General features: G+C 37.8%; 1 protein-coding gene across 1 annotated transcript; it reads right to left on the bottom strand.

Moving 5' to 3' along the window:
• Positions 1-127,252: 127,252 nt before the first annotated feature.
• Positions 127,253-127,802, bottom strand: LOC308617171 (cytochrome c-like). The gene has a single exon (XM_081233970.1). It carries the CDS (start codon positions 127,728-127,730, stop codon positions 127,410-127,412), a length of 321 nt encoding a protein of 106 aa, XP_081090096.1. The 5' UTR covers positions 127,731-127,802; the 3' UTR covers positions 127,253-127,409.
• Between the last annotated feature and the right edge of the window lie 16,377 nt (positions 127,803-144,179).

Here is a 144,179-nt window from a genome sequence, read left to right as displayed (position 1 = left end):
TACTACATACCAGGTTCTGTTCCAAGCACTAGAAATACAGCAATGAACAAAACAAAATCTCTGCCTAAATGGAGTGTAGTTCACCTACTGCAACTACTAGTGTAGTTAACAGTACTGAGCATTTGGCCAGGTAGCAGTTTCAAAAATAAAGAAAATGGGTAACATGGGGTGTGGTCATCTACAAACAGTGGCATTAACATCCTGTCCTGGGAGAAGCAAAAGAAATGAGAGATAGGGAAGAGCAGACAATAGAGGGTCTTGGTGCTAAGACACAGAGTTTGAATTTCATTCTGTGATAGATAAGAGAAGGACACACTTTAAAGGAATTAAAACGTTGAGAGTAGAAGGAAGGAATGAGAAGCAAGAAGTGATGTGACAAAAAGAAATTGGTAAATATAAGAATATCTAAATAATCACTGACTCTATAAAATAATAAAAGTAATGCTGACTACTTTGAAGGTAAAACACAAGTGGAAATAAAATACCAGACAATAATAATGTGTAAAATAGAAAGCATATGATTGGAATGAAAAATTCTGAAAACCTTTTATTATTCAGGAGGAAGAGATAAATTGTTTTTTTTTTTTTTTTTTTTTTTGCGGTACGCGGGCCTCTCACTGTTGTGGCCTCTCCCGTTGCGGAGCGCAGGCTCCGGATGCGCAGGCTCAGCAGCCATGGCTCACGGGCCCAGCCGCTCCGTGGCATGTGGGATCTTCCCAGACCGGGGCACGAACCCGTATCCCCTGCATCGGCAGGCGGACTCTCAACCACTGCGCCACCAGGGAAGCCCGAGATAAATTGTTTTAGATTTTAAGTCAAATTATGCATGTGGAAAGTATAAGGGTAACCACTAAAGTTATAGCAATGGAATAAATAAATTCAAATAGTTCAAAATCTGAAAACAAAACAAAATAAAACTTAAGCCAAGCAACAGAAAAAGAATTGCAGACAATTTTTCACATTGTGGCAACTAGCTCTTTTTTATTTTAATTAAAAAATTTCTCACTATCAATTATGAATGATTTTGAGTGTATGGGCTGAGGGAAAAGGGAGAATATTCCTCTATGCCTACTATGTGCCAATCAACATAGTGCTAAATGTTAGTGTTATGTAGTGTTAGTTTGGTGGTGAAATGATCATATGCATAGAAATTCCAACAGAGTTAACAGAAGACTATTAACACTATAAAGAGAACTTAGGAAAGTTTTGGGGACAAGACCAACTTGTAAAAGTCAATAATATTTTCCTATACTAGCAACTATCAACTAGAAAATATAATTGAAATAAGATGCTATGTATAATATCAATCAAAATGAATAAATTTCTAGGAACGAACCTAAAAAAGAAAGCCAATATCTTTGTGGAGAAATATTTAAAACTCTGTTAAAGACATAAGAAAAGTTTTGAATAAATAGATAGGCCAATTTAATGTAGTAAAGATGTCAATTTTCCTCAAATGAATCTATAAATGCAATTCAGTTCCAGTCAAAATTCCATCTATATTTTCTGAAGAACTTGAAAAACTCTTCTAAAATTTGTTTGGGAAAATGAAAATCCATGAATAGGTAAGCCACAATTGAAAAAGAAGAGAAAAGACAAAGTTTATTATATGAGATATTAAGGCATCTGACAATTATGTGGTTTAAAAAACACATAATTGGTTATGGAACAAATAGATCAGTGGGATAGAATAAAGACTCAGAAATTAAACTGTATATATGGGAGACTTACACAGCTGACAGATAAAGTGACATATTAGAAAATGAAAGAACAGATCATTTTAGTGGCATTGGGAAAACTTTCACTCGAAGAGAAATTTGGATCCCTACTTTACACTGTATACAGAGGCAATTCTGCATGAGTTAAAGACATCATTGTGAAAGTTAAATCTTATAAATCTAATAGAAAAATATTCATACAAAAAGGTCAACAGCACCACCACCACCAACAAAAAAACCAAGAAACCCAGGGGAAAAAATGGGTTGACAATATGTAAAGGCAATGTAGAGAGGGAAGTCTGAATGGCTAACAAGTTCATAAAGTCAGTCCTCAAATGCTGTAATCAGAGAAATTAAAGAAACACTGAGGCACCATGTTAAAGCTATCAGAATACAAACATTAGAAATGCACATGCAAAGTGTTGGTCAGGATATGTAGTGATAAATACTATGTTCTCTTGTGGGTCTGTGAAGTGGCATGTTCATTGTTGTTACACCCTGTGGCCTAGCGTATTCTTGGGTATTTGTCCCAGAGAATTTCTTGCACATATCTATGAAGATACATATAATGTTAAAATATGAAATAATATGTGTTAGAGCTCATGAAAGTATGAAATATTTGAAGAGAGGAGAAAGTAGGGCAAGTTGGTCAGATGCTAGTAAACTTGTTATCCTCTCCTTTGGGTTTGAGTCTTGAGGGATGCCCATAAAGCCATCTGGATAGGTATGAGGGAATCACAGAGTGTCTGGTTTATTTGTACAGGTCTTTATGCAAAGCTTTGCTTTCGGCTTGAGCCACATCTAACATGGTGAGAGAAGGAAAGAAACACAAGTGGAGAATGTTGTCTAGAGAAATGAACCAGAGGTATTGTGCCTGGTTCCACAGTGCAGAAGATATGAAGGCAATGAAAGGACTGGAGACTGGGCTCAGGACAAAGAGGCAGCAACATGTGGGGACTTGCTAAGAACAAATCAATGGCTGTGTCCACTGACTTCACTAGGAGTGACCAGCCACATTTCAGTAGACGTCATCATAAAATGCCCAGGGGCCAAACCATATCCAGCTACATCACAACCCCAGGTACCAAGAAAAAGCATAAAGACCTACAGGTGAGGAATGTAAGCCTGCTTTCCTCTAGTGGTTAAAAATCACATGTTTTCCCTTATACTTTCAGACATTGGAGAGGAGAGAGGGGAAGATGAAATATTCTAAAAAGGCAGAAAACTTGCCCAAAAGAGAGTTAACCTGATAGAAATAGTTAAACAGGAAGAGATGCAGATGCCTTCAAATGGCATGGGAGATTAGATCAGTTTCAAAATAAGACGAAGCTGCATTTCTCCCCTGTATACCTGAATGCAAAGTCTATGGCATGTCTTTGCTACATTGCCATATGTGTTTTCATTGAACCAAATTAAGTATGTGATTCAGACAGTTCTTTTTCACACTTGATCTAAACAGATGGAAACCCTGTGGAGCAAATTACAGGATGATTCAGTGCAGGAAACACACTTTCACAAGGAAACAAGAATCATGAGGCCATGGTATTCATGTGTAATGGGTTCACCCACAACCTATTAAACAGAAGTCCTTGTGGAATAAAAGCAGCTTCCATAAATCTTAAGAGTTTTGACAAGCTGAGAAGCTTGAGTCAGCCTCACTCAGATGACTTCAGGGCTCCAGAAGAGTTCCCCTTGTCCCACTTTTTTTTTTTTTTTTTTTTTTTACGGTACGTGGGCCTCTCACTGTTGTGGCCTCTCCTGTTGCGGAGCACAGGCTCCGGACGCTCAGGCTCAGCGGCCGTGGCTCACGGGCTCAGCCGCTCCGCGGCATGTGGGATCTTCCCAGACTGGGGCACGAACCCGTGTCTCCTGCATCGGCAGGCAGACTCTCAACCACTGTGCCACCAGGGAAGCCTTGTCTGGTAACTTTTGACCTTGCTTTCTAAGTATCCAGGTTTGACAATTATCAGTCCATGAAACAGGGTTCACCCACAAATTTGAAAAAGTGTTTTTGGAGTAGCTATATTTTCCCTTAAGATCTTATACTTCTTCCCTGTCTATCCTCATGTGTCTTTATATATCCGTGTCCGTCTGTATCTTCTGTGCTAAATTCTGACTATGTGCCAGGTACTCACATGGGAAGCAACGTAGAATTGCTGTTTGTTGACTGTTAAGCCTGAGAATAGAAAGATACTGAGGAATTAATTGCCCTCCTATTTCCTCCTCCTCTCCATTTCTGTCTCTGTCTTCATCACTTCCCTCTCAAATGCACACAATCAAGAAAGCCTCACCCGGCCCTTTACTCTTGTCCTTATGTTCCCTGTCCTCTGTCCCTACCATCCTATACTTACAGTTTTCTCCTGCTTCATGTACAAGCTAAAGGGTCTTTGAACTTCCTTTCCAGTGCTCCTTATTTCTGGCACCCATATACTTGGTGTCCAAGCTTCCAAAGGGCAGAAATTAGGTCATAAATTTGTGGATTTCTTACTCAGAACAGGAATCATTGCCTTTGAACAACACATTGCCTTTTTACAACACTTAATTCTAGAAAACTGATGGTGATTCCTGTTCAAATGCAAAGAAATTTTGGCTAGTGAAGATATGATTGATTTCACTGTATGCATCTATTAGCAAATCCATTTTAGTGTCTATTTGAATTCTCTTTTGAAGCAGTATCTTTTTACATATTATTGGTGCCCTCATTAATCAGTTTAATAAAAATTTTGACGTGTGTTAACTTTATATTTGTATGAGTCATGATATTAGTCTTAAAAAATTATACCTTAACATAGCCAGTGGGGAGGGGAAACTAAACCATTTAATTTCTAATAATTAGGGTTGGTTTTGCCCTAGTTTTTTGGGGGATAGGGGGTGGGGGAGACCTAGTTGTTTAACAGTAGATAAGGGCCCTGCTTCATCTGAGCCTTAGTTTCCTCATCACCTTCCCATTCTTAAAATGGGAGACTCTCCCTCAAAATGACCAGAAAAACCGTTCTGTGTCTACTCAGCTTTCTCCAGGTAAAATGTTCTTTTCAGTATTTCAGTTTTGCCCTAGTTTTATCTAACTTTAGTGCTGTAAACAAGGAGGCTCTAAGTAAGAGTAAAAGGTAAAGTTAATAGTTATTTGAGAAGTTTTGGTGAGTCTTTGTTGGAATTCCTCCCAGAAATTGAGACAGTGGATGACTCTGAAGTGGGTAACAAATGTTTTTCAAAGTGAGCTACTTTCCTATTCTTTGTTTAACTAATCAGTTGATAGATCATTAAACACATTTTGGTTACAGAACCCTGTATTAGTTTCCTGGGTCTGCTATAACAAAGTACTACAAACTGGGTAGCTTAAAACGACAGAAATTGATTGTCTTACAGTTCTAGAGGCTAGAAGCCTGGTACCAAGGTGTCAGCAGGGCCGTATTCTCTCTTAAATCTATAATGGAGAATCCTTAGCCTCTTCTAGCTTCTGTTGTTTGCCAGCAAGCCTTGGTATTCCTTGACTTGCAGATGCATCGCTCCAATCTGTTATCAGATGGCTATTCCTTGTGTGTGTTTACCTCATCTTCCCTCTGTCAGTCTCTGTGTCTCAATTTCCCCTTTTTATAAGGGTACCAGTCATATTGGAATAGAGGCCTGCCCTGTTCCAGCATGACCTCATCTTAACCTAACTAACTGCACCTGCAACAACCCTATTTCCAAATAAGGTCACATACTAACATATTGGGAGTTAAAACTTCAACATATGAGTTTGCGGGGGTGGGGGGGTGGGGGGGAGAGGGGTGACAATTCAACCCATAGCAAGGAGAAAGTTAGAATTCTAGAGGAAAGAAATTGCTAACTTGTAGCCAGATAATTGACCAAGAACTTTGATAATTCTGTATGTTCTCTGGGGTTTTTTGTTTTGTTTTTTTCAGGCTCTAAGTCAATAAAATTTGGGAGTTCAGCTGAGTCCCTGGGTATTCATCTTTGGTTGGAGAACTGTTTGGAGGCTGGGTAGGTCCATCAGAAGCATAATTCTCTTCCAAGGTGGCTTGGCATATGGAGCTCACCATGGGTAAAGGTAGTGGTAATGTGTGGGTGAGCCAGCAGGAGAGGTAGGTGAGTCCAGACACAAGTTGAAAAGGACATTTCTAATCTGGATTCACTTCCCAGCACATCATAGAAAGCAATTCCTACTGGACCCAGGGACAGTACCTGTCTTCTCAGTAGAGTGGTGAGCCTCTCCTTCCAGAGTCACAGGTTTATGAGTTTTCCTGTTGGTTTCTTTATTTTCATCCCCCTAGTTGCTTAGAGGAAAATCAGGATAATTTTGAATGTAGAGCTTTCAACCTAAGGTCTTTTATTGCTCCCGAGTTTGTGGTTTTGGGTATTACTCATACCTTTACATGCACAAAGTAAGCTTGAGTTGCTATGTGGTCATTAATTAATCAATTAATCTAAGTAAAACCTTCCCTGTTAGGCATTTCTTGTATCATCTTTCCAGTGAGTTTGAAACCAGGTTTCCAAATAATTTCTGATCATGAAAGATCCTTTGGCTTAGGATTCATGGTAGAAAAGTTCATGGAAAGCCTAGGGGTGTTAACTTCTTTCCCAGCTGTATTCCAGCTGGTTTTAAATCCCTCTGCTTGCTTTGGCTTTCCCACATTACCTCGTTATGTGGGTGTTATAGGAACCTTCCTCTCGGTGTCCAATAAATCTCACCCCTTCCCTCCTAATCTTGCTACAAAAAGTTGGAAAAAACCAGATGGTAGTCTTACCTTAAAATTAAGGCCAGAGGATAGACAGAGGCAACTAAGAGGATGAAGTTAGGAGTGGTTGTAATTTTTCACGTTGAACTGTTTGTGAGCAACAGTCAGGAAAGAGCCCTAAAGAGGGGATGGCCCTTTATGAGTTCTTTGGAGGAAATATGTGTCTCATGAGAATTAGAAGTTTGCCTAGGGATTTAAGAAAGGATTAGCAGTTCATATGTGCTACCAGCCAAAGGCAAAAAGGAAGTTGTTCTTGTGGGTGGTCAGAGGTCCATGGAGCCATGGGATTGTCTGACAGAGATAAATATTAATGAGGAAAAATAAAGAAGGGATTTCTTCTAAGCAGACAGCTGGACTATTAAGTCATCCAAGCACTGAGCACTGATGGGGATGTTCGAATGTGGAGAGCACCACACTCTCCCAGCAACCCCAGAGATTGGGGTTCTTGTCTCTGTTCTGCCATTAACTAGTTGGAGGATCAAGTACAATCCCTTCATGTCTTTGAATCTCTCCTTCCAAACTTAACACTCTTTACCATTGGCTCTGGTTCAAATAACTCAAATAACTTTTTCATGGGTCTGTCCTTTTGCTTGAAAGCCCTTTTGACCAAAACTTTCTTTAAATGCATATATATGCATTTGGGAGGAATACTTTTAGTGCTGTTATGAATACTGCTATTGGTGTTGTGCAATGGGGGCAACTCTGTGACAGGCATCACTTTCTTTAATCCTAACAGTGATCCTAAGAAGAGATATGATCATCCTTTACAACTGGGGAACTGAATCTCACGTAGGTTATTAAAGTGTTCAAGTGGAAATGGACAGTTAAAAAGCACCCAACCAGTAAATAGGGCCAGTGGAAATTGGACTCAGACAGGCTGATGAGATTTTGAAGATGGGAAAGGCCTGTGGTGAGGGGTGAGCCAGTGGGGGCTCCCTTGTTCAGGGCAGTGGCCGAGGGAGGCATTTGGGAGACAGAGGAGGTTGCTGAGCATCTCAACGAAGAACCAAAAGACAGGGAAAAGTACAGAAGAGGAAGGTGCTAGGAGACAAGATTCTCACTAAAAATTACCTTTACTCCCCTTTTTATAATTTTGAAAATAACACATGCACATTGAAGAATAATCAGACATTACAGAAAAAATTAAGGAACCAAAGAAAAATATACTATAGACCCTTTTCCACAATTATTTTCATTACTGCATATTACCTTCTAATTTTTCTCTAATGTTCCCATTTTCCTCAGGCTGCAGTCTGCTTAATATTAAATCATAAACATTTTCCCATGTTGTTACATAGTCTTTTATTTTTAATTTTACTTTTTAAAATAAATTTATTTATTTATTTTGGCTGCATTGGGTCTTCATTGCTGTGCGTGGGCTTTCTCTAGTTGCGGTGAGCGGGGGCTACTCTTCATTGCAGTGCGTGGGATTCTCATTGCAGAGGCTTCTCTTGTTGCGGAGAACGGGCTCCAGGCACATGGGCTCAGTAGCTGTTGCTCACGGGCTCTAGAGCGCAGACTCAGTAGTTGTGGCGCACGGGCTTAGTTGCTCCACGGCATGTGGTATCCTCCCGGACCAGGGTTCGAACTCATGTCCCCTGCATTGGCAGGCAGATTCTTAACCACTGCGCCACCAGGGAAGTCGCACATAGTCTTTGTTATTATCATTTTGCACAGTAACATACTAGTTCATCATTATATGTATGAAAAAACATTTGTCCATAGTTGGATATTGGGAGCTATGCAGTTTTATGGGTAACTTAAAATAGACTTTTCATAGGTGGTATTTCAGTTCATTATATCTGGAGGAATCTGGTTTCTAGGAACCCTCTTGGGTTCAGTGGACCTATAGATTTATTAAAAATGAGAGTTACCCAGTATCTATTCCACCAGCCATTTGTAGAAGATAAATATTAGAAAGTTGGTAACATGGAATTAGTATTCTAAAAAATAGAAAAAGATTAAAAAGGAATAAAGGAATGGAAAGTGCCCTTTGGGTGTCAAGGAGAGTCAACAAGGAATTTAAGACATCAATAGAGAGATTAGTGACTATAATAATGTATTTCTGTGTTCTGAATAAGAAGACATTCGGCATAGTCTGTGCGAAATGAAGCCAGAATTCCAAGTAGAAATGGAATAACTTTAAGAAAACTTTTCTTGGCACTGGAAGCTCACACATGTACTTTTATATGCTACAAAGTTGAAAAAAAAAAAAGAAAATTCTGAAGTCCTGAGGCCATAGCTATAAAAAAAATTAAGGTTTTAAAGTAGATTTGTGAGAGTAAGAAAATATGTGTTACAGTACGCTGCTGTTCTATACAGTGCTTTTGCATGTTGGCAAATGTTCTGCTTCTGCTACTGTGAACAATTATTTTTGCTGGCAGAAATAGTTCAAATAAAAGTAGAAGCAAGCCACCATTTCTTAACATAGTAAAGCTGAAAATTTCAAACATTTTATGAACATTTTTTACACATTTATTTCATTGCTATTCAAGGGAAGTAGTAGGCATTCCATGAAAGTTTGTGTTGATGACAAAAGTAAATTGCTAGTGTAAACGTATTTGGAGGCTAAGTATGATAAATAGGAGATGATGTAGAAAGAACCAAGTGTATCTATTTTAAAACATTATTATTATTAGCTTCAGCCTTCTCTGACTCCGACAAAACTAGGTGAGTCTGGAAAAGACAGGGCAAGTAGACTACCAAATATTCATTCATTTGTTCTTTGTGTTTAACGGAAACCAAATTTTGCTCAGTGTGTCCTTGGGTCCAGATAAAATACTTTCCCAGACTTGCTTGCAGTTACATGACATTTTCAGCTGATGAAATAATTAACAGAACCTGCTAGGTTCTGTCCCTTTGCTCTTTCTTCCTTCTCATTCTTGCCTGGAAAGCAGGTAGTGAGGGTGAAGGTAATGGCCAACCTGAGACCATCTCACAGCAAGGATGAGGAATTAAGCTACATAATGAGAATGGGGGAGTGAAAAAGAAGTAGGATCCTGGGGCACAGATGACACCATGGAACCACTAGACCATTCTTCTCTGTACTTCGTTTTATGTGAGGCAAATTATGTGAGGCTGTTTGGTTAAACCACTGTCATCAGATTTCTGTTAAATCCAGTGCACACAAATCCTAAATGATGCAAAGCCCTTGATATAGTCTCTTTTTGTAACCTATATTTTTATTTATAAAGTATCCATTATGATAATGATATGTTTAAGGATTTTTGTTCTCAAACCCTCTGAGCTATTACATTAATGAGTTAACATTTGTAAAGTATTTCCTCTTGCTCATCACTGTATTTAATGCCAAAGTGTCTGACACATTGTGTGCACTTAATAAATATATATTTACAGGCAATTTGGAAAGTTGTTTTGGCAAATTGTGTGTATATATACACACACACATTCGCACACATATCTTTACGTAAATGTATATATGAGCAAACATTGTATATAGTTATAATTATAAATTATGTGTTTAAAAATACTTGTAGGGCTTTAAAATACTCAGATATTAAAGAACTACTCTATGAGAATAATTGCCACTATATATTTACTTTCCAATTAGGATTTGTATATGGCTGTGATAATGGACATTTTTGTGCTGCAGTGAACTCTAAGGTTTTAGACAAACATAAGAGAACTGATTGGCTGAAAGGGAAATAAGGAAACAGTGACTTTGGATTCCCTCCAGCAACATTTGTCAGACCGCCTGAATAAGCATTCTGCACAAATCAGACAAAACAAAACACACAGGATTTTAAACTCAGGTACTTTTGGAAATACAGAGTGTTATACCATTCTTTTCCTGGTGGTTCAAGGTCCATTAAAGTTGCCTACAGTAGAGAAATCTGTTCAACTTTGTTTAATCCAGCATTTCCCAATCTTTTGTGTGATTATGAAACCCTTCTTCCAAGTTACGTCAATTAATACCCATTGGAAATATGTGACAGATACTCTGGAAAACCCTATAATACAGGACAAGAAACATGTGAAATTACTACTATTATTTAGTATTGACCTAGAAAGTCTAATGCAGTTAAATAATAATCAGAAATAAGACATATGATTTTTGGAAAAGGGGAAAAAATTAAGATTTTTTACAGAAGACAGAAATTCCTATTTTACCATGAGAGTGGGATATTTACTTTGTTCCCTACTTTATCTCTGATGGCCAGAGTACCTGTGTAACACATAGATGCTCAATAAATACTTGTTGGTGGAAGGAAGGCTTAATGAAGAGAGGAAATCTCATGAGAAACCAGTACGCCAGAGAAACACCCTGGGAAAGCTGTCCAAGAGCCATGGCTTTATGAGCTTTCTGGAGATTTGAATATGCCTCACATACTGCTTTTTCTCCAAATTTTCATTGTTTGGAATTTTGAGATTTATAAAAATCCAGTGATAGAAAATATGTGGACTTGATAGCTATCAATCAGATTCCTTCTCAACATAGTACTCCAGGAAAAACAAAACAAAACAAAACATAGTATTCCAGGTAACTACTACCAATTGATTGGAGTAGACAAGAGACCTTGTTGCCATCTATAATGTAAGACTTAATATTCTTTTTTCCTGGTCAAATAACTTCAATTATTTTATAATCAGCAGACTCACCTCCCTAGCATTGGCTGGAGACAGGTGATTTTTTCCCCCTCAAATACTATTGTGGTAGTTTTTAAATAATCACAAATTCTTTGACATTTCTCTCTTTGATGGAGGGAAACTAATTCCCCTTCCATTGAGTGTAGACTGGAGTGGACTTAGTGAATCTCTTCTAATAAAAAGAATATAATGGGAGTGACAGTGTGCAACTTTGAAGACTAGCTATAAAACGCACTGTGACTTACTGCTAATTCTCTTTCTGTCTCTCTCTGTTTCTGTCTCTCTCTCAGATGATTCACTGTGGGAAACTTAGCTGCCACATGGCAAGAAACCAAGGCCTCCTGCAGATAGACATGTGCATGAGCCATCCAGCAGGGCTTCTCCAGCCCCAGTCAGGCCTTCAGGTGAGACTGCAGTATCTGCCAACGTCGTAACTACAACCTAATGAGGGGCTCTGAGCCAGAGCCACCCAGGTAAGCCACTTCTGAATTCCTGACCCTGAATAGAAACCGAATAATACATGTTTACTGGTTAAACCACTACGTTTCAGAGTAAAGTTTAATGTATAAAAGGATAACAATACAATTATATTAAAGTTTTTTAAAGAAATAAAACTCATTTACAGCCTCTTTTAAAACGCACTCTCCTGTATTCCCAATTTCACCACGTTGGTGTTGCCGACTTAGCTACTTATCCAGCAATACCTGCTTTTTTCTTTCTTCCAAAGCAGGGTCAGAAAACCCTTTTTATAGAGGGCCAGATAGTAAATAGTTTAGGCCTTGTAGGCCATGTGGTCTCTGTCGCAATTACTCAACTCTGCCCTTGTAGCATGAAAGCAGCTGTAGACAATATTTAAATGAATGAGTGTGGCTATGTTCTAATAAAAGTTTATTTATGGACATTGAAATTTGAATTTCACATAATTTTCACATCACGAAATGTTATTTTTCTTTTGGCTTTTTTCACCCACTCAAAAATGTAAAAGCCATTCTTAACTTGTAGGTCACTTAAAACCAGGCAGTGGGCCAGACTTGGCCCATGGTGTAGTTTGCCAATTCCTGTACTAAAGTAATAGAATTCTTGATATTTAGCCGGCACATGGATGCCCAAAATAAAGATAACATTTTTTTCAGACAGTAGCCATGTAACCGTGCTATGGTTAATGGGAATTCGGTATAAATGATATGTAAAAATTTTGAGTCATGCTCTTAAAGGGAAGTGGTGGATTCTCCCCTTTTACTCCCCCCCTTTTCACTTCCCACTGGCTAGAACGAAGATCACCTTGGACCGTGTGGATGGCAGAAATGTCCTTGGTATGGTATAACAAATAGAAAGAGCCAGAATTCCTGCCTCTGGGCCATGTGCAATCATACTGTTATGAGAATGACAAGTAAGACTACAATTGTTTTGTACAGGGACCTCTGTTTTTAATTCCTTTTCACACTTTGCCAAATCTATATTCTAACTAATTCAGCTGGTTAGACTTTGGCTAACATCTCTAAATATAATGACAGGTTAATGTGTAGTACTTTCAAGAAGCACTGCAGACAGTGATTAACAGCTATGTGTGGAGTTAAAAAATTCATTCTTGGTTCCTTATCAAGTCAGGATAGTCTGGATATAGGACAGCTTTGACGTTTTTAAAACCAGAATTTCTAAATAATTGCAGGTGTTTGCCTTTTCTTCTGATTGTTGATTTCCTGCAGTTTGGAAGTGAACAAATGTGTCTTTGTATCCCTTTTCTCCTCCATCTATCACACTTATGGCCAAGGCAGGAACATTATTAATTGGGAGAAACATAAACAATTTACTCCTTATAATCTCTGAGGAATAATTAATTCACATTGTCTTTTGTGGAGCTTATTTATATAAATGAATGGGTTTAAAAATTCACCCTCCTGCCACCCCCGTGGTCCCATGGATTTTCTCAGTTATATGATAGCTGAAAGAAATTGTAGGTATAAGAGACATACTCATCTTGTGAGCATATTTTATTTTCCCCAGCAGAACTTGGGGGGTCCCAGGCTGTGAACAACAGTGGAAAAATGATCCCACAGTCTCAAAGTCTGGAAACCACTCTGAGACTCATCAGCCACCACTTGGCAGCACCAAAGGATCAGGCATTGTCCAAACACAATTGTTGTGAGCTCTTGTGCTGACATACAGTATTTCCCATTCATCTCTTTCCCCCTTTTCTCTCCTTTTTTTTCTCTCCCCGCCAGAAACCAAACTAGCTTGGACTAGTCTTCCAAGTCCTGGCTGCTGGTGTCCCCGAGAGATTTCAGGGAGAAGCAGTCTTGGCCGAGGGTTAGAGCCAGAGGCCAGCCGGGGAAGGGAACAATGTCTGGGTTTTGAGAACAGCTGGAGCTTCAGAGGGAGAAAAGCAGCTTGGCGAATGAGGAAAGAATGTGCTTGTCACTTCAAGAGGCAAGAAACTTCGATTTCCCTCCTGCCTCTGCCAACAAGTGTTTATTGGAAAGGACAGAGTGGTGGTGATGGCAGGTGACTTTGGTTTGGATTTTATGGAATTTTTTGTGTTTATTTTACCTTTTCAAAGAAAAGATAAATGTACAAATCCCACAGTTAACTCTTCTGAATTCTGCTTGTGTTTTTATTGGAGAAGTGAGTGTTGTTCCTCAGAGTTATTTTTAAGAATGCCACCCCTGGCCCATTTTGAAACTCTGCTTGCTTTCCTTGCATGTAAGCTAATATATGTGATAGGGATTTTGGAGAAAAGTAGCAGAGTGTATTTAAATGGAAAGTGAAGGCCCAAGGGAGAAAAGATCCTGTTCTGAGAACATGAGAGAATTTACAGTTGGAGGAATCAGATGGGCCCATTTAGACAAAATAGGAAAGTTTTAGCTGAAACCAAAGGTGAGCTTATGAAAAGTTTGACATAGTTGGGGGGAAAAGTTTTTAAGATGTCATACTCTTTGATCATGTTTTGATTTCTCTCTGATTTTCTTGGATTCTTACGGAAATGGATAGAACAACAGAGACTATTTTCCCATTCTGAATTCCATTCGTTAGACTTGGAAAGTGTGACCTGATTTTAAGTATCCCTTTTAAAATGAACAAAAAGACAATCCAATATTAATATTTGAAAAATAATGTTACCATTTTAAAATCTCTTTCCTCCCTTTCTGAACTCTCAACATTTCTGCCTACTTTCAGAATTCTCCCTTTAATTGTACTTAACTGCTGTTTTTTAAATTGGCAGTGGGAATGTTATTTAGTTGGATCTTGGGACATAAATACATCTAAAATTTAAAATGGGGAATAAGTGGGAGTATTGGGAAGGGAAAAAATATTTCTTGAGTTCTACCTGTGTGTGACAGACCCCTTTACTAGGTCCTTTCCTTGTCTGAATCTGTAAAGTAAGAATTATTATGACCATTTTAAAGAAGGGAGACTGAGGCTCAGTGAGGGTCTTTATAACTTGTCTAACATTACCTGATTACTTTACCATTAATGGTAAAGTCAAGTTATCTGGATTTAAGCTTAGTTTTGATTCCAAAGTCCATATTCTTTCCACTGCCCCGATTTTGTCCACATAATAATATCTGGGTTGATTATGTTTAAATTGATTAATCATTAAAAATTTATTGATCAGAAGTAACCTGAATATATTAGTTAGGATTCCCCTTTTGCTAGTGTGTTGTGATTCTAGGTGATGAGACTTTATTACAAGGATTCAAGGGACTACAGAGTCTTCAACTATATAGTTACTTTGCATCTCCAAATTTCCAAGACTGGAATTAGTACTCTCAAGAAAAAAATAATCTGATGTGGTCTCTTGTCATTACCCACGATGAAGTTCCTGGCCTGGCAAGGTTCACCAAACCACTTCAGACGTGGTGGCTTCCTCCACATCCAAACTGTGTGATAACTTAATCTTTAACTTGGGCACTCTTTCCTGAGGCCAGAGTAGAAGTTTCACAAGGCATATCTGGTGTAAATCATTGCAGATTTTTTGTAGGAAGTGTCTCTTAGGGCTGCTGTTCTTAGAAGGAAACTATGAGCAAAGCAGGAACTTGGAATTTTGTACTCTTTCCCAGCAGGTGAAGAAACAAACTGGATGTAAAGAAGTCATGAAAAGAAGCCAGTGAGGGCTTCCCTGGTGGCGCAGTGGTTAAGAATCCACCTGCCAATGCAGGGAACACAGGTTCAAGCCCTGGTCCGGGAAGATCCCACATGCTGCGGAGCAACTAAGCCCGTGCGCCACAACTACTGAGCCTGCCCTCTAGGGCCTGTGAGCCACAACTACTGAGCCCTTGTGCCACAACTACTGAAGCCCATGGGCCTAGAGCCCGTGCTTTGCAACAAGAGAAGCCACCGCAATGAGAAGCCTGCGCACGCCACAAGGAATAGCCCCTGCTCACTGCAACTAGAGAAAGCCCGTGCACAGCAACGAAGACCCAACGCAGCCAAAATATAAATAAATAAATAAAAAACAAAGAGCCTCTCCAATGGGTTGACATAATTTTTTTTTTGAGTATCTGCTTTGTGCGAATCCTGGTGAGAATATTAAGAATCATTTTAGAAACTGGAAAAACTCTTAACCCAGAGAGATCATTACTTTGCTTTGCTGTGTTTCCACATACAGTAAATTCAACACAAACATGGCTTAGGGAGTATCTTAACCACTCTGGAAATGTAGAAGTATTTCTTATAATCCGGAATATTTAATTAATCAGAACTTCGATTCCCCAAGCATTCTGAGTAATCAGTATTTTCCTTTGTGAGTTTCAGTGCATGATGACATATCTGGGTTGTTCAATACACTTTCTTCTGAATCTTTCTTTAGCTTGATGTGAGGTATACTTGGGAAATGTGCTTTAAATAGTAACAGCAGTGATGGTAGTGAATTCCAAGTGGGGATTTCATGCTCTAATTTCCGTGAATTGAGGGGTAATATTTTTATGTTATTGTTTTCTATAATAAAACCTAAACCCAGCTGCATATGTCTGGCAATTTAAAAGTTTCAATAAACTAATGCTTGGTAATAATACTGACCTATTTCTCCTAAGGATTAAATAAGTGGAGGTTTTATTTTACAACTACTTTTTAAAATAATGTGTTATCATGTAGAACCAATGCTATGGGTATAATAGAACTTTGCTGTTAAGTCAATTGAATAAAACATGTACAGAGTTTTTTCTCTTGGCCAACACTCTACTTTATAGGGCAAAGCAGATCAGAACAGTTGACCAGGGTGTTATATCTGCATAGGCCCCACATTGCTCTTGTCTTTTTTGTAAAATTGAATATATCTTAATAGAAATACTTTTATGTGTCTAAAATTGAAGAACCTATTTATAGATATCGCAGTGTAATATTTTAGTGATTCACTAATTATTAAATAAAAATATTTATTTAGGGGTAATTTTAAATTTCCTAGTTTTTTTTTAATTAATTTATTTTATTTTTGGCTGCATTGGGTCTTCGTTGCTGCAAGCCACCTTTCTCTAGTTGCGGTGAGCGAGGGCTACTCTTATTTCAGTGCATGGGCTTCTCATTGCGGTGGCTTCTCTTGTTGCGGAGCGTAGGCTCTAGAGCGCAGGCACAGTAGTTGTGGAGCACGGGCTTAGCTGTTCTGTGGCATGTGGGATCCTCCCAGACCAGGGCTCGAACCAGTGTCCCCTGCATTGGCAGGCAGATTCTTAACCACTGTGCCACCAGGGAAGTGGCACAGGGTATATCATTCTCAATATTTTGAAAGCTCATGTATTTACAATTTAAAAACAACTGGATAGAAAACATTATCTGGGCATATCAACTATCAACATGCCAAGTCTGGGCTTTTCTAGGACTTACTCTGGGTTACCACTGAACATGGTCTGGCCTCACCTTTTGGCCTGGGTGCTCAGTTTTTTTAGTGCTTGAATTACAAGGCATCAGGGAGACCAAACAGAGCTTAGCACACCTACCTTTATGTATAGTAATCTGGCTTTATGTAAAGCTTTAGCAGTTTAGTAGAGAGGTTAATCACCTAGGTTGCTGGAGACAGACTGCTTGATGAAACCCTGGCTTTGGTTTTTACTAGGCTTTAACATTGGTCAAGTTTTCTGACCTCTGTCAGTCTCAGTGTCATCATCTGAAAAATTAGGAAAATAACAGTACCTCATCTGTATGAAGTGTGAATGAAATGATGCTTGTCAAGCACTGAGCACAACTCCTGGCAATACTAAATACTTAATAAATGTTAGATGCTATGGTTGTTGTTGATGATGCTGTTACTGTTGTGGTTCTTCGTCTTTTTATTACTACCATGAGTATTTTTATCATATCAACCAGAAAATTAATATAATGTAAATTTATAATGAATCATGGGATAGTGCCTGGAATGCTTGTGTAACCTCTCTTTATTTCTTGGTTTAAAGATAATTTAGATATAGAACCAATAGTTAGAAAGCTGCCTGGTTAATGAGGACAAAATTTCAGTTTATAGACAAATTAAAGCATCAATTATTTATTTATTTATTTATTTATTTTGCTTTTAGCTGGTATGAACCCATCTTACTATAGTAATCTCTGTTTACTTCTGCTGATAGTAATCTCTGTTTACTTCTGCTGATAGAATGCTAAGTAAATTTATCTTTGATTAATTCTTTTTACTGAGGTGAAATTCACATAACATAAAAGTAACCATTTTAAAGTGTACAACTCATTGGCATTTACTACATTCACAGCCTTGTGCAAACACTCCCTGTATGTAGTTACAAAACATTTCATCACCCCAAACAAAACCTCATGCCCATAAATCAGTCACTCCTCATTTCCTGCTCCCCCTAGCCCCTGGCAGCCACCAATTTGCTTTCTGTCTTTATGGATTTACCTATTTTGGGTACTTCATATAAATGGAATCATACAGTATGTGACCTTTTATGTCTGGCTTCTTTCACTTAGCTTAATATTTTCAAGATCCATCCACATTGTAGCATGGGTCAGTACTTCATTCCTTTTTTATGGCTGAGTAATATTCCATTGTATGTATATGCCATATTCTGTTTATCCACTCATCTGCTGATGGTCTTTGATTAATTTTTAAAATGGAAAATTACTTAATAAATACAGCCCAATAAAAATACTTTCAACATGGGATTCAGAAGGGAAAATATTAAGATTATGAGATATAAACTCTATATAGCAACCACTGGATCTCCAATGACTAGTATATTTTATGGCACATAGTAGATACTCAACAGATATTTATTGCATGAGTGAATGAATAAACCACTGTAATATGTTAAAAACTGACTTAAATATAGAATAAATGCTCTCTATTGCACAAACCCAAGTAAAAGGCAGAGGTCAAGGGAGCTCAATAGCATCCACCCAGGTCAATCATAAGGGCACAAAGCAGAACGGAGAAGGGTGGATCTGGAGGGGCGAACTGAGAAAGCCAACATATGCACCAAGAGTCACTCAAGTCCTAAGTGGGCAAGTGGCTGCATCTCTTATTCAGGGCTGTGTAAGCATGAGTGTGCTTCCCCTCATTAAACCTCTTATATTCTGGCTATTAATGTAAGGAGTTAAAAATAGCATATAAAAACTAGTGATTTTGATTAATATACAGTTACATATTTGGAAACTGGGGAAATTTAAGACCCACAGAGTGACAGTAATGTGAAACTTTAGAAAAACTGAAACTTACCACACAATGTACATCATATGCCCTAGATCTGATTGCAAAGAAGCAAAATGAAATTAATAGAAATTTTGCCAGTTTAAGGACTCTGAGAAAAGATCTTGAGCTGAAAGAACTCACTACACTTTTGTAAACATAAATCAACTTTAAGACAATTTTCCTTGAATGGTTAAAGAATGAATGTCCTTGTTAACCTATTTTATGGGCATAATCAGAATACTTTCACCACCCAAAGCACTGTTTGGTTAATTCTGCAGATTGTAATGAATTTGCTCTGCTTTAGAATTGCCTTATGTCCCATACGCTATAATTTTTTACGCTGGGAGTAATTTCATGATGCTTTTATTTAGCTAGCTTAAGATTTAAACATAAATGCTTATAAATAATTTTTTAACAATAGTTTTGTGATTTATGGACTTGCCAGGAAATAGATGTAGTCTATATACAGAGCAGTTTGACATATTTTATTGAGAGAGAGAAAATGAAGAGGTTGGGAGAAAGAAACATACATGAGTAAAAAACATGTAAATCATATATGGGAAATGGCTAAACAAATGGATGTAATTTAACTTAAATAAGGGGTGTTTGAAGACCAATTAATATGGAATTAGTATGCTGACTAGATTTTTCTCTTTACTAAGGGCACAGGATAATGAACTTAAAGAATATAAGTTAAGGATATGATTACTGGATTCGAATAGACTTGGGTAAGAGTCCCATCTCCAAACACTTGTTAGCAGATTATAACTTTAGCAGATTCCTTAATCATCTGACCTTCAGTTTTCCCATATGAAAAATACAGATAATAACAATAATTACCTTATCACGTTGTGGGGAGGATTAAATGGGCTCAAATCTGCTCCCTGATGCACAGCAAACATCCAATAAATGTAAGCTACTTTTATTGTTCAAAGTCAAGGACAAGTTAAATATTAGAGAGGATCATCAAAGGAGTAAATCCTTCCCTTGAGAGCAGTTGAGGATATGAGAGGGTCATCTCTGTCTGCAAGCAACATTCTTCTCCGGGTGATCCATTTATGTATTTTTCTAGTCCACAATCCTAGAAGTAAACTATAAATAAGGAGCAACTGTTGTAAAAATACTTTTTATACTCTTTCAGTGTTGGCTTGCTATCTCTGGGAAGGAAAATTTTGCTACTGAAATTTCATGTTTGTCACTCTGAAAGTGGATTGGAATCAGCCTGGCTGCTGATGGGACTATACCGAAGTTTCCAGTTAGGCGTCAGTGTCTGAGGCATATGCTGCTCTTCATGCCCTGCTCTTATCTTTCGGGCAAGCCTCACTATTTCAGTGAGACCAGCCATATCTGCCAGTATTTTCTCCAAAGCCAAGGATGTCTACTTTGCCTGGGCATGTGGCAAGTGGAAGGGCCAGGGGATTGACACTCCAGGAGTAGCCCTCACCAATGACTGTTGGAGTTGGTGGATGAGTTCTTGAACTTCTTTACTCCTTGGGTGAGAAAATATTCATTTACACTCTTTCCCCATGGGAACCATCCCAGTCACTCACATGGGACTGGCTTGATAATTCACTTTTATTGGCTGCCTTATCTTCCTTGACTCCTTTCCCCTACTCTCCCTCCAGTGTTTTGGGTCACCTCTCAAGTAAATTGCTTGCATTAAAAATCCTTGTTTCAGAGTCTGCTTTGGGGGGAGCCAAACTGAGGCAGTGTGTCAGTGACTTTCTTTTGTAATTTATATATTTTCCAGCTTAATTGACATATAATTGACACACAATTGTGTAAGTTTAAGGTGAAAAATGTATTGATTTGATACACATATATATTGCATCTTTCATGTTTTCATCACAATACAGATTATAAGAGATTTGATGCAAATGGGAAAGGATGGGATTTATGGGGGAACTGGAAAGAAGAATGTCCATTCATTTTAATTACAAACATGTTATTTAATACAGGCATACCTTGGAGATATGGCAGGTTTTCTTCCAGACCACCGCAATAAAGTGAATACAGCAGTAAAGCAAGTCACACGAATTTTTTGTATTCCCAGTACATATAAAAGTTATGTTACATTGTAATGTAGTGTATTAAGTGTGCAACAGCATTATGTCTAAAACAATAATATACATACCTTAATTAGAAAATACTTTATTGCTAAAAAATGCCAACCATCATCTGAGCCCTCAGTGAGTCCTAATCTTTTTGCTGGTGGAGGGTCTTGCCTTGATGCTGATGGCTGCTCACTGATGAGGGTGGTGGCTGCTGAAGCTTGGGGTGGCCGTGACAGCTTCATAAACTAAGACACCAGTGAAGTTTGCTGCACTGATTGACACTTCCTTCCACAGACAATTTCTCTGCAGCATGTAATGCTGTTTGACAGCATTTTACCCATAGTAGAACTTCTTTCAAAATTAGAGTCGATCCTTTCAAACCCTGCTGCTGCTTTATCAACTAAGTTTACGTAATACTGTAAATCCTTTGTTGGCATGTCAATAATTTTCACAGCATCTTCACCAGGAGTAGATTTTAGCTCAAGCAACCACTTTCTTTGCTCATCCTCATTCATTAAAATTTTATCATGAGACTGCAGCAATTTAGCCACATCTTCAGGCTCCACTTCTAATTCTAGTTCTCTTGCTATTTCTACCACGTCTGCAGTTACTTCCTCCACTGAAGTCTTGAACCCGGTAAAGTCATCAATGAGTGTTGGAATCAACTTCTAAACTCTTGTTAATGTTGGTATATTGACCTCTTCCCAGGAATCACAAAAGTTCTTAATGGCATCCAGAATGATGAATCCTTAACAGAAGGTTTTCAGTTGACTTTGTCCAGATCCATCAGAGGAATCACTATGGCAGCTATAGCCTTATGAAATTTATTACTTAAATAATAAGACTTGAAGTTGAAATTACTTGTTGATCCATGGGATGCAGAGTGGATTTTTATTTGTTAATAGATATGGAAGCGACATTAATCTATTGTAACACCTCCATCAGAGCTGTTGGGTGATCAGGTGCATTGTCATTGAGCAGTAGTATTTCGAAAGGAATTTTTTCTGAGCAGTAGATCTCAACAGTGGGCTTAAAATATTCAGCAAATCATGTTGTCAACAGATGTGCTGTCATCCAGACGTTGTTACTGCATTTATAGAGCACAGGCAGAGTAGATTTAGCATAAATCTTTTTTTTAGAATAATTCTTAAGGGCAGTAAAGTTTTCAGAATGGTAAATGAACATGGACTTCTACTTAAAGTCACCAGCTGCATTAGCCCCTAATAAGAGAGTCAGCCTCTCCTTTGAAGCCAGGCATTGACTTCTCCTCTTTAGCTATGAAAGTCCTAGATGGCATCTTATTCCAATAGAAGGCTGTTATATCTACATTGAAAATCTGTTGTTTAGTGTAGCCACCTTCATTAATGATCTTAGCTAGACCTCCTTGATAACTTGCTGCAGCTTCTACATCAGCACCTGCTGTTTCACTTTGCACTTTTATCTTACGGAGACAGCTTCTTCCCTTAAACCTCATGAACCAACCTCTGCTAGCTTCAAACCTTTCCTCTGCAGCTTCCTCACCTCTCTCAGCCTTCACAGAATTGAAGAGAGTTAGGGCTTTGCTCTGGATCAAGCTTTGGCTTAGAGAAATGTTCATGGCACCCCAAAACAATTACAATAGTAACATCAAAGTCACTGATCACAGATGATCATAACAAATATAATAATAATGAAAAAGTTTGAAATATTTCGAGAATTGCCAAAATGTGATACAGAGACACAAAGTGAGCAAACACTGTTAAAAAAAAAAAAGGCACTGATAGACTTGCTTGATGCATAGTTGCCACAAACATTCAATTTGTTAAAACACGACATCTGTGAAACAATAAAGCGGAGGGCAATAAAATGAGGCATACCTTTACTAGGTGCCAGACACTGGGCTAAACACTGGTGGCATAAGACATGGGTCCTGCCCTGGAGAGACTCACATTCTTTTAGGAAACACAGACATAGCAATTTTTCATTAAAATCCAAGGGGACCCATGACTTATTTAAGCAAACTGAGTGCAAACTGCTTATGGGAGTACAGATGGGAAAGAAGCCCAGAGGCTGGTGGAGGTGTACTTCAAATTCTGTGATATTTCTACTAAAGGATGAGTAGGACTTTGGTGGAATAAGGTTGAGAAGAGCCTTCTAAGCAGGGAAAACATCTTGCATAGAGCTTGAAGATGCATGGAGTGTTTGGCTGGACAGTTGGAGAAAAGTTTATTGTGGGGTAGAAAAGTGGCAAGGGATAAGGCTGAGAGAATGGAAGAGCCTGAACATGTAAGTTGTAGAACAGATGGTAGCATGGGGAGGGACTTGATGCATCAGAAAAAGCAAGTGCCATCATGCCTTGTTCGAACACTTCCTTTTCTGTATGTCTCCAGGGCAAGGAGAAAAGGGAGAGGAGAAGAAACTCACAAGAGAGGCTGTGTGTTTTCAGCTACCATTCATGAATGATGATCATTTGCCAGGCCCTTCCCAAACCTTATCCCATTTTATCCTCTTGATAAGCCTTTGAGATAAGACTATTAAGACCTTTCACTGGTGAGGACATTGAGGATCAGAAGAGGTCTAGAGAATTTTAAAGTTCAGAGTTCATGATTGCCTGATTCCAAAGCCATTAACCACTGCATTATACTACTTCTCTTTTCGAAGAAGCAAATGTGGGGTGGACAGAAGTTGCTGTGATTGTTATTGTCTGGATTGGTGCAACAGCTAGGTGGAGGCCACTGAAAGGAGAGCCCCAGTTGCTGACTTCTGCTTATCTGGGGCAACGAAGAAACCAGAAGGAGCAGCCATCATGTTGAAAGTCATTTGTTTTTATTATTTACTTTGGTGAAGTCTCCAAGAAGTATTTTGGATTTGGAGTATTTGTTTGTTCAATAAATTCATTCTTAACAATTGCTAAAATCATCCAACGGAGGAAGAAAGAATAAAAAATTAACTTAAGTCACAGGAAGGGCAATGCCAGTGCTATAGAGCAAGTGAGTTTTGGCCAGTGGTTAATCATTTCCTCTAAGAGCCCTCATACAGTACCACCGTTAATTCTACAGCACTTCAAAGTTTATCTTTTCTTTTGTAAAAGCCTTAAATAAACAAAATCATAGCTTTTCTGCTATGTTCCCAGCACTTTTGAACTATTTGATTTCTTTTGAAGTTTAATGGTTGTCTTCAGAATCTAGTTACTTGAATGAAAATGTTTGCCATTAAATTGTCAGTTAACAATAGCTCAGGAGAAAGTTGACCTAATTGGCATGACTTTTAAGTTTTTTTCTATTAACACCATTCTTAAATCCAGATAGACAAAAAGATAAAATGGACCATATCTTTTCATAAATAATGAAAAAACAGACATTTAAATGCTTTTGAAAATGCTAAGCACCACGCATTCTCATGCTACACTATAGTAGAACAGGGAAGGAGTACAGAGACAATCTAGGAAATGGGATGCTCCCTTTTAAGCAAGTGATCAAAGCATTAATGAAAAAGCTCTGCAAATTCCACAATAATTGATCCTTAATCTTCTTCTAGACTAGTAAATAGTCTTATAACAAAAATCTACTATAGTCAGTGCAACTTAAAATTTTTTTTTTAACATTAAAAAAATTTTTTTTAGGGCTTCCCTGGTGGCGCAGTGGTTGAGAGTCCGCCTGCCAATGCAGGGGACGCGGGTTCGTGCCCCAGTCTGGGAAGATCCCACATGCTGCGGAGCGGCTGGGCCCGTGAGCCATGGCCGCTGAGCCTGCGCGTCCGGAGCCTGTGCTCCGCAATGGGAGAGGCCACAACAGTGAGAGGCCCACATACTGAAAAAAAAAAAAAAAAAAAAAAAAAAAAAAAAATTTTTTTTAAACATTCCATTTCTATAATGTATTTTAAAATACCCACATCATCAGGGACCCTAAAATCTACACTCCAGAGTTATAAGAACATCATGGAATGTGGGGACTGGACGTTTTGAGCAGTAATTGTTTCAGGTAGCAATCTTATAGTCAGCTTTAAGTCATTTTCCCATCAGCCACTTGAAACCCTTTATAACTAGGACAGTGTTCACTCTATATCACAGACTCCCAGTGGTCTTTGAGAAACAACCTGGAAGTTAAGTTGCTGCTTGTGATGATGGCTGATTCCTCTTTAGGCTGAAGAGGAAAAAATCTGATGCATTCATCTAAAAACTTTATTTGCTATGGGAATTGCTTTGGCTAATGCAACTTTTAAGATCTGTTGGTTCACTCAAAGGTCAAGGAACGCTTATATAAGGAATCTTCAATAACATTCTTTCAGCTTGGCAAGCCGTGAATGCCCTGATGCCAGTTTTTCCCTCTTTTGAGTATTAAATTTGTGTGCGCCTTCATTTGACTTCCCACCAAGTAGTGAAATTGTTTTCAAAATATGCAGATAACTTCGTGTAAAGCTAGAGACTTTTGTGCTACTTTTATGTCCTTATGTCCTGACCCTCCTGAATAAGTCCGCAATAAGGGTCCCTCTGCCCAGTGTCGTTTGAGGCAATAGAATGAGACTGAGTTCGGTCAGAAGCAAAGGAAAGCTTTATTCTTTGGTAAGAGAATGGAGAGGTGTGAGCTCGCGCTTGCACATTGCCCTCCCGCTGCTCTAGCCGACAAGCCATGGGCAGGGCTGCTTTATGTGGATCTCATCAGCGGGGCGGGGAGAGAGTGGAGTTCTCGCGCGAGCGAGGCAGGCACAGCTGTGCTGGTCAGGTTCCATATTGCAGTGCCGGGTGCAGCGTCTCTTCGCACGGCCCGCTGCGGCCATCTTGCGTTGTGGTCTTATGCAGCGCTTTTGCGTATGGCCCGCTGAGCTGCAGTGTCGGGCACAATGGTTTTGCCCTAGGAACTCTGGTTTGAGGGGTCGGGGCAAGGCCTCTGCCCACGGCCGCCTACGAGCAAGTGAAACTAGACGAAACACAAAGGAAAAGGAAAAAAAAGGTAAGATTTTATCGCTCAGATTCTATTGTTATATCCCAGGAATTGTTAATGGGCTTTGCCGGTGACAAATCCCCCCTCTGTCTTTTGTCCTGCTCCTCATTCTTGAGGGGTGCAGGTCCGCCTGTAACTGTTTCCTGCAGGTTTGGGACATCGTCATAACCGTGGGGAGAGGAACAGAGCTTCTCCCCAGCCGCCTTTAGACGTTTGTCCCCAGGCCTCAGCCCTGACTGCCTGCATCCTGAGCAACCACCATTTGTTTAACGTTTTGGAGACAAAGAACACCGGACTATTTAAAGTACATGGCCCAGGTCTTCCCTAGTGGTGCAGTGGTTAAGAATCCTCCTGCCAATGCAGGAGATATGGTTTCGAGCCCTAGTCCGGGAAGATCTCACATGCCGCGGAGCAACTAAGCCCCTGAGCCACAACTACTGAGCCTGTGCTCTAGAGCCCGCGTGCCACAACTACTGAAACCCACACACCTAGAGTCTGTGCTCCGCAGCAAGAGAAGCCACTGCAATGAGAAACCCGTGCACTGCAACAAATAGTAGCCCCTGCTCGCCGCACCTAGAGAAAGCCTGTGTGCAGCGACAAAGACCCAACGCAGCCAAAAATAAATAGAATTAAATTTAAAAATACATGGCCCAAATATTAGCAAGACAATAATGGTCAAGTGACAAATTATTCTAAAAATAGAGGTATCTAGGTCTTTCGCCTGTAGGCAACAAGACCTGTGTGGCCTGATGTGAAGGCTCACTGCCATGGCCTGAATATCCCTAGTCACACTTTTGTTGTTTTTTGGAAGCAGAGAAAGGTTCACAGGGAGTAGTCCAGGGGGTCTGTTGCTGTTTTTTAACCTCTTCTGAAAGTTTGGTGATCTGAATGGTCAGGTGTGGATATTAAAGATACTACATTGATCTAAGAAGGAGCTAGCTTTGTGGAGTTATAGACGCTTGTAATTATACACACAAAAACATACTTGGGGGACATCTTGGGGCATGATTTCAGTAATTTTTCCCCTTGTGTAAGTAAGTTACTCTGGTTTGCAGTACAACATCATTCTATAGAATGTTAAGTGGAAGTAGATGCTCCCTACTTTTCATGTGGAAGTGGACCAATGTCCATAAAGAGTGGCAAATAAAATTAATAATGATTCCACAAAAAAAAAAAAAAGGAGTAGTCCAGGGGGTCTGTTGCCCCAGGTTATCTCTCTGATGTTTGGGGCTTAGGGTCTCTCTTTACTGGAGTGTGATGTACCCACAAAGTGATCCCCTGAAGCTTCAGGGCAGAATGGGTGGTTGGGATCACTAAGTGGGGTCAGTTCCCCTTAGGAGTGAGCTGATCTTGCAGGCTGCCGGTTTTCCAGGTTTTTAGGTTCACCCAGTCTCCTGACCAGAAAGAGTGGAAAGCCAGGTCAGTGGGTGTGGGCAGCACGTGGTTACCATATTCCGTGAGGGCTTTCATGGTTTCTCCTACCTGGAGGGCACACTTGAGTTGTTCCATTTCGAGGGGGTTAAGGTGTCCCTTCTCTTGGGCTTGGGGAATGGGTCTACCATACCTGAATTCAAACACACTTTAATTTTTCCCTTAGGGCAATCAAAAGCAACTTAATCCAATTTTCTTGAGTCTCCTGGTATAGTTTGTCTAAGGCCAGTTTCAAGGTCTGATTGAATCTCCCTACTTTCCCCGATGATTGGGGTTACCAGGCTGAGTGCAAGGTTCATTTTATGCCTAGGGCACTTGTTATCCCCTTCATCACTTGAGACACAAATGCTGGACCATTATCGCTTTGTAGGGATCTTAAGAGCCCAGACTTGGGGATTATTTCTTTTAGCAACTTCAGCTGCCATTTCAGTTCTAGCAGGGAATGCTTCTGTCCACCCAGAAAATGTGTCTACTAGCACCACGAGATATCTGAAATTGCCTTATACTCTTAGCATCACAGTGAAATCAGTCTGCAAACCTTCCCCAGGATATGTCCCCCTGGTCTGAATGGACCTTACCTGGGGGCTTCTAGGGGGTTTAGTGTTGGAGTGGTTTATTTTGCATATGGGGACTGTCTCAACTATGTGACCAATTATACTTTTCATGCCAGGAGTTACCATGACCACAACTAACCACTCTCTCATCCTAGCTTACCCTTCCCCCTATTGGTGTCCTCAAGTCCATTCTCTATGTCTGTGTCTTTTCCTGTCCTGCCCGTAGGTTCATCAGAACCATTTTTTTTTTTTGAGATTTTGAGATTGTTCTAGAAAAAACATTCACTTATTGACAGAGGCTAAAAGAGAAAGGGCAGATTTTAAAAACTTGAATATACAGTGTTCTATAGTTGAGTTAGTATTTCTGTCTCCACAGGAATATTTTCTTCCCTCCTGCTTCCCCAGATTTATTAAGACAAGGACTGTGTTTTATTTATTGTTGTATATCTGGAACCTCACATCTGTCTTGTAATAAGATTGGATGCTAAAGAAATATTTGTTAAATTGGGAAAACTAAACTGATTTCTTTTTATATGCTATTTATTCTAGATTTGCTTATTCAGCTGTATTGAGGGATCATAGAGTTACTATGATTGTTATTCTTTTAAGACTTAGAAGCAACTAAGCAGCAGTGGCATAAATAGTAACATCATCTGTTTTTATGAATCAACATGCAGAAGAAGCTTAGAGGCAAATTTCAGGCTTAAATATAGAATGTCCATTTCTATACTAAGTCTACAGAAAACTTGCCATTTTTCCAGTGTCTACCCAAAGAAGATAAAATGTTAATTTCCAGTGAGTTCAGTCCAATTATTCCTCAGAATTTCTTTCCTAAACTTTCTCTTAAAGCCAAACAATGAATAGCTATGACCCTCTGTACCTACTCATACATTAGTGTCTTCCTTTATCACCTGCATTTGGTTATTTCTAACACTGGCCTTGTGAGGGCTTAGACCTAGAATCAGAAGTCGCAAACTGATGGTCTGCACCCAAATATGGCTCACATAGTTGGTTTCGTTTGGTATTTTAAAAATTAGTATTTGTATTTGCGGGTCCCTAAAGCCACCCTCAGGTTCAATGTGTGATATACTAGAAGGACTTATAGAACAAAGAAAAACTGTTTTACTCATGGTTACAGTTTATTAACTCAAAAGGGTAAAGACTAAAATCAGCAATGAAAAAAGGCGCATAGGGCAAAGTTCAGGAGACATCAGGCAGAAGCTTCCAGTTGTCCTATCCCAGTAGTCATGGGGACAGTGCTCATTCTTCCAACAACAATGTATGACAACCTGCTTGGAATATTGCCAACCAGCAGAGTTACCTGAACCTTGGTGTCTAGTGTTTTTCTTGGTTGGTCACATAGGTGTCACTGACTGCCTATGTGGCTGGCCTTATTCTCCATTCTCTCCAGAGGTCAAGCTGATATCACATGACACTAGGTCCGTATCATAAATCACATTGTTAGCATAGACTATCTGATGTGGTCCAAGGCCCTTAGGTAAACAAAGCAGTCTTATCAGGTGGGATATTCCAAGGGTTTAGAGGTTACTTTCTTGGAACCAAGCAAAGGCCAATCTTTCTTTGGAATGTAAAGAGCCAATCCAGACCTGTTGAGTGAATACTCTACTGCACAGTATTAATTGTAAAACCTATGAGGTTTAAGAGATTTCACATTAAATATGGATTTTTGGATTCTCTTGAAAAACTGGAAGATCTGTCCCACATGTTACCCTGGCTGCCACTGATGGGAGCTGAGCAGCTTTTTTACTTTGAATAAGGCATGTGCTTTCTAGCTCACCAAAGTCCTTCAATATTACACCCAATTTGTTTCACACAATTACATGACTTACTCGATTCTTATAAGTGTTAGATTATAGATGGTTTGGAAACTAAGAGATATGTTGAAGATTGAGAATAAAATAAAAAAATATCAGCCTTTTACCTACTGGATTTGTCATGTGACTCCTCAGGTTGTTTTTCTATGTTACTCTGTTCACCATTTCTTTGCTTAACTCATGGGATAAATTGTTATTCTGAGAATATCATCATTATCCAAATAAAATAATCAGAAGATTACTCTAGAGTAATAGTTTAAATTTTTAAAAAATCTGGGGTCTAAAAAGAACTTCTTTGCAGTAAAGTAACTATATATTGTCTACTTTTTCTAAACTCATTCATCCCTTTTTCTTCCTCAACTACTTTCACCAGAAATAAAGGAATCAATATTGTTCCTTATTTTAGTCAGTATCACATAGAAGGTTTAGTTTGGGAACCAGGACATAAACTTTTTGCTCGCATATGACCACTTGTAACACTTTTTACTGGGACCTGTTCTAAGTTACTCCCCTACAACCTGGCTACTAGGTTATAATGAAAGCAATTCGCAGAAAAAAATATTGCCACACATTCAAGTATTTGTTAAACAGACATTCTTTAGAAAATAGGCACAAAACAATTGATATTCTTTGTTTGGTAAGCTTGTCTTCTCAGATGCTTTGGCCGCCTTATCACAAGAATGTTTTGCTCAAAGCACACATCCATTAGTACAGAGGCAGGAATAAAGCAACTGAATTCCTTCTGATCCAAGGGATCAAAGCAGGTCCTTTAGGAATCAGTCCTGAGTATTATCCGTAAAGGTGCAGGCCAGAAGCTTCCAAGATTCTCAGTCTCTGTTCAAGTATGTTTGAAGGGTCATGAAAATATTTTAGCTAATCCACGTCTTGAATGCCTTGAACATATTTCTAACGCTTGTCTCACTAATTAACAAACCAGTAATTTCTCCAATATAACCCATTTCTGATGCTTACTTCACTAGTTAACGAAGTCTCAGCTGTTGGCTGAGATGTGGCTAACCAAATTGCCTGCAGTGGCCACCTTGGAGTGTGGCCTTTCTGAAATAACATCAGCTAACTCTCTTGTAGTATGAATTTTATTGAGTGATTGCTTACCTTAGAGTTGAAGCTTAAACTAGCTGGCACATTCATAATACCACACTGTCTCTGCTGAATTATTTAAAAATAAATTACAAATATCTTAACACCTTTCCAGATTTCTAGTGGTAATGATTTCCAGGTTACTCCTTGAGAGAGTAGATATCATATGACCTGTTCCCTACTCCAAAGCAGGAGATGCACTTAAAAATATCCACATATATAGATATCTGTCATATTCTTAAATTTTGTGGTCATTGTGGAGAAAGGAGAGACTTTGTGAGTTGTTGGTTTTTATACTTTAACTCTTTTGCTGATACTTATTTTGAGAAAAAAATGCCAGTTTTTTAAACTTAAAAGGTAATGATGAATAAAGGAATAAGACTTATATAGAGCATAAGTTTATAAAGCAATAAATCATAATGAAAAACTAGCACCCAGAATGTATGGGTAAAAAAACCTCTCGGTTTGCAGCAGCTTATTTGACTGGCTTTGAGATTTGTTCTTTATAACAATGGGCAATCAGTTATAAAAGTCTAAGAAATATTGTGTTAATCTTAGTACAATAATGTTAAAGCAAGTTGGTAATTACCAAGAATCGAAAGTTCCATTTGTAGCTATGTCCTTAGAGCCATTAAAGAGTCAGCTTTATTACTGAAAGTGCTGCAGGAAAGCTAAATTTGTTATTAAGGCTCTGGAATTTTCTAGCTCCCAATCTCTTTTTCCCTCCACTAAAACAGTTGTTTTTACAGCATGGATTTGGATATCTAAAGTTTCTTAAGAACATAAGGATCATATTATAACAGAATAGATGGTATTTAATGCAACACTAATAGTATGTATGGGACTAGAAAGAGACAGGTAAGAGAATTTGTGAATATTTGAGTCATTTCCTTTAAACCTTGTGATTTTGTCTTACAAGCAGACTTTTAGCTTATTAATGGTTCATTCTTTTGATGTTTAAGAGCAGAATAATGATTTTTCTTTCTTTAAAATCTATATCAAACAATGGGTACTTGAGCTTACTCTTTGCTATCAACACAAAATTAAATATTACATTTTGTATATTTGTATACTCAATTGTGTATAATACACATATAGTTATACCCTTGCATATACCAGTTATGAATCTAATTTTCTTCTCCAAAGAGTTTTTCCTTCACATGTTCAAACTATATCCATCTTAGGGTTTCTTCTCTTTGCCTGCTCACTCAGCAGCACTCACACTGAAAGACAAAAGTGATTGGGAACATGTATAAAATACAGTTGGTAAAGAAGCAGGGAGAAAAAGATGGAAAGAAATTCTGTGTCAGGAAAAGAGATGTTTTATGTGCAGGAACTATAGAAGGCAATAAGATGCTGGGTAGTATTTCTCCAACATTTGAAGGAATATCGTAAAATGTGTTAATCATTAAGGGAACCAAACCTTTTCAGATACCTCATTCATGTGTTATCTTGAAGTAAATCTGAAGCTGGTGCTTGTTCTGCTAGTGATTTCCTGTCTACAATGGGGGAAAGAGTTACTATTTTTAATTATATTATAGTGAAACCCTTGTTGGTTGGGCACATTACCTTCTTTTGAGAACCACTTTACTGTTTTTATTTCAGGGATGTTAACAGCATATTTTATCAGTTTTGAAAGGTTTCCAGTTAAAGGTTTAATGAGGGTGAGGCTGAGGGGTGAAAGGGAGAAAATAGAATAGGTCCCAAAATTCTCTTTCTAGCGCAAGCTAGAAAGTTCTTTGAGTTCTTCCTTTAGACACAAAAATCAGAGGAACTGTGATATGTATTTTTAAAAAATATTCGTTAGCTGAATAGGAAAAAAAATCACAGAATGCCAGTTATTTTTTTTTAATGTGAAGCAGTAAAGTCCCAGCATTTAAATTTTTTTTTAAAATTTATTTTAAAATTTTTACTTTTGGCTGCACTGGATCTGATTTGTGGTGCGCAGGCTTCTCATTGCGATGGCTGTAGGCACGCGGGCTTCAGTAGTTGTGGCTCGCGGGCTCCAGAGCACAGACTCGGTAGTTGTGGTGCGCGGGCCTAGGTTCTCCGCAGCATGTGGGTTCTTCCCGGACCAGGAATCGAACCCATGTGCCCTGCATTGGCAGGCGGATTCTTAACCACTGTGTCACCAGGGAAGCCCCACACAGCCACTTTTAACAAAGCAAAAATTGTTAATAGTATTCCCTTTCACTCTAAAAATGTCTAGATTTGAATGATAAATTATATGACCACCCTCCTTAAAGTCCACCCAACCTAGAGTGGTTGGGTGATTGGAGAGAGAGAAGGGTTTCTAATTTCAGCCACTTAATATGCCCAAACCTAGCCTCTCTCATGACGACTGGGGTCCCATCATTGAGCCAAGTTCATCAATCTTTGACTATCTCTTTTGTCAACTTGAATGACTTCTTCAGAACCCTTAGTTTACATTACAGATAGATGGCCTCAGCTGGGACCTTAACACTGCTTCTGAGATACTCGTATTTGCACTGAATCCTAAAAGATGGGGAATAAATTTCAATCTCTTTCATATATGGAGGCTCTCAATCTCCTAATGTGAATTCAAGCACCTTTTCTCTGATATCCTTGAATTCTGCATACCTGGAGTATTATTTAGTCAAGCCTAGAAACTCTAGTTTTACCTTCTACTTATAAAACATGATTAAAGCAATTATACTCCAATAAAGATGTTAAAAAATGATTAAAATAGTCCACTGATAAGATTCAGCTAAGAATGAAGATCTGTCTAAAGTTACAGATCATCATCACTGAGAGACTTAGAAGCAGCTCACAACTTTTGTTTTTTTTTTTTTTTGTTTTTTTTTTTGCGGTACGCGGGCCTCTCACCGCCGTGGCCCCTCCCGCCGCGGAGCACAGGCTCCGGACGCGCAGGCCCAGCGGCCACGGCTCACGGGTCCAGCCGCTCCGCGGCACGTGGGATCCTCCCAGACCGGGGCACGAACCCGCATCCCCTGCATCGGCAGGCGGACTCTCAACCACTGCGCCACCAGGGAAGCCCGCTCACAACTTTTAAATGGCAGCTTCTTGAGCTTTTATTTATGCACATATATGCACATATCATACTTGCACACATTCATGTATATAAACATAGAAAGAAGTCTAAAGGTTATTCATGAACTGATAAACTGTAAAAGCTGTTTTCAGATCAAACTAAAGAGTGTAGGAACACATAGAAATCAACCTGGTTACATTTTCATCAGCAAACATTTTTTGAATACCAGCTATATGCTAGGCATTGTGTAAAGAGCTGTATTTTTAAATAGCATAAGCAATAAAATGATGTGATTTGGGGAAAAGTTGATCTTTTTTGTAGTTTGTAGTTCTCTGACCAAATTAATTGCACATTTATCCTTCTCCCATAGAACATCATACTCACGTCCTGTATAGCATACATCACACTATATTACAGCTATTTGCTTCCATTTTTATTGCCTTATATTGTCTATGATCTCCTTGAGCAGCAACTCTTATCTCTTCATCTTTATAATGCCAACTACTGGCCCAGTTCCTGGACTATAATAGGTGCTATTTTTTTCTCTTGATGCTAGATTCTTAACTTTTCTTTATATAAGTCAATTTAGAGCTAAAACAACTGAGTGGAGTTGTAGTCTGTGTGGAATAACTTTAGCAGCAGACTGAGAAAAAAGACAGTTACAGAAATAATTTACTAAGTTAACTGAATTGAAAATAAACTTCTAGACCTTGATGTAAAATTAGTTTAGAGGACAATGTGTAAGTTTCAGAATGATGATAGGTTCCAGCAAATTTATTAGAGTTGGCATATGATGAACTTTATGTTTATTTTGAGTAAGAACCATGTTTTATCATATCTGTCTAGTCCACCTAGATAATACCTAAGGCCAGTGCTAAAAAATTCTCATGAAATAAATGAGTCTACACTTGTCATAGATTTGCATTACATGTTCTAGTAGAAGTAGCATTTGTTTTAATGTTTAATACTTATCTAATAATAAGGAAAGCTAATGCTGATTATAAATGAAGCATATGCTTAGGAGTTAATATTTCCTTATGAGCAGAGCAGTTATTAAGTACTAAACAAATATTTGGCAAAATAACAAAATCAAGTGGCCACACTGCTCTTCTCTGTGACTGGTCTAGCAAAATTGGGCATTTTCCCTACTGTCATTCCTTAGTCTGTATCTGTTGTAGTTCTTATTTTTATGGCTGATATTGCTTATACAGTAGTCCCCACCCCCATCCATGGGGGATATATTCCAAGACCTCCTCTGGATGCCTGAAACCTTGGGTAATACCAAACCCTATATATATACTTATGTTTTTTCCTATACATCCATACTTAAAGTTTAATTTATAAATTAGGCACAGTAACAGATTAACAGATAATAATAAAATAGAAATTAGAACAATATACTATAATAAAAGTTTTGTGAATGTGGTCTTCCTCAAAATATCTTATTATACTGTACTCACCCTTCTTCTTGTGATAATGAGGTGATAAAATACCTATGTGCTAAGATGAAGTGAGGTGAATGGCATAGGCATGGTGACTAGTGTTAGACTACTACTGACCTTCTGAAAATGTGTCAGAAAGAGGATCATCTGCTTTGAGTAATCCTAGATCATTGAACCATGACAGTGTAGTTGGCTGGATATGAGGAGCAGACAACGTCGATGGTGGGGGACCCTGGGAAAACAAAGTGGGAGAGCAAGAGACTTCATCACTTGCACATTGCTGGTGGTGCAGTGGTTAAGAATCCACCTGCCAATGTGGGGGACATGGGTTCGAGCTCTGGTCGGGGAAGATCCCACGTGCTGCAGAACAGCTAAGCCCGTGAGCCACAACTGCTAAGCCTGCACTCTAGAGCCTGCAAGCCACAACTACTGAGCCCACGTGCCACAACTACTAAAGCCCGTGTGCCTAGAGCCCGTGCTCCAAAGCAAAGAGAAACCACCGCAATGGGAAGCCCGTGAACCACAACAAAGAGTAGCCCCTGCTAGCTGCAACTAGAGAAAGCCCGCATGCAGCAACAAAGACCCTACACAGCCAAAAATAAATAAATAAATTTATTTTTTAAAAAAAGAGACTTAATCACTCTACTCAGAATGGCATGCAGTTTAAAATTTATAAATTGATTATTTCTGGAATTTTCCATTTAATATTTTTGGACTGCAGTAGTTGACTACAAGTAACTGAAACCTCGGAAAGTGAAACCAGTGGATAAGGGGGGACTGCTATAGTTATTTATTTACCTGCTGATTTCACTCACTGTGGACCCTTCAAGGGGCCAGTGTGTGGCAGCCTGAGATTGTGGCACAGCTACATCCTGGCTCTATGTCCTTTGATTCACTACTCAGCCTTTGAGAATGTCAGTTTCCTTGTCTATAAAGTAGAGAAAATACCTTGCCTCACAGGATGATTGTGAAGATTTAATGAGATTGTGCAAATAAGCTACTTCATGTCACCTAGTATTCCAGATATGTGAAGTCATGCCTTCTATCAAAAAAAGTCCTTAGACTCCTGTCAGATAAAGTAGGAAACCCAATGCCTTCCCAACATTTATGTGGATTATCAAGGAAGGTTTGGGGGGCGCTTCCATTCTCCTCCTGACACTTGAACTCTCTGCTCCAAGCTTTTTCTCCATCTTAACTTCAGTTACTGTTCCCTGTCTATCCTTTTTCTCAGTGTTGCTGCCCTCTCTCCACCCCTGTGTGAACATCTCCCTTTTTCTCCAAAGCACCATTCATATGTCAGTATTGTGAATAACAGATTTTCAATGTTTTTTTTGGTGATTCTGGGGTAAGGGGGCTGGGGTGTTAATTTCCATGCAGAACAGGAAACAGCACATTCAATATCAGTCCTCACTTCCTAGACTCTCATCACTTTTTGTCCACCCTAGGGAATATCTGATAGACTCTTCATGCCTCTCCTTAGGCCCTGATCTTTCACCAAGTTGCAGGATCCACAGTTAAGTTGTGTGTGTGTCTGTGTCTGTGTGTCTTGGTGTTGTGGGGTGAAGGAAGGAAAGGATGACTTGTAATCTTTTAATGACCTCAGACTTGGAATTTACCTCTGCCTTTGCATGACCTTTCAAATGAAAATTATTGTTCTTCAATGTGTAGTCTCACATGCTGTTTCTTCAATCTTCCTAGGTATTCTGTGAGCTCCAGATGTCTGTTTACAAAAATACTTTATTGAGGTATAATTTACATTCAGTACAGTTTACACATCTTAAGCTCATAGTTGATGAGTTTTGACGGCTATGTACCTGCGTGTAATCACCATCACAATTAAGCTATAGAATAGTTCTGCATTCCTAAAGATTCCCTTGTGCCCCTTTGCAGACAGCCCTCCTCCACCAACCCCCAACTCCAGGCAACCACTAATCTGCTTTCTGTCATTATCGATTAGATTTCCCTTTGCTAGACATTTATGTGAATGGATTTTTCTGGCTTCTTTCTCTCATCATATTATTTTTGAAATTAATCCACAGTGTTGTATGTATCAGGAGAGCATTCCTTTTTATTACTGCATGGCATTACACCGTATGGATTTACTAAATTTGGTCTATTTATTCACTCGCTGATGGACATTTGAGTTACCAGTTTTGGACTATTATGAAGAAAACTGCTATGAACATAAACAAGTACAAGTCTTTACATAGTGATATGTTTTTATTTCTCTTTGTTAAATATCTAGGAGTAGAATGACCGAGCTATATGGTAAGTCTGTGAGAAACTGGCAGACTGTTTTCCACAATGGTGATACCATTTTAAATCCTCACTAGCAATTTATGAGAGTACTGGTTGCTCTACCTCTACCTCTACCACCGATCATTAATATTGTTAGGTTTTAAAATTTTAAGTATTCCAGTGGGCGTGTAGTGGTATCTCATTTAGTGGTTTTAATTTGCATTATCCTGACAACCAAAGATGCTGAGCAGTTTTTCATATAGTTATTGGTGATTCATGCATATTCTGTTATGAAGTGGCTATAAAATCTCTGTAAATACCAATTGGGTCCTTTTTATATCTTCTGTTTCTCTCCTCCTAATGTTTATGTTTTTCCTCTATATTCCTGAGCATATGGAACAAATTTAAAATAACTGTTATGTAACTGTTATAATGTATCTGTCTGCTAATTCCATTAACTCTCTTATTTTTGGATTTGTTTCTACTGATTGGTATTTTTCCTGCTTATGGGCTGTGTTTTTCTGCTTCTTTTCATGCCTGGTAGTTTTTATTCTGATGTCAGACATTGTGCATTTTTTGTCATTGGCTGCTGGATTTTGTTGTATTCTTTTAAATATTTTTGGGCTTTGTTCTGGAAGGCAGGTAAGTACTTAGAATCTGTTTGACCTAGTTAAGTCTTGCTTTTAAGCTTTGTTTGGACATGTCTAAGAGTAGTCTTTAAACAAATAGAGTAGTCTATAGACTAAAGCTATAAAGATATACTTCTGAGGACTCTACCAATGGCCCCCTTTATTATGAAATCTTTCCAGTCTGTCTTGTGGGACAAAAATCATTCCTAGTGCTGGGTGAGATCTGGGAACTGTTTGATTGTTTGGCGCACTGCTTTTTGGTCGTTCTTCTCTTTTTTTTTTTGATCTTTTTAAAAAATTAATTAATTAATTAATTTTTGGCTGCATTGGGTCTTCATTGCTGTGCGTGGGCTTCTCTAGTTGTGGCGAGCTGGGTCTACTCTTCTTTGTGGTGTGCGGGCTTCTCATTGTGGTGGCTTCTCTTGTTGCAGAGCACAGGCTCTAGGCATGTGGGCTTCAGTAGTTGTGGCATGGGGGCTCAGTACTTGTGGCTTGCAGGCTCTAGAGTGCAGGCTCAGTAGTTGTGCATGGGCTTAGTTGCTCTGCAGCATGTGGGATCCTCCCAGACCAGGGCTCAAACACGTGTCCCTTGCACTGGCAGGCAGACTCAACCACTGCACCACCAGAGAAGTCCCCTTTTTGGTGGTTCTTTACCCCACATTGTGGAGTGTGACTCCTTGTGGGCACAGACCGATGGTCAACAAAAGATTCAAAAGGAACTCCCTCCTCTTATGTGCTGTGCCCCACAAATTCTGAATACTTTTACCTTCTCATATTCTGTTCTCTATTTCCTCAACTTAGTGAGATGGTGGGGCTCTGTTTGTGCTTTCCTCTCCCTATGCTGAGGCAGGAAACTAGGACTTATTTAATTCATTTCTATTCTATCAGAGGTCACAGTCCTGCACTCTCTGTTGTCCAGTGTCTGAAGGCATTTGTTGATATATTTTGTCTAGTTTTCTAGTTGTTTAATATGGGAGGGTAAATTCAGTCACTGCTGTTTCTTCAGCTAGAAGCAGAGGTTCATGTATGAATATCATTTATAAAATTGAGGACTGCAATAGGATTAAGAACTTTTAATTTCCTAATTAAGAAAACAAAAGGAAAATTTATACTTACTATAGCCATCCTTTCATAAAAGAAAATATGTTTCGTGGTAAAAAATGAAGAAATATATATTATCACTATGTAGGATAATCCTTTTTATTAAATAAGTTTTGTTCATGAAAAATTACATTATTAATTTTCCCCTCATTTTGTCACATGAGTAGAGTTTACTTATCAACCACTTGTAATCTGTTGATTAGTGTTCAGAAAAGACTGATCCAGGCCATGTCATCCTTTTCTTATGCCCATACTATAGAAAAAAGTACTGAGATTCAGGTAAATTAATGCTAAAGTGATAAATGTTTAGCAATATAGCCAAGTCTAAGACTCAGATTTCCTGACTCCTAGTTTCCTTCTTTTCCTCCATCACAATGAAGTTTTCCGTGTGTGTGAAGATGGTAAAATTGAGCTACTGAACACTTTAGACATTATCTTCCCACTGAGGTATAACATTTCATAAAGTTATCTTGGCCCTTTTTTACTATTCTTTAATCTGAGTTAAGCACAATTATTATTATGATAAAAATGCTATCTACTATTTGTGTAGCACTTTATACTGTTTATACTGAGAGCATATTATTTTTTAGCTTCTAGAAAGTAGAAAGTATGCTCAATGAAGCAATTAAAATAAGAGCCCCAAGATTTCATAAAATACTTAAACATATTCAGATAATATTTATTAAATTGATTACATTTGAAAAATACCAAATTCAAGACTGTTAATCTTAAAGAAAATAATTTACTAAACATATATTCTATTTAATAAATTAATGAGAAGTTACCTAAAGGGATGACTTTATCTTATAAAGAACTTGACACTTTTACTTGGATGTCTCCAGGCAATTAAGATTTACATTTTCTGAAACTAATTCATTTTGCCCCTCAAAAATCTCTTTTCTACCACTTACCTTATTCAGTTGCTCATTTCAGGAACTTACAAGTTATACTTGATTCTTCCCTGTCCCTCAACTTCTACAATCAAGTCTCCAAGTTTTGTCAACTTTACATCCAAAATGTATATCAAATCTTTGTATTTTTCTTCACCTTCGTTACAAACCACTATCATTTCTCACTCTTTTTGGACCTCAACGATTGTCTGGTTTCCTCACATCTATGTTGGTTCCTAGTCTTTACTCAGCAGACAACGGGATCTTTAAAAAATTCAAATCTGTTCATGTGACTTGTGGGGGAGACAAGGATGCTCACCAAACCCTCCATCTGCTCCCTAACATTTATCAGCCTCCTAGAGTTAGGAAGGCTATGGGACTAGTTTTGGCCAATTGACTGCGGGCAGAAGTGACATGTCAGTTTTAGGCAGAAGAAGAGAGAAACTAGAGTCTAACTCACCAAATGCCATTCCTCTGCTGTGAGGTCTGTGCTGTGAGCACATTCCCGACGGTGAAGTTACAAGTCAGTCAAGTTTCCTTCAGCCTGGATTTTTTTTTTTTTTTTTCTTTTTGCGGTATGCGGGCCTCTCACTGTTGTGGCCTCTCCCGTTGCGGAGCACAGGCTCCGGATGCGCAGGCCCAGCGGCCATGGCTCACGGGCCCAGCCGCTCCGCGGCATATGGGATCCTCCCAGACCGGGGCACGAACCCGTATCCCCTGCATCGGCAGGCGGACTCTCAACCACTGCGCCACCAGGGAGGCCCAGCAGCCTGGATTTTTGAGTGGCTTTTGGGAGAAGAGTCCCCATCAACCCGCAATAGACATATAGCATGAATGAAAAATAAAGTTTTTTTCCTTAAGCCACTGGGATTTGGGGGTTACTACAGTATAATTCAGCCTATACTGCATTCTCATTGCTTGTAGGATACAGTCCTGAATTACTAATGAAGCTTTGAATGATTCTTAACGCACCTGCCACTCTCCATCTTCATCACAGTTTGGTCATATTGGTTTTTCTCTTTTTGTTAAATGTTCTTTCCTCCTTAAGCCACTGCGTATCCTGGCAACTTTGAGGGTAACTGAGTGTCATCTTTTGTATACTGCCAGTCACTGATCGTGCTAATGGATTGGGTTAATTATAGCATGTCAGCACATATTGGGTGGAATTTCTACTAAAGTGCATTTTTTGTAGCTGGTATAGAAGTGGCCTTGTTAGGCCATGATTGACATTAATAGTCTTTAGGGGTAAATTGGAAACACAGTATTACATTCATTTTTAATGAAAAAAAAACTAATTTGAGGTAATTTAAAAAGCTAGCAACATCAAGAAAAAGTATTTGTTGGAAAGATATTTACATATCTCATGGAACCCCAAAATATCTGAATTTATAGCCTGCTGGGATAGGAATTAAAAAATAAATCTCTATCCCAGGCAACAATTTTTTCTCTTCAGTCTCTAGTCTCTGATTTGCTCACCATACTGCTTTATTATTCTTTTCTATCAACTGGAATTATCTGCTTCTTTGTGTGCATGGGGGTAGATGGCTACCCCCAGTTCTTAAGCTGGAATTATCTTGGTTCTGGTCATATGGTAGCAGCTAATTAGCTGTCTCTGAACCTTTATTCCAAATTGCTAAGAAAAATATATTTAGGCTAGTCAAGGTCACTTGTGTGTGCATGGGAGGGGTGGGGTGTGTGTATGGTGTGGTGAGCAGTTCTTAAAGAAATGGGATCATTGTGAAGTGAGCAGAGACCCTGAAGTTATTTCCATTTATTTGAAATCTGGGAAGCAGTGTCAAGAGCAAATCAAGGAGTTGGTAGGTGAAATTCACCAAGTTTTATCTAGAAAAAATTAAAAAAATCTTAAAACCAGGAAGTTTATATAAGAATCAAGAGAATTATTGATTAAAGATATGAACAGAGGATGAGAAAAATGACAGATTTTGCTTAATTTATAAAGGCTTGTTTTTTTTGTTGTTTTTTTGGTTTTTTTTTTGCTGTACGCGGGCCTCTCACTGTTGTGGGCTCTCCCATTGCGGAGCACAGGCTCTGGACGCGCAGGCTCAGCGGCCATGGCTCACTGGCCCAGCTGCCCCGCGGCATGTGGGATCTTCCCGGACCAGGGCATGAACCCATGTCCCCTGCATTGGCAGGCGGACTCTCAACCACTGCGCCACCAGAGAGGCCCATATAAAGGCTTGTTTTGATTGGCCAAATGCTTATGAAATTAATGAGTTATAATACACAAAATGGACAGCATTCAGGAAGCATTGGTTAGTTCCACCTCCCCTCTCACACTTCTCCAAGTTGGGTTTTTTTAAAGGAAATGCATAAATGCTGGAAGGGTTTTGGTTATATGAATAGTAAAAATCAAGGAGAGAATTAAAAGACTAAAGTGTTTCAGAGTTTCCAAAACAGGAATTCAAGGAATTTCACAGGTAGCGAGAGTGTTGTGGAGATGAAGATGGGCCAGATATCTTAGCCAGAGGGCTCCAGAAGGGGTGCATGCTCTCAAGGATAAAATGATGGAGTACAGAAAGAAAATATTTAATTTCTGCTTATACTTATTCTTTATCTAAAAATTAAGAAGGAAATGAAACTTTGCTGATATTTCTTATACAGATCAAAGCTGGTAGCCTAACTTGGATTGCATGTTAGACTAGAGCTACCATGTGTGGTACGTGATAGAAAGGGAATATGCAGTACGGCTAATATCATATACTTTGCAACCATACTCCCTGGGTTGAGTCTCATCTCTTATACATACTATCTGTGTGACTTACATGAATTACTTAACCTCTCTGTGCCTCTTTTGCCTCACATGTGAAATAGGAATGAAAATAATTTATCTCATAGAATTGTTCTGAAGATAAATGAGCTGATAGATGTAAAGTGTTTGGAAGAGTTGTTGATATACAGAAGCATGATATGAGTGTTAGGAACAACTGTGAATCTGAGAGAAGAATGGGGTTCTCAACCATGGAGGAGCTGACGGTGGTGCCTTCCCTCTTTTGTTCAATTTCAACCTTATGTAATGTATTACCATTCAGATGAATTTTATCCAGTGGAATCATACAGATTGCATCATTTACTTTTAGTGAGAGCAGAAAGGCTTCTTGGTATCATTAATATATAGAAATACGGAACAAACTTTTTTTTTTCATGTAAACATAGAATAAGAACTCTTGATTTTGGCTCTTAGTGACTCTAAGTTCTTTTCTTTCTCAAAATGATAATTTCTAGGCTATTGTTTGTTATTCATATCCTATTTATTTGAGACATTTAAAGGCATTTCACTTAATGTAAGAAAATTGATCAGAAAAGCACTATTAGATTAATTGTATCAGGCATCAGCACTATGGTGGAATCTTTAATTTGGGGTCAAATTAAAGAATAGACATATGTTTGACTTTAAAAATAAAAAACAGACCCCAAAGGTAGAATGTGTGCACATAATTGTTATAATTATTGGGAGGCCCTGAATGGTTTGGATTGTTCAGATTGTTCTGCTTGGTTGGGAACAAGAGGAGATAACTGAGAGAGTCTTCATAGAGGCTGTTAAGATCAGCTCAAGGAACCAATCATGTAATGAAACTTACGCATGACAAACCCTCTGGGTGCCTATGCCATTGCTGGCATAAATGGGTAGGTGAAGAGGCATTTTATGTTCTGTAGAAAAGGCAAAAACTCAGCAGAACTGATATTGAGAATGTTTAAAAATGGTGGAAACTTTTCACATGGTTTCCTAAGATTAAGGACCAGGAAGACTATCCTGAGTTGTGGTCCCTGTGTGGCCCCCTTCCATTTTCCTTCACTATGCCCGGAGAGTCAGAATTTGGAGAAGAAAAATAGCCAAACTGAAGGATATGCTCAAATTATGTTATGGTTAATTTTGTGTGTCCACTTGACTGAGCCACAGGGTACCCAGATATTTGGTGAAACATATTCTGTTTGTGTCAGTGAGGGTGTTTTTTTTTTTTTTTTTTTTTTTTTTTTTTTTTCCATTTTTTTTTAAGTTTATTTATTTATTTTTTTAATTAGTTTCTGCTTTATAACAAAGTGAATCAGTCATACATATACATCTGTTCCCACATCCCTTCCCTCATGCATCTCCCTCCCTCCCACCCTCCCCATCCCACCCCTCCAGGCGGTCACAAAGCACCGAGCTGATCTCCCTGTGCTCTGCGGCTGCTTCCCACTATCTATCTACCTGACGTTTGGTAGTGTATACACGTCCATGCCTCTCTTTCGCCTTGTCACAGCCCACCCTTCCCCCTCCCCATATCCTCAAGTCCATTCTCAAGTAGGTCTGCGTCTTCATTCCCGTTTTGCCCCTAGGTTCTTCATGACATTTTTTTTTTAAATTCCGTATATATGTGTTAGCATACGGTATTTGTCTTTCTCTTTCTGACTAACTTCACTCTGTATGACAGACTCTAGGTCTATCCACCTCATTACAAATAGCTCAGTTTCGTTTCTTTTTATGGCTGAGTAATATTCCATTGTATATATGTGCCACATCTTCTTTATCCATTCATCCGATGATGGACACTTAGGTTGTTTCCAGCTCCGGGCTATTGTGAATAGAGCTGCAATGAACATTTTGGTACATGTCTCTTTTGGAATTATGGTTTTCTCAGGGTATATGCCCAGTAGTGGGATTGCTGGGTCATATGGTAGTTCTATTTGTAGTTTTTTAAGGAACCTCCATACCGTTCTCCATAGTGGCTGTACCAATTCACATTCCCACCAGCAGTGCAAGAGTGTTCCCTTTTCTCCACACCCTCTCCAGCATTTATTGTTTCTAGATTTCTCTTTTTTTTTTTTTTTTAATTAGTTTCTGCTTTATAACAAAGTGAATCAGTCATACATATACATCTGTTCCCACATCCCTTCCCTCATGCATCTCCCTCCCTCCCACCCTTCCCATCCCACCCCTCCAGGCGGTCACAAAGCACCGAGCTGATCTCCCTGTGCTCTGCGGCTGCTTCCCACTATCTATCTACCTTACGTTTGGTAGTGTATATATGTCCATGCCTCTCTTTCGCTTTGTCACAGCTTACCCTTCCCCCTCCCCATATCCTCAAGTCCATTCTCAAGTAGGTCTGTGTCTTTATTCTCGTTTTGCCCCTAGGTTCTTCATGACATTTTTTTTTTAAATTCCGTATATATGTGTTAGCATACGGTATTTGTCTTTCTCTTTCTGACTAACTTCACTCTGTATGACAGACTCTAGGTCTATCCACCTCATTACAAATAGCTCAGTTTCGTTTCTTTTTATGGCTGAGTAATATTCCATTGTATATATGTGCCACATCTTCTTTATCCATTCATCCGATGATGGACACTTAGGTTGTTTCCAGCTCCGGGCTATTGTGAATAGAGCTGCAATGAACATTTTGGTACATGTCTCTTTTGGAATTATGGTTTTCTCAGGGTATATGCCCAGTAGTGGGATTGCTGGGTCATATGGTAGTTCTATTTGTAGTTTTTTAAGGAACCTCCATACCGTTCTCCATAGTGGCTGTACCAATTCACATTCCCACCAGCAGTGCAAGAGTGTTCCCTTTTCTCCACACCCTCTCCAGCATTTATTGTTTCTAGATTCCTTGATGATGGCCATTCTGACTGGTGTGAGATGATATCTCATTGTAGTTTTGATTTGCATTTCTCTAATGATTAATGATGTTGAGCATTCTTTCATGTGTTTGTTGGCAGTCTGTATATCTTCTTTGGAGAAATGCCTATTTAAGTCTTCTGCCCATTTTTGGATTGGGTTGTCTGTTTTTTTGCTATTGAGCTGCATGAGCTGTTTATAAATTTTGGAGATTAATCCTTTGTCAGTTGCTTCATTTGCAAATATTTTCTCCCATTCTGAGGGTTGTCTTTTGGTCTTCTTTATGGTTTCCTTTGCTGTGCAAAAGCTTTGAAGTTTCATTAGGTCCCATTTGTTTATCTTTGTTTTTATTTCCATTTCTCTAGGAGGTGGGTCCAAAAGGATCTTGCTGTGATTTATGTCATAGAGTGTTCTACCTATGTTTTCCTCTAAGAGTTTGATAGTTTCTGGCCTTACATTTAAGTCTTTAATCCATTTTGAGCTTATTTTTGTGTATGGTGCTAGGGAATGATCTAATCTCAAACTTTTACATGTCCCTGTCCAGTTTTCCCAGCACCACTTATTGAAGAGGCTGTCCTTTCTCCACTGTACATTCCTGCCTCCTTTATCAAAGATAAGTTGGCCATATGTGCGTGGGTTTATCTCTGGGCTTTCTATCCTGATCCACTGATCTATCTTTCTGTTTTTATGCCAGTACCAGACTGTCTTAATTACTGTAGCTTTGTAGTATAGTCTGAAGTCAGGGAGCCTGATTCCTCCAGCTCCGTTTTTCGTTCTCAAGATTGCTTTAGCTATTCGGGGCCTTTTGTTTTTCCAAACAAATTTTGAAATTTTTTGTTCTAGTTCTGTGAAAAATGCCAGTGGTAGTTTGATAGGGATTGCATTGAATCTGTAGATTGCTTTCGGTAGTAGAGTCATTTTCACAATATTGATTCTTCCAATCCAGGAGCATGGTATATCTCTCCATCTATTTGTATCATCTTTAATTTCTTTCATCAGTGTCTTATAGTTTTCTGCATACAGGTCTTTTGTCTCCTTAGGTAGGTTTATTCCTAGATATTTTATTCTTTTTGTTGCGATGGTAAATGGGAGTGTTTTCTTGATTTCATTTTCAGATTTTTCATCATTAGTGTATAGGAATGCCAGAGATTTCTGTACATTAATTTTATATCCTGCTACTTTACCAAATTCATTGATTAGCTCTAGTAGTTTTTCGGTAGCATCTTTAGGATTCTCTATGTATAGTATCATGTCATCTGCAAACAGTGACAGCTTTACTTCTTCTTTTCCAATTTGGATTCCTTTTATTTCCTTTTCTTCTCTGATTGCTGTGGCTAAAACTTCCAAAACTATGTTGAATAAGAGTGGTGAGAGTGGGCAGCCTTGTCTTGTTCCTGATCTTAGTGGAAATGGTTTCAGTTTTTCACCATTGAGGACAATGTTGGCTGTGGGTTTGTCATATATGGCCTTTATTATGTTGAGGAAAGATCCCTCTATACCTACTTTCTGCAGGGTTTTTATCATAAATGGGTGTTGAATTTTGTCGAAAGCTTTCTCTGCATCTATTGAGATGATCATATGGTTTTTCTCCTTCAACTTGTTAATATGGTGTATTACATTGATTGATTTGCGTATATTGAAGAATCCTTGCATTCCTGGGATAAACCCCACTTGATCATGGTGTATGATCCTTTTAATGTGCTCTTGGATTCTGTTTGCTAGTATTTTGTTGAGGATTTTTGCATCTATGTTCATCAGTGATATTGGCCTGTAGTTTTCTTTCTTTGTGACATCCTTGCCTGGTTTTGGTATCAAGGTGATGTCGGCCTCGTAGAATGAGTTTGGGAGTGTTCCTCCCTCTGCTATATTTTGGAAGAGTTTGAGAAGGATAGGTGTTAGCTCTTCTCTAAATGTTTGATAGAATTCACCTGTGAAGCCATCTGGTCCTGGGCTTTTGTTTGATGGAAGATTTTTAATCACAGTTTCAATTTCAGTGCTTGTGATTGGTCTATTCATATTTTCTATTTCTTCCTGAGTCAGTCTTGGCAGGTTGTGCATTTCTAAGAATGTGTCCATTTCTCCCAGGTTGTCCATTTTATTGGAATAGAGTTGCTTATAGTAATCTCTCATAATCTTTTGTATTTCTGCAGTGTCAGTTGTTACTTCTCCTTTTTCATTTCTAATTCTATTGATTTGAGTCTTCTCCCTTTTTTTCTTGATGAGTCTGGCTAATGGTTTGTCAATTTTGTTTATCTTCTCAAAGAACCAGCTTTTAGTTTGGTTGATCTTTGCTATCGTTTCCTTCATTTCTTTTTCATTTATTTCTGATCTGATCTTTATGATTTCTTTCCTTCTGCTAGCTTTGGGGTATTTTTGTTCTTCTTTCTCTAATTGCTTTAGGTGCAGGGTCAGGTTGTTTACTCGAAATGCTTCCTGTTTCTTAAGGTGGGATTGTATTGCTATAAACTTCCCCCTTAGAACTGCTTTTGCTGCATCCCATAGGTTTTGGGTCGTCGTGTCTCCATTGTCATTTGTTTCTAGGTATTTTTTAATTTCCTCTTTGATTTCTTCAGTGATCACTTCGTTATTGAGTAGTGTATTGTTTAGCCTCCATGTGTTTGTATTTTTTACACATCTTTTCCTGTAATTGATGTCTAGTCTCATAGCATTGTGGTCGGAGAAGATACTTGATACAATTTCAATTTTCTTAAAATTACCGAGGCTTGATTTGTGACCCAAGATATGATCTATCCTGGAGAATGTTCCATGAGCACTTGAGAAAAATGTGTATTCTGTTGTTTTTGGATGGAATGTCCTATAAATATCAACTAAGTCCATCTCGTTTAATGTATCATTTAAAGCTTGTGTTTCCTTATTTATTTTCATTTTGGATGATCTGTCCATTGGTGAAAGTGGGGTGTTAAAGTCCCCTACTATGAGTGTGTTACTGTCGATTTCCCCTTTTATGGCTGTTAGTATTTGCCTTATGTATTGAGGTGCTCCTATGTTGGGTGCATAAATATTTACAATTGTTATATCTTCTTCTTGGATCGATCCCTTTATCGTTATGTAGTGTCCTTCCTTGTCTCTTCTAATAGTCTTTATTTTAAAGTCTATTTTGTCTGATATAAGAATTGCTACTCCAGCTTTCTTTTGATTTCCATTTGCATGGAATATCTTTTTCCATCCCTTTACTTTCAATCTGTATGTGTCTCTAGGTCTGAAGTGGGTCTCTTGTAGACAGCATATATATGGGTCTTGTTTTTGTATCCATTCAGCCACTCTGTGTCTTTTGGTGGGAGCATTTAGTCCATTTACATTTAAGGTAATTATTGATATGTATGTTCCTATTCCCATTTCCTTAATTGCTTTGGGTTCGTTATTGTAGGTATATTCCTTCTGTTGTGTTTCTTGCCTAGAGAAGTTCCTTTAGCATTTGTTGTAAAGCTGGTTTGGTGGTGCTGAACTCTCTCAGCTTTTGCTTGTCTGTAAAGGTTTTAATTTCTCCATCAAATCTGAATGAGATCCTTGCTGGGTAGAGTAATCTAGGTTGCAGGTTTCTCTCCTTCATCACTTTAATTATGTCCTGCCACTCCCTTCTGGCTTGTAGGGTTTCTGCTGAGAGATCAGCTGTTAACCTTATGGGGATTCCCTTGTGTGTTATTTGTTGTTTTTGCCTTGCTGCTTTTAATATGATTTCTTTGTGTTTAATTTTTGACAGTTTGATTAATATGTGTCTTGGTGTATTTCTCCTTGGATTTATTCTGTATGGGACTCTCTGTGCCTCCTGGACTTGATTAACTATTTCCTTTCCCAAATTAGGGAAGTTTTCAACTCTAATCTCTTCAAATATTTTCTCAGTCCCTTTCTTTTTCTCTTCTTCTTCTGGAACCCCTATAATTCGAATGTTGGTGCGTTTAATGTTGTCCCAGAGATCTCTGAGACTCTCCTCTGTTCTTTTCATTCTTTTTTCTTTATTTTGCTCTGCATCAGTTATTTCCACTATTTTATCTTCCACCTCACTTATCCGTTCTTCTGCCTCAGTTATTCTGCTATTGATCCCATCTAGAGTATTTTTCATTTCATTTATTGTGTTTTTAATCGATGCTTGATTCATCTTTAGTTCTTCTAGGTCCTTGTTAACTGTTTCTTGCATGTTGTCTATTCTATTTCCAAGATTATGGATCATGGAAATAGAATCTTGGATCAGCTTTACTATCATTATTCTGAATTCTTTTTCAGGTAGACTGCCTATTACCTCTTCATTTGTTAGGTCTGGTAGGTGTTTATCTTGCTCCTTCACCTGCTGTGTGTTTTTCTGCCTTCTCATTTTGCTTATGTTACTGTGTTTGGGGTCTCCTTTTTGCCGGCTGCAGATTCGTAGTTCCCGTTGTTTTTGGTGTCTGACCCCAGTGGCTAAGGTTGTTTCAGTAGGTTGGGTAGGCTTCCTGGTGGGGGGGACTAATTCCTGTGCTCTGGTGGTTGAGGCTCGATCTTGTCTTTCTGGTGGACAGGTCCACGTCTGGTGGTGTGTTTTGGGGTGCCTATGGCCTTATTATGTTTTTAGGTAGCCTCTCTGCTAATGAGTGGGGTTGTGTTCCTGCCTTGCTAGTTGCTTGGCATAGGGTGACCTGCACTGTAGCTTGCTGGTCGTTGACTGAAGCTGGGTGCTGGTGTTGGGATGGAGATCTCTGGGAGATTTTCGCTGCTTGATATTATGTGGAGCTGGGAGGTCTGTTGTGGACCCGTGTCCTGAAGTTGGCTCTCCCACTTCAGAGGCACAGCACTGGCTCCTGGCTGCAGCACCAAGAGCCTTTCATCCACCCGGCTCAGAGTAACAGGGAGAAAAAGTAGAAAGAAAGAATTAGTAGAAGAAAGAAAGAGAGAGGGAAAGAAAGGAAGAAGGGAAGAAAGGAAGGAAGGAAGGAAGGAAGAAAGAAAGGAGGGAGGGAGGGAGGGAGGAAGGATGGAAAGAAAGGAGGGAGGGAGGGAGAAAGGAAAGGAAGAAAGACAGGAGGGAGGGAGGAAGGAAAGAAAAAGAAAGTGGAAAGAAGAAGGGTGGGAGGGAGGAAAGAAAAAGAAAGAAGGAAAGGAGGAGCGGAGGGAGGGAGGGAGGAAGGGAGAGTAGGAAAAAAAGAAAGAGCAGGTAAAGTAAAATAGAATAAAGTATGAAATATAGTAGCGTTATTAAAATTAGAAAGTAATTATTGAAAAAAAAAAAAAAAAACCGGACCGATAGAACCCTGAGACATATGGTGGAAGCAAAGCTATACAGAGAGAATCTTACACAGAAGATTACACATACACATTCACAAAAAGAGAGCAGGGGGAAAAATCAAAAATCTTGCTCTCCAAGTCCACCTCCTCAATTTGGGATAATTCGTTGTAAAAAGAGGAAAAGGGCGAGAAGTCTGAAATCTTGCTCTCTAAGTCCACCTCCTTAATTTGGAATAATTCGTTGTAAAAAGAGGAAAAGGGGGGAAAGTCTTAAATCTTGTCCTCAAAGTCCACTTCCTCAATTTGGGATGATTCGCTGTCCATTCATGCACTCCACAGACGCAGGGCACATCAAATGGACCGTGGAGCTTTAATCCGCTGCCTCCGAGGCTGCACAGAATTTCCCTGCCTCTGCTCTCACAGCTCCCGGGTCTCAGCCTTGGACCTGGCCCCGCCTCTGCGCGTAGGTCGCCGGAGGGCGTCCGTTCTTCGCTCAGACAGGACGGGTTTAAAGGAGCCGCTGATTCGGGGGCTCTGGCTCACTCAGGCAGAGGGGAGGGAGGGGCGCGCAGTGTGGGGCGGGCCTGCGGCGGCAGAGGCCGGCGTGACGTTGCAGCAGCCCGTGGCGCTCCGTGCGCTTTCCCGGGAAAGCCGTCCCCGGGTCTCGGGGACCCCAGCAGTGGCGGGGTGCACAGGCCCCCCGGAAGGCGGGGCGGACAGTGACCCGCGCTCGCACACAGGCCCCGCGGCGGCGGCGGCGGCGGCGGCGGCGGCGGCGGCCCACGCCCGTCTCCGAGGTCCGTGCCTTACCCGCGGCTCGTGCCTGTCACCGGCGCTTCCCCAAGCAGCCCTCTTAATGCCCTCTCCTCGCGCACCAGGAAACAAAAGGGAAAAAAGTCTCTTGCCTCTTCAGCAGCTCCAGACCCTTTCCCCGGACTCCCTCCGGGCTAGCCGTGGTGCACTAACTCCTTCAGGCTCTCTTCCTGCCGCCAGCCCCAGTCCTCTCCCTGCGCTCCGACTGAAAGCCGATACCCGAGCCTCAGCTCCCAGCCCCGCCCGCCACGGCGGCCGAGCAGACAAGCCTCTCGGGCTGGTGTGTGCCTGAGGGCACCGGTCCTCTGTGCCAGAATCTCTCCGCTTTGCCCTCCGCACCCCTGTTGCTGTGCTCTCCTCCGCTACTCCGAAGCTTTCCCCCTCCGCCACCTGCAGTCTCCGCCCGCGAAGGGGCTTGTAGTGTGTAGAAACCTTCCCCCCTTCACGGCTCCCTCCCACTGGTGCAGGTCCCGTCCCTATCCTATTGTCTCTGTTTATTCTTTTTTTCTTTTGCCCTACCCAGGTATGTGGGGAGCTTCTTGCCTTTTGGGGGGTCTGAGGTCTTCTGTCAGCGTTCAGTAGGTGTTCTGTAGGAGTTGTTCCACGTGTAGATGAATTTCTGATGTATCTGTGGGGAGGAAGGTGATCTCCGCGTCTTACTCTTCCGCCATCTTCCTCCGGGGTCCTGAAGCATGTCCTTGCCTCCTATCACACTGGAATCCCATCAAGCCTTCAGGCTTCCTACCAGCTTACAGGATGGAATCTGCTGGCGTCTCCCCGCTTTTCCCCTCCATTAATGGCAGGGTCCCAATGTGTACTTGCGACCCATGCTTTTCTCAAACCAGTGCTTCTCCCGTTTAGCGCGCGCCAACCCCCCTCGCGGGCTCCTTGCAAAAGGAGGGTGTTTTTTTGATGAGATTAACAATTGAAGTCAGTAGACTGAATAAAGCAGGTTACCCTCCCTAATGTGGGTGGCCCTCATTCAGTCTAAAGGCCTGAATAGAATAAAAAGACTGACCTTCCCAAGGATAACAGGGAACTCTTCCTGCCTGAGTGCTGAGCTGGGACATTGGTCTTTTTTCCTTTCTTAGTCTTTGTACTTGAATTGAAAGATCAGCTCCTCTTGGTCTCAAGTCTACCAGATTTCAGACTGGAACTAACACCATCAGCTCTTTTGAGTTTCCAGCTGACTGCAGATCTTGGGATTTCTTAACCTTTGTAATCATGTGAATCAATTCCTTTTAATAAATCTCTTTATGCAATAAAAATACAAATATAAATTTAAAAAATGTCTCCTATTGGTTTTGTTTCTTTGGAAAACACTGACTAGTACAAGTTTCAATAGTATTAGGAATGATTTTTCTCATTCTAATACATTCTAATAGTATTAGAATGAAGAAAAATGACCCACATGGTGGCTCAGGCAATACACACTTAAGAAATTGAATTCAGTGTGGAGATATAAAAAAACGAAACAAAAATAGTTCTGAATTAAAGCACTCAAAAATACTACATTTTATGCTAATAGTACATCTTCTTTGGGATTAAGAGCAGTATATGGCTGCTTAAATCGTTATGTAGTACAGTATATTGACAAGTAAAGGAAAGAAGTGTAAGTCAAGCTTAAAAGGAATTCACATGTTTATAAAAACTGAACAACTGAATCTTAATTAAGACAGTCTACTCCTCAGAATCATCTCTTATATTTCTGATGTATTTTATGGAGTTGAACATTAACAGTAATATTATTGAGAATTTTTAGTTTGTCTTTGCCTTTTAACCATTAATTAATGTGGATTTCACCATTCACTTAACAATATGACATTGTGATTCCTCAGTGCAGGAAATAAACATTTGTAGCATGGCTTTTTTTTATTCCCTAGGCAGCCATGAAACCAAATAAAGAAGAAGAGATCCAGTGTTTTGAATTTCACTTCTTTTTCTATGTACAAAATGGTCTGAGTTTAGTGAGAAAATGTTCCCCTAAAACCTTAGAACCTGTTTACTTGGATTGAACTTCAAGAAAAATTAGAGTTGGAAAGAGGAGAAAGATGCATTTTAATAATCTGAGTGAAAAAATGTATAGGTATGATAAGTTCTCTAATGCATGTTTTTGATGAATTCTGTTATCTTGGCCTTTGAAATAAACTGGGTAGGTGCCTTGATAAACAGGAAGACAATGGTATTAGTGAAATTGATTGAGTGGCACTAAACCTAACTCTGGCTTTACCAGTCTGTACTTGCCTAGGCTTTTCCACCCATCTCAGGTATGCTTATAATAGTTGGAGATTCTGGGAGTGATTTCCCTAGGCTTCAAATAGTCAAAAATCAAATACTATTCATATTTCATTCCCAGTTTCACCGCAAGTCCAAGCTTTTGCCAAATATCCCAGTACCTGAATCCAGAATATATTCTTTACAGACTTTCTTTCTCATAAGGTGTTATTTATGTGACTGTCTTGGAATTGGATAACATGATTTTTGATTTAACCAAAAGGCAAAAACAATGCACTAGGTGCTACTTGTGAGACAGTGTCTGTATGAGAACAGTGGTCTTTTGAGGTAGAATTAGACCTGCAAGTGTGGGATAGCCTGCCAATTTCTAACAATAAAATCAGACGTCTTGGCAAATGAGTTCTGGGTGGTATGTAGCTTTTACTTACAGATTGGAGGGGTCCAGCTCTTGAATACTAAGGAAAATAAATCCAGGAAGGTGGAGTGCGGGGGAGATGTTGCTATTTCCCCAGATAAGCAATTTTCGGTGCTAATGGGAATGCACAGTTCTGAGAACTGCTTTGGTTTCTTGGTGGGGGCTAAGAGAAGAAGGTTAGATAATATATTGTATGTCAAAGACGGAAGTTTAACAGAGAGTGAACCTTATGGGGAAGGGCTTTCAATTTCATATGTTACAGAATTTCAGCCCTGTCTTGAAACACATGACAATTATATGAAACCAGAAACAATAAAGTCATGGGTAAAATAATTTTCCTAAGCTTCTTTCTCCTCTTTTGCCAAGCTCTTCTCTCCTTTCCTGTTACCCAGAGTCTTTATCGTTCATCATCATAACTCCTCCTGTGTCATTTCCCCTGAGTCTCTTTCAGACTCTGATAATAAAATTAAAAATTCTATTTTAGCAATAATTTTGGTGACCAGTTATTGTTCAATGTGTTATCCCTCTTAGGTAATATTTGTAATTTAAATAATAGTTTTCTGCGCCTCTATCCAAAGGAGCAACCCATGATAAGGCAGTTTAGGCTCCTTCTTGCTGTTATTCTAAATATCACCCTTTGACCCAAAAAGGCATATAGATTAAAATATTTTTCTAGGTCTTAGAACTAATTCAACACATATTTAATAAAACCTACTATTTGCCAGGGCCTGTTTTGGACATACGAAAACAAAGATCATAAAATACAAACCGTATTCTCAGTGAGCCACAGAAGATGTTAGTGAAAGGAGAATGTTAGAGAGGGAGGAGGTCATTCACTGTGAGAGTGTGAAGCACCTAAGTTAGAGGGAAGAATTGTGAGATCCCAAATTATATGCTAGTCACTCCTCTGTTTCCCGTTGTACCCCCCATGCCTTGTCTTCCCCATTCTACTGTGAGGTCCTCGCTCAGGAAACAAGTCTATCGGTACTCGCAGTCAGGGAGCCAATCTGACAGTTCAGATTTTGGCTCTACAACCTACCAACTGTGACCTTGAGCACATTTGTTTACCCCCTCAAGCCCCAATTTCCTCATCTGTGAAAATGAGGAAGAAATAATCCCTAAATTGCTTATTTGGGGGAGGATTTTTTTTTTAAAGATTTAATTTTATTTATTTTTGGCTGTGTTGGGTCTTTGTTGCTGTGCGCGGGCTTTTCTCTAGTTGTGGCGAGTGGCGGCCACTCTTCGTTGCGGTGCGCAGGCTTCTCCTTGCAGTGGCTTCTCTTGTTGCGGAGCACGGGCTCTAGGTGCGTGGGCTTCAGTAGTTGTGGCACACGGGCTTCAGTAGTTGTGGCTCGTGGGCTCTAGAGTGCAGGCTCAGTAGTTGTGGTGCACAGGCTTAGTTGCTCCACGACATGTGGGATCTTCCCAGACCAGGGCTCAAACCCGTGTCCCCTGTATTGGCAGGCAGATTCTTAACCACTGAGCCACCAGGGAAGTCCCTGGGTGGGGGGGGAGGATTTAATTGGATAATTCATGCAAAGCACATAGTACAGTTCCCAGCACATAGTAAGCCTTCAAAAAATGTTGGCAAATGTAACAAATAAAAATGGATGTACCACGTGGCCCAATCTTTACATGGAATTAAATCAAAGGGAACAGAAATCCAATTCCAGAAGCCTTGATGAATAATGTAGAGCTTTGGTGTCATTTTCTTAAAGAAGATGGCCCAGAGATTTTATAGAGTTTAACACATAAGAAGCTTCCGAGAAACACTCTAGAGTATTTCTAGTTATTTGTTCCACTATCTCCACAAATTCCATGGCATTCATGACAGCTGCTAAAACCTCAGTTACTTTCTTGGGTAAATTTGTCTTCCCATTAATTCCCCCTCCCCTCTTCCCTGAATAGCCAACTCGCTGTTGAAGTTCATGCTCACACTTCCCATGTACTTCCCCACCCCTGAAGTATGACCGGCCCCACTATATACAGCCCCTGAGAAGCCTAGGTTTTCTCTCATTTGGATTTATTTTCTCATAAGCATTAGTTCTCCTGAAATTGTGATGAATCAAAAGCTATATCTGCTGCATAGTACTAATAACATTATCAGTAAATGAATAACAAACTCATGACTGCTGTTGTAGCATGAAAAGAGCCACAGACAATATGGAAATGGATGGGATGTGGCTGTGTACCAAGTAGAAAACAACACTTTTTTTAAAAACAAAACCAGGTGGATTATAATTTGCTGATACCAGATGTAGAGGTTTGTCAACCATTGTAAGGACTTTGGCTTTTACTCTGAGGACAAACGATGCTGTTAGAGGGTTCAGGACAGAAGGTTGGCATAGTCTTACCTTTGAAAAGGATCACTCTGGATCGTTCTAGTATAGATTTTTTTATAAAAAAGCAAATGCCATGCATTTAATTTCTATATTTATTTGTGTTATTTACAGGGATGATAAATTGGGTTACAACTAAGTTTAATAAAGTATGACCGTTACTTTTTTCCCGTAATGAGTATATTTATAAGTCCCACTAATGTATATAATTCTGTCAGCTTTATCCAAGGCTGCCTTACATTATGAAAATTGAATGCTCCTTCAGCTTTATCCTCATACCCTTTGATTTGTGATAACCAGTGAGGATTTTCATTTTCTAGAACTCCTCGTCAGAACAATCTTTCTTCAAACTGTGGTTCACTGTGACTTCTATATTTTCTTCCTTCTTGAGTTTTCTTCCTTGCTTCAATGTGTTGTCAGCGCTCTGGATGATCATTGCCTGGCAGTGTATTCTGCCAGCTCGGGGTGTGGAGGCTTAAGTGGGGGAGGAGCATATAGGGAGGAAGTTGGTGTAATAACTGTAAATGGAAAGTAACCTTTAAAAACTGTATAAGGATTTAAAATTAAAAGATATCCTTCTAATGTTAAAAACAAGAAAAGGATCACCCTGGTCTGTGTTGAGAATTAACTACAGGGAAACAAATATAGAAGGAGGAGAAAAGGTAGGGGGATTATTGCAACAGAGAATGATGGCATGAAAATGAGAAGTTATGGCATTCTGGAGATATTTTGAAGATAAATATTACAGGGTTTGCTGATGGATTGCATGTGGGTTAGGAGTAGTAAAAGTCAGGCAGTGGGTTGGCTGGTTAGAAAGCAGTTCAGTAGTGCAGACAAGGGGTGATGCTGGTGGGAACTAAGGCAGTGGCTTATTGATTTTACGTAAAACGCTGGCTTTTGTGTAGTAGTGAAGGGGTGTGGCTGGGGCAGGGAGTTACTCCCTAATACTCTTTTCATGTGGGAAAACTATTGCTCTGCTGCATTTCATGTCAGTGTGTTTCTTCTGGGCTGCAGCTTAAGAAACTTAAGAGAAAATGTGAGGGGTTGCTGATAACGTCTCTCCCAGCTCTGTGCCTGAGTGGCGAGAATCCTCTTAGCCTCTAGGGGGAGATGGTTGCATGCCTAATGCAATGGCAGTAGGCTAATGTTGACTTGGTTTCTTGTCTTTATTTCACAATTTAGTATGTGAGAATCTGAGCCTTAGTTATAGTCATAAGAAGTTATATTATCAAGTTTATAATCATCTGATTATATAATGTACCTTCATTTTTATGTTTATTATTTTATATGACACCTTTATTTTTATAGTTTTATTTTGTCATACACTGTAATAGAAAAAAATCGCTGCCAATTGAAACACCATACTTCTTCTCACCTCAGTTGTGAGACGCATCCTGATTTTAGAGCTGTCAACATGTTGAAAATATGTGTCTTAAAAATCAGTGAAATACAGCAAAATAGCAATGTAAGCTGAAAACCAAATGAGTTATTCTTTTGCACTTTTGAGCTTTTTTCCTGGGTGCCTGTAGTGCATCAGAATGCTCTTTGGAAACTCCAGTATTACCATACCTTGGTTTTCAAAATAACTAGTGTAACTTATAAAGCCTATTTAAATTATATTTTAGTGAATATCTTTTAAAAATATTACGCATTTTAGCTAACTTAACTGTCATATCTTAAAAAGAACATACTGAATAATATTCCACCTTTTTATAAATGATGTGAAGTCGTGATTATAAATGCCATTTGTGTCCAAGATACCACTCTCTTTTTTTACTCCTACTCCAGTGGCTCCTCTTGTCTCCTTTGTTGGTTCCCTCTTGTTTTCCCTAAGCCCTAAATTTTCAGGTGCCCTGGGCTCAATCCTTGCATATCCAGTCTTCTCTTTCCATACGTGGTCCTCAGGTGAGCTCCCTAACTTCCTGGTTTTAAATGCTTTAATTATCACCATCATAACCTCCCTCTGGACTTCTTGCTTATATCCAATTATACACTTGTCTCTTTTACTTGGATGCCTATAGAGCATCTCAAACCTGACATCTCCAAATGAACCCCTCATTTTCCTTCTAAAAGTTCTTCTCCTGCAGTCATTTTATTTCAGCAAGTGACATTTCCATTTTTCCATTTGCTTAGGCCAAAAAATTTGGTGTCATCTTTTACTTCTCTCTTTCTCTCATCCCACATATCCAAGCCATCAGTAAGCTCTTTTCACTCTACCTTCAGAATATATTCAGAAACCCACCATGTCTCTCCACCTCTACCGTGACTACCACTGCCTCTCACTCCAAGTTCAATAGACTCTCCCTGCTTCCGCCCTTGCCTCCCTAGCACCCATTCTCTACCTAGTGGTTATTGGTGATTGAGCCTTTAAAAATGTGATCAGACTACGTCACTTCTCTGGTCAAAACCCTCCAATGGCTTTGCAACTCCTTCAGAGTAAAATCCAAAGTCCTTACCCTGATCTATAAGGTCCCACACGGCCTTGGCCTCTACCTCCTCTCTGACTTCATCTTCTGTTTCTCTTCTACCGACTCACTGTTTTATCGCTGGCTTCCCTCTGTGTGCTCCTAATACAGGGTTTCTCAGTCTCGAGGCTACTGGCGTATGTTTTGTTATGGGGAGGTTGTCCTGTACATTGTAAGATGTTTGGTAGCATCCCTGGCCTCTGCTCAGTAGATGACAGTATCATTCCTGTGTTGTGACAATAAAGAATATCCCCAGACCTTGCCAAATGTCCTCTGGGCATGGGGGAGCAAAACAGACCCTGGTCAAAAACCACTGCTCTAATGTATCAAGCATGCTTCTTCCTCAGGAACTTTTCTTCTTTTGTTCTCTCTGCCTTTTCCCAGATACCACATAGCTTGCTCCCTCACTCGGTCAGGTCTGTTTCAGATACCATCTTAAGATAAACTAGCTGTCCCAGTCTTATTCCCTATCAACCTTACACGGTTTTATTTTTCTCTGTTCCATTTACTGTTGGCTGGTTTTAGTCACTTACTTACTATATCCAGGTGTTTCCTTCAATGTGGAGGGAGCACAGTTAGGGTAAAACTCTTGGTCTCTTTTTTCACTCCACCCCCGGAAAGTGGATTGACTTATCTGATTGGCATATTTGGTAAGAAAAAACTGGGTGTTTTTGGCTCAGTGCTCATTGTTGGTTTTTTTTTTTTTTTTTTTTTTCCTCTTGGAGGTATGTTTCCCTCCAAGGGCAAGTGAGGGGACCTGTTCCATTTCATGCTATCTGTGACTGCATGGGTAGGTTTTCCTCAATCTGAGGTACAATGACGTTTTGGCCTTTTTAGCCAGACTCTCCTATTTAGTCTTTATCAGTAACAAAGGTGCTATTTTGTGCTCTTTATGTTATGTCATCTTATATCTCAATTTGTTCAGAACTTAGGGAAAAGGAGTGATATTTATCAGACACCTTGAGACCCTAATGATTGATGCACTGAGAAATGAAGAAAGGACTGGATGTTGGGGAAGTACAATAATTTGTGAACAATTGAGGATTCTGGTGTGGTGAGAGCATGCAGCTTTTTGGTTTGGGATTTTATTGTGAGGGTAGAGGGTACTGACTTTAGCTATTTGTAGAGGATTATACTTGGGCAGTTTTTAATTACTGTAGCCTGGACAAGAGGCTTTAGGCCTTAGACCATGCAATATTTTACCCTTGGTGATGACTACATTGTGGACAGATGTCTCCATAGTCTACTTTATTTCTACAGGGTCAAGACTGTGGATTCTGGGCCTCAGAGAACCAGGGCTGCTTGGGCCTTAGCAAGGGCACAAGGGTCTCTTGGGCCTTGGCAAATGCTGACTGTGTGGGCAGCCCTCACAAAAGCAGGAACACACAGGTGCAGGATGAGCAGGCCTTGGCAAGTGTAAGGACCTTCAGACTGGTGGATGCAGCTTTGCCTGGGATACTGCTGAGGCAAAGATTTGACAGTAGGCTAAAGGGACTTTCCATATACAGCCCTTTATGACACTAGGGGAAGACAAGATATTCATTACCATTCAACATCAAGGCAACTAAGTCTTAAGTATACTACAGAGCATTACTGGGATCTGGTTTTAATTGTTAGTGCCAGGCCTGGTAGGCAGAACCAAATTCATGGCCCCATACTCCATTCAGAATTCCTGAGGAAGGGACTGTGGAGAGTTAAATTTGGATTTATGTGCTCTTTCCATAGGCTCAAGAGTTCCTTCTCACCACATGGTCTCAAGTTGGTTCTTGACCTGGTTAGTTTTGTAAGAGGGAGAAATTGACAGGAGGCAGGGTTTTTAGGTCTAAATACTCTCTTGATGAGTAGAAGAAACAGCCATTGTAGCCTAGAACCAAGAGATATCTGATTTCAAAGGAGTGTGAACATGATGATCCTGGATAGAGCCCACACTCCTTTTCAAATGGGGTGCTGTAATTTGTAGCTCTAAAGGGAAACGGAAATCGGATAAGCACATTGGAAATGTAAGGATCCTTGACAAAGAACTGGTGATTGGTGCTCTCACCAGTGTAAAGTTTCAGTTTTGTGAGAAGACAGCAACTTAACAATGCCACATACTGAAAAGAGAGACAGAATACAGGAGGGAAGTGGATTCTTCCCTCCTCCGCATGTTAAATGTTTAATGCCAAAATTAACTTCTTACTGGAATAATTCTCTCAATCTAAGGTAAGTCCCCAGGTCTTGGGCTTCAGGCATCAGGTTAAGCTGACCGACATTCTGGCAAAACTATCTACCCTCATTTTTTAAAAAAAGACAACATTGAGTCTCTGCAACACTAAATATTTGGTTTAAGAAACATAGTTTTTCCTGAGGTAATGGTATTGGAGGGATATGTTTATTTTCTAACTTAGTGGGTACTGGCTGGTGCTGTGACATACTTATGTGTCCAATTAACTTTTTGGACTCTATAATAAGGGAAGTGCATCAAAGTCTTGGCATTGCACTTATGTAGCCCCTAGGCAACCACTCCCTTCTCGTAAGAGACAGCGCACACTGCCGCTGATTAAAAGACCCCCAACTTCACCCTGGCAACATGAACCCTTTTGGAGCAGAGTAAGAGACTTTGGTGGAAAAATTTTGGATCTGAATTTTATTGAACTTTAACATACATAGGCAAGCGTATTTGGTTCCATTGAATGTTAATCCTTTTGGACATTAAATTGCAGAGATTTAATCTTTGAACTTTTAATTTTTCTCTGAAATTACATAATAGAAGACAGTTTATATCTAATTGTGGATCTTCTTTTTATGTCTTTATTGGAGTATAATTGCTTTACAATGTTGTGTTGATTTCTGTTGTATAACAAAGTGAATCAGCTATATGTATACATACATCCCTATTTCCCCTCCCTCTTGAGCCTCCCTCCTAACCCTCCCTATCCCACCCCTTTAAGTGGTCACAGAGTACTGAGCTGATTAATTGTGGATCATCTTTATGTAGGCCTGTTATTATAGAGCGTCTTAAATTTTTTACTTTTTTTTTTTGGCCTCGTGTGGCATGTGGGATGTGGGATCTTAGTTCCCTGACCAGGGATTGAACCCCCGCCCCTTGCAGTGGAAGTGCAGAGTCTTAACCACTGGATTGCCAGGGAAGTCCTTTAAATTGTTTACTTTTACTGAAGAATCTCTGATATGCTCTTTTGGACAACGTGGCTTATCACAATTGGGCAGGAGAAGTAGGTTGCGGACCTTGGCACAGAGTGACCTTGGAGTTGCTTTAAATATTTTAGGGTTTTCTGGCAGCGAATTCTAAACCTCCCAAGAATATACTCCCCAAAGAAGCGACTGGTATTGGAGGAGTTGCCTCAAGAAGACAACAGCAGGATTATTCTAATAAATTGCTTCCTTCTACTCTGTGAGGGATAGCAAAACCCATAGTTAATCATAGACTTAATGGTTAAGCCCAGTGGATTAAAAGATCAAAAAGCTGGTAAATGTTTGAAGAAGGGGGTAGAAGTGCTTCTTAAATGCTGATGTCTCCTTCCAGGTCAAAGGAGTTAAGTAAGTGTAATACTAATGGTATCTCTTCAATCCTTTGCTCAGAGCACATCTAAGGAGGAGAAACTGACTTATTTAAACATTTGGGAAGAATAAATTGTGCACACTTGGTGTTCAGCTCCTTCATTTCTCTCCTGAGCAGTCAGTGACATCCTGGTTCTACATGCCATAAGTCTTAGCTCAGGCTGTTCCCATAAGAGAATGTCCTCCCTTTTCTAGGCTTGCCTCTGACTGGGTGGGAAAACGTGTCCAATTTGGGGGTTCAGAATTACTGGCTAACTTACTTGTTAGGCACATCCCCCAACTTAGCCTTTGTCAGTAGTAAAGTTGATATTTGATCTATTGTCAGTCTTTCACTTTTGTCTTATTTTTCAGTTTGCTTGGAACCAGAGCAGAGAGATGTTATTGTTGAACTCCCTTGTAAATACCTACTTACCACTCTCTGATATATTCTTTCTTTCTTTCTTTAATGTCCCTCTACCCTGGAATATAAGTTCCAGGGTAGGAACGTGTTTTAGTATCTGCCATATCCATAGTGCCCAGGATTAACACAAGGTACGTGCTCAATAAATATTTATTGATGAGGACATTGATTATTAGGCCATAATGAACTAGGGTGATGACCTCAGGGATGATGGAGGTTTTGCTGAATTAAATTTCTCCATGTATTTTGGGGATTATTAATTTCCTGTCTCTGCTCTTTCTTAGGAGTACTATAAAGATACATTCTTTCACTTGCTCTCTACCATCTTCTTACTTTCTAAACTTCTGTGTAGTTAGAGCAAATAATTTTAAAATAATAGCCTAAGAGTCTTTCTTTAGTAAAGTGCATGGACCTTGTATATGAATTGAGGCTGTTCTGTAGTATTTCTCTTTCTGGTGTTTAGCTGTTTCAATAACTTCAATTTGCTGGATACATGACATCTGGATAAGTGAGTAGTTACATTTTATTATTATGAAATTGAGAATAGTGCATATACGTTTTGAAGTTGACAAGAAGGAGATTCTGTTTTGCTTCCATCGAGGCCAACAAGCAGTCATATTATCACATTTACATATTTGGCTTCAGTTCATGTTGAGTTTTGTCTTTCAAATGTCCTCTTAAAACCCTCTTTATTCATAGGACTCATTTCTTCCTTTGTTTTCTGGATTTAGGCATGTATAAATTTGGGCACTCTCGTGTTTATTCTCAGGCACTTTCATCTCTTTAGTTTCCTTTATTCCTATATGGCCAGCCCTTAGTAATGTTAGGGTTTTGAATTAGGAATGATTATGAGGCAAACCACAGGCTTAAACTTAATTTTGTGTATGTGTGTGCATGGGTTTCAGTTCAAGTTCAGTTAAGTAAAAAGGTTTGCACTGCCTTTTTATTGTTGTTATTGTCCCTCATGTATTAAAATTCCATTTGGAACCTCAGGAAAGGGGTGGCTTTGTTAGAATTCTGGTATTCCTGCATTTCAGTGGTCATAATACCAACTTAATATCATTAAAACTTCACAGCAAACTCAATTAGAACTCCTTCTGTTAAAAGCAACAGAAACCAATTTGAGGTAGGCAGCCATTGAGATGGTCCCGCTGACCCCCACCTCCTGGCACTTACACCCTTCTCTGGTCCCTTCCTCTTAAGAGCAGGCTAGACCGAGTGACTTGCTCCTAATGAGTAAAATGACAAAAGTAATGGGAACCACTTCTGAGATTAGGTTATAAAAGACTGTGACTTCCATCTGACTCTTTCCTACTCTCTCGCCTGCTCACTCTGATGAAGCCAGTTGCCATGCTAAGCTGTTCTATGGAGAGGCTCACATAACAAGGAACTGAAGCAGCCTCTGGCTGACAGCCAATGAAGAACAGAGGCCTTCAGTCCAAGAGCCTGCAAGAAACTAAATCTTGCCAATAACCACTAATTGAGCATGGAAGTGGATTCTACCCCAGTTGAATTTTGAAATGACATTAGCACTGCTGATACCTTCATTGCAGCTTCTTGACATACCCCTACTTGGAGGACCTAAATAAGCCATGCTTGGACTCCTGAACCATAGAAACTATGAGCTAAGAAATGTGTGCTGTCTTAAGCTACTAAGTTTTGAGGAAATCTATCACTCAGCAATAGATAACATACACATTCTAAATCTATCATGAAAGATTATATTTAATAATTTAGTAACTTACATCTTCTTCAATTTTAGTTAAAAGCAAAGAAAAGGAAATCATTTGACTTGTAAAAAGCATTTGTTACTCAATCATTAGAATAATTTACTTCTTCAGTTTCTGGGAATCATATCCAAAATGGCTTTACCAAGACTTAACAAGTAATTACAGGTGGGGGCTTCCCTGGTGGTGCAGTGATTGAGAATCTGCCTGCTAATGCAGGGGACACGGGTTCGAGACCTGGTCTGGGAGGATCCCACATGCCGCGGAGCAACTGGGCTCCTGAGCCACAACTGCTGAGCCTGCGCATCTGGAGCCTGTGCTCCACAACAAGAGAGGCCCCGATAGTGAGAGGCCCGCACACTGCAATGAAGAGTGGTCCCCGCTTGCCACAACTAGAGAAAGCCCTCGCACAGAAACGAAGACCCAACACAGCATAAATAAATTAATAAAACTCCTATCCCAACATTAAAAAAAATAACAATAATTACAGGTAATATGTGCTGCTTTTTAACTTAGGTGCTCCTTGTTTAATTCAATATACTAAAAAAGTGGGAAATTTGGAATGGTGATTTTTTAATCTTCGCCAACTTAACATTTTTGATATATTTTTATCTTTTAATATTGCCTTAAATATATTTTTCTCAAAAATTTTGAAGTTGCAAATTTAGCTCATTCAACTTATAGAACATATTGGCCAAAAACCTAATTTCCAAAGTTATCTTTGTGTTCAAATTAATTAAGCAAATTGGATTTACGTTCTGTTGGAAAAAGCCTGACTTTATTTTAAAATTTTAAACATGATAACACACATTTTAAGAATATTATATAAACCACTGAGAAATAAATTGTGGTGCACATCTTGTAATATTCAATTCAAGAACCAACTAGAGAGTGTTGGGTTTATTTTTGCCTTCAACAGCAGACAGCCTCTGATGGAAGAAGGAGAAGAAAGTGTGTGTTTGCCAGGTGTTTACCTGGGAAAATGAGTCCTGGGAAGAATTTCTCAGTCGGGTAATAGAGAATATTAAGCTTCCTTCCTTATCACCAGTGTCACAATATATGACTTTCATAGTGAAGCTCAAATCTCATTTCTGTCTTTGGGGAAAATAAAGTTGTGTGAAAAACAGTGTTATTAATCTTATTAATAAAATAACTTATTGGAGCTATTCTGTGGAGAAAAATATCCTCCATAGAATAGAATGACATTCTCCAAAGAACACATATAATAACATTTTTTTCACCTTAGGTTGTAGGAATTAGGTGGGATGCTCAAGGTGAAGATGTGTCATGTAAGTCTTAACACTTTGTTGGTACCAGTTTTGTTTTGTTTTTAATGCATTGATTTAAGGCCAATAGTCTGTGTTCTGCAGGTGAAGGTGATGACAGCAAGTGGTTAGGATATCTAGAGATCAAGGGTTTTGAGCACAGCTTTGAAGTTGATGAGGATATTTCAACTTTCATAATATATGTATATGTTTATGTTTATATATAAACATAAAAAATATATAAATATATATAAACATTATCTATCTCTCTATCTATCCATCTATCTATCTGTCTGTCTATATGATGTCAAGAGCTTAGAGTTTCCTTTTCTAGAAAGAACAAAATATCAGCCCTTAAGACAACATGGGGGACTTCCCTGGTGGTCCAGTGGTAAAGAATCCACCTCATAGTGCAGGGGACGCAGGTTCCATCTCTGCTCAGTGAACTAAGATCCCACATGCCGTGAGGCAAATAAGCCCACGTGCCACAACTACTGAGCTCGTGCACCTCAACTAGAGAGCCTGCGTGCCAAAACTACAAAGCCCACATGCCCTGGAGCCTGCGTGCCATAACTAGAGAGAGAAAACCCACATGCCACAACTAGAGAGAAGCCTGCGCGCTGCAACAAAAGATCCTGCATGCTTCAACGAAGATCCTGCAGGCCGCAACTAAGACCCGATGCAGCCAAAAATAAGTAAAATAAATAAATAAAAATAAATAAATCTTAAAAAAAAAGGCAACATGGAAGGGAAAGCTGGCTGACTGCTATAAGGGACTGCTTAACTTTGGAATGGGCTACTAAGCGAGACTGTGAAATCCCATCCTCTGGCTGCCTACAGAAGTAGTGTTTTCTCATCTGTCTGGTGTGTTAAGACAAAGATGGTATTATGGTTGCAGGAGAATGGAGCTGACCTCTCAAGGTCCATCCAGTCCTAAAAGTGACTAATTTTTGCAAAGGAATGCATAGTGTCGGGTAATAGGGAAATAAAACCATCTATCTAGAAGGCATGTTACGAATTAGAATTTGTAATTCTTGCGAATTTTCTCAAGAACTGATCAGTAACATATTTTTCTGTAATCTTAATTTTAAAATGATGGTGCCTAATGAGAACCTACTGTATAGCACAGGGAACTCTACTCAATGCTCTGTGGTGACCTAAATTAGAAGGAAATCCAAAAAAAGAGGGGATATATGTATATGCATAGATGATTCACTTTGCTGTACAGTATAAACCAACACAATATTGTAAAGCAACTATACTCCAATAAAAATAAAATAAAATAAAATGATGGTGCCTACTTTTACACGTTGCACGTTCTGTATTTGTATGTGATTTGTATAATGCATGCTTTTGTAAGTAGTATATACACAGATCCCTTACTAGCTTGTGTGCTCTTCTAGGCAGGTACCATATCTTCTTGATCTTCATATGCCTAGAACCTGGCACAGTGCTGACACCTAGTAGGGGCTAAATGAACTTTTGATGGACCAAACTACCCTGATTCTGCCCCTGTAACACACTGTACATTTCCTTGTAGCCTTTAATTCACTCACGTTGGGGCATTGTCATTTCTATTTACTTTACCTTCAACATTAAGTTTTGCTCTTTTGCTTTTCTTTGTTTTAGAGAAACAGTGTATTTTAGTGGCAAAGTTGCATACTCTGCCAGACTAAAAATCTGCTTGGGTAATCTGCTGTGTAACCATATGCAAATTCCTTAATCTCTTTATGCCTCAGTGTCTTCATATGTAAAATGAGTGTATTGACAATATCCATTTCATAGGGTTTCTTTTTCTTCTTCCAGTTTTATTGTGATATAATTTACATAGAGCACTGTATAAGATTAAGGTGTACATTATAATAGTTTGACTTACATACGTCATGAAATGATTCCTACAGTAAGTTCAGTAAACATCAATCATATCATATAGACATAACATTAAAGAAATAGAAAAAAATTGTTTTCCTAGTAATGAGAACTCTTAGGATTTACTCTCTTAACAATTTTCATAAATAACATAGAGCAGTGTTAATTATAGTTATCATGTTGTACATTACATCCATAGTACTTATTTACCTTATAACTGGAAGTTTGTGTCTTTTGACTGCCTTCATCCAGTGCCCCCTCCCCTTAATCCTCACCTCTGGTAACCACCAACCTGATCTCTTTTTTCTGTGAGTTTTTGCTTGTTTGTTTGTTTTTGTAGTATAACTGACCTATAACACTGTTAGTTCCTGGTATACAATGTAGTGATTCCATATTTCTGTACGTTTCAAAATTATCCTCATGATAAGTCTAGTTGTCATCTGTCACACTACAAGGATATTACATTATTATTGACTATATTCCCACATGGTACACTTCGCACCTGTGACTCATTTATTCTGTAACTGAATCATAGGATTTTGTGGAGGACTAAATGCAATGCAGTATGTAATGTGTTTAGCACAATACCTGTAGATGGTATTAACAAACGATACCTAATTTTACCTTACTGTGTAGCCTCATAAGCATCTAATTCTCTGTGGGTGAGAGACATGCAATCCAGGTTGAGTTGAAGTAAGTCAGGATTTGGGGGAGAAATGGTCAACAGCTGTAGTGGGTGGAGATTTGTAAGAGATGATTAGTAAGTTAACTTTTGACTTAGTCAATATATTTTAATTAAATATATTTTAATTATTATCATCATAGTTATTATTTTTTAAAAAGATGCTCTTACCTAAATCCTCATCAATCCTCTCTACCTTCTACAAGTTATGTGCAACCTTACTTAATGCCATGTGTTTCCATGTGAGTTTTACAAAGTTAGTACCGTATGCTTTCATAGGGAACCCATTCTCAAAGGCTGTCATGGGATGCAAGGTTTTCATTTCAGAGAGGCATAATTGCTGTAACATGTGGGATACATTTATGATGCTATATAAATAAAAAGTGCTAGTGTATATGTTCTCATGGCTGCACTCTGGGAGCAGCTTTAAAACAGTTTTTGTTTCTAAGTTAGGAATAGTTCACATAGAAGAACTGCTACTATTCATTCATTAATCTTCACAAGTTAAACAATGACAGCTCTATATGTCTCATTGCATTTTATTGTCCCAATAAGCATTAAAAACAAAAACTAGGATGGTAGGTGAGATGATTTATACCTTGGGAATGTTATCAATAATGAGCTACTCAGAGTGGCCTATTTGCTCTCAGATCTGTTTCCTAACTCCCCTCCACCCACTCTATTTAAAAAAAATAAATTTATTTATTTATTTTTGGCGGTGTTGGGTCTTCGTTGCGGTGTGTGGGCTTCTCACTGCAGTGGCTTCTCTTGTTGTGGAGCACATGCTCTAGGCGTACAGGCTTCAGTAGTTGTGGCACACGGGCTCAGTAGTTGTGGCTCACGGGCTCTAGAGCACAGGCTCAGTAGCTGTGGCACACGGGCTTAGTTGCTCCGCCGCATGTGGGAACCTCCAACACCAGTGATTGAACCCATGTCCCCTGCATTGGCAGGCGGATTCTCAACCACTGTGCCACCAGGGAAGCCCTTTTGTATTCTCTTGAAAATGCTTTCTGGCTAGGTTTGGCTAATGAAAGATCTTGGTGGGAGATCAGGGGACAAGACGCCCTTCATTTGCTTGGGTTGGGAAGAGTCCTCTTTGGCACTGGCTGTGTCTCATCACGGTTATAGCTTTTGCGGGACTGGCCCTCTATCATTGTTCCTACTAACCCTGATAGTCCAGCTCTTGCTGCACAGCTTGGCTTTTGGGATTGGCCCCCTCAGCTCCTCCTCTTTTAGTCAGTTCAGACCTAGATGTGGTTTAAGATTTTGTTACTAATTTCTGGGTTGCCTCAAGGACCCACCTTTAGTTTTTCAGCTCTTCCAAACACCTTTCAAGTCTTCCTGTTGAATTATCTGACATGGACCTTGGTGCTTACAGTAGGCTATTTAGGGATTTTAGCAATTTGGATAGATAAACAGGGACCTTTGAGTTTTTATCTATATGTAGCAGATCTATTAACAGATACATAGTAGATGTCTTAGTCCATTTGAGCTACCCTAACAAAATACCACAGCTTGGGTGGTTTATAAACAACAGAAATTTATTTCTTACAGTTTTGGAATCTGGAAAATCTGAGATCAGGATGCCTGCATAGTCATGTTCTGGTCAGGGCCTTTTTCTTGGTTCTAGCTAACAGCTTCTCACTGTGTCCTCATGTGGTGGAAGGGGCTAGGGAGCTCTGTGTGGTCTCTTTTATATGAATACTAATCCCATTCATGAGGGTTCCACCTTCATGACCCCAGCACTTCCCAAAGGTCCCACATCCTAATACCATCACATTGGGCATTAGGATTTCAACATATGAATTTTGGGGGTACACAAATATTTATACCATAGCAGTAGGCAATGCAGAGGTTTCTGGAATCTTGTTCCTTTGATTGCAGGGAGTAAAACTTTGTTTCTTAATCCCTTCTAAGGACTTGAATGCTTTAGACAAAGATTTATTAGTCTGTAGCTCTTCTCTTAACAAAATTCCTCTATTATTTCTCTGTAGCTGAAATTTGCATGACCATTTTTTATTTAGTTGATAAGCAGAAAGACAGAGGAAAGAGAACATGGAGGCTCTGTACATCCCTCTTGCCAGCTCAGAAAGTTTACCTCAACCTCACGCTCTTCTGTGTTGATCTTTAACTTTCATGGAACAAAGAGTAGCTCTTTTCAAAAAGGGATAGTAAGTGTTGATGGATTGGTTGGTGCTGGTGGGTATAATACATTCTAGAGAGGAGGCTCATCATAGGTATGAAAGACCTTTCTCCTCCTGCTCTGATCTTCTCTTTCACAGGGAGGAATATTAAAAGTATTGATTTATACCACGGGAATGTTATCAGTAATGAACTGCTCAGAGTATTCTGGATATATGTACTAGTCTTAAGCAAAGAAAGTGCCAGAAGCAGTGTTCAAGAATACTAGGTTACTATTTGGTCAAATAATTTCCTTATTTACTATTATTTGGTTAATGTAATACCAGGGATTGAATTGAGAGCATTTGCTGCTTTCAAGCTCGCAAGAGGGAGGAGATATGGGGGTATATGTATATGTATAGATGATTCACTTTGTTATAAAGCAGAAACTAAAATACCATTGTAAAGCAATTATACTCCAATAAAAATGTTAAAAAAAATTTAAAAAAATTTAAAAAGTTTTTTATTAAAAATTTTTTGTTGTTGAAATTTGTTTGTTTTTTTCCTTCCAGTTTTATTGAGATATAATTGATCTTCAGCACTGTTTAAGGTGTACAGAATAATAATTTGACTTACATACATCATGAAATGATTACCGCAGTAAGTTTAGTGAACATCCATTATCTCATACAAATACAAAATAAAAGAAAAAATATTTTTTCCTTGTGATGAGAACTCAGGATTACTCTCTTAACAACTTTTATATGTCACATACAGCAGTGTTAATTATGTTAATCATCTCGTGCTTTACATCCGTAGTACTTATTTGTCTTATAACTGGAAGTTTGTACCTTTTGACCACCTTCATACAATCCACTCCCCGCCTGCCCTCCCTGCCCTGCACCCACCTCTGGTAATCACAAATCTATCTCTTTTTCTAGGAGTTTGTTTGTTTCTTTTTGAAGTATAAGACTATGTTAGTTCCTGGTGCACAATGTAGTGATTCGATATTTCTGTGCATTTCAAAATGATCACCATGATAAGTCTAGTTACCGTGTGTCCCCATATAAAGATAGTACATTCTTATTGACTACGTTCCCCATGCTGTACATTTCACCTCTGTGACTCATTTGTTTTGTAACTGGAAGTTTGTACCTCTTGATCTCCCTCACCTATTTCACTTATCTCTCACCCCCTTTGGCAACTACCTGTTGTTCTCTGTGTCTATGGCTCTGTTTCTGTTTTGTTATGTTGGTTCATTCCAGGCTCTACTTTTGATTGCTTCTAATTCCTTTAGGCTCCTTTGGAAGAACACGTCAGATAACTAGGCAATGGTGATTTCAACCAGAAGAGAATTAATTTCTTTCACTTAATAGTATCATTCTTGTTAGAATAGGATGCTATTTGGAGGTAAATGGTGAGAGACGCAGCATTTCTTAATTCCCTAGATGCCTAAGATTCATAGCCCAGCACATAATTTCTTGTGGTAAAGAGAAACTCACAACAACAGCTACAACAACCAAATTCTACGTTTCAATGAGAGACTATTCCTGCCAACAACTTCATGACCCTCACATAAATTTATGGTAGAGACAATTTATTTTAAGGAAAAAATAAATTGGCACTAAATTCTGGCATTGGTCCCATGTTTTTTGGACATATTCTGTAAACATTCTTATAAAGATTATTTGGAAAAGTTCATCACAACTTTATATATGTATGTATTTTTTACTAGTTTCATTGCCAAAATAAATTAGTTCAGGGTCAATAATTATCCTTCAAATCTCTGTCTTTTTTTGTTTTAAACATTTGAGAATCTTATCTGGGGAAGTCATCCAGAAGACTAGTGATGTTTGTACTAAATTAAAGGCTTAGAAGCTAAAGTTCAGCTCAATAAACGTTTGCTTATTATCTACTGTGTGCTATGAGTAAGGATATGAGTAAGGCAAGTCCTTAGGACAGTAGGTTCTCAAATTTTATCGGAATCACCTGAAGAGCTTGCTTAACCCCCACCCACAAATTTTCTGATTCAGCAGCTCTGAGGTGGGAACCCAAAATTTAAACAGTTCTCAAGTGATGCTGATACGGTTGGTCTATGGATCACAAAAAGAACATAAAAATGTATGATTAAAGTGTGATTTATGTGCTAAAGAATTTGCAAGGATACACAAAGTGGGATTAATTAGAGAATAATTAAACCCACTGTAGGATGGAGGTAGTGATCAGGAAAAGCTTCAGCAAAGGATGACACTTGAGCAGGATTTGGTAGCATGAGTAAGAATTCAAAGAGAAACAATAGGGACTAGAGTGAGAATTTCTGTTAAGTACCAACATATAGAAATGTACAGAGATAGGTCAGAACATAAGTTATTCGTTCATTTAACACATTCTAGTAATATCCATTACATCCTGAGAATAAAATGGTAAAAAATAATATGCTTACAGAAACACTCATTGGTATATCATTTGGCTAGAGCATGAGTACCAGAGTGCCATGACAGGAGATGGGCCTGGAAAAATAGTTGAAGACCATTAGGGATTCATGGATAACATGTGCCATGCTAAGGAGTTTGGATTTCACCCTCTAGGTAGTAGGGAGTATTAGGGGGAAGATCACTCTGGCAGCAGTGTAGGGAATGGATTGGAGGGAGACAGAACAAGATTGGAGTATAAGAGACCAGTAAGAAGGCTATTAGAATAATCTGGTCAAGAGATGGTGAAAAACCCAGCAAAGTTTTATTTCAGTTATGAATCATGTGACATTTAAACATAATTTTTGTGCATTTCCCCTTCCATAAGCCCACCACCAATCACCCTCTCCTATTAGCATGTTAACTGTTTAGAGCCTACGTGATTATTTTTTTATCAAATGTGGTATACACATGGGCTCAGTCAAGTATACATGAAAGTTTATTCTTGTGTAACCACCTCAGCAAGTAACAGGGAGTAATTTAGACAATTGGGAAAATGAAATTGGGTATTTTTTGAATATCTGAAAAATCATCTTTAAATAGTTATTTCCTGTTACGTTCTTGTCTCTAAGTTTAGCCAGTGGCTCTATTGCTGTTCCAAATTTAAAACTGTCTTCAGATATTATGGACTAGCTTAGAGCATTGGTAAAATTCTATGTAGAGTACAGAACACAGAGCTTGTTTTTCCGTCTGCTAACTTTAAGGAATATCCAATGAAGGTGATGAGAATCACACAGGAGAACTCCCTCATACCCACATTCTTTTAGGCCAGTTCATGTCTTTCATTATATATTTAATTCTTGCCATGCCAAAATGACCCATTTGTTGAAAATGTAACTTCAATATTTGTGGTAAGCAGAATTTCTAATATGGCCTTCCAAAGATGTCCTGCGCTAATCCCTGGAACCTGTGAGTTTGAATTGTCTCTGCCACAATTATGTTATATTATTCGGCACAGTTGACCTTAAAATAGGGAGGTTTTCTTTCTGGACCTAATCTAATCACATGAGCCCTTAAAAGCAGAGAGTTTTCTCTAGCTGATAGCAGAAGGGAAAGTCAGAGAGATTTGAGGTATAAATATTCAAGGACCAGAGGCTGGTTTGAGGACTAAGGGAATCAGGTGAAAAAGAACATGGGTGGCCTCGAGAGCCATGAGTTGTCCCCTGTTGACAGCCATTTTAAAAAAAGGGGGCCTCAGACCTACAACTGCAAAGAACTGAATTCTATCAGCAACCTGACTTAGCTTTGTTAGAGACTAAATAGCGTCCCATAAAATTTTATGCTGAAGTCCTAACAGCCAGTACCTCAGAATGTGACTGTATTTAGAGATAGGGTGATTAAAAAAGTAATTTAATTAGAATGAGAGGTCATTAGGGTGGGCCCTAATCGGATACAGTAAGAAAAGGAAATTAGGACACAAACATGCACAGAAGGAAGACAAAGTGAAGACAAAGAAAAGATGGCTATCTGCAAGCCAAAGAGAGAAGCCTCAGAAGAAATCACGGCTCCTGGCAGCAAATCTTGACTTCTGGCTTCCAGAGCTGTGAGAAATTCCATTGTTTAAAGACACTTAGTCTGTGGATCTTTATTATTGCAGCCCTAATACACTTGGAAATGGATTTTTTTCCCTAGCTAGGCTGACACCATGATTTTGATTTTGGGATACTATAAGCAGAGATCCTAGGGGAGCCCATCTGAACTTCTGACTTATGGAATTGTGAGATAATACATGGATATTTTAAACCACTGAATTTGTGGTAAACTGTTACACAGCAATAGAAAACTAATGTAATATCCTAAATTATTTATGAATATGTCATTTAAATATTTTTCTATTTTTAAGTCTTGAAAATGTCAATAAAAGTATTATTTACTTCAAGTGGAAACTTAGCTGGTTTTAGATTAATGGACTTTATCAAATTCAAAATTATGTTGGCATTTTTCTCTTTGGTGAGAACAAAGGGGATATATTATGCATGTTGCTATAAACCAAGCTTGTTCAGGCTTCTTACGGAAGGTGGTGATAAACCTGAATCCAGGTTGAATTGAAATAAGTCAGGATTTGAGGGAGAAAGAGTCAATGGCTACAGTTGGTAGAGATTTGTACTACGTGATTGCTAAACTAATATTTAACGTTCCATAATTCAACATATTTTAATTACTCTCATCATCTAATTATTACTTTTTAAAGATGGAACTCAGAAAATCACAAACTGCTGGATAAATTTAAGACATGTAATTGATACCCTGGAGTGAACATCTTTCCCAGGGCCCATGAACCCTAGGAATAGTTCAGTAAAGTTATACAATGAAATGTATCACCATTGACCTATAGCTTTCTGAGAATTTCCTTCCGTAATGTATCACAGCCATGAGGGCGAAATTGGTCCCTCCTAAGTGATTGACCGACCACACCAAGTTAAAGATAAATTTGTAGTTTTAGAAATGAAAATCAACAATCAAGGCATACTTTTATTTCCAGCATAAATCACCACTGCAGAGAAGATAAATGAGGTCAAGTACAGAGTTTGTAGGACTGTGGGGAATATTTGAGTGTTTGTCACATACTGCAATTTCCTCTGAATAATTTTGGAGTCTGAGTAAGCAAGTCATAGACATAAATTAAAATAGCATGTCTGCCTCATTTTTTCCCTAGAAAATGACTTACTTCTTGACTTATATTTGGGAGTAACTAATTTTTTCACCTCCTGACCATTGTTCACTTACTCATTAGGTTGATAAATTTCATGTAACTATTCCCATATGTTTATCCGCTTTGTAGATTATTATGTATAATTGCTCATTTCTCATTCTCTACCTTTTGAGTACTTTCCTGATCATTAAATTTTCTCACCAGATTTTAGCAAGAAAAAAAGTAAGAGTGAAAAATACAACTGGCTATTGTGACGATTAATGACAACACTAGAGGAAGTTTGAGACGATAGCAGAACAGTATCACTGACTTACCTTTGGTCACTGATGTGTTATTGTCACTTAAAATAGCACACAGAAGGCACATGGTATTTGTTGCACAAATGAATGGGAATTCTGGGTTACTTGTGGGCTTTTTATCCTTACTGAGTGAGCTTGAATAGTTTCTTGTATGTATATTGGCTCATATTTTTCCTTTTGTTAGTTTTCTATTCATATCTTTTGTCATTTTACTGATTGATGTTTATATTCTTAACTTGTAAAACATTATATATATATATATAATAGTACAACTGTACCATAAAGGTTGCGAATATTTCTTTTAGCTTATTGTTTATATAATTATTCTTTAAATTATAAAACTCTTTTATTCATGCAAAAATTTTTTAATTGAAATGCCACAAAGAACTTTCCTATTCAGATATAGATATTCACCTACATTTTCTTCATTTTAGATGTATTATTTTTTAAACAGTTAATCCGTTCACTCATTTGGCATTTATTTTGGTGTATACTTTGACATTAGGATCTAAATTGATTCTCTTTTGGTAAATCAGCTAATGTTTTTAGTTAGCAAGAAATTCACTGTGGCTGTATGAGCAGAAAAGACACTTATTAAATGGGTATTGGGTAAGTCACAGAATCACCAAGAGGTTTAGGGAAACAGTGTGGAGGCTATGCAGACAGCATAGTCTAATATCATGCTTCATATTTGCTCTTGAGGACCCAGTGCTACTCTGACTGAGCACTGAAGCCTGCAGTTTACACATTTGAAACCAATGGCTTTGGACATTGGACATTCCAGGCACATGCAGCCCAGGACGCTCAACCTTGCTGCAAAAACCACTGCCACCAGGGAGAATTCTTCACGTTCCCTGCTTCTTTGGTCTACTGGTCCTCAGTTCCATGTCTGGAGCAAGTGTATTATATGCTAGAGTGTAGGGCATAGCTCATTCCCTAGCTCAAGGGAAATTGAGGAAGTAAACACCTGCATTTTTAATCACGATAGTGGAAGGCAGTTTTTTTCTCCCTCCAAAACTCATAAAGTAGAGAGATTCAGATGCTGAGATTGTATACTTTTCTTTCTTGAAACTATAGAGGAGTACATCATTATGTATTTACATTAACCATGCTTGCAATAAACTCTTTGTGGTTTTGTGGGAAATATTGGGCTGTGGAGAATGGGGTCATGGATATGAGTACAGACTGCCCCTGGTGTAGAATTAAAAATATGATCTTTGTGGTGTAAGTACTGGGTTTGAATTCCGTATTCTAGCTCTGTGATCTTAATCAAAATAATTAACATCTTTCTTAGCCTTAGTTTATCTTTAAACTGGAGATATCAATATTCACTATGTTGTGATGATCATAATTGAAATGAGGTAAAGTACATAGTACAGTGCCCAGCACAGAATATGCACTTAATAAATGTTATCATTATTGGTAACCGTCATTATGGGTTCAATTTATTTCTGCTGTAGCTGGGCTATTGTCTCTGGTCATCTACTTTGGCCCCTTAAATTTCAGTGAAAAATGCAATTCATATTGTTGGCTGGTGCCAACTCCAATAAATTATCAGATTAAAAAATCATCCCTCTCATAATGTTTTAGGGTCTGGTTAGCCTCTATATACCACTAAGGGGCAATATTTTGAGGGGTTAAGATATATAAGAATGTAACATTCCGATTCTGTTAAATGGTTATTTTCAATTATACAGTTTTTAAATATACACAAAATTAGGAAAAATAGATCATTGACTCCCTCTGTACTTTACACCCAGATTCAATAATTATCGTGATTTTACTACATTTGCTTCATCCAAGTTAAGTTAACCTATTACATTTGATTGGAAGTTAGCTCTGGGAGTTTTAATAGATGACTGTTTAACTTTATTGGTAAAAGTATTTCAAAGGTAGAACTGGATGCTTCATATTATATCACAGTAGGAAGCATACAACATCTGGTTGTCCCACTTTTATTATGCTAAGATTGATCATTGAGTTCCCGTGGCGACAAGCTGATGCCTCCATTATAAAATTCCTCATAAACCCTTTCATCTAATGCTTTCATCCACTGATGATCTTTTCCTGGCTCAAATATTACATTAGGAGTTACAAAATGATGATTTTTCTAGTGCTATGATTTCTTGCACATTTAATAGAATTTTCTTCTCATTTAGAGCTATTTGTCTACTCTGATGTAAAGGAAAGCCAGGAATAAGGCAAAATAAATGCTCAATATTTTATTTTAATAGCTAATATTCAGAATAAGGAGTTGGTTTGGCATCCTTGCTACTGTTTTTTTCTTTGAGTTGGGGTCTTTATTATTTATTTTTGACTGTGTTGGGTCTTCATTGTGGTGCGCGGGCTTCTCATTGCAGTGGCTTCTTTTGTAGCGGGGCACGGGCTCTAGGTGCGCAGGCTTCAGTAGTTGCAGCACGCTGGCTCAGTAGTTGTGGCTTGCAGACTCTAGAGGCAGGCTCAGCAGTTGTGGCGCACGGGCTTAGTTGCTCCGTGGCATGTGGGATCTTCCTGGACCAGGGCTTGAACCTGTGTTCCCTGTACTGGCAGGTGGATTCTTAACTGCTGCGCCACCAGGGAAGTCCCCTGGTTACTTTCAGTGGTGTCTGGTATGGGTTTTTTTTTTTAAATTTTAGTAGTATACAAAAAGGAATCTATTTGCAAACCAAATAAAAACACTGATACACTACCAAATGTAAAACAGATGGCTAGTGGCAAGCTGCTGCATAGCACAGGGAGATCAGCTCGATGCTTTGTGACCACCTAGAGGGGTGGGATAAGGAGGGTGGGAGGGAGGCCCAAGAGGGAGGGGATATGGGGATATATGTATACGTATAGCTGATTCACTTTGCTGTACAACAGAAACTAACACAACATTGTAAAGCAATTATACTCCAATAAAGATATAAAAAATAATAAAAACACGGAACAAATTTTTTTATTTTTCCTTTTCCTGGTTTTTGTGTTACTTCCAATCTTATGTTTATTCATATACTTATATACATACATATTCATATACATACTATAAATCTTTTTTTATTGAGATATAATTAACATATTAGTTTCAGGTGTACAACTTAATGATTCAATATATGTATATATTGTGAAATGATCACCATAGTAAATCTAGTTAACATCCATCATCACACGTAGTTGCAAATTCTTTTCCCTTGTGATGAGAACTTTAAAAAATCTACTCTTTTAGCAACTTTCAAACATAAAATACAGTATCCTTAACTATAGTTACCATGGTGTACATTACATCCTCAGGACTTATTTTATAAATCGAAGTTCATACATTTTGGCTACCTTCACCCATTTTGCCAACCCTCCACACACGCACTTTCACCCCACTCCCACCCCCAGAAACCACCAATCTGTTCTCTGTGAGTTTGGTTGTTTTTTTTTTTTTAATTCCACATATAAGTGAGATCATATGGTATTTGTCTTTGTCTGACTTATTTCACTAAGCATAATATCCTCAAGGTCCTTCCATGTTGTTGAAACTGGCAGGATTTTCTTCTTTTTATGGCTGAATAATATTCCATTGTATATATATACACCACATTTTCTCTATCCACTCATCCATCTGTAGTCACTTAGGTTGTTTCCACGTCTTGGCTGTTGTAAATAATGCCACAATGAACAAGGGGGAGCAGATATTTTTTCAAATTAGTGTTTTCATTTCCTTTGGATAAATACCCAGAAGTAAAATTGTTGGATCATATGGTAGTTCTATTTTCAATTTTTTGAGGAATCTTCATACTGTTTTCCGTAGTGGCTACATCAATTTACATTTCCACCAACAGTGCACGAGGGTTCCTTTATTTCCACATCCTTGCCAACACTTGTTATTTGTGTTCTTTTTGGTAATAGCCATTCTAACAGTGATTTGCATTTCCTTGATGATTAGTGATGTTGAGCACCTTTTTATGTACCTGTTGGCCATCTGTATGTCCTCTTTGGAAAAATGACTATTCAGATCCTCTGCACATTTTAAAATCAGATTGTGTTTTTTTTGTTTTTTTCCTATTGAATTATATGAGTTCTTTATATATTTTGGATAATAACCCCTTATCAGATATATGATTTGCAAATATTTTGTCCCATTCTATAGGTTGCCTTTTTATTTAGTTGATGGTTTCCTTTGCTATGCAGAAGCTTTTTAGTTTGATATAGTCCCACTTGTTTATTTTTGCTTTTATTGCCTTTGCTTTTGGTGTCAAATCCAAAAAATCATCATCAAGACCAATATCAAGGAGCTTATCTCATATGTTTTCTTCTAGGTAGTAGTTTTATGGTTTCAGCTCTTCTTATATTCAAGTCTTTAATCCATTTCGAGTTGATTTTTGTGTATGGTCTAAGATAGTGGTCCAGTTTCATTCTTTTGCATCTGGCTGTCCACTTTTCCCAGCACCATTTATTGAAGAGATTGTCCTTTCCCCATTGTATACTTTTGGCTCTTTTGTTGTAAATTTATTGACCATAATATATGTTTAGACCATGTATGTGTGGGCTTATTTCTGAGCTCTCTATTCTGTTCCATTGATCCATGTGTCTGTTTTTAATACCAGTGCCTTACTGTTCTGATTACTATAGCTTTGTAATATAGTTTGAACTTAGGAAGCGTGATGCCTCCAGCTCTGTCCTTTTTCTCAAGAACTGCTTTGGCTAATTGGGGTCTTGTGTGGTTCCATACAAATCTGGGGACTGTTCTGTTTTTTGGGGGGGGAGAAGGAGAGAGGGAGTAGCTTTCTCTCCTTTATGTGAGTTTTATATAGTTGATATGTTCAATCATTAGCATTCAAATTTTTTTTCGTGCTCAGATTGTTTCATCTTTAGTTGATGGGAGCCTCTTCATATTGGCTCTGTGTTCTTTTGATGTTCTATTGGTCATAAACCAGATTGTGCAGTATACCAGAACTCAGTAGGAAGTCGTAAGTTCTGAGTATACAGTAATTTTCAATAAATTATACAAAAGTATAAAATCATATAGCTGAAAAGAAATATATTCATAGTGACACATAACAGCCAATAAAATATAATAAATTTACTGGTAAATTGAATTCCATACCACATATAGAACACATACTGGCACTGTATCTCAATGAATATTGGGGACTAAAAAGCAATCCACAAGATAAAATAAATGTGGAAAAATTTACACAGAACATGCAGGGGAGAAAATATCTCAGTAAATATTGGTACAAATTAAAATAGTAAAGTAAAATTCATTTATATGAATTCCTACACAAGTAACAAAAGTATGTGAAAATAAATCATTTGATGAAATAACTGGTACAAAATATAAAGCAAAAACTAATATTTAAGTAATTACAATGCCATTCTTATGCATACACTAAAGACAGATTTTCCAAGATATATCAGAATATTTCATTGAGTATTAGTGTGCAGCCAAAAGAGAAAAAACATAAGAATTCTAATGGAAATTTATGGTCAATGAAGACCATACTGTGTAACAGACACAAACAATAAAGATTTTAATTATCTTCAAAACCTAGAACACAATAATCTTCAAAACTGTATATAATATCAATCACAAAGCTTGATAATCCACCACCTTTGTAGAAATTCAGCATTTATTTTATTAGACACTAAGTCATCACTATCTTCAAACTACTGTTTTGTAAGTACTCTTACTGTGTTCATTTGAAAACTCTATTACCAATAAACTTGAATCTAATTTTATGCTAATATCTCATTGCTTTTGAGAGATGGATTATAGGGTTAATAAATAATAACCCTAAATACAGGGGAATAAACCAAAATCTAATTTTGGTGAGTTGTTTGGTTTGTGGCTTGCCACTTTTGATGAAAACAGTAGTACAAACCTCTGTTAAAGAGTGTGAATTTCTTTCTTTGCTGTGATGTTTTCCATTGCTCTGCTCCACTTCTAGTGGTAACATTATTACTACTGTTATTTTGGAATTAGTGGATTAATAGTCTTGAATAACCATCCTAGACCTGTCAGCAATGTATGGCCTTCCAACCGTAATATGGACGTTTCATATGCAGGTAAATTTGCAATTTTTGTTGTTGAAAAAGCTGTGTCTGTAAGCTGGAAGATAGAATTTTCTTCATAGTATCCACACATACATTATGTCAGGTGTAGTCATATATACCCTAGGAGCATACAGATTAGCTCCGTATGCAGTGAGTTCAAAAGTCAATGTGCCCCAGAAGAGTTTTTAAAACACTTTCTTTAAACTTACGAAGAAGGTTTAAAAAATATTATTACACAATCAGGGCACTGATGAGACTCAGCTTTAAACCATTTTTGATACTTCAGTGAATGCCTATTCACTTTGGTTTAGGATAGTTAATGTATTAGTAAGGATTCTCCAGAGAAATAGACCAATGGGGTACATTTATTAAAAGATTTATTATGAGGAATTGGCTCACAGGATTATGGAGGCTAAGAAGTTCCATGCTCTGCCATCAGCAAGCTAGAAACCCAGAAAAGTCAGTGGTGTAGTTCCAGTCCAAGTCTGAAGGCTTGAGAACCAGGAGGTGCTGATGGTGTAAGTTCCAGTTCAAGGTCAGGCGACTTACCCATCATAAGTCCCAGCTTATGCAGTGAGGCTGAGAGTGAATTCTTTCTTCCTCTGCTTTTTTGTTTTATTCAGACCCTCATTGGATTGGATGATGCCTACCCACATTGGGGATAGCAATCTGCTTTACTTAGTCTACCATTTCAAGTGCTGATCTTATTTAGAAATACCTTCAAGCCCAAAATATTGTTTAACCAAATATTTGAGTACTCTGTGACCCAGTCAGGTTGACACATAAAATTAATCATCAGAATTCGGTTCGTTAAGTTAAAGATAGTAATATATATGCGTTCTTCACATGATATTTTCCATGTCCAGGCTATTCTGAGGATTTTTAAGCTCTGGGATATTTGCTAATAGATTCTGAAACTGCAACATGTCCTAAGCATTCAGGACTTCTTTGTTCTCTGTGTATCTTTGAAAACATGGTATTCTAGGGAAATATGGTAATTCATCAACTTTGACGCAAGTTGACTGTTCTCAAATTCCAGTCTATATAGTGGTAATTTTTATATATGTATCAGAAATAGTGGATTAAGGCATTTCATCAATTTAATCTTCATGAAACTTACATCACTTTGGTTCTCAATTTTATTTTGCATTCCAGACACACAGAATCTAAAAAGACATAACTTTTTTCCTAGAGATTCTTTTGGTATATGTATAAAGTCAAGTTACAAAGCAATTCAGTAGCTTTGTGGGAGTATATATATGTTCATATGCATTCTTCTGGGGATGGGGGGACATGATGTAAAAATTGACGACTTCTGAGGGGAAAAAATGGAAAGAAGTTCAAATTTTGCAAATAAAACCAAAATAAATTTTCATTCTTAGTAGTACATTTCCAAAATTAGGCTGACGCTGTTTTGGTTTAGTGGAATGGACTTTGACATACAACATATAAGTCATCTTTGGCCTTGAATTGATTATGAATATTTGTGTTAAAGCCAACATTTCTGAAAATCCTGTCTCACAGATATATATAAAAGCAAAATGAATCAAAGCTCCTCAAAATTGCTTTGCTTGATTAGAGTGAGCTAGCGTTGGAGCATGCAAACTGAATAAGGTACTTCATGTTGAATTTGGGTCACTTCATTTCCTTAGTTCTCAAGGCAATGGGATCATCTTTGACAAAATTTTCACTACTAATGCCCTGTCAGCAAGGAATGGATTTCAAATGCCTATTTTATTATTAAGGTCCAAGAAGCTGAGGAAACCCTCAGAAAATGTCTGCAGGATTTCCAACTCTGCCAGCTGAGAAATCGACAGTGATTTGTCAGTCTCAACCTTATCCTGTGAAGCACTTTCTTTGGCATCTTGGTAAAAAATTGCTTATGTTTTTTTAGCAGCAGGGCCTTGGATCAGAAGATTTACCTTTTGCACATGGCCAAAAATACTTGCCAAGTAAGCCAAGCAATGAATGAATATCTCTCTTTCAAATTGTTCTGAGTGGGTTTTATTTTTCTCTTTTTCTCTGAAGTTTAATCATGTGCATTGACTTGTCCCCTGGAATGCCAATGAGTGTCCATACGGTAGAAAAAATCATAATCTTATTCTACTTTTTGACCAAATTTCTTAAAGTGGTGACTCAAGGATCTGGCTCTGATGAAGCTGACAACTTTCACAGCAGCAGAAGACTTCTTTCATTGTTATTGGCCGAGTCTTTGATAACAACACACACCAGTCTGTACAGCAGTGCATTCCAATGTCATGGGTTGCTTCTCTCTTCACCAGAGCAACAAAACTAGATATATTTCCAAGCATCAAAGGTGCTCTATGTTGCACAAATACCAGAATTTTCTTTCAGTTGAAGTGTTTCTTGGCAAAGAAATGATGTTGACAGCCCCTAGAGTTTCTAAAAGGGGCTCACAAAATAGGAGTTCTTATAAGAGCTCATTTGCTCTTACATTTGTAAGTAGTTTTATCCAGTTGAGTGCTGAAGGAAAGTGATTTTTTCCACCATGATTGGATTCAAAACATTAGAAGAAATGTTAGTGATCTTGTACTGGATAATAAAGTTTTATAGCAACAGACTTTTGATTTTAATTCTTTTGTCCACAGATAGGCTCAACAATTTGTGTGGCATATGTGTCAACACAGTCTCTCGAATCATATCGTGTTGCTATTACCTGTCAGCATGGTCAGTGACCTTTAGATTTCTTCAAGGCAAGCTTTAGGTAGTATAATTTACTTTAGAAGATTTTTTCTAGCAAAACAAATTTTAAAGTAACAGGTGGGGAAAAATATTTTTCTTTTTTTTGTGGGGATCTCTATAGATAGCAGATTAAAAATTTAATGCCATAGAATTTTTCTTTTGGAATAGTCTTTCTTGTTAAATAGCTGATGCTGAGGTACTGGAGCCATGCACTGTTTTGAGATATAGCTGTGATCTTCCAAAAATCATGGCTAATTACCAACACATTCCCACTGCTTGCAATACATGTTTTGTAATATTGCTTTTCTGACATTCTGTGATTCTCTTTCAAATGTTTTCATTTTTTTAGAAAAAGGCAGTCCTAGAATTCCTAGGGAGAACCCAGACATGTCTCCATCCTAGAGCGAGATAGTGTTTGAGCCTATTTGATAAGCATGAATGCATACAGCTGTCTCTTCCTCTATCTGTCCAATAAGAAATGCCAATGTACCTTCACAACCCTATTGTATTTTTGTCATAGTTCCCACAGTTGATTTGACTCAATCTGGAATAGAACCCTATGAATAAGTAATGTTCCATGGGAATGTTTTTGTTTTATTGTAACGATGATGACATGCATTCATCCTAGGGTCATTTTAATAAATTAATTAAGTCCTCATAAATTACTTCTACATTTAGAGAGACCTCAATATCTCCTGCTTCTTCTAAATTTCTTAAATTAGGCAGTACCAAGGTTGATAATGATCCTTCATGAGTTTCATTCAGGTTCGTATAACTATTTTTTTTTTTTTTTTTTTGTGGTACGCGGGCCTCTCACTGCTGTGGCCTCTCCCAGTGCGGAGCACAGGCTCCGGATGCGCAGGCTCAGCAGCCATGGCTCACGGGCCCAGCCGCTCCGCGGCATGTGGGATCTTCCCGGACTGGGGCACGAACCCGTGTCCCCTGCATCGGCAGGCGGACTCTCAACCACTGCGCCACCAGGGAAGCCCGGTATAACTATTTTTTTAAACAATATTTTGTCATTTTCTCTATAGGGGTTCCTTCATTTAGCGACTACATTTTCAGTGTTTGGCCATTAAACCAGAAGAAATAAAATGTCCATGTTGATTTTGCCACACGCTTGCTCCTCCTGTGGTTTTGCCCATCTTAGCTGATGGCAGTTGGGTCTTCTCTCACAACCTACATATAGCTCGTTAGCAAATCCTGCTGCCTCCATATTTCAAGCTGTATCCAGAATTTGACCATTTCTGACCGTCTTTCCCACTAGCACCTTGAGCTGTGTCACCAACATATCTTGCTTGATTTAAATTATTAAACTCTTAAAATGGTGGTCCTTCTTCTACCTTTACCACCTTAGTCTCTTCACCCAGCAGTAGAATTATACTGTTATAACATAAACCATATCATGTCATTCCTTTGCTTAGGACCCTCCAGTAGCTTCAGATGCATTTTAGGATGAAGTCCAACATTCTTGGCAAGGAGTCATATATGGTCTTGCCCCTGGTTACTTGTTTTAGTCAAGTTTCCACTTCAGTGTTACTGCATAACAAACAACAAAATCTCTGTAGCCCAACAATGTGTATTAGTTTTTCTCCTTCACAGGGCTGCAGGTCTGCTGAGGCAGCTCTGTTGCAGGCTATGGGGTGAATTCGGCTCTGACCTGTATCCTTCATTTGGAGACTAGTGGCTCCCCAGGCCCTGAACTTTTCATGGTAGATGTAAAGAGCGCTAGAGGCCAAAGCAAACCTTGAAAGCCTCTCAAAGCCTCTGCTTCAGGCTTTCTGGCTAATGCTCTATGACTTCACCTCTAAAACTTTTCTCTCTTTTTAATTGTCTTAATTGTTTTAATTAATGTAGCTATATAGTAAGTCTTAAAATAAAATAGTGTGATTCCTCCCACTTTATTCATTTTCAGAATGTTTGGGCTATTCTAGTTCCTTTGGCTTTTCATATAAACATTAAGATAAACTTTTGGTAGGGATTGCATTGAACCCATAGATCAGTTAGGGGAGAAGTGACATCTTTATTTTGTATTAATGTGTTATGTACTAAGATATCCAATCCATGATAAAGGTCACTGATATCTTTCTTCAGAATTTTGTAATTTCCAGCGTTTTGTAATTTCCAGCATTCATATTCTACTTTTGTTTGGTTACATATATGTCTAAGTATTTTGTTTTCTTTGGAGCGATTGTAAATGGTATTGTTTCCAGTTTTATTTCAATTGTTTAGGAGCTTGTTTCTTAAAATTTTGCTATACACTCAGTGTTTAAAAAATATATGTGTTTATATATAGTGATATATAAATATCACTACATATACATAGTGGTCATAGAATAAGGCCATAGCTTTTTTTTACTCTTTTGAATTTAGTTAGATAACTTTTCTGGTCAAGTACCCACAGCTATGTATATTCTCTGGATGTTTGCAAAGAAGGTATAATTCTGTTTATAGTATATAAGATTGAACCTGATCATTTTTTAATCTGACATTATCACTTATATTATTACAATCCTTTGTGGTCTTAAAATGGTCTTATTTTTTTCTATGCAACCTATAAAACAGTAAGAGTGATAGGTTCAAATACCTAATTAAAATTAGTTTTGTTTATCAGTTTATTTTGTACATCATTCTTTTGCTTTCTACCTGACTTCTTTTTCACATGGTAATGATACCTGTATTTCAGCCAGTGAGTATCATTTGGTTTGTGCGTGTTTCTTTTAAACACATATATTTGAATTTTGTTCCTTCTTTTCTCTCAAAGTCTATGGCATTTACCTAGGAGTTTAAGTTCTTTATGTTATTAGATTTATATTTATTATCAACATTTACACTTAAAAATTTTTTTCTTTGTATTTAATGCTTTTTCTCTTCTGTATTACCTTTCTGATTGCCAACTTTCCTGGCTTTTTATGTAGGAACAATAGTTTGCTTCTTTATTTTTGAGTGATTTGAAAGATGTCTACTTGTAATTCTCTCTATGGTCACCATTAAGTTTTGTAAAAATATAATTAAATTTACATTTTTCTAAATCTACAAGTGAAGACATCCCTATAAGACAAGGTATTTATTCACTCCATGTACCTCTCTTTCTACTTTCTTTTTCCCTCTGTTTCCTGGTCATTGTTAAGATAATCTGTAAATATAAATCTAGATTATTATTAATAAACTAATATTTTATTTTATGCATATTATCTTTAAAAATATATTATTTTACATTTTCATTTATTGTGTAACCATTTTAACTGTAGTAACCCAACTATTTCAAACTAACTTCATGGCTAAGACATTATTGTTCAGCACCAGCCCTTTGTAACATGAATTTCTCATTTTCGAATCCTTCATTTTAATTCATCCTTTGATTGGCTAGAAGTACATCTTGGAGTAATTTATTTAAAAAGTATACATATCTGGTCTGTTTATAAAGGTAAAAGGAATTTTTTTCTATTTGCTCCACACAATTGATACCTCACTGAATAGATCTTTTTTACAGCTCTGTAGATAACAGCTTTATTATCTTATAAAGTTATTAAAGGAGACAGTGTTACAAAGTCTAGGGTGAAATTAATTTTGTTGCCTTTTCTGTCTGGCTGTCTTGTGTGTGTGTGTGACTGTGTGTGTGTGTGTGTGTGTGTAAAGAGAGAGAGAGAGAGAGAGGGAGACTTTTATTTTTGTAAACTTTTATAAAATTTATTTTGCTAAAATTTGTCTAGTAATAGGTCACTTTCTGTCATCAGTTTTTGCTGGTAAGTGGATAAAATTTCTAATCTGGCCTCTCTTTTTCTTCTAAGGAGTTTTATTGTTGTTTACCTATAATAACTTTAATCATTCTATTTCATTAATTTCTGGGGTCTTTTTTAAAATTCAGTAATACCTCACAGGTTGGTACTTTGCTCTCCTTTTTTCAAACCTCTCATCTTCTCTCTCAAGTAATTTTCTCCCTTCACTCTTGTCTTCTCTGTCCTCAGAGAACTTTATAAGCTTTATATCCACATTATATTTGACTTTTAACATATATAGTTTGTAGACTTGGTCCCGTTCATGAAGATTTTAATTATTGAGTATACTTTTTTTCCTTGTGGAAATTCTTTTTGTCATCTATCTTCTTTTTATCTCTATTTCTATTTTTGTATCTGATCCAGTGATCTCATCTTGATTTTTCTGTATAAACACTTCCTGTTGTTTTAGAAGGTACGCTTTCCTTTTCCTTAATTAGATATGAAGCAGTTTCTAAAAACTATTTTTTCTGGATTTTATAACAAATAATTTTTAAAAGTAATTTTTTTGGTCTGAACCCTTACTTTATTTTCAATCCACGCTGGATTGTTTTCTGTACACTCATTCTTTTTTAAAATAGATTCTCCGCAATTTAAAGTTATTATAAAACAATGGCTATATTTTCCCTGTGCTGTACAATATATTCTTTTTTTTTTTTTTTTTTTTTTGCGGTACGCGGGCCTCTCACTGTTGTGTCCTCTCCCGTTGCGGAGCACAGGCTCCGGACGCGCAGGCTCAGCGGCCACGGCTTACGGGCCTAGCCCCTCCGTGGCATGTGGGATCTTCCCATACCGGGGCACAAACCCGTGTCCCTGCATCGGCAGGCGGACTCTTAACCACTGCGCCACCAGGGAAGCCCTACCATATATTCTTGTTGCTTATCTTTTTTATACATAGTAATTTGTACCTCTTAATCCCATACTCATATCTTGCCACTCCCTGCTTCCTTCTTTCCACTGGTAACCACTAGTTTGTTCTCTATATCTGTAAGTCTGTTTCTGTTTCGTTATATACATTCGTTTTATTTCTTTAGATTCCACATATAAGTGATCACACGCAGTATTTGTCTTTCTCTGTGTACACTCATTCTTAATTTTCTATGAATGAGGAAAGATTTACACAGACTCAGTGTTTGTCAAAACACAGGGTTTGTAGCTATTTCTTTTTTTTAATATATATTATTTGTGTTCTTTTATAAGGATTTATTTATTTATTTATTTTGCCTGTGCAGTGCGGCATGCAAGATCTTAGTTCCCTGACCATGGATCAAACCCGTGCCAACAGTAGAGGAGTGGAGCACTCCACTGGAGTCCAGTGGAGTCCTAACCACTGGACCGCCAGGGAATTCTTATAGCTATTTGAAGATGGCCTGCTGCCTAGGTTAATGGGCATAACTTCTAGGCCAATTTCTTTTGCCCATCAAATTTTCAACCTTTGCAGATCTGCAGGACTAAGATAGGTAACCTCTCTAATTCCCACAGTGTAATTCTCTGAATCTGTGAGAAGATGAAGTATGTAAAATACCTCAACCTGCAGCATGCATTGCTCTAAATACTCTCCCAGTCTATTCCCCAGGCTACTGTGCTTTCCATTTGGGAATTACAAGTTGCAGTTTGGCAGCACCCATCATTTTCCTCCACCTTTGGCCAATAATGCCAGGAATGCAGTCTCTGAATGTGTGTGAAAGAGATATTGAAGGAACATGGAAAGGAAGAGGAATATGGCATGGAATGTCCCACTAGTATAATTTTGATACAGTAAAGTAATGGCTTTTCATTTTCCTGTTTGGAACAGACCCAGCAGCTGAGTTGTGATTAGATGGTAGTGGGAGGGTGATGATGGGGTTTGGGTAGAGGATGTGAACTGGTTATAGCTTCCTTCAGTCTTAGAGAGCCAGGCTCTACTTTTTGACCTTGTAAAACATGCATAGGCCATTGGTTGTGTTTCTCAACCTTGATACACCAGCCTTGTAATTAGAAATTTATCCCAACTTCTGGATTAGCGTCTTCTTTCCTTACATTTCATTGATGTAGTAAGTATTCTTCACTGTATTTTCTTAAGTATTTTATTGGAAATTTGGAATAGGGGCAGTTAATGAAATGCAATTTTTTTTTTTTTTTTTTTTTTTTTGTGCAGTACGCGGGCCTCTCACTGTTGTGGCCTCTCCCGTTGCGGAGCACAGGCTCCGGACGCGCAGGCTCAGAGGCCATGGCTCACGAGCCCAGCTGCTCCGCGGCATGTGGGATCTTCCCGGACTGGGGCACGAACCCCTGTCCCCTGCATCGGCAGGCGGACTCTCAACCACTGCGCCACCAGGGAAGCCCATGAAATGCAATTTTTGTTGAGATGTCTTCAAAAGTTTAAAACATTTTCTCTATTTCTTAACTGAGACTTTTTTCTAAGAGCTTCTAGGTTCATTTCATCTTCATGACAAAGATTTATATCATTTTTCTTAAAAAATTTCATCCTTGAATTACAGTGTAATTTAATTTAAATCTAGTTCTGGGCTTACACAAAGCCTGCATATCCATCTGACACTTAACTTCTTTTTTTTTAATTAAAAATTTTTTTTTTAAATTTAATTTTATTTTTTTATACAGCAGGTTCTCATTAGTTACCTATTTTATACATATTAATGTATATGTGTCAGTCCCAATCTCCCGATTCACTGGCATTTAACTTCTGTTTGCCCTTTCTCAAGGGCCATGGGGCTGACTCCACAGTGACTTTACAAAACTTGACCTTAGAGTTGGCTCCCATTGGAAGCTTGGCAGTAGCTAATTCAACCATGCCTTAGGTCCCTGCTTCCCTTGCTCGTTGCCCAAAATGTAATCTCATCTGTTATCTCTTTTCTCCTGTTTGCTTCTCTTCATGTTACCTGATGCTCTGATGCTTTCTCTTTGCATGGGGCTATTCCCCTAATTCCCTTACAACTTTATTTCTGGAAGCATTGTTTCTTAGTAGGAAATTTTGCTCTGTGTGCAACCACTTCCCTGAATGGTAGAAAGAGGATAGTTTTTTTTTTTTTTTTGCGGTACGCGGGCCTCTCACTGTTGTGGCCTCTCCCGTTGCGGAGCACAGGCTCTGGACGTGCAGGCTCAGCGGCCATGGCTCACGGGCCCAGCCGCTCTGCGGCATGTGGGATCTTCCCAGACCGGGGCATGAACCCGTGTCCCCTGCATCGGCAGGTGGACTCTCAACCACTGCGCCACCAGGGAAGCCCCAAGAGGATAGTTTTTTATTTTCTTGCTTTAGTTCTTTAGTAGTGAACAAGGCTATTAAATTAAATTTTTAAATTTAATTTTATTTATTTTTCCATGTGGGGATTACAAGTTGCAGATTGGCACCACCCATCATTTTCCTCCTCCTTTGGCCAATAATGCCAGGAATGCAGTCTCTGAATGTGTGTAAAAGAGATGCTGAAGGAACATGGAAAGGAAGAGGAATATGGCATGAAATGTCCCACTAGTATAATTTTGATACAGTCAACAAATATCCTACACACACACATACATACACACACACACGTTCTTCATGTTAGCCATTTATGAAGTTATGGGATGGTCCATTCACCCTAGCAATTTCCATAATGAGGAATGAGCTTTTATAATCAGAGAAATGGGTCTGTTTCTCAGCCTGAAGAGATGTTAAAGAGATACACAGCAAAAGTTAAACAGGTCATATGATTCATTTATACTCTTCTGTTTCGAATGTTCTGTTCCTATCTACTTTAGTCCCTTCTTTGTACACTAGTCAGTGTGCAGTGTGGCATTGGCAACAGCAGAGAAAGTTAGGCCAGGTCCTCCATTATTTATGTGTTACTTAGCAATTACAAGAACAGTTAATTGGACTGACTAAGTAAAAAGTGGCCAGGGACCAGACTGACACCCCTCACCCCCAATTATGATTATAATTGGGACCTATTTTTTCTTTTTTTTTAAATTGAAGTATAGTTGATGTACAGTATTATATTAGTTTCAGATGTATGACTAGTGATTCAATATTTTTATAGATTATACTCCATTTAAGTTTGTTACAAAATAATGGCTATATTTCTCTGCACTGTACAATATATCCTTGTTGCTTATTTACTTCAAATGCTGTAGTTTGTATCTCTTAATTCCATACCCCTGTCTTGCCTCTCCCCACTTCCCTCTCCCCACTGGTAACCACTAGTTTGTTCTCTATACCTGTGAGTCTGTTTCTGTTTTGTTATATACATTTATTTGCTTTTAATCCTTATGCCATCTTACTTTAGAGCATCTGCATGACACTGTGATTTATAGGACACTGTGATTTCTGGCATTGGAAATGACAAAAACCCTTGGAATTTTTTAAATGAAAAAATTTTAACCACCCCCTCCTTCTTGAAACTCGACTCTTCTGGTTTCCATGACACTGCACTCTCATGGTACACCACTCACCAGTAAGACTGTTTTTTCCATGTCTCCTTCCTTAAACATTGGTGGTTATTGGGGCTTGGGGAGTGATAATCATGTCTCTTTCCAATGTGGCTTCTGAACCAGTGGAGAAGTAGACACAGGATGTGGATGGAGATCAACATACCAGTTTTATTACAGTAACGCCGAATTGAAGAATGCAGCCTGAGACCACAATTGGATGACTCAGTCTTTTGACAGAAGTGGATGGACTTTTTTACCCAGTTGTAGGCAGTGAAGCAGGAAGCCCTTAGGCCTCCCCTCTCAGGGCAAAGTCTGTCTCTGTAGCTTCCTGTAGTAGAAGTAAGAATATGTATCCATGCAGTAGGCCAACTAGTCTGAAGGTGAACGAAGATTGGACCCTGGATCGCACTTGTGCAGACACATTTTTTTGTTTGTTTTACCAGTCTAATAAATCGCTCTTCTTTCCCTAGAGACCTCTCTGAGTGTTTGAGAAATATATTTTTTTACTTTGTAGGCTGTCCAGACTGATATGCACATATCCTCCCAATATCTGATTAATTCCCCTCCTTGTTCCACAAAGAATGTCATCAGTTCCTCATATGCTATTAATGATGGTGACTGCCCCAACCCTAACTCCTCATGTTTACACCTAATCCTTCATGACTATTACTTTAGATTTTTTAAATAGATTTTTATTGGAGTATAATTGCTTCACAATGTTAGTTTCTGTTGCACAACAAAATGAATCAACTATATGTATACACATGTCCCCATATCCCCTCCCTCTTGAGCCTCCCTCCCATCCTCCCTATCCCACCCCTGTAGGTCATCGCAAAGCACCGAGCCGATCTCCCTGTGCTATGCTGCCGCTTCCCGAAAGCCAACTAGTTTACATTCAGTAGTGTATATATGTCGATGCTAATCTCACTTCGCCCCAGCTTCGCCCTCCCACCTGATGTCCTCAAGTCCATTTTCTATGTCTACCTCTTTATTCCTGCCCTGCAACTACGTTCATCAGTACCTTTTTTTTTTTAAGATTCCATATATATGCGTTAACATACAGTATTTGTTTTTCTATTTCTGACTGACTCTGTTTGACAGACTCTAGGTCCATCCACCTCACTACAAATAACTCAATTTTGTTTCTTTTTATGGCTGAGTAATATTCCATTGTATATATGTGCCGTATCTTCTTTATCCATTCATCTGTTGATGGACACTTAGGTTGCTTCCATGTCCTGGCTATTGTAAATGGTGCTGCAATGAACATTGTGGTCCATGTCTCTTTTTGAATTATGTTTTTTTCAGGATATACGCCCAGTAGTGGGATTGCTGGGTCATACAGTGGTTCTATTTTTAGTTTTTTTGGAACCTCCATACTGTTTTCCATAGTGGTTTTATCAATTTACATTCCCACCAACAGTGCAGGAGGGTTCCCTTTTCACCACCCACTTTCCAGCATTTATTGTTTCTAGATTTTTTTGATAATGGCCATTCTGAATGGTGTGAGGTGATACCTCATTGTAGTTTTGATTTGCATTTCTGTAATAGTGATGTTGAGCATCTTTTCATGTGCCTCTTGGCCATCTGTATGTCTTCCTTGGTGAAATGTCTATTTAGGTCTTCTGCCCATTTTTTAACTGGATTGTTTGTTTGTTTTGAGCTCCATGAGCTGTTAGTATATTTTGGAGATTAATACCTTGTCTGTTGTTTCATTGGCAAATATTTTCTCCCATTCTGAGGGTTGTCTTTTTGTCTTGTTTATGGTTGCGTTTGCTGTGGAAAAGCTTTTAAGTTTAATTAAGTCCAATTTGTTTATTTTTGTTTTTATTTCCATTACTCTAGGAGGTGGGTCAAAAAAGATCTTGCTGTGGTTTATGTCAAAGAGTGTTTTTCCTATGTTTTCCTGCAAGAGTTTTATAGTGTCTTGTCTTACATTTAAGTCTTTAATCTATTTGGAGTTTATTTTTGTGTATGGAATTAGGTAGTGTTCTAATTTCATTCTTCTACATGTAGCTGTCCAGTTTTCACAGCACCACTTATTGAAGAGGCTGTCTTTTCTCCATTGTATATTCTTGCCTCCTTTGTCATAAATTAGGTGCCCATATGTGCGTGGGTTTGTCTCTGGGCATTCTATCCTGTACCATTGATCTATATTTCCATTTTTGTGCCAGTACCATACTGTCTTGATTACTGTAGCTTTGTGGTATAGTTTGACGTCAGGGAGCCTGATTCCTCCAGCTCTGTTTTTCTTTCTCAAGATTACTTTGGCTATTCCTACAAATTGTGTTTCCATACAAATTGTGTTTTTGTGTTTCCATACATATTGTGAAATTTTTTGTTCTAGTTCTGTGAAAAATGCCACTGGTAGTTTGATAGAGATTGCATTGAATCTGTAGATTGCTTTGGGTAGTATTGTCATTTTCACAATATTGATTCTTCCAGTCCAAGAACATGGTATATCCCTCCATCTCTTTGAATCGTCTTTAATTTCTTTCATCAGTGTCTTATAGTGTTCTGCAAACAGTTCTTTTGTCTCCTTAGGAAGGTTTATTCCTAGCTCTTATTCTTTTTGTTGCAGTGGTGAATGGGTGTGGTTCCTTAATTTCTCTTTCTGATTTTTTGTTGTTGGTGTATAGGAATGCAAGAGATTTCTGTGCATTAATTTTGTATCTTGCAGCCTTACCAAATTCATTGATTAGTTCTACTAGTTTTCTGGTGGCATCTTTAAGATTTTGTATATATAGTATCATGTCATTGGCAAACAGTGACAGTTTCACTTCTTCTTTTCCAATTTGTATTCCTTTTATTTCTTTTTCTTCCCTGGTTCCTGTGGCTAGGACTGCCAGAGCTATGTTTAATAAGAGTGGTGAGAGTGGGCATCCTTGTCTTATTCCTGCTCTTAGTGGAAATGCTTTCAGTTTTTCACCTTTGAGTATGATGCTTGCTGTGAGTTTGTCATATATGGCCTTTATTATGTTGAGGTAGGTTCTGTCTATGCCCATTATCTAGAGAGTTTTTATCATAAGTGTGTGCTGAATTTTGTCAAAAGCTTTTTCCGCATTTTTGAGATGATCATATGGTTTTTATCCTTAGTTTGTTAATATGGTGTATTACATTGATTGATTTGCATATATTGAAGAATCCTTGCATCCCTGGGATAAATCCCACTTGATTATGGTGCATGATCCTTTTAATGTGCTGTTGGATTCTGTTTGCTTGTATTTTGTTGAGGATTTTTGCATCTATGTTCATCAGTGATATTGGCCTGTAATTTTCTTTTTTTGTGATACCTTTTCTGGTTTTGGTATCAGGGTGATGGTGGCTTCGTAGAATGAATTTGAGAGTGTTTCTCCCTCTGCAATATTTTGGAAGAGTTTGAGAAGGATGGCTGTCAGCTCTTCTCTAAATGTTTGATAGAATTCACCTGTGAAGCCATCTGGTCCTGGACTTTTGTTTGTTGGAAGATTTTTCATTACAGTTTCAATTTCATTACTTGTGATTGGTCTGTTTATATTTTCTAATTATTCCTGGTTCAGTCTTGGAAAATTGTACCTTTCCAAGAATTTGTCCATTTTTTCGTGGTTGTCCATTTTATTGCCATATAGTTGTTTGTAGTAGTCTCTTATAATCCTTTGTATTTCTGCAGTGTCAGTTGTGATTTCTCCTTTTTCGTTTCTAATTTTATTGATTTGCGTCCTGTCCCTTTTTTTCTTGATGAGTCTGGCTAAGGGTCATCAATTTGGTTTATCTTCTCAAAGAACCAGCTTTTAGTTTTATTGATCTTTGCTATTGTTTTATTCATTTCTATTTCATTTATTTTTGTTCTGTTCCTTATGATTTCTTTCCTTCTACTGACTTTGGGTTTTCTTCTTTTTTCTCTAGTTGTTTCAAGTGTAGTGTTATATTGTTTATTTGAGATTTTTCTCGTTTCTTGAGGTGAGATTGTATTGCTATAAATTTCCCTCTTAGAACTTCTTTTGCTGCAACCCATAGGTATTGGGTCATTGTGTTTTCATTGTCATTTGTTTGTATGTATTTTTTTATTTCCTTTTTGATTTTTTTGGTGATTGCTTGGTTATTTAGTTGTGCACTATTTAGCCTCCATGTATTTGTGTTTTTTACAGTTTTTTTTCCTGTAACTGATTTCCAATCTCATAGCGTTGTGGTCAAGAATAGATGCTTGATGCAATTTCAATTTTCTTAAATTTTCTGAGGCTTGATTTGTGACCCAAGATGTGATCTATCCTGTAGAATGTTCCATGTGCGCTTGAGAAGAAAGTGTATTCTGCCCCTTTTGGGTGGAATGTTCTATAAATATCAATTACATCTATCTGGTCTATTTGTCATTTAAAGCTTTTGTTCCCTTATTTATTTTCTGCTTGGATGATCTGTCCATTGGTTTAAGTGGGGTGTTAAAATTTCCTACTATTATTGTGTTACTGTCAGTTTCTCCTTTCATGGTTAATAGCACTTGCCTTATGAATTGAGATGTTCCTATATTGGGTGCATAAGCATTTATAATTGTTATATCTTCTTCTTGGATTGAATCTTTGATCATTATGTAGTGTCCCTCCTTATCTCTTGTAACAGAGTTTATTTTAAGGTCTATTTTATCTGATACGAGTATTGCTACTCCAGCTTTCTTTTGATTTCCCTTTGCATGGAATCTCTTTTTCCATCCCTTCACTTGCAGTCTGTATGTGTCCCTAGGTCTGAAGTGGCTCTCTTGTAGCCAGCATATATATGGGTCTCGTGTTTGTATCCATTCAGCCAGTCTGTGTCTTCTGGTTGGAGCATTTAATCCATTTACATTCAAGCTTATTATCTATATGTATGTTCTTATTACCATTTTCTTAATTGTTTTGTGTTCGTTTTTGTAGGTCTTTTCCTTCTTCTGTGTTTCCTGCCTAGAGAAGTTCCTTTTGCATTTGTTGTAAATCTGATTTGGTGGTACTGAATTCTCTTACCTTTGTTTGTCTGAAAAGCTTTTGACTTCTCCATGAAATCTGAATGAGATCCTTGCTGGGTAGAGTAATCTTGGTTGTATGTTCTTCTGTTTCATCACTTTAAGGATATCCTGCCACTCCCTCCTAGCCTGCAGAGTTTCCGCTGAAAAATCAGCTGATAACCTTATGGGGATTCTTTTGTATGTTATTTTTTGTTTTTACCTTGCTGCTTTTAATATTTTTTCTTTGAATTTAATTTCTGTTAGTTTGATTAATATGTGTCTTGGTGTGTTTTTCCTAGGGTTTATCTTGTATGAGACTCTCTGTGCTTCCTGGACTTGGGTGACTATTTCCTTTCCCATGTTAGGATAGTTTTCAACTATAATCTCTTCAAATATTTTCTCAGACCCTTTCTTTCTCTCTTCTTCTTCTGGGACCCCTGTTATTCAAATGTTGATGCACTTAGTGTTGTCCCAGAGGTCTCTGAGATTGTCTTCAATTCTTTCCATTCTTTTTTCTTTGTTCTGCTCCTCGGCAGTTACTTCCACCATTTTGTCTTCCAGCTCACTTATTCGTTCTTTTGCCTCAATTATTCTGTTATTGATTCCTTCTAGTGTATTTTTCATTTCAGTGATTGTGTTGTTCATCTCTGTTTGTTTGTTCTTTAACTCTTCTAGATCTTTTTTAACCATTTCTTATATTTTCTCAATCTGTGCCTCCAATCTATTTCTGAGATTCTAGATCATCTTTACTATCATTATTCTGAATTCTTTTTCAGGTAGACTGCTTATTTCCTCTTCATTTATTTGGTCTTGTAGGTTTTTACCTTGCTCCTTCATCTGTGACATTATTTTGCCGTCTCTTTTTTTTTTTTTTTTAATGAGTGGGATTGTGTTCCTGTCTTACTGGTTGTTTGGCCTGAGGCTTCCAACACTGGAGTTTGTAGGCTATTCGGTAGAGCTGGGTCTTGGTGCTGAGATGAGGAACTCCGTGAGACCTCACTCTGATGAATATTCCCTGAGGTTCTCTGTTAGTACAGTTGTTTGGACTCAGAGCTCCCACCACAGGAGCTTCCACCCGACCCCGGGCTTGTGAACCAAGATCCCACAAGCTGCCGGTTCACTTGTTAGTCCCTCCCATCTCCTTGGGCATCAGAGTCCCCCACCAGCAGCTGGCTGGTGCCCTAGTTGTGGGCTCTTTAGTTCTTTCATGCTTATGTAGTTCCCATTCCAGATTTTAGAAAAAATAATTACAAATACTCATTCTATAGGAATTTTTAGGCTTAGAAAATTTTTTAGGCTTAGAAAACAGATACCTTATGAAAATATTTCTTAAACTTAGGAAGCATGCATTCTTTAAAGTTGCACATATACTTAGAGGTGTCATCATGATGATGTTTTCTTGTAAAATGATGCCATATTTTCCTAGTGACCCTTGTTCTAATATTTCTAATGGAAATAGAATCTCATCAGGCCTCAGAATATTGGCATTGATGGGGCCTTGTATTTTACATGAGTCTGAAGCGTGGTTTGGGAAAAATATTCTGAAATCTGGAAAGATTTGTGACTCTGAGGAAGAGAGTGATAAAATATCTAAGATATTTTTTAATACACTATTCCCAAATGAGTGTCAGCTGAGTTGGGGAAGGAATTCCAAATGGCCTGTTTCTCCAAGACTGAGAAACTGCATTAAATTTTAACCTGTTTGCCTATAAGACATTTTTTTTTGTTTTTTTTATCTCCAAACCTGAGCTCATACATGTGTGTATTGGACTTAAGCTATTTCCTCCATATTGGGAATGCCCTTCCCAGTGTGAGATGCTTCTCTTGACATGCACGAAGGTAAAGACTTGCTTTGACTTGGGCAAAAAGCCAGGGACAATGAACACTTTACAGGCAGTTCAGGCCTGGAAGGCAGGAAATTACTTAGTGCATGAATCAATATTTAATTAGCTCCTCCTGTGTACAGAGAATGATTCAAGCACTAAGGAGAATAAAGAACGTTCTATTAGTTCACGTTATCTTCTTCTTGTTGTATGCCTATTTTCTGATTGAAAGCTTAACATAAAAAGAGAAATTCCTGTGGGTCACTCTATTAGTCTGTTTGGTAATGTTCTCAGATTTGGGTTAATATTTCTAACTCCCAGAACATATAAGTCATCTACCCAATCTACAACACTACTCAACTTGTAGTACTCAGGATTTCCCTTTCTAGATTTATGGATGCTTTCTTAGATGAGCCATAAGAACAGATAACCCATATGAGTGTCTCTTTTTCAGACAGAAAAATATCTACAATCATTAGGACTGAGTTTGACTTTCCAGTGCCTGCCGAAATCCAAAGTGTGCATTTCACTCAGTTGCTAGATACTATACCGGTTGTACAACTCCTCTTTCAGTTACGGAATGCAAGGTCTTGTGCCCAACGTACAGTGAGGCCAAATAAACTGAAACATCAGTGTTTGGTGCAGAGAAAGGTTTACTGCTGGGCCAAGAAAGAAGATCAGGTGGCTCATGCTCAAAAACTCAAACTCGCTGATGGTTTTGGGGAGAAATTTTTATATGCAAAATTTGGGGTGAGGGCTGCAGGGTGTGTGACTTTCTTCTGATTGATGATGAGGTAACAGGGCAGTGTTCCAGGAATCTTATGCTCAGCCTGATGTTACCATTCACCTCCTGGGTGGGGGCCTTAGTTATTGAAGAAGAACTCAAAGATATTGTTATGCGTATTCCTTCCAGAGGAACCAGTACCTTGCTCCTTCCCTGGCCTATTAATTCACTGCTCCTCCTCTTTTTCTGTATTCCCTCACTTCCCTGTTTAGCAATCATTTGAATCTGCCCTTTGAAAATCAGGGAAGGTCTAGGAGGCTGGAAGAAGACTCTTTCCTACAGACAAGAAACCAGAAACAGGGGAGATGGAAAGAATTTGTATGGAGGTGGGCAGGAGGGGGTCCCCACAAGGTCTTGCTTGGTTTCATTTCCCATTCTTTTCCCAAGAAATCCATTAGAATATTGACATACATGCCGAACCATTTACTGATTTCTTCATTCATTTATTCAACAGTATTTATTGAGTACCTTTTGTGTCTGCGCACCAGGGTTACAAAGATGAGTAATATAGGTTTCCTGACTTTGAGACACCATATATCTAGTGAGGAAAACAGACATAGAAACCAGCATGATAGAACTATATGATGTGTGAGTTAACAGTGTTACCGAGCTCAGTTTTGGCTGCTTGCTGCTTAAAGCCAATAATTGAGAGGCAAATGTCAGTAGGAAGGAAGGATACTTTAATCAGAAAAGTCAGCAATCTGGGGAGAAGGTGGACTCTTGTCCCGAGACCAGCTCCAAAGATTCTGCTGACATGATAGTTTTTTTTTTTTTTTTTTTTTTTTGTGGTACGTGGGCCTCTCACTGTTGTGGCCTCTCCCATTGCAGAGCACAGGCTCCGGATGCGCAGGCTCAGCGGCCATGGCTCACGGGCCCAGCCGCTCTGCGGCATGTGGGATCTTCCCGGACCGGGGCACGAACCTGCGTTCTCTGCATCGGCAGGTGGACTCTCAACCACTGCGCCACCAGGGAAGCCCTGACATGATAGTTTTTAAAGGGAAAAAGGGGGAAATAATCTCAATGAATCATAGAGGTAGGAGGTTGTGTTCTGCATCACTTTCCATTGCCAGCAGACTGGCTGATGTTATCTTGCCGAGTGATCTGCCTGCAGGATTGCTAAGGGGGGAGTTGAGGGTAGAGAGCTAGTCATTCTTTAACTACTTAATTCTTTATTCTTCTTTTATCTAGGAAAAGAGTCAACAGGTTGGGCAAGGCATGGCGTGTGTTCAGGAGAGCATAAGTTAGGAGTTAGTTTAAATTGCCTAGTGATCTCATTCTTTTTTTTTTTTTTTTTTGCAGTACGTGGGCCTCTCCCTGCCGTGGCCTCTCCCGTTGCGGAACACAGGCTACGGATGCACAGGCTCAGTGACCATGGCCCACAGGCCCAGCCGCTCCACGGCATGTGGGATCCTCCCGGACCAGGGCACGAACCCGTGTCCCCTGCATCGGCAGGCGGACTCTCAATCACTGCGCCACCAGTGAAGCCTTGATCTCATTCTTATAATTAGGTTCTTTCAAGGTTAGAGGGGGACAGAAGTGTGCAAACGGGAAAGGGGCAAAAGAGCTGCTTTCAACAGAAGTATGTACAAAGCAGAGGAGTCAGTTGCCTTGGGATGAGAAGGGGAAAGTGGAACATTTTGGCTTCGTCTTCGATCACCTATGGGGAGTTTCCCAGGTAGAAGGGAAACCTAGAGAGAAAAATATGTGCTCAGAAATTGTAATTATTTAGCCTGTAAGAGCATTGTTTCTTTGGGGATAGATAAACAACGAGGTTTAATGTAGAAATTGATAAACATTGAGTGGCCGGTTTTCTTCCCAGTGGACTGAGATTCCTGGAGCAAAAGAGAGGAGGATGGTTCTTATCCAGAGAAACATTGCAAATCAAGTGGGCTAAAGACAGTTTGATATTCATGCATTTGGATACTTGCTTTTTGCATTAAGTTTGTTTATCAAACTCTAATTTAAAATTACTTCAAGACACAAATATTCCTTTGGTTGTGCATATATTATTGAACTGGAACAGCATGACTAGAATAATCTTGGTTTGACCATATCTTTATTTGATTTTTCTCTTTTTCTTCCAGGATTATACACTGATTGTGAGCAGCCAGACCAAAACCTCTGTGGCCAAGAACAAGGACTGGGTGAGCCAAGAGTGAAGGGGCAAAGGATGTTAGATGACTCTGTGGTCAAGCAAACAGCATGTTTGGCCTCATTGCCATGAATAATTGTGGAATTCTTTAGAATAGGGGAACTCAGGTAAATGAGTGCTCTTGTCCTCAACTGACCACACTGGAGGTCTGTGTGGCCACTAGCCCCCACCCTATTTTGGATAGGCTGTGCAACCCAAGGAATAGAGGAACCTAGAACTAAGTCCTGTTTTGGCTTTCTTTGTAGATTGAATTCGTTACTGTTGTTTAAATTTGTCTTTAATTTTTTTTTTCATTCCTGAGATTTCCCTTCATTTTCCTATTCAAAAGAAAATCCTCCACATAAGTGTGTAGGTCTTTGGATGCTACTGAGGGGAAAAGAATGGAGAGCTTACTTTTTAATGCTTGTTATCATAAAATATATTATAGTTAATATTTTGGGTGGTGAATGAAGTGGATCAACTAACGTGTGTGAACATCTTCTTTGCTCTTAATGTGTTAGTTGAGATAGGAACATAGTATGTCAGAGTATTTATGAATTGCTTTTACCCTGGAAAATGTGCTGGTGCACTGCATTGGTAATATCAAAAACAAACATTTATGTGTAAGGTGTTTTCTAGTCCTTCCATCCTCTGTATCTCTAAACACATTTTTGTTTACCCTGCATGATTGTAGTGGTACTCCATAATCCCCCTTTGTTTCCGTAAGCCATAGGTAAAAATTGCTCTCAATAATCCATGGTAGCTTTCATTTAATAAATCATATCTTCTAGACGTTTTTTTCTCTTCTCTTTATTAGGGCAACCATCATTTCTACCTCCCTAAGAAAAACGGACATAGAGAATGAGAAATAGGAATCAAGGCACTAAAGTACTTTGAAAGACCTAGAGCATGAATATGTACTTCTTAGGAAGCAGGATCAGATGATACAGTTAGAAGAACTCTACATTTATTAATTCAATACCCATAACAACCCTAATCCCCAATTTATAACTCCCAGTTTTCAGTTGAGGTAACTGAAGCCTAGAGGTTATAAATAACTTGCCGAAGGCACAGTTGAGTTGCTGGAGCCTGAATTCAGGTACTGTGGGCTCTCAAACATTATGCTACAAATAACTTGTGATTTTTTTTTATTTAGCTTTTTTTTAACATCTTTATTGGAATATAATTGCTTTACAATGGTGTGTTAGTTTCTGCTTTATAACAAAGTGAATCAGTTATACATATACATATGTTCCCATATCTCTTCCCTCTTGTGTCTCCCTCCTTCCCACCCTCCCTATCCCACCCCTCTAGGTGGTCTTCAGTGCAAAAGAAAATCAGTTTTCTTGATTGAGTTTAATTGGTAAAGTTGATTGAGTTTAACTGAGTTTAATTACCTTATAAAATCTATTTTAATTTTTCTGATTTTATGAAGAGGACTGATTTAAGTGTACTTACAGCTACTGTACTTAGTTTCAAAGATATGAAATCAGGTGGCTGTACTCTGGCACACTAAGCAGCTGTATTGAGACTCACATGACTAACACTTGGCTGGACCCAGCATCTGGTACTGGGCCACAGTAAGCACACCCCTCTGGCTGAACTCAGAGATTCAAAACATTCAGTCTTTGCACATTAGCAGGCTTCTGCTTCGTTCATACAAGTGTGGGTTTTGCATAAAGTACAAGGCAAATATGCATGAAACTTTTCAGAGGAAGATTGTATTTGGAGAGGTATTTCATCTTCAAATTATTTAAATTGGACATTGTTAAGTAGTTAGAACAAATGAAAACTTTCATATGTTACGCAAATTAGAAATCATGCAAAACAATATGATAAGAGTGGCTATTGCAACTCCCATAAAAAGAGAATAATGAACAGTACATAATAAAAGATGCTATGATTGGATGCTTAGGTTCAAAGATCATCTGACATTTACTAGCTATGTGGTATTAAAGTCATTTAACCTCTCTGTGACTTAGTTTCCTCATGTGTAAAGTGAGGATAATAATGGCACCAATATCATATAGTTATTTTGAGTATTAAATAAGACAGTATATAAAAAGCATGTACAGAGTGCCTGGTACAGAGTAAGCCCTCAATATTAGGAATTACTGCATTCTTGAGAATGTGTATTATGGATTGCTGTTTGTCTTAATTGGACCTCAACCAATGAGTGACTTTAACCAATAAGAACTTATTACTGAGCCATTTGTTTATACCAGCTATCAATACCCAACCTATTAAACTGAGGTGATAGTTGATGTTGTTTAGGTTTGTTTACAGAGTGACTTACCATGGTGGGTGGCTTATGATACAATTAAAAGAATATAAAGTTCTATGAATGGGTGAGTCTATGACAAGGCCAGAAAAAAATTGAATCAATATATGCATAATGGCAAGGTAAAATGACTTTGGGAAAATACAGATTGTCTCATATCAAACTCTAGCCCAGGGCCAGGCTAGTTCTAGAGTCACCTTCAGCTTTGATGATTTTAGTTTATGTTCCACTGCATAGGCAAGCATTTTGAACTCAAAGATATTTTGGTTTAGATGATGATAATAATTTATAGGACTTAAATCATCTCTAAACTGTCCCCCTAAAATATACTTCCAGTAGCTCTGATGCTAGTAATATATCAGCAATCTATGAGAAATATAATGGTTTATTTGTCTGTTAAATCCCTTAATTAAAAGTGGATTAGAGAGGAGATTGGTTCAGGATGGCAGAGTTGAAGGACGTGCTCTCACTCCCTCTTGCAAGAGCACCGGAATCACAACCAACTGCTGAACAGTCATCGACAGGAAGACACTGGAACTCACCAGAAAAGATACCCCACATCCAAAGACAAAGGAGAAGCCAAAATGAGACGGTAGGAGGGGGGCAATCACAATAAAATCAAATCCCATAACCATTGGATGGGTGACTCACAAACTGGAGAACAGTTATACCACAGAAGTCCACCCACTGGAGTGAAGGTTCTGAGCCCCACGTCAGGCTTCCCAACCTAGGGGTCCACCAATGGGAGGAGGAATTCTTGGAGATTCAGACTTTGAAGGCTAGTAGGATTTGATTGCAGGCTTTCAAAAGGACTGGGGGAAACAGAGACTCCACTCTTGGAGGGGACACACAAAGTAGTGTGGGCATCAGGACCCAGGGGAAGGAGCAGTCACCCCATACGAGACTGAACCAGACCTACCTGCTAGTGTTGGAGGGTCTCCTGCAGAGGCGGGGGGTGGCTGTGTCTCACCGTGAGGACAGGGAGACTGGCAGCAGAAGCTCTGGGAAGTACTCCTTGGCATGAGCCCTCCTGGAGTCTGCCATTAGCCCCACCAAAGAGCCTGTAGGCGCTAGTGCTGGGTCGCCTCAGGTGAAAAAACCAACAGGGAGGGAAGTCATCTGTTGGGTGCCCCACCCATCAGCAGACAAGCAGATTAAAGTTGTACTGAGCTCTGCCCACCAGAGCAGCAGCCAGCTCTACCCACCACTAGTCCCTCCCATCAGGAAACTTGCACAAGCCTCTTAGATAGCGTAATCCACCAGAGAGCAGACAGCAGAAGCAAGAATAACTACAGTCCTACAGCCTGTGGAACTAAAACCACATTCACAGATAGACATCATGAAAAGGGCCATGTACCAGATGAAGGAACAAGACAAAACCCTAGAAAAACAACTAAATGAAGTGGAGATAGGCAACCTTCCAGAAAAAGAATTCAGAATAATGATAGTGAAGATGATCCAGGACCTCGGAAAAAGAATGGAGGCAAAGATTGAGAAGATGCAAGAAATGTTTAACAAAGACCTAGATGAATTAAAGAACAAACAAACAGAGATGAACAATACAATAACTGAAGTGAAAAATACACTAGAAGGAATCAATAGCAGAATAAGTGAGGCAGAAGAATGGATAAATGACCTGGAAGACAGAATGGTGGAATTCACTGCTGTGGAACAGACTAAAGAAAAAAGAATGAAAAGAAATGAAGACAGCCTAAGACACCTCTGGGACAACATTAAATGCAACAATATTCGCATTATAGGGGTCCCAGAAGGAGAAGAGAGAGAGAAAGGACCCGAGAAAATATTTGAAGAGATTATAGTCAAGAACTTCCCTAACATGGGAAAGGAAATAGCCACCTAAGTCCAGGAAGCGCAGAGAGTCCCATACAGGATAAACCCAAGGAGAAACACGCTGAGACACATAGAAATCAAACTGGCAAAAATTAAAGACAGGAAAATTATTGAAAGCAGCAAGGGATAAATGACATATAACATACAAGAGAACTCCCATAAAGTTAATAGCTGATACCTCAACAGAAACTCTACAAGCCAGAAGGGAGTGGCATGACATATTTAAAGTGATGAAAGGGAAGAACCTACAACCAAGATCACTCTACCCAACAAGGATCATATTCAGATTCGATGGAGAAATCAAAAGATTTACAGACAAGCAAAAGCTGAGAGAATTAAGCACCACCAAACCAGCTCTACAACAAACGCTAAAGGAACTTCTCTAAGTGGGAAACACAAGAGAAGAAAAGGACCTACAAAAACAAACCCAAAACAATGAAGAAAATGGTCATAGGAACATACATATTGATAATTACCTTAAACATGAATGGAGTAAAAGCTCCAACCAAAAGACACAGACTTGCTGAATGGATACAAAAACAAAGACCCATATATATGCTGTCTACAAGAGACCCACTTCAGACCTAGGGACACATTCGGACTGAAAGTGAGGGGATGGAAAAAGATATACCATGCAAATGGAAATCAGAAGAAGGCTGGAGTAGCAATACTCACATCACATAAAATAAACTTTAAAATAAAGAATGTTACAAGAGACAAGGAAGGACACTACATAATGATCAAGGGATCAATCTAAGAAGAAGAGATAACAATTATAAATATATATGCACCCAACATAGGAGCACCTCAATACATAAGGCAACTGCTAACAGCTCTAAAAGAGGAAATCGACAGTAACACAATAATAGTGGGGGACTTTAGCACCTCACTTACACCAATGAACAGATCATCCAAACAGAAAATTAATAAGGAAACACAAGCTTTAAATGACACAATACACCAGATAGATTTAATATTTATAGGACATTCCATCCAAAAACAGCATATTACACTTTTTTCTCAAGTGTGCACAGAACCTTCTCCAGAATAGATCACATCTTGGGTCACAAATCAAGCCTCAGTAAATTTAAGAAAATTGAAATCTTATCAAGCATCTTGTCTGACCACAATGCTATGAGATTAGAAATGAATTACAGTGAAAAAAAAGTAAAAAACACAAACACTTGGAGGCTAAACAATACGTTACTAAATAACCAAGAGATCACTGAGGAAATCCAAGACGAAACTAAAAAATACCTAGAGACAAATGACAACAAAAACACGATGATCCAAAACCTATGGGATGCAGGAAAAGCAGTTCTAAGAGGGAAGTTTATAGCAATACAATCCTACCTAAAGAAACAACAAACATTTCAAATAAACAATCTAACTTTACACCTAAAGGAACTAGAGGAAGAAGAACAAGCAAAACCCAAAGTTAGTAGAAGGAAAGAAATCATAAAGATCAGAGCAGAAATAAATGAAATAGAAACAAAACAATAGCAAAGATCAATAATACTTAAAGCTGGTGCTTTGAGAAGATAAACAAAATTGATAAACCATTAGCCAGCCTCATCAAGAAAAAGGGAGAGGACTGAAATCAATAAAATTAGAAATGAAAAAGGAGAGGTTACAACAGACACCACAGAAATACAAAGCATCCTAAGTGAGTACTAAAAGCAACTCTATGCCAATAAAATGGACAACATGGGAGAAATGGACAAATTCGTAGAAAGGTATAACCTTCCAAGACTGAACCAGGAAGAAATAGAAAATATGAACAGACCAATCACAAGTAATGAAATTGAAACTGTAATGAAAAATCTTCCAACAAAAGTCCAGGACCAGATGGCTTCACAGGTGAATTCTATCAAACATTTAGAGAAGAGCTAAAACCCATCTTTCTCAATCTCTTCCAAAAAATTTCAGAGGAAGGAACACTCCCAAATTTGTTCTACGAGGCCACCATCACCCTGATACCAAAACCAGACAGAGATACTGCAAAAAAAGAGAATTACAGACCAATATCACTGATTAATATAGATGCAGAAATCCTCAACAAAATACTAGCACACAGAATCCAACAACACATTAAAAGGATCATACACCATGATCAAGTGGGATTTATCCCAGGGATGCAAAGATTCCTCAATATACATAAATCAGTCAATGTGATCCACCATATTAACAAATTGAAGAATGAAAACCATATCTCAATAGATGCAGAAAAAGCTTTTGGCAAAATTCAACACCCATTTATGTTAAAAGTTCTCCAGAAAGCGGGCATAGAGGGAACCTACTTCAACATAATAAATACCCACAGCAAACATCATTCTCAATGGTGAAAAACTGAAAGCATTTCCTCTAAGATCAGGAGCAAGACAAGGATGTCCACTCTCACCACTATTATTCAACATAGTTTTGGAAGTCCTAGCCACGTCAATCAGAGAAGAAAAAGAAAGAAAAGGAATACAAATTGGAAAAGAAGAAGTAAAACTATCACTGTTTGCAGATGACATGATACTATACATAGGGAATCCTAAAGATGCCACCAGAAAACTACTAGAGCTAATCAATGAATTTGGTAAAGCTGCAGGATACAAAATTAATGCACAGAAATCCCTTGCAATCCTATACACTAATGATGAAAAATCTGAAAGTGAAATCAAGAAATACTCCCATTACCATTGCAACAAAAAGAATAAAATATCTAGGAATAAACCTACCTAAGGAGACAAAAGACCTGTATGTAGAAAATTATGAGACAGTGATGAAAGCAATTAAAGATGATACAAATAGAGTGAGAGATATACCATGTTCTTGGATTGGAAGAATCAACATTGTGAAAATGACTCTACTACCCAAAGCAATCTACAGATTCAATGCAATCCCTATCAAATTACCAAGGGTATTTTTTACAGAACTAGAACAAAAAATCTTAAAATTTGTATGGAGACACAAAAGACCCCGAATAGCCAAAGCAGTCCTGAGGGAAAAAAGTGGAGCTGCAGGAATCAGACTCCCTGACCTCAGACTATACTACAAAGCTACAGTAATCAAGACAATATGGTACTGGCACAAAAAGAGAAATATAGATCAATGGAACAGGATAGAAAGCCCAGAGATAAACCTGCGCACCTATGGTCAACTAATCTATGACAAAGGAGGCAAGGATACACAATGGAAAAAAGACAGTGTCTTCAATAAGTGGTGTCGGGAAAACTGGACAGCTACGTGTAAAAGAATGAAATGAGAACACTCCCTAACACCATACACAAAAATAAACTCAAAATGGATTAGAGACCTAAATGTAAGATTGGACACTTTAAAACTCTTAGAGGAAAACATAGGCAGAACACTCTTTGACATATATCACACCAAGACCTTTTTTGATCCACCTCCTTGAGTAATGGAAATAATAACAAAAATTAACAAATGGGACTTAATGAACCTTCAAAGCTTTTGCAGAGCAAAGGAAACTACAAACAGACCAAAAAACAACCCTCAGAATGGGAGAAAATATTTGCAAATGAATCAGCGGACAAAAGATTGATCTCCAAAATATATAAACAGCTCATGCAGCTCAGTATTAAAAAAAGAAACAACCCAATCCAAAAACGGGCAGAAGACCTAAAAAGACATTTCTCCAAAGAAGATACACAGATGGCCAAGAAACACATGAAAAGCTGCTCAACATCACTAATTATTAGAGAAATGCAAATCAAAACTACAATGAGGTATCACCTTGCACCGGTTAGAATGAGCATCATCAGAAAATCTACAAACAACAAATGTTGGAGAGGGTGTGGAGAAAAGGGAACCCTCTTGCATTGTTGGTGGGAATGTAAATTGATACAGCCACTATGGAGAGCAGTATGGAGGTTCCTTAAAAAAACAAAAATAGAATTACCATATGACCCAGCAATCCCACTACTGGACATATACCCAGAGAAAACCATAATTCAAAAAGACACATGCACCCCAATGTTCATTGCAGCACTATTTACAATAGCCAGGTCATGGAAGCAACCTAAATGCCCATCGACAGATGAATGGATAAAGAAGATGTGGTGCATATATACAATGGAATATTACTGAGCCATAAAAAGAACGAAATTGAGTCATTTGTAGAGAAGTGGATGGATCTAGATACTGTCATACAGAGTGAAGTAAGTCAGAAGGAGAAAAACAATTATTGTATATTAATGCATATATGTGGAAACTAGAAAAATAGTACAGATGGACTGGTTTGCACTGCAGAAATTGAGACACAAATGTAGAGAACAAATGTGGACACCAAGGGGGGAAAGTGACTGGGGTGGTGTGGTGGTGTGATGAATTGGGAGATTGGGATTGACATGTATACACTAATACATATAAAATGTATAACTAATGAGAACCTGCTGTATAAAAAAATAAAATGAAATTCAAAAAAAAAAGGGCAAAAATACACCCCCCCCCCAAACTTTTCAGAAAATGTGATTTTTGTTTCAGTGGGAAGTCAGAGGTATGCAGTTGGAATTAGCAAATGATGTCTCATTACAGCTTATCCACTGCTTGATACGCAGATGCAGTGCCATTTCTCCATTGTGTGTCTACTTTGCAGACAAAGTTTACCATTCTTTACTTTCATCAATAAAAATATGCTAGAAACTGGCACTTCTGATATTCAGTACAGATCTTTAATCTTATACTGATGAACAATGCTTAAGTTTAATCAGAGTTAAAATAACCTACAAAATAATTTCTTGAAGTGGTGTCATGTGTACTCTGGAATTTAGAGGGTATATTTTCTAAAATTTCACATATTATCAGATTTAGATAGTTTTGAAATTTTGATACTTTACTTTTAGGATTTACTCTCTAAATCTGGAAAACTTTTTTTTTCTCTTTTTTTTTGGTAACAAACTGCAAATGGTTTATTTCTAAAACTAAGCAGATAAAGAGTCCATGCTTTTATGTTATGAGCTTTTTATTTTTAGTCTTAGAAAACGAGCATTGGAATGTGAATTGACTTTTGTCCATGCAGTCTTCCAGCTATAGCTTTCCTTGCCCTTTCCTTCAAGTCCCTGTTTATATACCCCATCATTCTTAGAAAGGATTCTTATCTTTAAAACTTTGGTTTTTGCCATTAAAATTTATGTAATCTTGCTCAAAAAAAAAGTGGGTTAGAGGTGAGTGTACTAAAAAAAGACTACAATGTTCCATATTTTGTGAATTGGTAATCAGCCCGCTTTAAAACACTAGACTTTTTTATTGAATTTTTAAATTTTATTTTATACAGCAGGTTCTTATTAGTTACATATTTTATACAAATTAGTGTATATATGTCAATCCCAATCTCCCAGTTCATCCCACCACCACCACCCCCACCCCGCTTTCCCCCCTTGGTATCCATACTAAAACGTTAGACTCATTTTTAAATGCTGCCTATATTATCTGCTATTCATTCCCATTTACAAATGGTTACTAAATAAATTTTAAAATGCATGAAAAGAACAAAAAAAGACTTCATATGCCACAAGTGTATTCTGAAAAAGCTGGCCAATTTTCCCCAAAACTCAGACTACTAATAGAAAGTATTAAAAATAATAAACTTTTATAGAATTCTTGCTTTATTATACTTCTATGACTTTTTACTGGAATGCTTGCCACACGTAACTTACTAGCATCTTTGGGTTTCAGTCAGTATCCTGATTTTTCTCTTGTAAGCTACCCCAACACCCAGGTTGGTACAACTTCTGTTTACTTGAATGCCCCAGAATTAATTTTATATAAGCTGTGAATTTAAAGCTCCTGGCCAGATAGTAGGAAAACATCTGGAATGAAAAAGTAAAGTGATTTATGTGGTAAAATTGAACCATCTATTAGGAGTGAGAGTGGGCTGGTCCTTTGTAGGACTGCCCAGAGTTGGAATGTGTACCATATGCCCTTCCAGGCTGAGCTTAAACACATCTTTTCCAGGTCTCAATATTGTTGTGTCTGTTCACGTTTTAACTGTTGTCATCTTATGGGTGGGGTGGGAATATGCTAATCTGGAGATGAGAGAAACTAAGAAACCATTCACACCATCTAAGCTAATGCTCCATAAACATTATTCTTGAAAGGAGAGATGAGGACTAAGTTGTACCAGATGAAATTGTAATGGAGGAAGCACCCTGGGATCCAGTTGTTTGTGTGTTCTTTAGTAGACAGCACAGGAAAATGAAGACTTTTTCTTCAGTGCCAAACTATTTAATTGCATACATAAAACTGCTGTGAAACATTGACAGCCTTAGTTCGAATAGACTCATCTACAAAAAGGATGGAAGTCTAAAGTATGTGATTGAATGAATGGAGAAACTCGTTAAGACTGTTGCTCACTCCCAGGAAGCTAGCAGGAGTATTATCTAGGTTTCTTTGGTAAATCTGTATGCCCTTGGTTCTTTTCAAAGAACCAAGTTTTGGTTTTGTTGATTTTCTCTACTGCTTTCTTCTGTATTTTATTAATTTCTTATTTCTGTTTGCTTTAGGTTCAGTTTGCCCTTTTTTCCAGTGTCTTTAAAAGGAAGTTTAGACTGTTGATTTGAGATCTTTCTTATTTTTTAATATAGGCATTTATAACTGTAAATGTCCTTCCAAGCACTGCTTTAGATACACACCATAAGTTTTGGTGTGTTGTGTCTTAATTTTTATTCATCTCAAAGTATTTTCTAATTTCACTTGTGATTTCTTCTTTGACTTATTGTATTGGTTATTTTTCTGTGCTGTTTAATTTCCACTTGTTTATAAATTTCCTCAATTTCTCTTTATTATTGCTTCCTAATTTCATTTCATGTCAGTTGGAGAACATACTTGGAATTATTTCAATCTTTTAAAATTTATTGAGACTTGTTTAATTGTGTAGCATATAGTTTATGCTATAGAATGCTTCATGGGCACTTAAGAAGAACGTGTATTCTGATGTTGTAGGGTGGAGTGTTGCAGCGATTTATACTATTTTTCTGTTGGTTTATACTGTTGTTCACATCTTTTCTTTCTTTGTTGATCTCGTCTTGTTGTTTTATCCATTACTGAAAGGGTGGTATTGATGTCTTCAGCTATTAATGTTGATGTATTTTCCCCTTCAATTCTGTCAGTTTTTGCTTCATGTATTTGGGGGCTCTGTTGTTAGGTAGCATATGTATTTATAACGGCTACATCTTCTGATGGTTTGACCCTGTTATTATAAAATGTCCTTTTTATCTCTAAGTGATATATTTATTTTAAGTTTATTTTTTCTGATAGTAATATAACCACTTTGAATTATTAGCTGGGATTACTTGCTTTCAAGCCTAAAGAACTTCATTTAGTATTTATTGTAAGCTGGGTCTGCTAGCAATAAAAATTCTGCTTTGGGAATGTGTTTTATGCTAATTTATTTTTATTTTTTTAGACGATGTTGGGGGTAGGAATTAATTAATTAATTATTGCTGTGTTGAGTCTTCATTTCTGTGTGAGGGCTTTCTCTAGTTGTGGCAAGCAGGGGCCACTCTTCATCGCGGTGAGTGGGCCTCTCACTGTTGCAGCCTCTCTTGTTGTGGAGCACAGGCTCCAGACGCGCAGGCTCAGTAGTTGTGGCTCACGGGCCCAGTTGCTCCACGGCATGTGGGATCCTCCCAGACCAGAGCTCGAACCCATGTCCCCTGCATTAGCAGGCAGATTCTCAACCACTTCGCCACCAGGGAAGCCCTTACGCTAATTTTTGAAAGAGTTTTGCATGGTATAAAATTCTTAGTTTCTTGTTTCACAGGTTTTTTTTTTTTTCCCTTTCAATACTATGAAAATGCCATGTCACTGACTTCTGGCCTTCACTGTTTCTGATGATGTCGGATTTTAATTTTATGGTGGTTTCCTTGTTTTGTTTTTTCTCTTGGTGCTTTCAAGGTTTTCTCTTGTGTCTTTAGCTTTCAGCATTTTTACTATGATATGTCTGGCTGTGAACCTGTTTGCTTTTATCCTACTTGGAATTCATTAAACTTCTTAGATGTGCAGTTTTAAAAAAAATCAAATTTGGGAAGTTTTAAGTTGTTATTGCTTCAAAAATATTTTTCTGCATTCTTTCTTTTCTCCTTCTGGCACTCTCATTACATTTGCTGGTTTGCCTAATGTCATCTCATATTTCTCTGAAGCTCTGTTTATTTTCTTTATTTACTTTTCTCTTTGCTCCTCAGATTGCATAATCTCTATTGATCTATCTTCAAGTTTGCTAATTGTATTTTCTGTGAGATCAAACCTACTGTTGAGTCCCTCTAGTGAGCATTTCATTTCAGTTATTGTACTTTTCAATACCAGAATTTCAATTATTTCTCTTATTTATTTATTATTTATATTGAAGTATAGTTGTACAATATTATATAAGTTACAGGTGTACAATATAGTGATTCACAATTTTTAAAGGTTATACTCCATTTATAGTTATTATAAAATACTGACTATATCCCCTGTGTTGTACAATATATACTTGTAGTTTATTTTATACATAATACTTTGTACTTCTTAATCCCCTACCCCTATATTGCTCCTCCCTCCTTCCCTCTCCCCACTGGTAACCACTAATTTGTTCTCTGCATCTGTGAGTCTGCTTCTTTTTTGTTATATTTACTAGTTTGTTGTATTTTTTAGATTCCTTATATAAGTGACATCATACAGTATTTGTCTTTCTCAGTCAAACATATTTCATTTAGTATAATAGCCTCCAAGTCCAGCCACATTGTTGCAAATGGCAAACTGTCCTTCTTTTGTATAGCTGAGTAGTATTCCATTGAATATACATACTACATCTTCTTTATCCATTCATCTGTTGATGGACACTTAGGTTGCTTCCATATCTTGGCAATTATAAATAATGCTGCTGTGAACATCAGGGTGCATGTATATTTTTGAATTAACATTTTTGGGTTTTTTGGGATATAAACCCAAGAGTTGAATTGCTGGATTATATGGTAGTTCTATTTTTAGTTTTTTGAGAAACCTCCATACTGTTTTCCACAGTTTCTTCACCAATTTCCGTTCCCACCAACAGTTTAGGAGGATTCCCTTTTCTCCACATCCTCACCAACACTTGTTATTTGTGTTCTTTTTTTTGATAGCCATTCTGACAGGTGTGAGGTGATATCTCATTGTGGTTTTGATTTACATTTCCTTGATAATTAGTGATGTTGAGCATCTTTTCATGTGCCTGTTGACCATTTGCATTTCCTCTTTGGAAAAATGTCTGTTCAATTCTTCTGACCATTTTTTAATTGAGTTCATTTTTTTTGATGTTGAGTTGTATGAACTGCTTATATATGTTAGATATTAACCTCTTATTCATCATATCATTTGCAAATATTTTCTCCCATTCAGTAGGTTGTCTTTCATTGTGTCAGTGGTTTCCTCTGCTGTGCAAAAGCTTTTAAGTTTAATTAGGTCCTATTTGTTTATTTTTGCTTTTATTTCCTTTGCTTTAGGAGACAGATCCAAAAAAATATTGCTACAATTTATGTCAAAGAGTGTTCTGCCTATGTTTTCCTCTAGGAGTTTTATGGTTTCTGGTCTTACATTTAAGTCTTTAATCCATTTTGAGTTAATTTTTTTAATATGGTGTTAGAGAAGGTTCTAACTTCATTCTTTTACATGTAGCTGTCCAGTTTGCCCACTTTCACCACTTTTATTCAACATAGTATTGGAAGTCCTAGCCACAGCAGTCAGACAAGGAAAAGAAATAAAAGGAATCCAAATTGGAAAGAAAGAAGTAAAATTGTCACTGTTTGCAGTTGACATGATACTATACATAGAAAATCCTGAAGACACCACTAGAAAACTGCTAGAGCTCATCAATAAATTTGGTAAAGTTGCAGGATACAAAATTAATATACAGAAATCTGTTGCATTTCTATACACTAACAACAAAATATTAGAAAGAGGAATTAAGGGAACAATCTCATTTACCATTTCATCAAAAAGAATAAAATACCCAGGAATAAACCAACCTAAGGAGATAAAAGACCTGTACTCCAACAACTATAAGCCAACTCATCAAAGAAATTGAAGATGACACAAACAGATGGAAAGATATACTGTGTTCTTGGATTGGAAGAATTAATTTTGTTAAAATGACCATACTACCCAAGGCAATGTACAGATTCAATGCAATCCCTATCAAATTACCAGTGGCATTTTTCACAGAACTAGAAAAAATAATTTTAAAATGTGTATGGAAACACAGAAGACCCATTTGGTCCCTTTAAAATTTCTGTCTCTTAATTGATATTCCTTACTTAATGACATATTGTCAACATACCTTTGATTACCTCTTTACTTCATGATAGTTGCTTTAACATCTTTTTTTGGGCTACATTGACATCTAGGCCCTTCTCAAGGCAGTTGCAGTTGCCTGTTTTTGTTTTTGTTTTTGATTTTTTCCTGTGTATAGATCACACTTTTCTGTTTCTTTGCATGTCTCACATTTTTTTGTTAAAACCCAAACATTTTAGGTAATATGTTGTAGTACCTCTGTATACAGATTCTTCCTCCTCCTCCCTACTCTATGGAGCTTTTTGTGTTGCTTGCTTCTTTATTTGTTTAGTGACTTTGTTGGGGTACTTTAATGAATCATTTTCTTCCTACAGGGCACTATTTGACTATCTCTTTCCATCATCTTTCTGTTATCCTGCCTGCCCTTTTTTGTATCACATCTACCTGTTAGGCTCCACCGATTGCTCTTTTGTTTTTGACAATGCCCTAGGCATAAATTTTTCCATCGTCTGATTCAATTAATTATGAGAGGGAAGTTTTTGAGGTCGGTCTTTAAGGTTTGTTTTGATGCCAGGAAGGCTCTTCCTAGCTGTATCTTTCCCTGGTTCTTTCTGATAAACTTCTGGCTGATCTGTGGTTTAGTTGTTGCTCTATGAAGCTACCAGCTACTCATAATCACTTACCATCAGAACCCCCACTGTGTTGTGAGAGTATCTTTAGGCCTGAACTTCCCATTATTTATTCCTAGTGAAGTTACTTCCTTTAGGAAGCACTTTTGAATCCTTTGTTCTTATATCCCACCTCTCTCCATGGCAAAACTTCTGTACCACTGCCCCAGATCTTGGGAGGAGGAGTTAGTGGCCTGCTCCTCTAGAAGTGACACCCCTGATTTATGAACAGCATGCTGGGCATGGACTATGCCTCTGAGTCTTCTCAGACTGCCTCACCTGGCATGAAACCTTGTGCTGGGAGTAAGCTGGAAAAATATTATTGGTCTACTGCACCTGGGGAAGAATTTCTGCCTTATGAATGAGTGTCAGGTGGAGAAAGAGAGCCTCTACCCCTCAGCTCTTCTTGTCTGGAATAGGGGGCTTCTGCAACATGGAGTTGAGGGTGTGGGAATGAGAAATGTCAGAGACCTGCCTCTTCTGAGAGATACTGTAGCCCTTGGCTGGGAGCTTGACTGGGAAGAGAGCCCTGTGTTCCCACCCAAAGTGGATTTTCCATCACACCGAGCTTAGAGGTAGGAATGGAGCACATTGTGTGTTCAGATGTGATACATAGACTCTCATGGTGTTACTGAGATTTAGTAGATTTGCTTTAATAAATGTTTCTTCATTTGCTGTATGCCCTGAAGATAATTTCTGGAGTTTAAATGGTATTAATTTTTTTTCCTTTTTTTTTTTTTGCCACTTACCGTTGTTTGCTGTTTGGTTGATTATTCTGTGGAAGTCCTCATCCTACCCTTCTAGATATTCTCCACCTCTAATCATTCTTGATTTTTACTTTTTGGCAGTCCCATTTTCATGGATTGATCAGTCCTTTTAGGTGCATTCCCATTATAAGTCCATTGTAAAATATGTTCACTTGGCTTCTCCCAAGGTAGTCCATCCACCTCTAAATTGATATGTAGAAGATTTTGGAAAGATTGAGAATGTAGCTTCATGAAATAAGAATTTAAAAGCATATAATAGTTAAAATACCTTGCATTATGTCATCGTTTCCTTTTGAGTAATCTGATGTTATTGAGATTTAATTAAATTAATTAATTTGACTAAAGATAGAGCTGAGTAAGTAGAAATCAGATTATTCTGTGTTATGTGATTTTCAAAGACTTCTTTAGAGAGTAGAAAAAATTTTAAAACCTAAAATGAAACTGAAACTCCTACTCTAAGGAAATACTGTTTACATTGTTAATATACTCCTGTGGCTCATGAGCCTGCAAAATGATCAGGAGGAACATTCAAAGAGAAAGAAGAAATGACTGAAAAAAGTGTTGGAGGAAATATCAGGTGTTGCTGAGTAACAAGCTATGCCAAAACCCAGTGGTTTACAACAATAATTATTTATTATTTTTCATGACACTGTAAGTCAACTTACCTAGGCTAAGCTCAGGTGGACAGTTTTGCCAGTCTTGGCTGAGTTCACTTTCACGTCTGCAGTTGGCTGGATGTGGCTCTGCTCAATGTATCTCTCTCTTCCTATGACCAGCAGATAGCCAGCCCCAAGATGTTCTTATGATGATGGAAGAGATTCAGGGTAGTAATTGGGAGCATGCAAGGCCTCTTGAGGCCTAGGTTTGGAACTGGGCGCCATAACTTCTACTTCATTCTTCTGGCCAAAGCAAGTCATGTTGGGTGTTGGAAATATACTTTATTTCAATGGGAGGAACTCCAAACTCACATAATATAGTAAAGAATTAGGGTCAATAGTGCAGTCAATCTACCACAAGGAATTAGGGGGGAAGTAAAGAGAGTTCCCAGTTTAGTTATTCCTGTCAAATGTAAGTTGAATTCCATTTTTGTTACACTTAGAGAAGAAAAGAACAACCTTTTGTAAAATATACTAGTCTGTCTTGTTGAGGGAGTGTATGGTATAAAAAACTAGAAAAACCTAGGATGGAGCTCACCAGCCGTTGTATAAGTAAGCAGACTGGCTCTTACAATATCTACCCTTTCGTGATAACAGTGCTTATTTTGTGCTTTCTTATATGGCTGTCTTTTGTATGGGCATACAGCAAATTATTCTGGAAAGCAGATAACTAAGCATTTCTAAATCTTGGGAGGTTTAATCTTTACTTTTCTCAGGAATGTGCAGCATCAGCAGGTTTTGTTTGTCTTTAAAATGAGGAGGATTGTAGTGAAGCTGACTTGTTACTCCACAAATATCTTAAAACTGTGGAACTTTCCCTCTGGAATTATTATATGTGAATGGATTCCTACATTTTACAATGGAAAAGCATGAAATCATAGCCGGCTTGGCTACTGCTATTATTCATTTAGCAGGTTTTATTCTTTTAACAGTTAAACTTCCATTATGTTTTACTATTTGTTACATACCATTTTTATGTGTTTCACAGTTTTATGCATTTTGCAGTTAACTATTTGAAAGAACGTTCAGTCCTTGAAAATCAAAGTGATTTACCATTCTTGTGCTTTTGTCTTTACTAATGCTGTGTGTATTTTTTAAAGATAATAATAAGTTCTATGAAAAAAGTCTAATAACACACTTTATTTTTCTTGCTACCTATAGCAAGTCCTAATGTTTCAAATGTGAGGGTGTATGCTTGGGGATGTATCGATGTACAACATGCATACTACAAATGTTAGATTCTGTATCAAACACACAGACAAGCACAGCAGAAAAAGGAATAGAAAGCTCTGGTAATCATTACACAGAGTTTTGGAAAACACATACGTATACACACAAACAAAAGGCTAAGTTGAAAATAGTATTCTATAATGCTAAGTGTTGAAGAAAATATATGTAATTTTGAAGGAATTCTTACCTATTTATCAGGAGATTTATTCATATTCATAGTTAATGACAGACAGTTTTAAAACCAGATTAATTCTGGTATTAGAAAGAGCTTGTTTACTTGGAGAATATATGTTTCTATGCATTTGTAACAGTAATTTGCAAAATTATAAGAAAGTGAAATGCTGTTTTCTTCCATTAGATTTATTTCTATATGTTAATATATATAAAGTATGACTCTAAGGTAATGAGAATATTGTACATTAACAAAAAAAACAAACAGCTTAAAATGTACGGAATGTATTCTTCAAAAATATGTGTTGTCCATCAGGTCATCAAAGGAAGAAGTGAAATCTTTTCTGAAAAATAATTTTTTAATTGCTCCATGAAGAATTAGTCTGCGTTTCCTAAGAAAATCACTCTCATTTCCTTATTTTCAGTCTCATCCACGAATATTATTCAGCTTGGTTTTTTACTTTATTCTTCAGACTTCACCTGACTTGTAAAAAAGTCTGTTTCATTAATAGTAAATATATTCACATGATTCTCTGACTCAGACGCTACCAAAGTTTCCCTTTTGTGGGTATCCTTTCAGACATATTTTAAGAAAATACGGGCTTCCCTGGTGGCGCAGTGGTTGAGAGTCTACCTGCTGATGCAGGGGACACGGATTCGTGCTCTGGTCTGGGAAGACCCCACATGCCATGGAGCAGCTGGGCCCGTGAGCCATGTGCTCCGCAACGGGAGAGGCCACAACAGTGAGAGGCCCGCATACCGCAAAAAACAAAACAAACAAACAAACAAAAAGAAAGTACAATTGCATAAATGTGTTTATTTCTCTCGTATTTTTCAACATAGATAGTAATATGCTCACAAACAATTTGTCAACTTTATTTTATTAAGGAAAGTCTTGGAGATCATCTTATATCCATACATAGTTTCCACATTTATTTTTTTCACAGCTGTAGATTACTTCAGTGTATAAACCAATCCCCAGTTAATAAACAGTTAGCAATGAATAACTTTGTATTCAAATGACTTATATGACTCTTTTAAAACCAAATTCACCTTCAAAGGATAAGAATTCTCAGCGCTGTGGATATTAACAAGAATGTATCACAGACTCTGAAATAAGTGAGCCAAACTATTAAGGAAAATGGTAATATTACAAAGGTACTTTGAAGAATATAACATTAATTAGGATGTATACATTCTGACATGTGTTTGAAAAGTCTCATTATTTTTCAGTATATCTCTTATTTTGGTGACAACACAATGACTTATTTTCCATGTATCCTATCCCCAAATAATATTGGAGAAAAACTTAACTTTTGTTTTATTTCTTTTTGCTTTTCTTGGGAAATGCGAATAGTTCCTACCTTATTAAAATAGCTTCTTGGCAGTTTATAAAGTGCTAATGAAACCCTGTGAAGTGGGTTTAGTTGTCTCTTTTCCATTTTGTTGAAGAGCAAACTGAGATTTAGAGAGATCTAAAAACTTGTTCATGTCATGGAGCTAGAAATTGACAGAGCCAGGGTTTGAATCCTATCATAAACTAAAATGAATTAGATCTATAGTTTCTTTAAGAAGAATGGCTAGAGGATGTGGCTAATGGAATAATGATAATATCTAGATGAATGTAGACTAGTGAGATATCATCAAAATTTCACAAAACATGACAAGAATCCAGAGTCCAATTAGGGAGTAATGGGATCTGTTGAATACAATCAATTGGATTTCAGCTACAGCTGAAAAGGAAAGCATAAAAGTTGAAGTCATTTAATCTAGTGAGGAAAAGGCCAAGAAGGGATAAAACAATAGTCTTTATACAAGTGAAACAATTATGTTTTAGGAATGAAAAGTAATATTCCCCCTCCCCCCCTTACATTGTGGATTGGATAAGAGGGAAATTCCTAGCCTTTAATCTTCAAATTTTGTCTTGAAATAAGGGATGCATAGTCCTCTCAAGGCAAGAAGTGTTTAATGAGTTATTGACTGAGTAGGGATGGATGGAGACATATGGAGCCATCAGTTACAAAGGATACTGAGCAGGAAGTTGGGAGGCTCAGACCAATTTCCTTGTCTGGCATAAACTAATTGCATGATCTTTAAGGTGAGCCACTTGCTCTCCCAATGCCTAAGATTTTTCCTCTGCAAAGCAAGAAAACCGTCTAAGTGTTTTCTTAGACTGCACCCCAATTTGTACAGCATCATTATGGCAGAGAAAAGAGATGACCACAAGGGAATCCCACCTCTGCCACCTACTAGAAATATAGAAATCCTTCCCTTCCTTGGGACAGACTTTGGATAGGTATCCCAACTCAGAGACTTTTCCAAACTAGGAAGAATGGCAGGGTAGTTAAGTGTATAGGCTCTGAGAGCATACTGCTATAGGCTTACCCAACTTAGCTTCTTATTGGATGAGTATCTTCAGACAAGTTATTTTAGTCTTCCCAGAACTTATTTCCCCATCTTTAAAATGAGATCTTTAAAATTATCATCATAATAATGGAGACATGGTAGAATTAAATGAACTAAAAAAAATAATGTACTTAAAACAGGAGCTAGAACATAGTAAGTGCTAATAAGCATTATAATTACATTCTGACCTGTGGGACTTCTGCATCTGAACATCCAGAAACCTCTATTGCAATACTTATATTTGTATCAAAATGGTATTTTGATTCATATTAGAGCTATTTGTTTCCTTGCCTTTTTTTCCACTAGATTTTTTTTTTATTGGAGTATAATTGCTTTACAATGTTGTGTTAGTTTCTGCTGTACAGTGAAGTGAATCAGCTATATGTATACATATATCCCCTCCCTCTTAAACCTCCCTCCCTGCCCCCCCCCATCTAGGTCATCACAGAGCACTGAGCTGAGCTCCCTGTGCTATACAGCAAGTTTCCCATTAGCTGTCTATTTTACACATGGTAGTGTACTTATGTCAAAACATACTCTCCCAATTCATCCCACTCTCCCCTTCCCCCACCGTGTCCACAAGTCGCTTCTCTACCTCTCCATCTCTATTCCTGCCCTTGAACTAGGTTCATCTGTACCATTTTTCTAGATTCCTCATACATGCGTTAATATACCCCTTTGGCAGCAGCAGGCTCTACTTCCAAGGGGTTCTGTCTAAAATGGTCTAAATGACAGTCTTTCCTTTGAAGGAGGGATTGAAAGATGGCTGGTATTCCTTTCCTGGACCAGGAGCCTAAGAAAACAGAAGAGATGTGTGAAGCAGGTGTGGGTTGATTACATTGATGGCAGTCTTCTACAGTTGTACTCCTTATCTGAGGGACAGCCTCCTGATTTGAAAGCAGATGGAGTAGACAGATAACAGCAGCAGAGGTGGGAGTCCTGAATTCCCAATGCTAACAAGGGCTAAAAGGGAGACCCAGAACTCCAGGGGTTGAGGTTGTAGAGTGGCTATAGGTCTAGCTATTCCAAACCACTTCACTTGCAGTTCTGTGAGCAGATTGTGTAATTTCAAACCTCCATGCTGTGTACATGCTTCTCCCACTGCCTAAAAGTTATTCCCTTTCTTGACCCCCTGGTCAATATCTCCATCATTTTTCAAGGTTCAGTTGATAGGGCACATTCTCTACTGTACCTCAGTAGAATGGGCTAATCTTACATTTGGGTTCCCTTTAAAATAAGTACATGTTTTTATTGTAATACCTATAGTGCTTCTACGCATTTACTTTAAAAGTTTGTTTACCTTTGTTAAATTGTAAATTCCTCAAGGGTAAAGCAGGGTATTATCTTTTTATCCCTAGTGCTTAGTGTTGGGTCTAGCACATAGTATGTATTCAATAAAGATTTGTTAACTGACTGTATGATTGATCCAGAAGTTGGCAATTCACAACCATAGGTGCCTACTGATTTCCTCTATAAACCAGACAGTAACTTAGCCTTGATGACTCACTTTTCTTATTCTAAAAGTTGAGACAATGTGCTTTTGTTTTCCTCAAAAGTATTTTAAAAACCTGTGAAAGTGCTGCTGAAAGGGATTTTAGTTGCTGGATGAAGGCATCCCCTAAATGCTGAGTATGACTATCATAAGATGGTCATGGATATGTGTTACATGCCAGTTTTACCATATATTTTAATATTTGCTGTTTATGTAAGAGCTATTTTATTTTATGATGAGAACAAAAAGTTTAGCAGGAAAGAGAAAACATGTTTCAGTGGTGAGCTTATTCATATATTAGGAATTTGAGATGAACCAGTGTAAATAATTGTGGACCTTAAAATATTAAAAAAAATTTTTTTTGAGTTTTTGGTTCCTTATGTTACTTTCCTTCTCTGTTGTTTTAAATTGTTTAATTTGTGGAACCATCATTTGCCTAATTTAGGATATAAAACTTTGGTATTTATGAGGAAAGTAATTAATTTAATAAATACTTCATATACACTTATTTTGTAAAAATTGACATTCTGGTTGTGAAAGGAATGCAACGTCCTCATTAAACTCCAACAGGGGGGCTTCCCTGGTGGCACAGTGATTGAGAGTCCGCCTGCCGATGCAGGGGACACAGGTTCGTGCCCCGGTCTGGGAAGATCCCACATGCCATGGAGCGGCTGGGCCTGTGAGCCATGGCTGCTGAGCCTGCGCCTCCGCAGCCTGTGCTCCACAACGGGAGAGGCCACAACAATGAGAGGCCGGCGTACTGCAAAAAAAAAAAAAAAAAAAAAAAAAACCACAAAAAACAAAAACAAACAAACTCCAACAGGAAGGATAAGACACATTCATAAATTAATGTAATTTAAGGCAGAATACCAGAAGCAGCATAAGCCACGTGCAAGGAGATTGTTTGGGGATCCAGAAAAGGCAGAGCTCACAAGTCACGGATTTACATTTGAGAGGAAGACACTCAAGTTGTATCAGGTTTGGGACCAGCAAGTCAAAATTAATGCAAATCAGCATTAGGGGAATTAGGCCATCTCTAATTGTATGTACTTTTTGGCTCTTGAGACATAAGGTAAATTTGTCCTCTGACTTGAAAGTGGAGCACGAAATAAAAGGTGTGGAGTCATAATTTTTCCTTCTCTAGCTATTCCTAGGGCAGCTGGTTCATTGATCTCATGGTAACCACACAGTAAGAAGTCTTGAGACATCAGCTTACCTTCAGAAATAGCATGTCTAAAAAAATAAAGGAAAAATGTTGGCAGTTGTGGAAGCCAAGTGATGGTTCATGAGGGTTCTCTATACTATCCTTCTCTACTTTTGGATATGTTTGAAATTTTCCATTGAAAAAAAGGGCAGCCACAGGGAGCCTGGGTGTTTGTTGTGAGGGAACTCATTTTCTTCTACTAACTACTATACCAGGCTTGAAGGTGCTGTGCTCCTGACAGGCAGAGAACAGCATTTGCTTCCTTTCTCCACACAAGGTCCCAGAAGATGGAAGAGTGGTCCTTTGAGAGCTAACTGCAGCCCTCTCTTGCCGTGAAATTAGGAGACTGGCTTGTTGATGCTTCATTATCAGAGTTTATGTTTTATCTGTAGGGTCAGTGTGGTACAGCATATAAAATATTAGATTGGGAACTGGAAGATTTGGCTTTCAGGCACAATTCTGCCATTTGCCAGCAAATTTTGGAGGGCAAGAAACACTTTATTGAATCCTCCCTCTGTGCTCTAGAAAATGGTCATATATTACCTCATATGTAATATCTGTAGAGTAGAGATCACCTCTACCTACATCAGTGGGTTGTTTTGTGGCACAAGCAAGATAATACATGTAAATAATTTGAAAATTTATAAATCTCTTAGCTTATAAATATGAGACATTGTGAAGATTAGCATTAGCATATATTATTTATTAAAAATTGAATATTAATGAATAGCTTATTAATAGAAATTTGTCAATAAATAGTTCTTCAAAATAGCTGATATCACATACTTAAGTTTTCATGTGGGCTATTTTTTTTTATGACGAGTAATAATGCTGCGTATTTTGAGGTATTATATTTTTCAACCATCTTGGTATGTCATTAAATCAAGCACATTAGAAAAATCATGATCTGTGACTTTGTTTTTAATTCTCAAGCCTTATGATCAGATAATTTACAAATCTGTGCTAATGATAGAGCTCCTCTACCGTAACCCTTCTGAGTTGGCAAAAGCATCATTACCAATCACACATCTACAGTAGTTCTACAGTTGTGTTTCTGAATACCTGTTTAAAAGACAATCCTGAATTATAACTTAATCTGACTTTGTAAAGAATTTACAAGCAAGTTTCCCAACCTATCATGTCACAGTGAATTTTAAAAGCATCTGATCTTAAAGATCATCTATAAAATGTGAGAAGTACTAAATATTCTTTATCTGATGCTATACATAAACCACACTAAAATGCCCTTCATTAAGTAAAATGCAATATTTTAGATGGAGAATTTTAATTAATTTGGCATATTTAGGACCAAAAAGATAAAGTGGACATTGTCAGTGTATCTTCAGCCCTTGCCTTAACAGGTGAATGAACACAACTTGAAACACAGGTGAATCTTGCTGGTCTATGAGACAGTGAAGGGAGCTTCTCAATATTTAAATATATTAATATAACCAGTTATAGAAATCTAAATATAAAACCAATCTCCTATAGGGTTTGAGAAGGCATTCACCATATCCCTGAAAAGTTTAACATTCCTTATTCAAGTTTAATCATCTCTTTAGAAGGGGAAAACAGGGATAGGACTTGCTGAACCAGAATTACTATCAAAATTCAAAAAGCTGACCATATTCATTTAGCCACAAGCCAATCTTATTTAAATCAGGACAGAAATATTACATCAGCTATTCATGGTCTGAATTCTAGTGTATGAGATCAATTTAAATATGGTACACATAAAAAGTCATGAGACATTTGTTTCATAATAAATAAGGCAGTGGCCAACTATTACTCATTAGTAGCTTTTTTGAGATAAGCTATCAAGTCTGCTGCCCTTTCTCCCTTCTTCTTAATGCCAGCGAAGATCATTTTTGTTCCAGGGATGTATTTCTTGGGATTCTCCAAATACTCCATCAGCGTCTCCTCTCCCCAGGTGATGCCTTTGTTCTTGTTGGCATCTGTGTAAGTGAATCCGACAGCCTGACCTGTCTTTCGCCCAAACAGACCATGGAGATTTGGCCCAGTCTTGTGCTTGCCTCCCTTTTCCACAGTATGGCACTGGGCACACTTCTGAACAAAAATCTTCTTGCCCTTCTCAACATCACCCATTTTTAAATCGTTCTTTCTCCGTGTACGACTAAGCCGTTCCCGCTCCCAAGCCAAACGTCCCGCTTTCTAATCGCATGTGGGCTATTGAAAGGACTTTCAAGTCGTGAGCCAGTGACTATGAATAATGACTGATTAAACCATTATATATTCTAATAAAAGCATCATTACATATATGGTTAGTAAAAAGGCTTAACTAAGAGTTTTCTAAAAATTTATTTCGAAAAATTGTAATGAATGCTTGATTTGCATGTAATACTTAATTCTCATCCCAGAGACCTTGGCAGAAGCTTTATCCCATTGGTATTACTCAGTGATTTTTCTTTAGTTGAAGGGAAGAGGAGGAAGCCAGCTGCAGCTTCGACACTTATAATTGCACCCCATGTAATAGCAATAGTTATGTATGGGCTGTTTAAGTTGAAAGTAACATCAGCCATGCAAATTTCACATCAATTAAAAATGAAGGGAGAAAATTGTCTGTCATATGGAAAAGGACTGAATTACTAGGATTAAGTGAAGGAAATTATTTCTAATATTCTGTGAAAGTATAGCTAGCAAGTAATGCAAAAAAAATTAAAAATTGTAACAGTAAAATGATACTTAAGTACTAAATTGGGCTCATTTTCATTTAGCAATTCAGAAAAATCTGGTAACACTCTGGGTGGTGTGTGCAGAAACTCTCAGTGAAAATTTTAATCCCTGTTTGGAAAAATACCAGTTGTAATGATATGTCTCCTCAACTAAATTGTCTGTGGACCATAAGTTTCTGAAGTTGGCTCAGCCTACACTGAGGTGGGAGTGATTATTTGGGGACATTCCACTGTGCTCTGGGGGTTGGAGAGTGGTGGGAGCATGAATCTGTGAATCAAGTTTATATGTCCTGGTATGCAGTTTTTTGTTTCCTTAGAAAGATAACTGTGTTCTTCCGATCTAGTGCACTAGTTGGGCTAAAATTATTATACGTGTCTGTAATATAAAAGAAATATTCTTAATCTTAAAAGAAATCTGATAATAATAATAATAAAGTCTGAGACCTAAATTCAGAGAAACCAAACCTAGTGCAGATACATGGCTCACTCAAGTCTACCCAGCTCTTTAGCACCAAAGCTGGGTCTTAAAATGAGAGTGGGTTGCAGCCTCCCCAGGCCTTTTCTTCTTTGCTACATGAATACTGACGTCCTTTCTAGCTTTCAAGTACCACAGCTCCCACTGTAAAGGTCTCTTTCTTCTTATTTCTTCAAAATTTTATTTTGAAGGGAAACTGTTTTGAAAGAAATTTTACTTAGACTGTATTTACTATAAAATTAATACTTTATTTTTTATAACTTAGGAAATAGATGGAAAGGCTGGTTATTAATTTTGGAAGACAGAAAGTGTAACAAACCAGTGTCTTCTGTATTTAGAACATCATAGCTAATCAGATAATTCAGCACAAACAAGGACATTACTTTACTCGTGCTACCCAATATCTAGGTGATGCTAAACTAAAGAAAACTCTAAATAATTTAGCTTAGAAGCACAGTGACTAGGAATATCCATTCTGGTTCTGCAAACAAAGACTTTGTTTCTTTTGCAAATCATTTAAACTCTTAGGAATTCAGTTTCTTCATTTGTAAAATGAGAATCTCAAATTACTTGGCTTCAATGTTCCTTCCAGATCTGTGATTTTGGGATTTGTATCAAATTAGAACACTATAATCTCATGATAATTATTAATGATATTTTCTTTCTGCATTATTCTAGGACAACAGACTTTTATTTTAAAATTTATTTTAGAACTTAATTACTGACACCTTTATATTTAAAGATGACAACAGAATATTTTAAAAAGTGACTCTAGGATACATCTGAATGTACTCCTTTCACATATGTGTTGTCAAGAGCTTCTTCCACTCTTCTGTTCCCATATGAATCTGGGGGGCAGATAAGTTCCTCTTGCTGTAAGGGATTCCCTTTTTAAATTGGGAACAATGCTAAATCTTCAGCACAAGCTTCCATGTTGCATAAGATTTAAAAATAAAGTGAAACAGTGATTTGCATATATTATTTTGTGCAGAAAGAAGCTAATCAAATTTCATAAACTAAGAATTTGAGTTCAGGCAGAAGTCTTCACTTACATCTAGTGGTTTAGAAATAGGAGGCTAATAGAAACAAATGATGAAATAACTCTAGATGACTACAAGAACAGGAGAGGATGACTCAAAAAGATCCAAGGACACAAGTGCATGCACACACATACACACACACACAGCTTAAAAAATAACAAAAAGGGGAAAACTTACTCTAGCATTTGCCCAAGGCATACATATAAGTGTAGGTTTCTGAAGAGAGGGAAGTCCATGCAACATATGACCTCTCAGAAGGAAAGGGACAAGGCTGATATTAGTGAGTAAGCACCAGCCAGTATGCCATAACTGGCTCCTGGCTGGCATCTGCTCTGAGTGTTAGTGCCCATGCTTCACTGGTCTTTATTTTTCATATCACCAAATGATCTATGGAAAGGATTCCCTAGACTCAAATGGCAAACTATATTCATTCCATAAAATTGTCTTTATTGTTCCTCTCCTACAATCACCAGGGACAGGCTAGAATAAACAGGACTCTTGTCCAGATGAATAAGATTCTCAAATACAATGAAGAGCAACAATTGAGAATTGCCATGTATTTAATGAAAACTAGAACAAAAGAGCTGCCAAAATCAACAAATGGAAAAACAAACACTGAGGAAATGGAGATAAAAGAAGAATAAAGAAAGCTTTATAATAGAACCAATTAATATTCTCAGATTTGAATAGATTTTGCATCAATAAAAGACAAATTTCCCCCCTAAAGGGGAAAAAAATCCAGTTAGAGTTCTTGCAAGTAAAAACAGTCATAACCAATAGAAAACATTTAAGTTGAGAGGCTAAATAGCTGAAAGGACAGAGCTGCAAACCAACTCAGTACACTGTAAGATGAAGCCAGTAGTTCACAGAGAAAGCAGTGCATAATAACAAAGGGTTAATAAGGAAGTGTATTAGTTTCCTATTGCTGCTGTAACAAATGACCACAAATATAGTGGCTTAAAACAACCCAAATTTATTATCTTATAGTTCTGGATGTCAGAGCCCTAAAATCAAGGTGTCAGCAGGCTGTGTTTCGTCTGGGAGCTCTAGAAGAGAATCTTTTCTAGCTTCTAGAGGACATCTGCATTCCTTTGCTTGTGGTCCCTTCCTCTATCTTGAAAGCCAGCAACAGAGCATCTTCAAATCTTTCTCTCCCTTCGTATTTGACTGCTTCTGTTGTCAGATATTCTCTGACTCTGAAACTCCTGCCTACCTCTTTTAAGAACTCTTGTAATTACATAAGGTTCACCCAGATAATCCAGGATAATCTTCCCATTTAAAGAGCCTTAATTTAATCACACTGCAAAGTCTCTTTTTCCATGTAAAAAAGAGGTCATGTATTTATAGATTCTCTATGGTAATATGTGGACCTCTTTGGTGAGGCTATGGGGGTGGGACCTTATTCTGTCTGCTACAGAGAAAATATGAGAAAAACATTGAAAGGAATAGAATATAGACCTTCAGTACCCATATCCATGCAAAAACAATGCCCCAAGAAAGTAAGGAGAGGACAGATGGAGCAAATTGATCAGTTAAGGGGAGAAAATTCTCCACACTGAAGAAAGCAGTAAGTCTTTATGTTGAAAGGACCATGCAATACTAAGCGGTTGCATAAAAAGAGACCTACAACTAGACATTAGTGAAGTGTCAGATCTCCAAGGATAAAGAAAAATGCCTAAAAGCTTTCATAGATAGCAGCTTAAACACAAATGAGTGATATCAGATTGTCATCAGGGTTTATTAAATAATACTGAAACAAAATTATTTTAAACTTAGATTCTATTCCCAAAATACCATTTGTGAGAATTACTCAAGGCCTTATTCTAGTAAAAACAAAAGGAAGTAAAAGAAGGAGGAAGGCAAGGGATGTGGGTAACACTGGAGAACAAAGGTACTGGTAAAACTAATAAAGTCTAAAAAACTGGTGCATATGTTAAAAAATAATCAATCTGAACTATAAACCCCAGATGATTCTAATGTGAATGCTGGCAGAGCTGGTATGGGTAAGGTAGGAGGGAAGTGAAATGAAGCCAAGATTTTATTTGTCTTGATGGTGGTGAAAAATATCTTAATGTAGCTTATTTTTGCATTTTTTGATTAAAATTTAAAAATTAAATTAAAAATAATTGGATTGACAATATTCTGTTACTATAGTTTGAAAGAGATGTTCTCATATGCTGTTGGAAGGTATGTATTTTGCTAGTTTTTTTCAGAGGACAATTTTGTAGTTTCTTTCATATTTTAAAATGAATATATACTTCGCCCTAGCAATTTCATCTCTAATAATTGACCCTATAGAAGCATTTTTATATCTATAAGAAGGTTTTCAAGAAAGTATATATGGCATTATTCTTAACTGTAAAAATGGAAAATAAGCTAAACCCGGACTAATTTGATTAATTATGGACAAGTATGTCCTTGTTAAAAAAGATCAAGTTTATGAATGTTTACAGACTGAGAAATATCTTCAAGTCATATTTTTGTGAAAAGAGTAATAGAATTACAGTTATAATTATATTTATTTTAAATGATCCTGAAAAAAATATATTTTCACATATGTATGCAATTATAGAGTTGTCTGGAAGAATACAAGCCAAAATGTTAACAATTATTATCTTTAGGGAGAAAGGTTGATTTGGGAGAGGATTTGCTTTCAAATTCAACTTCTATTATTTTACAGTAAGAATATTTATGTATTATGCATATTACTCATGTGACATTTTAAAATTTCAAAAAGAAAATAGCAAAAATCCTTGAAATGCCACACCAAAGGACAATTACTGTGCATGCATCCAGACCACTTACTATAATATGAATATGCAAATATGTTTAATTTTCCATAAATGAAAACATACATACATAATGCATTTAACTCAATTTTTAATTAAACTTTTTTATTTTAACATAACTGTAGATTCACTTGCAGTTGTGAGAAATACTACAGAGAGATTTAATGTACACTGAGTTGATGATCCTAATAGTAACATATTGTAAATCTGTACATTATCACAACCATGATACTGACATTGAAGTCAAGATAGAGAACATTTACATCTCCACAAGGATACTGCATACTGTCCTTTCATAGTCACACTCACTTACCTTCCACCTTCCACTTCCTACTTAACCTCTAGTACCCCCTTGGTTGGGTTTTTCACTCAGAATAATTCTCTAGAGATTTATTCAGATTGTTGCATGTATCGATAGTTCATTCCTTTTTATTGTTAAGTAGTATTCCACAATATGGATGTAACAATTTGCTTAATCAATCACTTTTTGAAGGATGCTAATATTGTAGATTATGTTGACTGATTTTCAACTATTGAACCAGTCTTGCATGACTGAAATAAACTCTGTTTGAACTTGGTGTATAATCCTTTAACATACTGCTTAATTCTTTTTGCTAATATTTTCTTAGTGATCATCTACATTGAAGAGAGATATTGGTCTATAGTTTTTCTTTTTTCTGTTTCTACTATCTTTATCTAGTTTTGGCTTTAGGGCAATACTAGCTTCATGAAATGAATTAGGAAGTATTCCCTCCTATTCTGGAAGAGTGTTTGTTTTGTTTTTGTTTTCAATTGGTGTTATTTCTTTAAATGACTGGTAGAATTTTATAGTGAAAACATATGAGCCTGGAGGTGGCTTTTTGGGGGAAGTTTTTAAATTATGAATTCAATTTTTAACAGTGTATATATTCAAAGTATCTTATTTCATATTGGGTAAGTTGTGGTAGTTTGTGTTTTTTTTAGGAAGTGGTCCATTTTATTTAAGTCCAGCTTTATTTCCTTATCTTTTATATTTTTTTCTATTCATTAATTCTGCTCTTATTTTTATTATTATTTTCTTCCATTTGCTTACTTTGTGTTCATTTTGCTCTTTTTCTACTTTCTTGTGATGGGAGCATAAATTATTGATTTTTGAGACATTTCTTCTTTTCTAATCTATGAATTTAGTGCGATAAATTTACTTCTCAGTACTGCTTTAGCTATGTCTCACATATTTTGACATGCTATATTTCCATTTTCATTCAGTTCTATGTCTGTTTTCAATTTACCTTGAGACTTCCTCTTTAACTATGGTTTATTTAGAGATATGTTGCTTAGTTTTCAAGTGTTTGGTGATTCTCTTCTTACCTTTTTGTTATTAGTTTCTAGTTTGATTCCATTGTGATCAGAGAATACACCATGCATGATTTCAGTTTTTCTAAATTTGTTCAGGTCTGTTTTATCACCCAGAATATAAATTTGTCTTGATATATGGACCATGGACTCTTGAAAATAATATATATTTTGTGGTTGTTTATTTATAAGTGCTAATTATATCCTTTTGCTTGATGGTGGAATTGAGTTCTTCTCTATCCTTACTGATTTTCAGTTTAACTGTTCTATCACTTGTTGAGAGGGGGATGTTGAGGTTTCCAACTATAATTGTGGATTTTTCTATTCTTCCTTTCATTTCTGCCAGCTTTTTACTTCATAAATTTTGCAACTTTGTATCTGGTGCATACACATTTAGGAGTGCTGAGTCTTCTTGGTGGACTGACCCTTTTATCATTATATAATGTCCCTTTCTGGCTCTGGTAATTTGTTTTTCTAAAGTCTACTTTATCTAATATTAATATAGCCATTCCTGATTTCATTTGGTTGATGTTTGCATAATACATCTTTTTCCCTCTTTTTACTTTAAACTTGTCTATATCATTATCTTTGAAGTGAGTTTCTTGTAGATAGCATTTCATACACTTTTCCAATCTCTGTCATTTACTTGGTAACTGTAGACCATTTACATTTAATGAAATTATTGACCTGTTAGTGCTTAGGTCTGCCATTTTTTTTTCTGTTTGTTCTGTTTTTCATTTTTTGTTTTTTTATTAACTGCTTACAGTAATTACTACAACATTTTGTTCGATTCTGTTTTGATTCATCTATAATTTTTTTAACATCTTTATTGGGGTATAATTGCTTTACAATGTTGTGTTAGTTTCTGCTGTATAACAAAGTGAATCAGTTATATGTATACATGTATCCTCATATCCCCTCCCTCTTGTGCCTCCCTCCCAACCTCCCTATCCCACCCTTCTAGGTGGTCACAAAGCACTGAGCTGATCTTCCTATGCTATTCAGCTGCTTCCCACTAGCTATCTATTTTAAATTTGGTAGTGCATATATGTCCATGCTACTCTTTCACTTCAACCCAGCTTACCCTTCGCCCTCCTTGTGTCCTCAAGTCCATTCTCTACTTCTGCGTCTTTATTCCTGTCCTGCCCCTAGGTTCATCAGAACCATTTTTCTTTTTTTTTAGATTCCATATATATGTGTTAGCATACAGTATTTGCTTTTCTCTTTCTGACTTACTTTGCTCTGTATGACAGACACTAAGTCCATCCACCTCACTACAAATATATCAATTTCATTTCTTTTTATGGCCAAGTAATATTCCATTATATATATGTGCCACATCTTCTTTATCCATTCATCTGTCGATAGACACTTAGGTTGCTTCCATGTCCTGGCTATTGTAAATAGTGCTGCAATGAACATTGTGGTACATGACTCTTTTTTTTTTTTTTTTTTTTTTTTGTAGTACGCGGGCCTCTCACTGTTGTGGCCTCTCCCGTTGCGGAGCACAGGCTCCGGATGCGCAGGCCCAGCGGCCATGGCTCACGGGCCCAGCCGCTCCGCGGCATATGGGATCCTCCCAGACCGGGGCACGAACCCGTATCCCCTGCATCGGCAGGCGGACTCTCAACCACTGCGCCACCAGGGAGGCCCCATGACTCTTTTTGAATTATGGTTTTCTCAGGGTATATGCCCAGTAGTGGGATTGCTGGGTTGTGTGGTAGTTCTATTTTTAGTTTTTTAAGGAACCTCCATACTGTTCTCCATAGTGGCTGCATCAATTTACATTCCCACCAACAGTGCAAGAGGGTTCCCTTTTCTCCACACCCTCTCCAGCATTTATTGTTTGTATATTTTTTAATGATGGCCATTCTGACCATTTGAGTTGATACCTCGTTGTAGTTTTGATTTGCATTTCTCTAATGATTAGTGATGTTGAGAATCCTTTCATGTGTTTGTTGGCAATCTATATATCTTCTTTGGAGAAATGTCTGTTTAGGTCTTCTGCCCATTTTTGGATTGGGTTGTTTGTTTCTTTGATATTGAGCTGCATGAGCTGCTTGTAAATTTAGGAGATTAATCCTTTGTCAGTTGCTTCATTTGCAAATATTTTCTCCCGTTATGAGGGTTGTTGTTTCGTCTTATGTTCTCCTTTGATGTGCAAAATCTTTTAAGTTTCATTAGGTCCCATGTGTTTATTTTTGTTTTTATTTCCATTTCTCTAGGAGGTGGGTCAGAAAGGATCTTGCTGTGATTTATGTCATAGAGTGTTCTGCCTAAGTTTTCCTCTAAGAGTTTGATAGTGTCTGGCCTTACATTTAGGTCTTTAATCCATTTTGACTTTATTGTTGTGTATGGTGTTAGAGAGTGTTCTAATTTCATTCTTTTACATGTAGCTGTCCAGTTTTCCCAGCACCACTTATTGAAGAGACTGTCTTTTCTCCATTGTATATTATTGTCTCCTTTGTTAAAGATAAGGTGACCATATGTGTGTGGGTTTATCTCTGGGGTTTCTATCCTGTTCCACTGATCTATATTTCTGTTTTTGTGCCAGTACCATATTGTTTTGATTACTATAGCTTTGTAGTATAGTCTTAAGCCAGAGTACCTCATTCCTCCAGCTCCATTTTTGTTTCTCAAGATTGCTTTGGCTCTTCAGGGTCTTTTGTGTTTCCATACACATTGTGAAATTTTTTGTTCTAGCCCTGTGGAAAATGCCATTGGTAGTTTGATAGGGATTTCATTGAATTTGTAGATTGCTTTGGGTAGTATTGTCATTTTCACAATATTGGTTCTTTCAATACAAGAACATGGTATATCTCTCCATCTGTTTGTATTGTCTTTAATTTCTTTCATCAGTGTTGTATAGTGTTCTGTGAACAGGTCTTTTGTCTCCTTAGGAAGATTTATTTCCAGGTATTTTATTCTTTTAGTTGCAATGGTGAATGGGATTGTTTCCTTAATTTCTCTTCCTAATCTTTTGTTGTTTCTGTATAGGAATGCCAGAGATTTCTGTGCATTAATTTTGTATCCTGCAAGTTTACCAAATTTATTAATTATATCTAGTAGTTTTCTGGTGGCATCTTTAGGATTCTCTATGTATAGCATCATGACATCTGCAAACAGTGACAACTTTAGTTTTCTTTTCCAACTTGTATTCCTTTTATTTATTTTTCTTCTCTGATTGTCATGGCTATGACTTCCAAAACTATGTTGAATTATAGTGGCGAGAGTGGACATCCTTGTCTTGTTCCTGATCTTAGAGGAAATGCTTTCAATTTTTCACCATTGAGAATGATGTCTGCTGTAGGTTTGTCATATATGGCCTCTATTATGTTGCGGTAGGTTCCCTCTATGCCCATGTTCTAGAAAGTTTTTATCATAAATGGGTGTTGAATTTTGTGAAAAGCTTTTTCTGCATTTTTGAGATGATCATATTGTTTTTATCCTTCAGTTTGTTAATATGGTGACATTGATTTATTTGAGTATATTGAAGAATCCATGCATTCCTGGGATAAACCCCACTTGATGATGGTGTATGATCCTTTTAATGTGCTGTTGGATTCTGTTTGCTAGTGTTTTGTTGAGGATTTTTGCATCTATGTTCATCAGTGATATTGGCCTCTAGTTTTTTTTTTGTGTGTGTGACATCTTTGTCTGGTTTTGGTATCAGGGTGATGGTAGCCTTGTAGAATGAGTTTGGGAGTGTTCCTCCCTCTACTATATTTTGGAAGAGTTTGAGAAGGATAGGTGTTAGCTCTCCTATAAATGTTTGATAGAATTCACCTATGAAACCATCTGGTCCTGGGCTTTTGTTTGTTGGAAGATTTTTAATCACAGTTTCAATTTCAGTGCTTGTGATTGGTCTGTTTATATTTTCTATTTCTTCCTGGTTCAGTCTCGGAAGATTGTTCTATTCTAAGAATTTGTCCATTTCTTCCAGGTTGTCCATTTTATTGGCATAGAGTTGCTTGTAGTAATCTCTCATGATCCTTTGTATTTCTGCAGTGTCAGATTTCACTTCTCCCTTTTCATTTCTAATTCTGTTGATTTGAGTCTTCTCCCTTTTTTTCTTGATGAATCTGGCTAATGGTTTATCAGTTTTGTTTATCTTCTCAAGGAACCAGCTTTTAGTTTTATTGATGTTTGTTACTGTTTCCTTCATTTCTTTTTCATTTATTTCTGATCTGATCTTTTTGATTTCTTTCCTTCTGCTAACTTTGGGGGTTTTTTGTTCTTCATTCTCTAATTGCTTTAGGCGTAATGTTAGGTTGTTTATTTGAGATGTTTCTTGTTTCATGAGGTAGGATTGTATTGCTGTAAACTTCCCTCTTAGAACTGCCTTTGCTGCATCCCATAGGTTTTGGGCCATTGTGTTTTCATTGTCATTTGTTTCTAGGTATTCTATAATGTGTTTTTTTGTGGTACACGGGCCTCTCACTGTTGTGGCCTCTCCCGTTGCGGAGCACAGGCTCTGGTTGCGCAGGCTCAGCGGCCATGGCTCATGGGCCCAGCCGCTCTGCAGCATGTGGGATCTTCCTGGACCGGGGCATGAACCCGTGTCTCCCGCATCGGCAGGCGGACTCTCAACCACTGCGCCACCAGGGAAGCCCTCTATAATGTGTTGTTAATGTGTTTGTGTGATTGTGTTTTTGAATGTGTTTTTTTAGTGATTGCTCTAAGTATTACACCATATATATATATATATATATATATATATATATATATATTTCCCCCACAGACTACTGGTATTGTTGTTTTACCAGTTTGAATGATGTGTAGCATAGCCTTACCTCCATTTAAGTCCCTTTACTCTCCCCATTTATAACATAATTGTCTTAAATGTTGCCTCTGCAGTATTAGAAATACTTCAGACAGTGTTATAATTTTTGTTTCTGCCATCAAATTTAAAAAATTCAGGAGGAAAATGGTTTATTACATTAACCCACATTTTTTGCTTACTGTATTCTTTCTTCTTTTCAGTTTCTTTTTTAAAAAAAAAAATTTACTTTTTTTTAGAGAACTTCCTTCCAGCCATTCTTTTAGGGTAGGTCTGATGGTAACAAATTCTCTTTTCCTTCATCTGGAAAATGTGCTGATTTCTCCTTCATTTATGAAAGGTGTTTTCACTGGGTATGAGATTCTGGGTTGCCAGTTATTTTATCCAACAAATAAAAACTATTACATCATTTCCTTCTGGTCTTCATGGTTTCTGTTGAGAAAACTGATGTCATTTTAAACGTTTTTCTCCCTATAGGTAAGGAGTCATTTTTCTTTCACTGTTTTTAAGATTTTTTTCTTTGTGTTTAGTTTTCAGATGTTTAACTATGATATGTCTTGGTGTGGATTTTCTTTGGTTTTTAATGTTTGGGATTCATTCAGCTTCTTAAATCTATAGGTTTATGTTTTTGGCTCAGTTTGGGAAATTTCAGTCATTATTTCTTCAGGTACTTTTCAGCCTTACTTTCTTTCCCCTCTCCTTCTAGAACTTTGTCATATAATTATAACATCTTGGTCATCTCAGGGTTGGCATCTATTGATTTTCTTTTTTATTCAGTTTAAGAATTTTTGGCTCTTCGTATGATGAGTAATTTTTAGTTGAAACCCAGTCCTTTTCATGTTACGTCGTGTTATATACAGTATGCTGTATCTTACTTAAACCTGTTTTAAATGACCTTTTTTGTTATTGTTCTAGCATGGAAGGGTGGTTCCACATCATTACACGCTAGGTGGATATAGAAGCTCAAGTTCCCCACTTGGCCTTTGTTGATACCCAGCATTGGTGGTGCTCTTTCTTACTGTCAGGCAGGGGTGGGAGTTATGGTTTCCTGTGGTCTCCACTGACTCCTAGGTGGGGGTGGCCTTGTTAGTGCTGAATGAGTGACAAAGTTCTGAGTCTCTACTACGCCTCCTCTGACACCACCCCAGGGAGAGGGTGAGGGATGCCTCATTACTGCTGGATGGAGATGGAGGTAGGTTCACCACATGGTACCCACTGTCGTCACATTGGGTGGACCCATTATCAGCTAGCAAGGATGAAAGACCCAGTTCCTTACTTGGCCTTTTCTGATTCTTGGTCAGGTGTCAGAGTGCTTCATTATAGCCTCATTAGGCTAGAAGTCTAGACTTCCCATTCAACCTTTGCTGGCATGAGTAGGGGTGGAACCATAGGTTTTCTTTGGTGTTTGGCTAGAAGAGAGCAGTATTGTTTAGTAGCTTTGCTCTGGATTTGCTGCTCCTTTCCTGGTTCTTTGACTAGAGAAAATAGGTGTTTGTTGGAGCTATTTTTGTCTTTAACCATTGACATTATTGGATTGCTGCCGCATTCTGCTCCAAATCTGAGATGAGGCAAAAAGAAAATTTAAGGAGCTCACTAATGTGCCATTTCTTGGGTCTTGATGTCCCAGGTTGTCTGACTTCTTCTTTCCATCTCTCAGAATCTTCTTAGATTTGTTTTATTTATAATGTGCAGGGGTTTTAGTTGTACTTAGGAGATGGAATAGGGAAGGTATGTCTACTCCATCATCCCAGAAACAAAAATCCTGATGATAAATCCCGGTAAAGCAACATCCATTTTGCAACCTATTTGATTTACTCAGTATTGTTTCGTGAAGACCTTTCTATTCTGATGAATACTGATTGATATTATCCTTTCAGTAGACAGATATTATTCCATTGTCTGATTATTATCATAGTTTCCTTTTAACTAATCAGTTACTAGTTAACATTTAGTGACATAATAAACACTGTTGTGGTAGACATAATATAGAGGCCACATTCTTTTAACTATACTTCTGAAATCGAAAAAGCTATAAAAACAATATATTTTTATAATGTTTGGTGTTAATGCACTTTTTGGCAAAAATTTGACTAGAATTCACATGAGGCTGTTTATAGTCTTAATTTATCCAATGTGGTTAAACACTTCATGCTTTCTATAGAAGTATTAAGATGTTTGATTATGGTTTGCTGCCCAGACTCTGCTGGGGTTGTTATGAAACATGTGGTCTATGTAAATATCTTATTACTTTCTAAGATCCAAATGTTCTAAATGCTAACAAACCTTTAAAAATATTCTTAGGAGATTTGAAACATCCCAGGAAAGTTATTGCTAACTTTTGGGTCATACCATCAAATTGCACTCCTAAAATATTACATTGTATGTTCTTCTACAAGTTCCTGACAACACTGGATATTTTCATAAAATAGTTTAAATTTATATTTATTCCTTCTGGGATTATAAATAGAATCTATAAATGTACATTTCAGAAAAACCTAGAAAATACAGAGAAAAACTAAAGAAAATTAAAAATATTTATAATGTCTCTTTTCAGAGGTAATGACTTTTAATTTTTTTCAGCTATTTTCATCATATCTACTTTTAAATACAAAACTGGAATCATACCATATGCAATGTATTTTTATTTCATTTTTTCATTAGTGTTGAACTGTAAACAATTGCCTCTTTCTCTAAATATACTTATAGAGTATAATTTAAGTGATTGTATAGATTTTATTGAATAGATATACCATAATTGATATAACTCATTTCTTACTTTTGGGCAAGTGGATTTTTCCCATTGTAATTACACTGTAATAAATATGGTTATACACATTCCAAAATGTAAGAGTTAAAAAGAAGGAGGCTTGGCCAAAGCCTGATTTATATCTCTTAAAACTGAAGTTGCATCTTTTCCAAAGGTGTTCCAGTTAACTCTGATTATGGTACTTTTATTTTCATAAGAATGTGACTCTAAATACAAATTGAGAGAAATTAGTTTTAGTTCTGTTCTCCCTCATTTCCTTCTTTCTTTCCCCTTTATCTTCTTTTGTCTTTCCTTCTGGAAATGTTTAAATACAAATAATTAATTTCTGTTGTCAAAAACTCAAACAAAGAAAAGAAGAAGAGATAGACTTTTGGTTGTCACAATAACTCATATTGAAACCCGGAAAAGGCACGTGAATTTCTTGTCTTGACTTTCTTCAACTATAAAATGAGAAAGTTGAGTTAGTAGTTATCTAAGGTTATTCCCAGCTGCTAAATTCTTATGTTTTCCTTTCTTCAGGCCATTATAATGTTACTGAAGTGATGTATTCATCATTTTCCAGTTTTTTTCTGTTCTTTTGCATGATTTTTTTGGTAGCCATTGTTTATCTTTGTTTTATTATTATTTTCAAATTTTCTGGCAGGATTGTTTTGTGTGTGAAGAATATGGGGGGTGCATTTTTCAGTCACCAAATGAAGATTTTTCTATATTTTACCTTATCTATGCTGGGTGGGTGGGAGAGTCAATCACCACCCTGAATTTCTCAATACACTGTGTATAGACTACCTTTCAGGATTCAGAATATGTACCAGCTCTTTCTTTCTATAGCTATTTAGTCTATCTGTGTCTTAGTTTCCTTATCTGTAAAACAGAAAATTATCTACCTCACAGCTTTCCCTTGAGAAGTAAATGAGGTAATGAATGGGAATGTCCTCTGTGAAATGAACAGAAATCAGCCCTGGAGCACCATCTAGGAGACTAGAAGGATCTCTCACCACTAGATGGCAGAGTGGAGCATCGCGTTTGTCCATCCTAAATTGAAGTCAGTTGACTTTAGTAATTCCAACCTCTTAGGCCAAACATCTATTTCTTTCACATTTTCATTAATCTACCCTTCTTATTCTACCTGCTTAGCTCCCAAGACCTTCAAACTGATATTTTGAAGTTCTTCTCCTTTTAAGCTGTCAAGAGAAGTATTTTTTGCCTCACGTTTGCAATTGTCTATCCCCACTCCCTAGCTACTTGTTGGCTCACTAGCCTTGATTACTCAGAAGGCAAGCCAAACATCTTGAGCCAGAGAGTGCGGTTATTATCCTGTCAAGTTAAGAGCCAATAACATAAAACTTTCTTACATATGTCCATATGGCTCTTGTCATTTTTTGGAGGTCTGACATCAAGGACACCCCTGAGGGATTGAGTGTCAAGGTAAAGAACACTGTACCTGGCACCTGGGAAGTCAGTTCACATTCAACTTGATCTCACTGGAGTGTGGGTGATTTAGTACGTTATAATGGGAAACAAAACCCTCTGTAGTTCATGTCTGATCAGGACAGTTACAGGCACAGTTTTTCACTGTTTGTTTGTTTTTTAGATAAATTTAACATTGGAAATCGACACATAAATAAAGAAATACAGTTGTTTTCTTATTTGCTATGGTTAGAAGATATGCAGATATGCAGTGGTAACTCCAAGTCTTGGAACAGGGCTGAGCGTTGACAAGAGTACTCCAAATCAAGGGTTTTCCTTCCAAATAGGCAGAGTAGATGGTACTTCAAAGATGTTATCTATAAAACAAATGTTAATAATTTCCTTTCTAAAAATATCTTCCTCATAGTCCATCTGGGATGCTCAAATTTTCCCTGTTTGGGTTTAAGGCATTGTTACTCTTGTGTGCCCCATAAAAGTGCATGTTCCATTGGATTATAATTTCTTATGAATTTATTTTTAGATTTACTATGTTAGCATGAGGAGCTGGATCCCATGGATCCAGTAAGCTAAATAAACTAAGCTAACTAATATCTAAGGTCAAGTTAAGGTTCCTTAAACAGAGTTAAAGACTGTGTTTTGATGGAGTCAGAGCACAGGATATCTTAGAGGAATAGAGATCAGAGCAGCAGGTGGTATCCAAAAATATTGAATGTCTACATGGGGGAAGAGTAGTGTAGGCTTAAGGTTGTCAGTAGGTTAAATGAATAATGTATGTGAATTCTTTAGCTCAGAGCTTGACACAAGGTAATCCTCAACAGTAAATAAAAGAGGTACTCTTATTTTTTGAAAAGAACAATAAAATCAAGAGAAACAAAAAAAAATTACTATTACTACAATGTGTCTTGCAGATTGGTGCTGGGGTGACAACAGAGAACAATACAGGCTTGGTTCTTGCCCTCAGGGAGCTACAGTTGGGTAGATGGGCAACTAACTAAAAATTGTAACAGAGGGTAAGGTAAATACTATGCTGGAGGAAAGTCAGAGCAGGGTGTATGAGGAGCATTCAGGGTTTTCTAGAGAAGGTGATTTTCTACTCTGTGACCTGAATGAGGAATGGGTGGTGTGGGGAAGCGAGAAGAGAGGAGGTTCAAACACAGGAAACACATACATGAAAACCCAGAACTGAGAATGGGCAAGATGTGTTAAGAGCTGAAAGGAATTTAGTTATTGGAGGGTAGAGTACCAGTGGGT

Source organism: Mesoplodon bidens (assembly GCF_964165515.1).
Source record: "Mesoplodon bidens genome assembly, chromosome: 1".
NCBI classification, from domain to species: Eukaryota; Metazoa; Chordata; class Mammalia; order Artiodactyla; family Ziphiidae; genus Mesoplodon; species Mesoplodon bidens.
Note: the sequence above shows the minus strand (reverse complement) of the source record. Positions and strands in the feature narration are given on the sequence as shown.

Coding starts and splice junctions, on each gene's coding strand:
- LOC308617171 (XM_081233970.1), bottom strand. CDS start 127,730: ATGGGTGATGTTGAGAAGGGCAAGAAGATTTTTGTTCAGAAGTGTGCC.